This window comes from Loxodonta africana, chromosome 7 (assembly GCF_030014295.1).
Source record: "Loxodonta africana isolate mLoxAfr1 chromosome 7, mLoxAfr1.hap2, whole genome shotgun sequence".
Classification (NCBI taxonomy): domain Eukaryota; kingdom Metazoa; phylum Chordata; class Mammalia; order Proboscidea; family Elephantidae; genus Loxodonta; species Loxodonta africana.
Window position 1 is genome coordinate 13,521,789 of NC_087348.1, and position 136,479 is coordinate 13,658,267.

The 136,479-nt window shown below is 48.7% G+C and overlaps 6 protein-coding genes across 26 annotated transcripts; 3 read left to right on the forward strand and 3 right to left on the reverse strand.

Annotated features, from left to right (window-relative positions):
* Nucleotides 1-10,306: 10,306 nt before the first annotated feature.
* Nucleotides 10,307-18,150, reverse strand: TMEM138 (transmembrane protein 138). Of its 4 annotated transcripts, none has more exons than XM_010599132.3 (5): nucleotides 17,664-17,775; nucleotides 13,577-13,844; nucleotides 12,322-12,493; nucleotides 11,121-11,196; nucleotides 10,307-10,857 (listed from the first exon to the last, which is right to left on the reverse strand). In XM_010599132.3, exons 2-5 carry the CDS (start codon nucleotides 13,702-13,704, stop codon nucleotides 10,748-10,750), a joined length of 486 nt encoding a protein of 161 aa, XP_010597434.1. In that variant the 5' UTR covers nucleotides 13,705-13,844; nucleotides 17,664-17,775; the 3' UTR covers nucleotides 10,307-10,747. The 4 variants fall into 4 exon arrangements, with proteins under 4 accessions (XP_010597434.1, XP_023415466.1, XP_010597433.1 ...); XM_023559698.2 differs by lacking the exon at nucleotides 17,664-17,775 and adding an exon at nucleotides 18,090-18,150 and having other exon boundaries at nucleotides 10,311-10,860; XM_010599131.3 differs by lacking the exon at nucleotides 17,664-17,775 and adding an exon at nucleotides 17,887-17,977 and having other exon boundaries at nucleotides 10,311-10,860.
* Nucleotides 17,970-27,703, forward strand: LOC100655486 (lysosomal membrane ascorbate-dependent ferrireductase CYB561A3). Of its 14 annotated transcripts, none has more exons than XM_064287974.1 (8): nucleotides 17,970-18,081; nucleotides 20,816-20,888; nucleotides 22,056-22,254; nucleotides 23,367-23,575; nucleotides 24,174-24,328; nucleotides 25,045-25,206; nucleotides 25,509-25,665; nucleotides 26,241-27,703. In XM_064287974.1, the coding sequence occupies exons 3-8, from the start codon at nucleotides 22,071-22,073 to the stop codon at nucleotides 26,262-26,264; spliced, it is 891 nt and encodes a 296-aa protein (XP_064144044.1). In that variant the 5' UTR covers nucleotides 17,970-18,081; nucleotides 20,816-20,888; nucleotides 22,056-22,070; the 3' UTR covers nucleotides 26,265-27,703. The 14 variants fall into 14 exon arrangements, 13 of the variants coding, with proteins under 13 accessions (XP_064144044.1, XP_064144047.1, XP_064144043.1 ...); XM_064287977.1 differs by having other exon boundaries at nucleotides 22,059-22,254; XM_064287973.1 differs by lacking the exon at nucleotides 17,970-18,081 and adding an exon at nucleotides 18,200-18,257.
* A 921-nt stretch (nucleotides 27,704-28,624) lies between these two features.
* Nucleotides 28,625-42,161, reverse strand: TKFC (triokinase and FMN cyclase). Of its 5 annotated transcripts, none has more exons than XM_023559689.2 (19): nucleotides 42,066-42,161; nucleotides 41,582-41,676; nucleotides 40,447-40,562; nucleotides 36,838-37,027; nucleotides 35,764-35,874; nucleotides 35,480-35,661; nucleotides 34,102-34,180; nucleotides 33,692-33,781; nucleotides 32,998-33,032; nucleotides 32,836-32,920; nucleotides 32,652-32,741; nucleotides 32,009-32,125; nucleotides 31,500-31,619; nucleotides 31,163-31,300; nucleotides 30,138-30,244; nucleotides 29,947-30,050; nucleotides 29,800-29,833; nucleotides 29,605-29,694; nucleotides 28,625-29,196 (listed from the first exon to the last, which is right to left on the reverse strand). In XM_023559689.2, the coding sequence occupies exons 3-19, from the start codon at nucleotides 40,447-40,449 to the stop codon at nucleotides 29,035-29,037; spliced, it is 1,737 nt and encodes a 578-aa protein (XP_023415457.2). In that variant the 5' UTR covers nucleotides 40,450-40,562; nucleotides 41,582-41,676; nucleotides 42,066-42,161; the 3' UTR covers nucleotides 28,625-29,034. The 5 variants fall into 5 exon arrangements, with proteins under 5 accessions (XP_023415457.2, XP_064144036.1, XP_064144038.1 ...); XM_064287966.1 differs by having other exon boundaries at nucleotides 42,044-42,157; XM_064287968.1 differs by lacking the exon at nucleotides 41,582-41,676 and having other exon boundaries at nucleotides 42,066-42,142.
* A 64-nt stretch (nucleotides 42,162-42,225) lies between these two features.
* Nucleotides 42,226-70,445, forward strand: DDB1 (damage specific DNA binding protein 1). The gene is made up of 27 exons (XM_003419368.4): nucleotides 42,226-42,451; nucleotides 43,805-43,953; nucleotides 45,210-45,326; nucleotides 45,668-45,889; nucleotides 48,669-48,783; nucleotides 49,897-49,994; nucleotides 50,674-50,832; nucleotides 51,473-51,556; nucleotides 52,126-52,242; nucleotides 52,786-52,888; nucleotides 55,664-55,739; nucleotides 55,835-55,943; nucleotides 57,367-57,545; nucleotides 57,629-57,792; nucleotides 57,871-57,978; nucleotides 58,127-58,334; nucleotides 59,246-59,341; nucleotides 59,458-59,569; nucleotides 60,527-60,650; nucleotides 61,002-61,166; nucleotides 61,903-61,997; nucleotides 66,502-66,672; nucleotides 67,069-67,178; nucleotides 67,432-67,601; nucleotides 67,803-67,905; nucleotides 68,968-69,091; nucleotides 69,702-70,445. Exons 1-27 carry the CDS (start codon nucleotides 42,391-42,393, stop codon nucleotides 69,783-69,785), a joined length of 3,423 nt encoding a protein of 1,140 aa, XP_003419416.1. The 5' UTR covers nucleotides 42,226-42,390; the 3' UTR covers nucleotides 69,786-70,445.
* Nucleotides 70,446-76,893: 6,448 nt separating this feature from the next.
* On the forward strand, nucleotides 76,894-110,691 carry VWCE (von Willebrand factor C and EGF domains). The gene is made up of 20 exons (XM_064289285.1): nucleotides 76,894-76,926; nucleotides 77,405-77,576; nucleotides 77,680-77,769; nucleotides 78,123-78,251; nucleotides 83,648-83,764; nucleotides 86,589-86,705; nucleotides 87,534-87,662; nucleotides 91,488-91,933; nucleotides 92,015-92,108; nucleotides 95,196-95,278; nucleotides 97,295-97,382; nucleotides 99,876-99,961; nucleotides 101,340-101,457; nucleotides 102,037-102,122; nucleotides 103,873-103,969; nucleotides 106,063-106,145; nucleotides 108,002-108,092; nucleotides 108,173-108,255; nucleotides 108,798-108,888; nucleotides 109,364-110,691. The coding sequence occupies exons 1-20, from the start codon at nucleotides 76,894-76,896 to the stop codon at nucleotides 110,002-110,004; spliced, it is 2,874 nt and encodes a 957-aa protein (XP_064145355.1). The 3' UTR covers nucleotides 110,005-110,691.
* A 10,729-nt stretch (nucleotides 110,692-121,420) lies between these two features.
* LOC100659470 (pepsin A-1-like) lies at nucleotides 121,421-132,607 on the reverse strand. The gene is made up of 9 exons (XM_003419369.3): nucleotides 132,298-132,607; nucleotides 131,234-131,393; nucleotides 128,522-128,639; nucleotides 127,571-127,689; nucleotides 126,625-126,824; nucleotides 124,648-124,764; nucleotides 123,353-123,497; nucleotides 123,158-123,250; nucleotides 121,421-121,602 (listed from the first exon to the last, which is right to left on the reverse strand). The coding sequence occupies exons 1-9, from the start codon at nucleotides 132,348-132,350 to the stop codon at nucleotides 121,453-121,455; spliced, it is 1,155 nt and encodes a 384-aa protein (XP_003419417.1). The 5' UTR covers nucleotides 132,351-132,607; the 3' UTR covers nucleotides 121,421-121,452.
* Nucleotides 132,608-136,479: the final 3,872 nt, after the last annotated feature.

Below are 136,479 nucleotides of genomic sequence, written 5' to 3' on the forward strand. Positions count from 1 at the left end.
TCCCTAGGGGGTGTGGGGGTACAGAGTGCACCAGGTGATACCGTCAGTCACAGGGGGTGACACCAAAATGACTGTCTAAACAAATTTTTTGTGGTGTTTCAGCAGAAATGTATTATTTTTATAAAAATATCCCGGTACTACTGCTTTAGGTGAAGGGAAGGACAACACTCAATACATGGAAGGTCAGCTCAATTGGACTGGACCAAAAGCAAAGAAGTCTCCGGGATAAAATGAATGCTTCAAAGGTCAGCGGAGCAAGGGCGGGGGTTTGGGGACCATGGTTTAAGGGGACTTCTAAGTCAATTGGCAAAATAATTCTATTATGAAAACACTCTGCATCCCACTTTGAAATGTGGCGTCTGGGGTCTTAAATACTAACAAGCGGCCATCTAAGATGCATCAATTGGTCTCAACCCACCTGGAGCAAAGGAGAATGAAGAACACCAAGGTCACACGACAACTAAGAGCCCAAGAGACAGAAAGGGCCACATGAACCAGAGACCTACATCATCCTGAGACCAGAAGAACTAGTTGGTGCCTGGCCACAATCGATGACTGCCCTCACAGGGAGCACAACAGAGAACCCCTGAGGGAGCAGGAGATCAGTGGGATGCAGACCCCAAATTCGCATAAAAAGACCATACTTAATGGTCTGACTGAGACTAGAGGAATCCTGGCGGTCATGGTCCCCAAACCTTCTGTTGGCCCAGGACAGGAACCATCCCCGAAGACAACTCATCAGACATGAAAGGGACGGGACAGTGGGTAGGAGAGAGATGCTGATGAAGAGTGAGCTAATTATATCAGGTGGACACTTGAGACTGTGTTGGCATCTCCTGTCTGGAGGGGGGATGGGAGGATAGAGAGAGTTGGAAGCTGGCAAAATTGTCACGAAAGGAGAGACTGGAAGGGCTGACTCATTAGGGGGAGAGCAAGTGGGAGTACGGAGTAAGATGTATATAAACTTATATGTGACAGTCTGACTTGATTTGTAAACGTTCACTTGAAGCTCAATAAAAGTTAATAAAAAAAAAAATCCCGGTACTTAGTTATAACAGCAACAAATATTTTTGTAAGCCCAGCTTACATGTATCAGTATACCTCTATGCTACTTTTTGAACCTTCTAATGCACTCTGGTCAGAGCTGGCACAATGACACTTTGAATCATGATTTCGTCTACATGCGCTACAAGCATGCTCTGTTGTTTTCATTACTGCCAGTGTTTTTGTAGTGGCCGATTTTGTCAAATTTTCTGGAAACCCTGGAGGCATAGTAGTTAAGAGCTATGGCTGCCAACCAAAAGGTCAGCAGTTCAAATCCACCAGGAGCTCCTTGGAAACCCAATAGGTCAGTTCTACTCTGTCCTATAGGGTCACTACGAGTCTGTATCAACTTGATGGCAACAGGTTTCCCCCCTCCCCTCTGGTGTTTTAGCTACAATATTGTAATTAGCTTGGGGGAGTGACACCATGAGTTACCGCACTGGGTGACACCAACCCTAATGATACCACTGAAAAACAGATGGCACATTTAACCAGGTATTTGGAGAAGAGTGACTGATTAACCTTCAAGGGAATGTGCGGTACCCTGGCTGGAGGAGAGGAGTGAGGAGGAGGCAGTAATTGTTACCTCTAGGCTCACCACCAGACGCTCCTTGGCAACTCTGTGGGACAGTTCTACCCTGTCCTATAGGGTCGCTATGAGTCGGAATCGACTCGAGGGCAATTGGGTTTTTTTTGGGGGGGGGGGTTTAGGCTCAAAGGGAAGAGTAGAAGTGCTTCCTGTAACCTGGAAAGAGAGTGGTATATATGGTGAGGGCCTCCTATTGGGAGCTGTGACAGTGTGCGGGTGCTGATAGATAAACACCCGGCCTCATTCTCCCTTTCTCCTACTCTGCTCTCTGCTTGTGCCTCCCATTGACTGAACTTAACTGCACATTGGAGGATAGGGGAGCCCTTTGATGCAATTCTTTAGGGTCAGTCTAGCACACCCATCTCCGCTGCCTGCTAGTCACTGGAATTAGACAAGTTCCTGCTCTGAGGCTCAGATGTTTCATCTCTAGAAGGAAGGTGGTGGTAATATCTATAGCTTAGTTGAGGATTTTATTTTACTTGGATCTACAATTAACGCCCATGGAAGGAATTGTCAAAAAATCAAATAATGTATTGCATTGGATAAATCTGCTGCGAAAGACTTTACAGTGTTAAAAACCAAAGATGGCACCTTGAGGACTAAGGCGTACCTGACCCACGCCATAGTATTTTCAGTTGCCTCATATGCATGCGAAAGCTGGAAGATGAATAAGGAATACTGTATGGATTGAATTATATCCCCCCAAAAATGTGTATCACTTGGTTAGGCCATGCTTCCCAGTATTGAGTGGTTATCCTCTATTTTGTGATTGTAATTCTGTGTTAAAAGTATTCGGATGGGATTGTAACACCGCCCTTGTTCAGGTCACCTCTCTGATCCAATGTAAAGAGAGTTTCCCTGGGGTGTGGCCTGCACCACCTTTTATCTCAAGAGATGAAAGGGAAGCAGGCAGAGAGTTGGGGACCTCATACCACCAAGAAAGCAGCACCAGGAACAGAGCACGTCCTTTGGACATGGGGTCTCTGTGCCTGAGAAGCTCCTCGACCAGCGGAAGATTGAGGACAAGGACCTTCCCCCAGAACCAACAGAGAGAGAAAGCCTTCCCCTGGAGCCAACACCCTGAATTTGGACTTCTAGCCTGCTTTACTGTGAGGAAATAAAATTCTCTTGGTTAAAGCCATCAACTTGTGGTATTTCTGTTATGGCAGCACTAGATGACTAAGACAAAGACTGAAGAAGAGTTTACGCCTTTGAATTACGGTATTGGTGAAGAATATTGAATATACCATGGACTGCCAAAAGAACAAACAAATCTGTCTTGGAAGAAGTACAACCAGAATGCTCCTTAGAAGGGAAGATGGCAAGACTTTGATCACGTACTTTGGACGTGTTACCAGGAGGGACAATTCCTTGGATTTAATTTGCTCTTTTCTGTAGTTTAAGGTGAAAACTTAGACCATTGTTTTAGAACTTCTTTGTAATGTAAGACTTAAAGCTATACATTTCTAAGTGGTGCTTTCGCTGCATCACAGACATTTTGATAGGTTATATTTTCATTATCATTTCACTATCATTGCTTTCTATATTCATTGATCCTTGGATTATTCAGAAGTGTGTTGTTTAATTTGCAAATACTTGGTTTTTTCCTAGTGTGGCAGTTATCAATATATTGCCTCTCAGCTCCAGGTTCACTCTTCAGTGCCTGTTCTGTGACAATGGACTCGACTCCCTTACATTAAGTGTGATGTTAAGCTTGGCCAGTAGAGGGCACTGGAGGGACGTTGCAGGAAAAAGAGGCTCATCTTCCTGGTTCCAATGTGCTCCAGTGTGCTTTTTCTTGCTCATGCTCTAGGGTCCTTCACCAGTCCCTCTAGTCACACGCCAAGAGCAGGCACCCCTCTGGCCACGTCATAGACCCAGTCCAGGCTCAGTGACCAGCTTGCCATGGCCCTCCTATCACAGATACCACATGCTCCAGGCCTTGTACCCAATGGCAGCTCCTTAACACCCCCTGTGCACCTGCCCCTGAGCCTTGGCTCACCTATGCCCTGGATGGTTTTTCACAAAACCCTCCAGGCATGGACACTGTGCCCCCACAGGGGTACCCCAACTTCCTCTTGTGTCTGCTCACAACTTCAGCTCACGTGCACCCTGGAAGATCGTATCAGCCTCAGCCCTTCTGCTTCCCAGAGGTTGATTTCCCTGACCCTCCATGCCTTGTGTGGACACTGGGCACTCCAGCCCTCATCCACACAGGGATGCTGCAACTCCCTTGATGCACCTGCCCACCAGCCTTGACCCACCTGTGGCCCAGAGGGTTTTTTCCTGGTGTCCTCCTGAAGTGGACACCATGCATTCTGGAACTTGTGCCTACAGGTGGTGTCCCGACACTCACTGCACACCTGCCTACCACCCTCAGCTTGCCTGCTCCTTGGAGAGCTGTTTCCTACTTGTCCAGCAACTGTGAACCAGTTCTTGGCTGTGCAAAACGAACTTCACTACCACCCAGTGGGCCACAGTGAGGTCTGAACCCCAGCCTTAGGGGTGGGGAAGCCCTGCCAAGTTTGTCCTTCCTTGAAGGTACCCTTAAAAAAAAAAAGCAGTCTCTATATCTTTAGAGTTCCTCTCGTATCATACTTTAATAATTATTTGTATTAAAACTTCCCATGTTTAGCTAGCAAGCGTCCATCTGTTCTTGTTAGGTGCTGTAGAATTTGTTCCGCCTCATAGCAACCTTAAGCATAACAGAACAAAACACTGCCTGGTCCCGCACCATCCTTACAATCATTGTTATGCTTGAGTCCATTGTTGCAGCCACTGTGTCAATTCATCTCATTGAGGGTCTTCCTCTTTTCCGCGGATCCTGTACTTTACTGAGCATGATGTCTTTCTCCAGGGAATGCTCCCTCCTGACAACATCTCTAAAGTATGTAAGATGCAGTCTCTCCATCCTTGCTTCTAAGGAGCATTCTGGTTGTAGAAGTAGGCTGCCAGGTCCTTCTTCCTAGTCTGTCTTAGTCTGAAAGCTCAGCTGAAAACTATCCACCATGGGTGACCCTACTGGTATCTGAATACTGGTGTCATAGCTTCCAGTCACAGCAACATGCAAGCCCCCATAGTACAACAAACTGACACACGTGGGGAAAGCGGCCATCTAAGATGCATCAATTTGTCTCAACCCACCTGGAGCAGAGGAGAATGAAGAACACCAAAGACACAAGGTAAATATGAGCCCAGGAGACAGGGCCACATAAACGAGACTACATCAGCCTGAGACCAGAAGAACTGGATGGTGCCCAGCTACCACCAATGACAGCTGTGACAGGGAACACATCAGAGAATCCCTGATGGAGCAGGAGAACAGTGAGATGCAGACCTCAAATTCTCATAAAAAGACCAGACTTGATGGTCTGACTGGGACTGGAGGGACCTCAGAGGTCATGGTCCCTGGACCCTCTTTTAGCCCAAGACTGGAACCATTCTCAAAGCCAACTCTCCAAATAGGGATTGGATTGGACTATACTACAGAAAATGATACTGGTGAGGAGTGGGCTTCTCAGCTCAAGTAGACACATGAGACTATGTGGGCAGCTCCTGTCTGGAGGCGAGATGAGAAGGCAGAGGGGGACAGGAGCTGGTTGAATGGTCATGGGGAATACATGGTAGAGTGGAGGGGTGTGCTGTGTCGTGAGGGGAAGAGCAGCTAGCAGTACATAGCAAGGTGTGTATGAGTGTATGAGAGACTGACTTGATTTGTAAACTTTCACTAAAAGCACAATTAAAAAAAATAAAAGTATTACATTTGACCTGTGCACAGTGATTCACCAAACTCTGTAACTCCAGCACCTAAAAAAAAAAAAAAATTCCCATGTTTATATTACTGTGTAGTTTCTGTCCCTGAATGGAGCCAGGCTGAATCACCTAGATGCTACCTCATTGTTACGGATTTCTAACTCAATTCTGTTATTGTCAAATAACATACACTATGATTTTAATCATTTTAAATTTACTGAGAGTTGTTTTATGGCCCAGCATATGGTCTATACTGGTCAATATTCTGCGTACTTCAATAAAACTTGAGTTTTGCATGTAAATGTATTATAAAGAAATTAATTGGGAAAAAAAGAAAAAAATTAAAAATAATCTATATTTGCCTGTATACTATTTCCTATGCTCTGCATTCCTTTCTGAGGAGCTGAGTTTTCATATTTGTCATTTCCCTTCAGGCCAAAGACCTCCCAGAGTGTTCATCATAGTGCAGGAGTGCTGGCAACTAATTCTATTTGCCTTCTTCTTACCTGAAAATGTCTTTATGTCAACTTCATTCTTTGTATTTTTTATCGTGTTTTAGATTACAGTTTACAAATTAGTTTCTCATTAAACAGTTAATAACATTGTTTTGTGACATTGGTTGCCAACTCTCCCCTTCTCAGCCTTAGGTTCCCCATTGCCGTCTCTCCTGTCTCCTCCTGCCGTCTTGTCCTTGCCCCTGGGCTGGTGTGTCCATTTAGTCTCGTTTTGTCTTATGGGCCTGTCAATGGCTGAAGGGTGAACCTCAGGAGTGACTTCAGTACTGAGCTAAAAGGGTGTCCGGAGGCCATACTCTCAGGGTTTCTCCAGTCTCTGTCAGACCAGTAAGCCTGGTCTTTTTTGTGAGTTAGAATTTTGTTCTGTTTTTCACCAGCTCTGTCCGGGACCTTCTATTGTGATCCATGTCATAGCAGTCAGTGGTAGCCAGGCACCATCTAGTTGTGCTGGACTCAGACTGGAGGAGGCTCTGGTAGTTGTGGCCTATTGGTCCTTTGGACTAATCTTTCCCTTGTGTCTTTGATTTTCTTGATTCTCCCTTGCTCCAGATGGGGTGGGACCACTGGAGTATCTTAGATGGCCATCAGCTTCATTCCTGAAGGATATTTTTGCTGAACATAGAACTCTGATTTGCCCTTTTTTTCTTCTTTCTTTCAGCACTTTAAAGGTGCTGTTACACTCTCTTCTGGTCTCTTATTTTTAGTGAGAAGTCAGCTGTTAATTGTGTTCCTCTGTATGTAGTGTTGTTGTTCTCTTGTTGCTTTCAAGATTTGCTCTTCCTCTTTAGCTTTCCATGATTTGACAGCAATATGTGACTTGGTGTGGCCTTTTTGTGTTTGTTGAGCCTCCTGAATCTGTACATTTGTCTTTCACCAAATTAGGGAAATTTTTTGGTTATTATTTATTTTTTTCTATGCTATTATTTCTCTCTTTGCCTTCTGGAACTCCAAATACATGTATATTAGACTGATACTATCTAACTAGTTCCTGAGATTTTTTTCCCCCGCTCTGTTCTTCAGCTTGGATAATTTCTATTAGTCTGTTTTCTAGTTTGTTGATTCATTATTCTGTTATGTCTTCTTTTGCTGTTAAGTCGATTCATGAATTTTAAAATTCAGTTATTGCATTTTTTAGTTTTAAGAGTTTTTGTTTTTAAAAAATCCTCTTTCTCTGCTGAAGGTGCCGGTCTTTATCCACTGAGAATGTATCTTCCTTGGTGTGTTAGAACCCCTGTCTACTGATTTCAATGTCTGGATCATCTCAGGGTAGGTCTCAGTGTTCAATGATGAGTTGTGGAGGCTGACTTTTGTTACTTTTCCTTTCAGGTTTTTTTTTTTTAAATTCCATTAGGTAATTAGTTTGGTTGGATACACACCACAGTTACATTTACTGGGTGGCAGCTCCAGCCTCAGTTCAGATCTTCTGTCTTTAGCTAAGCTTCTCTGAGTCTAAACTACACACGTGTGGCTCACCAGTTGGGCAGAGATGGGCAAACAGAATTTGAAGATTTCCTCTCTCTGGCTTTTTCCCTTCTGAGACTCCCATCGTTCTCTCCAGTGGCTTCAGTCGTCTCGACTCAGTACTCTGGTCTGCCATACACACTGATTTTACCTGCCACCAAGCTAAAAACCACAAAAATAGGGAATGTTCTCTACATAATTCTCCTGAGTGTGGACTCCTCAGCAGACTTTCTGCTTCCCTGCCCTATTGTCATCAAGCAGCTGCTTTTTGTATTATGTTCAGATTTTACAGTTGTTATCTGTGGAGGGGTCATCCTCATAGGATCTAAAACACTAACTCAGCCATTATTAGAAGCAGAAGTCCCTAGGTGTAGTTTTTATTTGTGTTTATCCTGCTTGGAGCTTGCAGAGAATCTCAATTCTATGGATGTCTTTCATCAAAAAAACCCATTACATCGAGTTGGTTCCACTCATAGCAACCCTATAGAACAGAGTAGAACTGCCCCATTGTTTTCTTGGCTGTAATCTTTTTTTCTGGGCTGTAGTCTTTATGGAAGCAGACTGCCACATCTTTTTCCTGTGGAGCAACTGGTGACCTTTGGGTTAGCAGCTGAGTGCTTAACCACTGCACCACCAGGGCCATTAGACTGCCAAAAATTCTATTCTGCTTCTTAGACGCTTGAGGCTTAGCTTTTCATAGCCTCTGGCCCTGCACAGCTTCAGAATTTGGTAAACATCTCGAGAGATTAGTCATGTTTTAAGGTTCTTCTAGTTCCCAGCTTTGTCACACCAGTCTTAAGAGATGACTAAGAGCTCAGCTGACTTCTCTGTTCCCTGGCTGCAACCGTGTCTGGGCAATGCTGGGATTCTTAGTCTCTCGCTGAAACCCAGAATCAGTAAATGCCCCCAGGGAAAAATCTCCTGCAAATCGTCAGCTCACTTCTCTATGCTTCTCCTTACTCTAGATTTAGGCCCTCTAACCCTTCTTACTTCAGCAGCCCTCTGAAGCCTTTAAAAAGATGGTTTTTGTATTTCATCTGGATTTTCTAGTTCCTGACTCCCATCCTATGGGAAGTGGAAGTCTCGAAGCATTTTCAAAGTGCTTATTTCCTGCCTCTGAATTTGGAAAGCTGGCTGTTCCAAAGAGTCAATTTATATCCTATCTTAAAAATGTATTCCACTGCTAAGTGAAAAAAAAAAAATTCCCCATAATCACAAATGTGTGTAAAACATATACACACATTGCCAAGGATTTGAAATAAATGACTGGGATAGGATTATGGCAATTTTTTCTTTGTAAACATTTCTGAAATGTTCTTAGGTTGTCTATTCTGCTAGAGGTATACTATATAAATTACCAAGGACAGGAGGGGGAAGGAGCTCAGTGGCTAGGAGATAACAGTGGGGAGATGAAGTGTCCAAGCCTCTAAAGCAGGGGTTGGCAAACTGTGGCCTGCAGGCCGAGTCCAATCTACTGCTTGCTTTTGTACAGCCTGTGAGCTAAGAATGTGTTTACACTTTTACACGGTTGGAAGAAAATCAAAATAATAATATTTTGTGGCACATGAAAACTGCATGAAATTCACATTTCCGTGTCTAAAAATAGTTTTACTGGAACACAGTCCTGCTCCTTCATTTACATATTGTCCGTGGCTGCTTTCATGCAACAGTGGTAGAGCTGAGTTGTTGTGACAGAGACCAGACTGTGAAAGCCCAAAATATTTACTATGTGACCCTTCACGGAAGAAGTCTGCCAGCCGTGCTCTAAAGCACGTCTGAATAATGAGTTTCACAGAGCAAGTCTATGGTGCGGTAGACCGACTGAATTAATGACACAATTCTTCACCTCTCCCCGCACCCACACCTTTTGCCATGGAACTCTGTATTGCTTTCCCAGTCGGACTCTGGGCTCAGCCACATGACTCAGTTTGATCAACGGGAGATTAAGAGACACGAGCAGAGGCTTGAGATGAGATTGCACACTGGGGCCTGCTCGCTCTTGCCCTCTGCTATGGCCGTGTGAAGCCAGCCAGTCTGCCGGAGGACAAGTCATGCGGACCAGAGCTGAGTAGCAGTCGTTCCAGCTGAGGCCATCCTAGATTAGCCAACAGCCAAAGGATTCCAAGCAGGACTTCGGCCGGTTTGTACCTGTCTGAACCCCTGCTGAGAGTTTGCATGTCCACCCCAGATATACTGGATCAGAATCTACTGTTTAATGAGCTCCCCAGCTAATTCTTATGTATAATAAATTTTGAGAACTGCTGCCCTACCAGTGGTTCTCAGAATTGGTCCCTAACCAGTAGCATTAGCATCACCTTGGGAACTTGTTAGAAATGCAAATTCTCAGTAGGGATTCCAACCTGACCGATTCCCAAGGCGTATGAGTGAGCCTGACCCAGCTCCTCAGAGCCGCCTAGCTAACTCACAGCTGCCCACAGGCACGTGAGCAGGCCCAGCTGAAAGCACCGCAGCCCAGCCCAGAATAGCTGAACCCCACAGACTAACAAGCCAAAAAACTGTTTATTATTGTACTTCACTGAAGTTTGGTGGTGGTTTGTTATGTATTATTCTGGCAAAAAAAAAACAAATACTATGGGCATATGAATTTTAAAGATTTCTCTTGCCAAAGCAGAAAAAGGCACATTTTTACTCTTTTGAAGGCAGTTTAGGCTTCTGCTGGGTCAGGGGGACATCTGGACGAAGCACAGAAGTCTGGAGCTCCAGGGGCGGAGGGTGGGACATTGGATTACATCTTGAATGTCTCAGAAATACCTTGTACTTAAAAGAGGGCTCAATAAACACATGTATTTGATTTGTGGCACAATCTGTCCACTGAGTCAAGTAAATGCTGAGGCTAGGATCTGGCACACATGACTTGATAGAGAGACTCCAACATTTATGGAAAAAAATCCATTTATTTCCTATTTAGAAAACATAAAAAAAAAAAAAAGTACCTTGGATAAAAAACCTAAGCATCTAAGGTATGATCAGTCAGGAGTACATAAATATCACTCTTTGCACCCTTCAGTCATTAGTGTGTGGTGCCAGGAATGTGGGTGCTAGGAGGTTCTCCTGTACTGGCCTAAACAAAAAGCCACAGAGCTCTCTGTAAGTAACAGTTCAGAGAAGTGGACGGTATGGAGCAGGAGAGGACAGGGAGAAGAACTGAGGCAGGAAGGAAGTACAGGAATACGTACTGGAGTCTGTACTAGGGACATTTTAACGTGCAAGGTGGAGGCTCTTCTTGAACGCTGAACACCCTGGCCTGAGCCTGTGCTGGGAAAGCCAACCTGTCTCCTCGTGCACAGGGCCAACTGCCCCTTCAGAGCAGCGAATGTGGCTTCCGTCAGGAAGGTGACGCATCCATCAGTGTGACAAGAAGAGGTCACCGTCGGACTTGCAGGAACTCCTTGCGCAGCCACAGAGAGTCCTGGTAGAAGCGAGGATCCCCCAGCCTCACAGCCGTCCGCTTGTAGAAGTAACAGTACAGCACTGCTGCTGTGGGTAAGACAGAAAAGAGGCCACAGGGGGGCGCCTGAGTATTCATTTCAGGGTAAGAACAGGTAAAGAGGCTGAGGGGCCCTGTCTCCCAGCAACAGCAGAGGGCGTAACCTCTCCTGCTTGTGGCATCAGTGGTGACAGGGCTGTCCAAACCATTCCACACCAGCTGTGAGAGGCTGAGAAGCCTGGGTCAAGACCCTCACTGCCAGAGCCATATGTGGGATCAAGGTTAAGCCTGACATTGGTCTGGTCCTTACCTAGTCTCTGAAATACAAATAGTGTTTGAAGGCCATCTGTCCAGACAAAACGGTTGGAGTTTTTCCAGCGTAAGTTCTGGAGGAGATATGAGGAGACAGGGAAAGGTCAGTGGCCAGATGAGACCCAAACATCTCCAATTTGGTTAGCTGAAGCTATCCCACTTGGTTTAAAATCATGCTAATCTCACCCTCCTTTCCACAACCCCAAGGAGTGTTTCTCAAAGGAGACCCAAGCTCCCTTTTATGCTGCAAAGGGAATGCCTTTTAACCCTGAGGGAGGAAGTTTGAACTAAGTAATTTATCCCCTTTCATTTGATAGCCTGTGCCAAGAGGAAATGATTCTCAGGAGTTCAGCCTTGAAAATCTCAGGCTCAGCTCCTGTCAGATAAAGGCCTGGTGCACTCAGGGTTTAATCAGATTACCAGCTTTATGGCACAAAGCCAGGACCTGTTTTGGCTCCAGGAACCAGAGCCCAGACAGCCCTCTGCTGCCTTCCTGTGAACTCCGCTCTCCCGTCGAGTCACAAGGAAAAGCTCGGTCTAAGAAGGTGGCTTCAGAAAAAAAGTGACTAGGTTTTCAGGCTCTGAGGTTTTAAGGTGTTCCATGAAGATAAGTACACGAGAAGCAGATGAGAGACTCAAAGAGATGGAAAAATTGGTCAAGCACAAGAAATCTGAGACCATGAAAACTGGCTCTGCTCTGCGACCCATGTTAGACCAAAGGCCGGTCCTCCCAGTGTAAGTGATGGGAACTAGGCAGAGGGTGTGAGCATTAGAAGGCAAGGAGCCCTCTTGAACGGCTAGTTTCCAGCAACGTTCCTTGCCTACAGCACTAGTCACAGGACACTGATGCCTAATACCCTGAATTAGCACCCACATGCCATAACAGCTAATGAAACAGATTCAACTTTTTGTTTTAGCACAGGTGGGGCACAGGTGGATGGAATGTTCAAGAAATGTCCTCAACTCTTGGGTCAGGCTGTCCTTCAACACATACTGTTGGGCAAAAAAAGTACTTCATGAAACTTTCTGTGCCTAGCTCTAGCCTTGATCACTTTATCATTTCACCTGTTTCCTATCCAGGATTCTGTGAGAGGTAAAAGAACGATTCATCTCATAGAATCCTTTATGTTATGCCCGGTTCCCGGAAGAAAGGGATTGCTAGTCCTTTCAGGATTCAGGATTCAGAGCTGCACTCTTACCATGACCCAGACATGAAGGGAAATGCTGAGGGCGAAGTACACAGCTGTCAGGATGATGGTCCCTTTGAACTTATGGAACAGGAGGTTGACCAGGCCAGCCTGGAAGACGAAGGTGTTGAAGAACATGAGGAAAATGATGATGATGTTGAAGAGGATTGCAATATCCTGGATGCTGCAGACACATAAAGCAAGATACAGCCAAATGAAGGTCTATGTGAGGACCCAGTGCTGACCCTAAATCCTGGGGGACACCATGAAGTCTGTCCTTCCCTTGGGATATACTCATTGAAACTCCCTATAGACAGCATGGGCTTTGGGATCCAAATGATATCAACTTACAATTACCTGCTAGCTCCATCAGGTGAGCTGCAGTTCACAGACCAGGCTTTCTTGCTCTGACACTCTTAACTCAATTACCTACTAGGTACTTTGAGGAGAAGCTAGTTTCCTCCTTATATCCAGCAAATGCCAGCCCTGTCACATAACCTGGTCCCATCAGACAGTTTCATCTAGCAAGACCACAATGCCTTTCCCCCTGATTTCTGCCTGGCTGGCTCCTGAGTGTCATTCAAGATTCAGTCCAAATGTCTGCTCTTCAGAGAGGCTTTCCTTTAGCCACATTACCTAAAGTAGCCCTTACCTTCCCAGCCCAGCTACTTTATACTTATTGTATAACAGCTATTGCTATCTGAACTTATTTCTCTTCATGTATTCATTCTCTCTCCACTAGAATGTAAGCCCCACAAGAGCAGGAACTTGTCAGGTTTACCGTGCGACCAGAACAGTGTCTGGCAGGCCAGAAAGTACTTGTGAATAAAGGGAGATCATGTCCAAGACAGTGGTTTTCAGCTTAGAAACTGAACTCAGGGTCTAGAAATCATGGTGGAGGATAAATGTCAACAGCTTCAGTCCTATGGGATTCCTACTATACTTGCCCTCTTTTTACCCTGCCATTTTGTAATCCTCTTTCGTGGCAATGTAAGATAATACTTCTGCTCACAGATGGGGAAAATGATTCAGTCAGCAGTCTGTCTCTTACTTCCTATGTGAACTATTGCCCTTATCCCCAACCCTTGTTAGAAGGATATAAAAACAAGACTTGTGACTGTATCTATGCACCATGGAGTACCCAGGATGATGTTAAACTTTATTATCCCTGATATTTCTCTATTAATACCTTTAAAATGCTAAATCAGAACTGTCAGCCCTTCAAACTGCTTGGGTTCAGCCTTCCAGACCCACTCACTGAACTCACATGAAGAGCACCAGCTGGATGACGGGAGCCATTCGGAGGAGCTCCGAGAAGGAATTGACAAAGAGGTCATAGGATAGCAGCAGGAACTGCAGAGAGAGCACCAGGCTGTAGTTACTGGTCTGGAGCATCTTCCTTCTGCTCTCTTGGGCCTCCAAGGGCACATTCCACAGTCTTCCAGAACACAGCTGCTGGCTCTCTCCCCAGCACTGAGGGAGCAGCGTCTAGATCCTCCAAATCAGAGCTGTTTCTCGTGCTCTAAGGCAAGGGCCTGTTGGGGCGATAAAAAAGGAGAGGTTAGAAAAGCGTTGATACCTTTGGTGAAGGAGAGAGAATACACAATGTGGGAGAAATCAGCACAACATAATCAAGGTGACGGAATACACCCAAAGGTATGCAAGAGCAAAAGACAACAAGGGCAAATACTAATACGTACACAGTCCTGAAACAGTAACAGCAAACGACAATGTACAAGTAGATAGATAAGCTGAACAGGGGTAGGAGGGCATATGAGGCACACCCACATATGTATATATGTGTACATGCTGTAAATATACCCACGTATGCAACAGTGTGCACTGGGGACACAGTCATGAAAACTTCTTAGTCATAACCACACACCTCCCGGGACTGAGATACTGGGCTTGAGGGCTAGGGACCATAGTCTTGGGGGACATCTAGGTCAACTGGTTTATCATAATCCATACAGACGATGTCCTACATCATACCTCGGTGAGCAGCAACTAGGGTCTGAAAAGCTTGTGAGTGGCCATCTAAGATACAATAAGTGGTCTCTTCCTCTCTGCAGCAAAGAAGAGTGAAGAAAGCCAAAGACTCAAGGAAACAATTAGTCCAAAGGACCAATGGGCCACATGAACCACAGCCTCCACTAGCCTGCAACCAGAAAAACTAGCTGATGTTTGGCTGTGACTACTGACCGCTCTGACTGGGACCACAACAGTAGGTCATGGACAGAGTGGGAGATAAATGTAGAACAAAATTCAAACTCATAAATAAGACCAGACGTACTGGTCTGATAGAGACTGGTGGAACCCTCCAGGCTATGGCCCTTAGACACGTTTCAGACTTGGAATTAAAATCACTTCCGGAGACCACATTATAGCCATACGACAGACAGGCCTATAAAATGAACAAGAACAGCAGTGAGGAATGTATACCTCAGAACAATCACCTGTAGGAGACCTAAAGGGCAGCATTTGCCGAAAAGCAAAGTTCAGAAGGACCGTAGAGGCAGGAAAGCTATGGACATGAGAACCCAGGGAGGAAGGGGGGGAATGCCGACACATTCAGGGGGTTGCAACCAAATGTCACAAAACAATCTGTGTATAAATTGTTGAATGGGAAACTAATTTGCTCTGTAAACTTTCACCTAAACCACAATTAAATGTAAAAAAAAAAAAAAAATACATTAATACAATATTTATTGAAGGCCTTTTTTGGTACTATGTGCCAGGTATCACTCTAGGTATTTGGGATGCATCAGTAAACAAAACCCACAACACTACCTAACTACCCTAGTCACTCCTAGGCAGGGTTTCCAACCAGTTCAGACCCCTGCTGATAATCTCCATTTCCACCAAGTTCCCAGGCCATGCTAATACTGCTGGTTAGGGACCAATTCTGAGAACCACTAGTAGAGCCTGTAAAAAACACCCTGTTGCTGTGGAGCTGATTCCGACTCATAATGACCCCATAGGACATAGCAGAACTGCCCCACAGGGTTTCTAGAAGCAGCTGGTGGATTCGACCTGCTGACTTTTTGGTAAGCAGCCAAGCTCTTAACCACTGTGCCACCTGGGCTCCATTAGTAAAGCAGTGGTTCTCAAATTTATTATACATGAGAATCACCTGGTGATCTTGTTAAAATGTAGATTCCAATTCAGTATATCTGGTGTGGAAATGCAAATTCTCATCATGGGCCCCTGCTCCTAGGAACCCTCACCCGCAAACCTCTCTCCATGCCTGGAACCTTCTCAACCCAAAGCTCTTGAGTTCAAAGCGATCTACGGGAATAATGGAGAAGAGTAACTGTCTGGGCAAATAATAATGAAAATATTAATACTATTAATAACAACAGCAGCAAGCCCTTATATAGCACTTACAATGTGTCAGGGACTGTTCTAAGCACTAGCATTATTTCAGCTTCAGAATAACCCTATGAAGGAGAAGATATACTATTATGTTGCCCATTTTACAGATGAGGAAACTGAGGCCCAAAGAGGTAAAAATAATTTGTCCCCGGTCACATAGCTAGTAAGTGGCAGAGCTGGGATTCAGATCTAGGCAGTCTGGGTCCAGAGTCTGTGCCCTTAGCCACTGCACTATGCTGCCTCTTGTATTACTGACAGGCTGATAAGTAACCAGGGAGCAAAAATGTTGGCACAGGAGAAGGAAGTAGGAAGTGGTGCAGGCAGAAAAACCTGAGAGGAAATATTGCTCTCCTGTAAAACTTAAATCTTTCAGGTTATGGTAGCAACACAGTGACATCAGGTAAAGCGACCTGGGCCTTTATTTTCATATTTTCCAAGGTCCAGAAGCTGCTGGGGGCTGGGGGGGTGGGAAGTGTCCTGTGACCCCTGCTGGATGAAATCTATAAATAAATTTTAAAATGCTTTGAAGTGCTAAAGAGCAATTAACATCTGTAAAGCATTTTGAAATCTACAAACTCTTTTCATGTTTATCTTATTTAATCCTACACTCACCTTGAGGAGTAGCCATTGCTGTGCATATGATCCACATTTTACACTGGGGCTCTGAGGGGTTATGGAACCTTGTCCACATCACCAGGTGTAGAAATCCCAGCTTACTGGATGTATGAACGTGGTCTCTCTGAACCCTGTTTCCTCATTTATCAAATGATATTGAGAGCCATTGTCTTAGTTATCTAGTGCTGCTATAACAGAAATACCACAAGCTTTAACAAACAGAAATTTATTGTCTCACAATTTAGGAGGCTAGAAGTCCGAATTCAGGGCGCCAGCTCCAGGGCAAGGCTTTCTCTCTGTTGGCTCTAGGGGAAGGTCCTCGTCATCAATCTTCCCCTACTCTAGCAGCTTCTCAGAACAGGGACCCCGGGTCCAAAGTACAAGCTCCGCTCCCAGCTCTTGTTTCTTGGTGGTATGTGGTCCCTCTCCTCTCTGCTCACTTCTCTCTTTTAATATCTCAAAAGAGATTGATTCAAAATACTACCTAATCCTGTAGATTGAGTCCTGCCTCATTAACATAACTGCCTCTAATCCTCCCTCATTAACATCATAGAAACTAGGATTTACAACACATAGGATTGTCGCATCAGATCACAAAATGGTAGACGACCACACAATACTGGGAATCATGGCCTAGCCAAGTTGACACACATTTGGGAGGACACAATTCAACCCATGACAGTCATCACCTGTGCACCAGGCACAACATACAACTTGTCAGCCAAGACAATCCCCTTTCATCGCCGCAAGGTGGAAAAGAATGATTCCTCTTCTACAGGGGGGACACAGGGTGGGGAGTTCAGCTAATTCCCCCGGGTCATACAGTTGGCAATTGAGCAGAGCCAGAATTCATAACCAGATGTGACGCCAAAGCCCGTGCTCCTGACCACTACTTCACGCAGGGAGGAATTAACCAGTAAGCAAGGTATGCACGGGCTTATTTTTATTTACTTATCTGTAGTGAACGATTTCACTACATGAAACCCATGTGAAATCGTTCACTACAGATTAGTACATGCCGCACAAACCAGCCCGTGAGTACCTTGCTCACTGGGAACTGCGGCCCTGACGGGCCACCACAGGGGGCTGCTGTGACGACCCCTTATACAGACACGCACGCCGCCACGCCCGCGGGAAGGATGATTTTATCCCTCCAGTTTAGGGCAGTGGTGATTCACAAGGTAACGAAAGCTCTTCAGTTGTCTACTGCTACCTACCTCCTTCCCTTTCCCCTGAGCAGTCCTCCTCCCCCTTCCCAGTCAACTTAACGGCGTGATTATTATCTTCGCAAGAAAACAAAACCAACAACAACAAAAATCCTGACTTCTGATCACTTTACCCACTCTTTATCCACCCCCACTCACCTCTTGGAGCCCTCGTCGGTTGCCATGGGGACACCGCCCTGGCTTCCGGAAACCTGTTTTAAACGCCGGAAGTAGATGGCGGCTGAGGGCCCCGTCTGCACTGTTCTACCTGCCGTGCTCGGCTTTCTCTCCCGGCTCTATGGCCAGTCTGTCGCCACGTGTGGGCTCTCGCTGCCCTGGGTCTCCGTTCCCCTGGCCCCCCCCAGTGTTGCCACGTGCTGACCAGAGCTCCCCGCCCACGCCGTGCGCAGCTCTGCTGAGGACCAGCCGCTGCCGGGAGGCTTCGCGTCAGCCCGAAAATTTCCGCTCCAGGGGATGGGGGCTGAGGAACAGGCAGGACTTTCGCGGCGCTCCTGGTCCCTGGAACCTCGGCGTTGGGGAAGAAATGCCCATGGAGTAACGGGAAGAGGGGGGAAAGGTCAGCACCTGGGCGCGCCTGCCTCCTCCGGCGACCTCGAGCCTTTGACTTCATTTCCCAGGCGGCTTTGCGCGGGACCGGAAGTGTTGAGGGGCTATAAGAGGGCGGGTCGGCGGTGCCGGTTGCGTGCGGCTGTCCTTGGTAGCCCCTGACTCGATTTCCTCGAAGCTCCGGAGGTAGCAGCGCCGAGTGGGAGGAGGTGGATCTCGGAGACCCTGGCTTCCCTGCGTCCCAGTGTGGTTCAGTAGTAAGAAAGAGCCCGGGCTGGGAGTTCAGGGACCTGGGTTCGAGCGCTGTCTCTGCTACCACCCCGCTTCGCGCTGTCAAAACTCGCTTGGTCTCAGTTTTTTTCTTTTGGGTGATGGGCACAGTTCTCCGTGCCCTTCATTCCACAGGTGGTGGTTATAAAGACACGAAAGACAGTAGGCGGAGCCCCTCGCCCTAATGGTCATCCAAGGTTAGCTGGGACCTAGAGCCCAACAGGGAAGTCAGCAGTCAGCTCCCAAGTTTCTGGAACTGTTTTTCCGTCATTTGAGCGAGACCTGAAAACGGTCCGAAGGGCGGGTTTGTAATCGCTCTGGTGCTAAGGAAGACCTTGCTTACCTAGCTCCTGAATAGAATTTTGGACTCCTCTCTCCTGGGTCCTGACTTCCTCACCTGAATTCACAGAAAGCTACATTTGGAGGTGAGGAATCCTGGGAGCCGAAGGGGCGTGGACTTGGATCCCTGTACCTGCTCTGCCACTCACTTTGGGCCCCCGGTATTTTGAGCTGTAATATAAGGGTTTAAGACTTTAACTCCAAGTCTGGTTTTTAGGATTCCTAAAATTCCCTCATCCACCTGTGAAGGGTGAGTCGCAAATGACTTTCTGTTCCTTTATCTACAATGGGAGGTACCCATTTCTTACCCCTGAACCCGATCTGTTTTAGCTCAACCGGGATGGGGATGAATCCTTTCTACCAAGTGATCAGGGAGAGTATTAGAGAGTACACTTACCAGATGAGGGTTGACACTACAATCCACAGGCCAAATCTGGCCTGCCTGGGTAGTTTTTAGGTGTTTAAATGATTGGAAAAAAAAAAAAAGACTTGTGACATGTGAAAATTTTATGAATTTCGTATTTCAATATCTAAGTAAAATTAAGTAAAAGTTTTATTGGAACACAGCCATACTCACTTGTCTATGACTGCCCTTGCACTACACCCGCAGGGTTGATGACACAGCTGTGGCAGAGACCACATGGCCTGCAAAACCTATTTACCATCTGGCCCTTTCTCTGCAGAAGAGTTTGCCAACCCCTGCCTTACAATGGGGCTTTACAAAACAAGGGCAGGAAAGGAGACCAAACCGTGGTGTGCCCATCCTGAAATCATAACACAGGCTGCTCTCTTCAGACTAAATAAGAGGTTATGCTCGGCATTTGCTTTGCAATGTTCACTGCATTCACTCTTCCTTTTTTTTCTGCTTTGCTTTTTTATTTCAGGCAAAGGGAGGGCTTATCTGTGTACTGTGAGCAGAATAATATAACCTCTGAGCCCTCTGTTAAGAAACTGTCCTCATTATCTCTTCCAAGTCACTCACAGAGCAGTAATCCAGGCCCTTCCTGCAATCATCTCTTCTAGGGGTGGATACAGCCCTTTGGGAGCTATATTTACTTTGTTTTTGTCTCTGGTGGCCTGAAACTTCCTCTGCCCTGCAGGAATTAAGGGAACAGCTCTGTGGCTGGGTGCACATCCATGAGCCCAGTAGTCGAGTCATGAGGCTTCTAGGAAGCTGGTGGCATGATTGTCTTCTGCCAGCCTCACAGGAGCTTGTTTTTCCCCTCCAGCTCTCAGACTTTTCTTTCTCAAGGATTATTGCCAATGTGGATCACCTTGTGAGAGCCCAGTGTCTGTTCTGGGCTTAGGTGAGCACCTGGCATGGAGAGAGTTGACATGGCATGGAATCAGGGCCACCGAGAGGCTCAGGCACAGGGACCACGAGCTTCTGGTTTTTGTTAGCACTTAGGATGAAATGCTGTAACGACAATAACAGATGTGTATAATACTTTATTCTCACCATATCCTTTCACACATTTTGCTACTTGATCTTCTGACAACCTGTGGTCAAGGAAAAGCCATGGGCCTTAAACCCAGACAGACAAAGATCTGAAACTCTCACCCACTTACTGGGTTCTAACACCCTGGCGGCTCAGTGGTTATGAGCTCTGCTGCTAACCAAAAGGTCAGCAGTTCGAATCCACTGGATATTCCTTGGAAACACTATCCTATGGGGCAGTTCTACTGTGTCCTACAGGGTTGTTATGAGTCAGAATCAACTCAAGGGTAATGGGTTTTTAACACTAGTTAATTAATCTTTCTGAACCTTAGTTTTCTCATCTGTAAAATGAAGATAATCCCTCACGGGGTTGTTAAGAGGAGTAAATGGGATAATATGTGTAAGGTTTTAGTGTGGTATCTGTTCATTCATGACTCTTGTTAGTTGCTGTTGAGTCAACCCCTGATTCGTGGTAACCCCATGTGTTAGAGACTAGAACTGCTTTATAAGGTTTCCTTGGCTATAATCTTTATGGAAGCAGATTGTCAGGCCTTTTCTTCCAAGATGCTGGGTGGATTCAAACTACCAACCTTTTTGGTTGGCGGTCAGTCAAACCGCTCATGTACCACCTAGGCTCCTTATTCATCACTGGTGTTCTATAAATAGTGTTCTTCTTATTGTCATACCTTTCTTTCAGATGAGAAGACTGAGTTCTACAAGTGTTAAGTGATTTGCTCAAGGTCCATCAGTTAATAAGAATCGGCGCCCAGGTGACTATTCTTTCAGCCTGCCACTAGGTTTAAAGGGGAGGAACCAAGTGTTTTACATCCTTGAGAGTTATTTGGATATTTTAGGGGTCTCCTGTTTTTTTTTTTTTTCTTTTTCTGTTAGCTGCTTCAAATTGAAAGACCTCAATTGCAGGAAGCCACATTGTCACCTTCTTGTTGTGAATGTATGGGCCTGGCTGACTGCCTTGAAGGCTTGGGCCCATGCTGCCTACAATTAGCTGAAAGTAGGCGCATTCTTGTGGCTTTGCACACTTGCCTGCCAACAACCCCCACACCCACTTGCTTGGCTTTTAAGAGGGGCCGTGCCTGAACCACAGTTGGCTTCTGAGTTTATGAAGTACATGTGGAAATCTCAAAATAAACCTCCTGTTTTCTGGACCGTGAGTTCTTGCTTCCTCCTCCCTCCTCTGGACTTGCCACAGAGGAAGAGAAAGCAGAAGTCTCAAGCCTGGGGACAGCTGAGGGTATCACTTGATTCAACATGCGGAATGTGGGCACTCTGGAGTGAAGGCCTCATCTTACCTCCCCAGTAGGAGTATTAGTCCCCAGAAAGTTTCCGATCTGGGGCAGAGTATTTCTCTAGAGGGAGACCACGGGACTTCCAGCTAGCTAGCCTATAGCAGTGTGTGTGTGTGTGTGTGTGTGTGTGTGTGTGTGTGTTCCTTTCAGATGGTGATGTTGCCTCCTTACCTTAGAACCGAAGGCCTGAGCATTTGTATGGTCTAGACTGGATTTTGATTCGTCCCTTCTTTCCTGCAGATATCCAATTCTTCTGGGGGGTGGTTCTGGTTGTTTACTGACTGGAACCAGCTTTACATGGCCTGTGAGGGGAACTAGTTCCAGGGCTCTGGCCCAGAGCCTTGGCTTCCAGCTGCAGCAGAGGAGGTGTTCTCAGGGCCAGCCACCGTCTGAGCTTGCTGCGCTGTGCAGGGCCAGGTGCTGGGTGGGGCTTACTCACTGTCCTAACCAGAGATCTGACCTGCCCAGCCATCAAGGCCTCATGGGGCAGTGCCCAGGTCGATGGCAGGGGAACTGAGACAAAAAGCATCCACCCCACAGGCCAAGAGTGAGGTCACCATTGCCTCCTTTAGCCTGCGTGTGGGGTGCAGCCAAGCCAGCAGGGATATATGACATCTTCCTTTCCCCTAGAAGTGCTAGAGCACAATGGCTGTGAGACGGTTTTACCTGTGCTGCCTGATGCTGGGGTCCCTGGGCTCACTCTGCATCCTCTTCACCATCTACTGGATGCAGTACTGGCGTGGTGGCTTTGCCTGGGACTCCAGCAACCTCCAATTCAACTGGCACCCAGTGCTCATGGTTACTGGCATGGTCGTGCTCTACGGAGCTGGTGAGTAAGTGGTCAGCATGGGCAGGCTGAGATGGCCCAGGTCTGGATGGGCCAGTGCATTCCCTCTCCAGGGCTGGCCTTCATCGGTGTTGGGTTTGGGGCCATGGGGGTGGGGCTGGTTGGGCTGTCACTGGGCCCAGGTGTCATTTGGGGGAAGAAGTGGTGAGAAAGGGAACATCTGAGAAGGGCAGTTTCATAAGTACTCTAGGGCAAGGTCAGCAAACTTTTTTTTGTAAAGGGCCAGATAGTAAACCTTTTAGGTTTTGCAGGCCATGTGATTTGTGTTGCAGCTACTCGACTCTGCCGTTGTATGAGAGCAGCCATAGACAATTCATAAATGAGTGATCGTGGCTGTGTTGCAAGAAAAATTTATTAACAAATACAGGTAGTGGGCTGGATTTGGCCTGTGCATGATAGTTTGCTGACTCCTGCTTGAGGGAGTAGGAAGTTGAAGCCCCTCATGGAACCATCAGGCCCCTGAGTAAGGGATCTACTTAGGCCTCCCAGACCCAGACCCTGTCTCTTACCATCTTTGCCCTGTGCATTCAACACTGTGCATTGGAGCCTCATTTTTCCCACTTGTAAAACGTGAAGAGTGATGACATTGCTAACTAGCCACTCAACCATGTGTTGTTAGTTCTTAAAACAAGCCTGTGAGGTAGGCTTTATTGTTATTCCTATTTTGCAGATGAGGAAACTGAGACTTAGAGAGGAGAGGCCAAACAGCTAATAACAGGCAGAGCCAGGACTTGGACCTTGGTTGTCTGACCCTTGACAACTAACCTTGGTTGTGCGAATCAGATGAAATGATAAATGTAACCATGTTCGTTACCTGGCAAACATCGTACGCGCTGGGTTTATGATTGTAATGATCGAATGGCAGGTCCAAGGAAGCTGCTCCTCCTTTTGGATCACTCACTGTCCCTTCTCTCCCTCCCTTGTGGCTAATGAAAGGAAAGAAGATGCTAAGGAACTGATACTGATGTCCTAAGGCTTCCTCCTTCCTCCCCCCATACACCATGAAGGTGTTGGGAGGCTGTGTGTGGTCACATTGGGGTGGCTCCCCTGATGTGAGGGGAGAGGTCAAGCCTGGGAACTGCTCTCTCCTGCAGCATCGCTGGTGTACCGCCTGCCCCAGTCCTGGGTGGGGCCCAAGCTGCCCTGGAAAGTCCTCCATGCAGCCCTGCACCTGATGGCCTTCGTGCTGACGGTGCTGGGGCTGGTAGCCGTCTTTAAGTTTCACAACCAAAAACACATCAACAACCTCTACTCCCTGCACAGCTGGCTGGGGATCACCACCGTCTTCCTCTTCGCCTGCCAGGTGAGTTCTCTCCACCCTCCTCCTCTGGGTTCCCACAGCCGGGCCTTCACTTGCTTCAGCACCAAATATTCACTCTCCTCCTTGCCTAGAGAGGGCCGTGCAGAGCAAGTCCTGTAGCATCAGCAGGGCATCACACTGCCCACCTGTCATCCTGGAGACCCCAGTGCTAACTTGGTCATAACCACACACCATGTGAGCCATCTTTCCCACCTTCCCCACTCCCACCTTTCTGTGACCCGGCAGCAGTTTTAGAAGTGGTTTCTGTATTCTGATGTCAGCCCTATACAAGTGAGGAGTTTTAGGAGCAAGACCTGGAAGGAAGCACAGACAAACAAGAACGGTTGGGTTTGCTGGGACGGTGGGACTGTAGCTAAGCCTTCCATTTAGTGTTTTTGTCGTTGCTCCAACGTTTGTGTAATGGAAACAGACAGACCACAGTGAGGACAATGAGGAAGCTAGGTGTGATGGTGGGGCAATGCCTGTGGAGTTGGGAAAGAAGGGCCCATACAGAGATGGGTCAGAGGCGCTGGGGTGGGATGACCGGTGTGCCTCTGGTCACACACAGTACTGTCAGGTGCTTCCTCCCTTGTGTCCACAGTGGTTCCTGGGCTTTGCCATCTTCCTCCTGCCCTGGGCGGCCTTGTGGCTGCGTAACCTCCTTAAACCCATCCACGTCTTCTTTGGAGCCTTCATCTTCTCTCTGGCCATTGCCTCTGTCGTTTCTGGCATTAACGAGAAGCTTTTCTTCAGTTTGTGAGTGGGATGGGGCCCCTGATCCTAAGATGGCGGGGAGGGAGAGGGTCTTCAAAACACAAACCCTATGATCATAGGACCCATCCAAGAGAGGAGAGCCTTTGGCGTTGGGCCCGATCCTGATGTGGAAGGTAATGGTATTGTCTTTTTTTAGGTTCAGAGTGGTAAATTGGTCAGCAGATATTTATCGAGCATCAAATTGATTTAGCACCCACTGTCATAAATGGCTGTGATCTTTATGGAAGCAGACTGCCACACCTTTCTCCCACAGAGCAGCTGGTGGGTTTGAACTGCCAACCTTTCAGTTAGTAGCTGAGCACTTAACCACCATGTCACCATGGTGTGGTTCTACTCTGTCCTAAAGGTCACTATGAGTTGGAATCAACTCAATGGTAACGGGATTTTTTTTTTTTTTTCGGTCATAAATGGTCAAGTCCTGGGCTATTAACCAAAAGGTTGGTGGTTTGAATCCACCCAGAGGCACCTTGGAAGAAAGGCCTAGTGAATCTATTTTCAAAAAACCAGCCATTGAAAACCCTTTGGAGTGCACACAGTTCCATTCTGCAACACATGGGGTCGCCATGAGTTGGAATCAACTCAGTGACAACAGGTTTAGTCCTTTTTTTCTTTTTTTGGTGTGTCACAAATTACCCTAAATACATTTAATCCTCTCCACTGCCTTACAGCATTGGTACTGTTGTCATTGCCATTTACAGACTGAGGAACCAAGACCCAGAGAAGTTAAGTGACATACCTAAGGGCACACAGCCAGCAGTGGCAGAGCTGGGATTTGACGTAGGCAGTCTGACTGCAGAGCCTGCATGCCTAACTACTCCTGTCCTCCATTTTTCTGAGGCAGTGGGGGCAACGAAAAGCAAGTAAGGTTTGAGGTCAGGCCTAGGCTTAAATCTTGGTTGTGCTGTTTATTAGTTGTGTGACTTTGGCCAAGTTAATTTCACCACTCTGAGCCTCAATTTTCTCATAGGTAAAGAGCATTCCATAGATATTTGTTTTTGTGGCAGGGGCTTAGAAAGATGTTAAAAGGTAACTACAATTCCAAGGCAAAGGCGGTCCGGGCAAGACTTTGTCTCCCTGTCTTAGTGGCAGTGAGTCTCTTACTGGGTAAAAACAGTTGGAAAAGTGTCTAGAGGGTTATTATTTTTTTTTTTTTCACCTTCAGGAAAAACTCCAGCAAGCCTTACTCCAGTCTGCCTAGCGAGGCTGTCTTTGCCAACAGCACTGGGATGCTGGTGGTGGCCTTTGGGCTGTTGGTGCTCTATATCCTCCTGGCTTCATCTTGGAAGCGCCCAGAGCCGGGGGTCCTGACCGACAGACAGGTATGGGTTCCCAGTCCCCCCGTTCCAGGGTGGGGTAGGGCCAGGTCTAAAGACAGGTCATCCAGGAAAGGCTTGGGCTTCACCAAGAAGACCAGCCCAGTACCATGGTGGGAAACCAAGCAGCACGAAGGTAGTGTTAGGTTGGCCGATGGGGACCACGAGTATCAAACCAGCAGGTCCCAGTGATAGTGGCAACCAGGGGCCTGTGGCCTGTCCACTGGGGGAAGACAGGGAATTTAATGAGGTGAAGTGTGGCCTCATCTTCCCCAAGGAAGGGCTCGAGCATGATGGGAGTACATAGTGATTTCTGCTTTACCAGCCTCGGGGCTAGTCTGGTGGGAAAGGAGCTTGGTGATGAGTTGAGCGCTTGCAGGTCTTGCCTGTTCCTGGCCACTCAGCCACCTGATGGGATGTGGTGAGACGGTGACCAGGCTCAGGGTCTTTGGGGCTTCCCTGAAAGATCCGGTGGCTTGGGCGTAGACCACCCTGCAGCTTAGCCCCGGTGTGACTCCTGCAGGTCAGGGGCTGTTGTGACGCCATGCCACTCACCCCCATGCGTCTGCCTATCTTTCCAGCCCCTGCTGCGTGACGGGGAGTGAAGCGGGCAGGGGCTCTGGAGCAGTCAATGCTGCCATCCGTCCTTCCCTCAGAAGCTCTCTCTACTGGGGCTCCCGGCTGGTGTCGGCAACAGTCTTCCTGTGGGCTCTGAGCCCACGCTTCTTGCTGCCTCCACGTCAAGACTGCTCTCTCCAGCCACCGGCAGCCCATCTGCTTTGCTTGGTGCTTGGTGGCTTTGGCCTCTGCACCCCTTCTCGGCATCAGCATCTCAGGTCCCCCACGCACACCCGCCGTGGCTGCCCCACGTTGCTCCTGCTGTCACTCTGAAGAGGCAGGTTGACAATTGCCTGAAAATCCTTAGGGATGTGACAGAAGATGCTGACAGTTCACACGAGCACGGACCCAAGTGCAGTTCGTAACGTCAAAAACGAGGGCAGTGATGCGGCCTTAAGTGTTCCCCTCGCAGGCACCCCACACAGTGCAGGCTTTATCTGCCCTACCGCCTGTTACCACCACCCAGGCCCACCTGGATGTGAGCTTGGGAGGGGATGTTAGGTGGTGATTGAAGGAGGGAGGGTGGGTGGCTGAAGCTGCTTCTGCAGACAGAGGGGAAGCTCTCAACTGTTGTTTCATATCCCTGCATTTTGTCTGTGTGATGTGACCACATGGCTTCCTCCACCTCTCCTAGCTGCTGCGCCATCTGGGGCCTGAATCTCAACCTTTTCCTGTGGCTTACACACCTGTTGCTGTCAGGCAGCCCTACGAACCCTGGTAACCTGCTCTTCCAGGAACAGAAAACCTGTCCCCAAATGTCCCCATAAGGATGAAAAGCAGAGGGGACTGCGGACTTCCTCTATTTCCCCTTGCCGGATCAGGCCTTTCCTGCCTACCCCGGGCAGGTTCACCCTTGTGCTGTTAGAGGGCCCTGCTGATTTCCACCCTCTGGCTCACCGTGAAACTGTGATGCCAAAGTTGCTGTGTGTTGAGCCCAGCGGAGCCCTGGGTGGCACTGCCACCTTCAGGGGTGTCCCTGCTGAGTATCAAGGCACCTCACCCGCCCCCACAGTGGCTGCTTGCCTGGCTAAACCCAGTCTTCTGGGTCATGGCGAAATAGGAGCTGTAGCTTTTCTCCTGAGAAGTGGGCAGAGGCAGGAATCCTGACCCTCTGCTGTGTGCAGCTGCCGGGGCTCTCCTGCTTCTCCTCCAAATGAGTCCTGTCTGGGCCCAGGCCCATCCCGCTGTGCTAAGGAGGCAAGCGGCCTGATGCCCAGGGTTCTGAGCCCATATGCCTGCCCCCTGGTGAGTAGATGCTGGCAAAAGGGCTGTGGCTGCACGTCTTTATTGGGACTAAGCCTTCAAAGCCATTGGGATGGCTTCCGGGCACCCATGTCACATGGCCAGCTCACCCTCTCTCCACGTGTAGGTGCTTCGCTTGTTTATGGAGCTTGATTTTCATTAAACATATCTTTAAGACTCAAAACTGCCTCTGCTAACATGACATTTGGTTATATGGGTCCTGGAGCAACTTGTAAAAGCCTCAGGACAGGTCTGACCCTTACAGACTTGGGGAGGGCAAACCGGGAGGCACCAAGATCCATGTAACCAGGCTGTGTGGATGGAATCGCATGTGATGGAATCATGTATGTGTGGATGGTGCTTAATGGCTTTTGACCACTTGGAAGGTTCTAGTATTTTTCCTATCTATAAACCTGAGAAACAGGACTCAGAAAGGGTATGTGACTTTCCCGAGGTCACCCCACCAGGAAATGGCAAAGTCGGGATCCACAAGCTGGTTTCAGCTGCCAGAGTCTCCGTCGCAGCTGCTGGGAGTGTGTGCCTGTGTACCATTCTGGTGTTACAGATTCCAAGAGGCTAAATAATTGCTCTGAGTTCATGTAGCGGGTGTGAAGCAGGGCCAGGATTCAAAGTCGTGTCTGAGTCACGGCCGGGGCCATTAGCCACTTCCTCACACAAGGACATGCCAGGTGTGCACTTGACTGTCTCCACTGTGCACCAGGTTCAACAGACCCTCCTCGCCAGGTGCCCCCAGCGTTGCTCCAGAAAGAGACCTGGAGGCTGGCTCAGGTGCAGTTTCTGATTTCTTGCCCTTCTGGTGCCCCGTCTGCCCATTTCACTCCCAAAGAAGTATTGGTTTCTGCTAGCTTGGCACTGAGAAAAGCTTTCCCATCAGTCTTACATGCATTAGATGTGGTGTGTGTATCGGAAGGACAGGAATGAGGATGCCAGTGGAGCCAGCCCAGCTGAGCAGACCCTGCCTTGGGGTCCCAGCCATGGACTGCACAGTAGGAGATGGTCATGATCACTCCAACCTCAATCCCTGGGACACTGGTGGGTCCACTTGCTCACATGCCTGTAAGGTCACCAGAGAGGAAGCCATCTGTTGGTGTTTCAATGAAGTTTATTTGCTTTCTTTTCCCTACTGGCTCAGGTTCCGGTGCGGGAGGCCTTTCAAGGGAGAGTATTCAAATCAGATAGTGTTGGCAGAGGCTGTGCTGCCAGCCCAGGGAAAAAGCCTTATCGCCAAAGCCCAGAGCTGGCTGGGGCTGGCCCAGGTGCTCAGGGACTCCACCCTCCCAGAAGAGGGCAAGGGCAGTGCTAACAAGGCATGTGAACCCTCTCTGGGCCTTTGTCTCTGCAGTGGAGTCACTCTGGAGGTTTGGATGGGGGATTTCTTGCTGAACTCAGGACAGGCCCTGGGAGTAGGGTAGCGGGAGAGTGATGGTTGAAGGCAGAGGGCAGTGACAATGGCCACCTGAGGCCTGCAGTAAGGAGCTGAGGCCGAGGGGGCAGTCACACACTCTGGCTCTGCAAGACCTCCAGGATGGCGTGGAGAATGGCGGCAGCTGCCACAGCCCCGGGGTCTGGCTGATCCAGCCGTGCCGAGCTGATATAACTGGCTCTTCCAGCTCCAGCTTCCATAGTCTTGGTGGCCTCGGCTGCAGCTTTGGCACTCTGAAGGGTTGGGGTGTGGGAGCAGGTTCAAGGATGGGCCACCAGGCCTCCTCCTCCCTGCCATGGGCAGAGTTCCTCTGCCATGCAATCTGGTGCAACCTGGCCTTCCGCCCTTTTGTGCCAGCTCTGCTGGCACCCTGCATAATGTTGCCGGGCCGGGGGAGGGTCACCTCCAACCTGCCTCTAGCAGAAAAAGAGGCTGCCGTTTACTATGTATCAGGCACCGGGCTTGGGCTCTATGTATCTCCTTGAAGCCTCACAGCAGCCCTGTGAACTAGGTACTATCGTTACCTCCATTTTAAAGAGGAAGAACAAGCCCAGGAAGGTTAGTATGCTCAGGGTCACATGGAGGTGGGAGCCTGGTGGCCCCAGGCCTGTCTCTGGGCAGCTGGGCCTGGCCTCACTCACCTTGACAGCTTTGGTCAGGATTTGGAAGAGGTCAGCCCCTGGGCTCTTCCAGGCTTGCAGTTCCTGTCCTGCTGCCCACAGAGCGTCCAGCTGTACAAGGCGAGGGAGGGGCTGAGGAGTGGCCCAGCTACTGAGGGCCTTTAGGGCTTCTAAGCTCAAAAGAGGGAGAGGCTGGGGCCATGCCTGCATACATACCATTGTCCTGTCCCCAGGGGCAGCCTTTCCATACCTGGCAGGGGAAGAATAGAATGAGGTCCCTGTAGGGAATCCCTCTGGGGGTGAGGACAGGGCCCGGCTCCCCAAGCCCACCAGTGGTCTGAAACACAGGGGTCGAAGGCTCACTTCTGCATGGCCTCCAAGCCAGCATCCATGGCAGCAGACCAGGCGGGAAGGTCAGTCTTGGCCTTGAGGGGCTGGGCAGCCGCAGTCAGGAATAGGCCATAGAGCTGCAGAGGGCAGAATGCTGAGCACCAGGACTGGCCTGGGCCTCAGCCACCCCGGCACCCCTCCCTGCCAGCCCTGCCAGCGCTCACCGCCCCCGATGAGCCTCCCATCTGCTCCAGCAGCAGGACAGACAGTCTGGAGAGGAGCTGGGCAGGGCTGGCAGGGGGTGGGCCCGCCTTCAACCAATCCTGGATGGCTGCAGGTGAGAGAGATGGGGAGGGATTCAGTACCCAGGCCTCTCTGCCAGTCAGCAGTAATGGGGGAGGGAAGAGGTTGAAAGAACTAAAAGGACCAGACTCCCAAGGCTCCCTTTCTGCACCCAGTGTGTGGCTGCCGAAGGGTGAGACATGGTGACTGGGAGAGACCTTGGCAGCCACCTAGCAGGTGAGGCCTGCCCAGAAACTGTCAGCCCTCAGCCTGATGTTTCATATCCCGCATTTCCTTGGCCCTCTGCACTAACATCCTATGTGCTTTCCTTATTCATCTTGTTTATGGTTTGTCTCCCCATCAGAATGTAAGCCCCAAAGGCAGTGACATTTGTCTGCCTTGTTGACTAGAGCCTAGAATGGTGCCTGGTCCATGGTAGGCGCTAAATAAATTTTTCTTGAATGAATGGGCCTGGACAATTAAGAGGTTTTTGCTGGTCTGGATGAAGTGAGAAACATCAGAATAATAGAGTGTTTCTGGAATTTAAAGTCATTCACTGTAAGGGATTCCATTCTTTTCTGAGATTATGACCTTCCTACGTTGATAGTGTTAGAAGGTCCTTTCTTTAGGGAAACGGTGCAAAGATTTTGGGAATGACATCATTTGGCAAAATAACAGTTGGTAACCCCTGGCTGGTGTGGTGGTTAAGAGCTTGGCTGCTAACCAAAAGGTTGGCAGTTCAAATCCACCATCTGCTCCTTGGAAACCCTATGGGGCAGTTCTACTCTGTCCCATAGAGTCACTTTGAGTTGTAATCGACTCACTGCAATGGGTTTGGTTTGGCTTGGTTTAATCCTATAATAGCACTCCAAGTTTTTGGAATGTTCTAGTTCATGAAATGCCAAAATCTAAGAACCCAGGTGCCACATCAGCCAATCTCCTGACCCCAGAGGGGCCTGGCACCAACCTCTGGCAGCACGGCTGTGGGTGGTACCGCAGTCGCCATCACCAGCAGCCCGGTCCAGGGCGTTCAGGCGCTCCTCTAGGCCCAGGAGGGTGCTGCACACCCGTTCCAGCACAAGCACCATCAGCTTCGAGGCTAAACCTGGCAAAGGAGGGCAGTGGGGAAAAGGCCTGCCTGGCCCGTCTCCCGACCAAACTTGACCGAGGTAGTAGTGTGGGCACCAGGGCCTGGACCCTGCCAGACGCCTGGGGCTCCACTCACATCCCCACCCCCTTTGGGGCTCAGGCCCAAGCCCTGGGCCACCAAGGAAGTTCCCCCTCCAAACAGCAGGGCCTGGTACCTCCTGCAGCAGTGGAGTCAGGGGTCCCTGGGGGCTCGGTAGGGGCTGCCCGGCTCCGCTTCCGCCCAGTCACAGAGACCCTGGCTGTGCTGGGCCAGGCTGATGCAGTGGTTTCAGCATCTGGGGACCGGCAAGACAGTGGGATCACTCTCTCAGGCTCAGTCAGCCAGCCAGGGATCAAGTGGGGCTTGGCTCCCTGCCTAGCACTGTGGCCCCGCTCCCTCAGTAGATGGCCTCTTGCCCTCGAGGAATGGGAGCCACCTTAACAAGCATGTACTGAGTGCCTACTGTGTTGTGCACAAGGGGAAGGAGCCAGGCAGATCTGAGGAGGATCGGATACCAACTCCTCCGCAGTCAAGTGAGAGGAGGCAGAAGAAGCCAGAAAGGGCCACTTCACAGGGCCCAAAGCCCAATTTTCATGGCCATCCCTGATGGGGGGCCCTAGGAGTCCCTTGGCTCCTCCCATCACCAGAAGCCCTGGCTTGGGTGACCCCAGGTTCCCATCTCACCTATCAGTTTCAGGAGGGGTTCATCGGCCAGCAGGAGGGTGAGAGAAACGCCAGGCATCTCCAGCGCAGACATGAAGGTGCCCACCAGGGCCCGGGCAATCTTCACCCCACGGCCCTCTGCAGTACCAAAGCATGGAAGTCCATGAGACGGAAGGAAGGACGCCCCTCCATCCATCAGAGCACGGGGAAAGAAACAGAAAAGTAGGAAAACAAGGATGTTGGAAGCGGGGGCCCTGAGGCCAGTGGGAAGAGGCCAGCTTTCCTCAGGGCATCATGTGTCCACAGTCCCTGGAGGTGCCCCTCTTTAGGGCAGATGAGTAATTACAGGTCTCACTGAGTTCTAGCAGGTACCAGACAGTTTTCAGTGTCTTCTGTATGCTCAATCTCATTTAACCCTCACAACAATCATATAAGGCAGGTACTGTTATCACCCCACTTTACAGACCAGGAAGCCGAGGCTCTGAGGCACCCAACAACGAAGTGGCAGAGTGACGGCTGAACTCGGGCATGAGTGACTGCATCACCTGTGCCCTGGGCCGTAACAAGGCACCATGTCAGCTGCTTTGCTATGCGCAGCTTCAAAGGGCAGGAGGGAAGATGTTCTGGAGGTTGGGGCAGGTCCCCTGCCCTGTGTGGGGCTCACCCAGAGAGCGGACAGCAGCGTCAGCTACGATGCCCAGTTCCAGGAAGGACAGGCCACCCAGGTTGTTGACCATCAGCACCACCGAGGAGCCTATAGGTAGAGATGACACCCACAGGTGAGACTTTCTGGGGGCCCTACCCAGAGAGGTAGGAAAGGTTGGAGGTGGGGGAGACAGGTCACCCACCTGACTGCACAGGCACATGGGACGCATTGGAAGGGTCTGTCATGTGGTCGAGCATGAGCTTCACAATGTCATTGGCTGTTGCCATCTGTCAGAGGGAGCCAGGAGTAAGCTGTGTGGGGGAGACCTGGTCTTGGACCAGCCTGGGGCAAGGAGTCCACCTACCTTTATCCGACGCACGCCAGCTTCCCCGTGGATGCCTGTGGATAGACGTGGCACGGCTGACCCACCTGGGCTGGGGATTGGCTCATTTCATCTTATCAAGGTCAGGATAAAGCACTCAGCACCAGGCTGGACACTGTGCGTGGGGAATGGTGTGGCAAGGGGCAGAATGATGAAAATTGTACAGCCACCACTCTCCTGGAGCTTGTGGCTTGGTGGTGAGACAACCAGAAACCGGAGGAGTGCTAACGAGAGGCAGTCACAGCGAGGCTACAGGAGGCCTATGCCCACCACCTTGGAAGCACAGGGGAGAAGCAGGAAAGCTCTGCAGCCGGGGTGGCCTTTGAATGGCCCTGAAGACAAGGGCTGCATTTTGGCAGGGCAGGAGGACCTATGGATGGTGTGAGCCCAGGCCAGGAAGTGAGCAGGTGCACAGAGCCCCACATCAGGGAGCCCTGGGTGTGGATGCAAAGTAGGTAGAATTCAGACAGGTTGGGCCAGAGGGCCTCAGTGTCCACTTAAAGATATTAAGACCACCTAGGGGATAGCTCCAGCATGACACAGAGAGGACCAGGTAGATAGCTCCCAGGGCACAAACCCAGTGCCATCAAGTCGATTCCGACTCAGGGCACAAGACAGAGACAAAAGCCAAGACAGAGGAGCAGGCATGACTGGGCAGGGGCGGCCACAAGCTTACCCAGGCCCAGCTCTACCTCATCAGCGGAGAGCTCAAAGGTGGGTTTGGAGCCAGGAACACTGCAAGAGGACAAGCTCACCCCCAGGGTACCTGTGAGAAATGAGGCACATAAGGGGTTACTGCTCTGGCCTTGGCACTGGGCACCAGGAAGGGCAGCAGCAATCCCTGCCCACCAGTATCCTCTTCACTGACAAGGGCTGCCAGCCTCTTTCATCTTAACCATGAAACAGAACCCAGCCCTGGTACCCAAGGCCACCAGGCCCCAGGAGCTGCCCCATGGAAACCTTCCTTCGGCCCCTAGAGAAAACTCTGTAAAGCCGCCACTATGCAGCTGACAGGTATCTGGCTCCTAGGCCCAACGCCTGCTTCAACCTTGCCCCTACCTTCTTGAGCCCCTGGGCTGTACTCACCCATGGCTGCAGCAACTGCGCTCACCCGCTTAGTGATCTCCTCCAGCCCCACACCAGCCTCGGCCAGGGCACCTGCCACCTGCACCCCACAGACAGAAGCCCCCAAGATGGAAGGAGTTACAACACCATGTGTGAGCAGAAGATGGGCTGGGGAGGAGTTTCTCGTTGGGAAGGGAGAATCCTAGTGCTCCCACACCTGAGGCCTGGCCCATCACGTTTAGGGCAGGAGAGTGCAACCCCTTCATTTACCACGAACCTGCCAGGAACCTTTAGGAACCCCAGTCTGTTGGAGGTATAGAGGACTTTACAAATGGGGAAATGAGCCCAGAGAAGGCAGGTGACTTGTCCAATGTCACACAGCCAGTTGGCAGCCAGTTTCCCAATTCCTAGAGTTCTTTTTCAGGTGGCACATCACCGTGGCTTACTTCATCCATCCAAGCATCCATCCATCCATCCATCTGTCCAACCGTCCATCCATCCACCCATCCACCAATTCATCCATTCATTGACCCACCTAGCCACCCATCCATCCATCCGCCTAGCTGCCCACCTACTGACCCACCCATCCATCCACCCAACCAACCGTCCACCCTGTATTTACAGCATCTATTACGTGCTGAGTGCTAGGAAAAAAAAAAAGATGACTAAGTCACAGTCCCTGTGTCTAAGGAGCTCAGTCTGGGAAGCAAGTGGAGCAACAGACACACACACAACTAGAAAACAGACTGCAAGGTGGTAAATGCAGTGATAGAGTTCACACGGGATATTATGGGAGCACTGAGGAGGGGCTCCTAACCAGTGTGGGGTGGTGGAGAGGTCAGGGAAAGCCTCCCAGATGGGGAGACACCAGAGATGGGCCTCTAAAAATAGTAGGAGTTAGCTGAGCCAAAAGTGGAGAGGATATTCCAGGCCATAGACACAGCACAAGCAAAGCAGAGATAAGCCCAGCCCGGTGGGTACAGGGATCTGGTGTTAACAGAGCATAAGAGGAAAGTGGGAGCGATGGGTGATGAGGATGAAAAGTCAGGGAGGTAAGTCAACAAAGTGGTGGGCACCTAACCAAGAAGCTTGGGGAGGAGGCTGGAAGCATGGAAGGGTCCATTGAGAAGGCCACTGCAGCCCTCTGGGCATGAGCAGATCAGCCCTGAACCAAAGCTGGGTCGGGGAGGGCAGGGGTCCCAGGAGGATGTGTGGTACTGAGGCATTTGGGAGTAGAGTCACCAGGCTATTGACTGGATGTAGGGGAAGGGAGAGAAGGGTCTGGGAGTGGCTTCTCGGGGTGTGTTTGTCAGGGGGAAGGCACGGCAAGGTCCTGCCACCAGGTGCTGCCTGAAGAGAGAAAACTGAGTGAGGGCAGGGCCACGGATGGGGATCTTACCTTGTGTATAAGCACAGTGCCACAGAGCCCCCGCCTGCCTGCCTTCTTCAGGACAGTGAAGGCGCTGTCATCCCCAATGACCACCATCTCCACTGGGATGCCTTCAGCCCGGGCCTGCTCCCGGGCCAGGCCAAAGTTGAGCCGGTCCCCCGTGTAGTTCTTCACGATGAGGAGGGTCCCCGCTACAGGAGTCGAAGGCAGGGCCCCGTCAGTGCTTGGCCTCATCCACCCCACAGCGCACCCTCCCTGCCCAGCCTCCTGGTCCCTCCACATGACAGTCTTACCTGTGCCTGCCTGGGCCACTGCCCTGATGGCCGCCAGGATGCTGCCCACGGCCGGGGAGGTGAACACAGCTCCTGCAATGACCCCCGTCAGCATCCCCTTCCCTATGAAACCTGGAGACAGGGAGGGGTGAGAAAGAGGACAATGGGTAGGGACCTGTTCCTGTAGTCACTGAGGATTCCCACACTCTGTGACCTTATGGTTTGGTGAGCCCCTACTGTGTGCCTCGCACCACAGAGCACCAGGGTCGTCTTCTCAGGAGTTATCGTGGAGAGGCCTTCCTGAAACCACCCCTTCCCCAGCAACCCACTGTTCCTTTACTCTATTTGACTGCCTTTACCACACAGTTGTCGCTCTCTCATACCATCTGTTATGGGTTGAATTATGTTCCCCCAAAATGTATGTCAACTTGGCTAGGCCAAGAGTCCCAATATTGTGTGACTGTCCACCATTTTGTCATCCAGTGTGATTTTCCTATATGTTGTAAACCCTGCCTCTATGATGTTAACGAGGCAGGATTCAAACTACAGAATTAGGTTGTTTTAAGTCCACCTCTTTTGAGATATGAGAGAACTGAGCAGAGAGACAGAGGACCTCATACCATCAAAAAAACAAGAGCCAGGAGAACAGTGCGTCCTTTGGACCCAGGGTCTCTGCACTGAGAAGATCCTGTCCAGAGGAAGACTGAAGACAAAGACCTTCCTCTAGAATCGACAGACAGAGAAAGCCTTCCCCTGGAGTTGATGCTCTGAATTTGGACTTCTAGCCTCCTAGATTGTGAGAGAATAAAATTGTTTGTCGGATCCATCCACTTGTGATATTTCTGTTACAGCAGCACTAGATGACTGAGACAGAAAAGGGCCTGAGAGATCATTTGGCTGAACTGAGTTCCATAGAGAGGCCATGACTGGCCCCAGATCACAGCAGGAGGGGCTGGGAGAGCTGGAACCAGAAGCCGGTTCCTGGCTCTGGGCTAGGCTCTGTCCTCAACCTCATACCAGCACTGGGCATCTCCTGGGGACTTCCTGTCCACCCTGACTAGCATCCCCCACCCTGCCTCTGCCCCTTCTACTCACCGGCATGGGCAGGCTCGTGGCCAGAGCCCCCGCCCGACAACAGTGCCACCCGGCCCCGGAGGCTGTCCAGGTCAGAGCGGAGGGCCACACGGTGGCCCTGCAGGAGCTGCAGGCTGGGGTTGCAGGCCACCAGGCCTGCAAGGGCATCATCAACACAGTCTGCCACCGAGTTCACGAGCTTCTTGGAGGTCTGTGGGACGGAAGCGAGGAGGTTCAGGGCGTGGGCAGCAGACACCCCATCCTGCTCAGCCACATTCCTATGGCCAAGACCCCTCTGCCACACCCACTCGGAAACTCCAGGAACACGCCAGACCCTTGGGTCAGGCAGCATCGTCACAGGTGGAGGATGCTGCGACTTCCCTTCTGAATTGGCGGCTTTTTATGGAGCGTTTTAGACCATGGCTTAAATTTAGCCTGAAAAAATGGCTTCAAGGCAAAGAAAACAGGGGAGCTGGAGTCCTGATTGTAAAAAAATATAATAAAACCCTGAGAGCCAACATCCTTCTTCTGTCGAAGGAGGAGAAGCCCCAGGGAGGCTCCCGTGCTGCCCATCTGATGCTTTGACTGGGCCTCTGACACACAGTGAACAGTTCCCGAGCCCCTCTGGGTGCCAGGCTCAGTGCTCGGCGCTGGGCATGTGGAGATAACAGAACGCCCTTCGTGCCCTGGATGGAAATGCAAGGAGGCCATTTCCATATCCTGTGGGCTGAGTGGAAACCCTGGTGGTAGAGTGGTTAAGGGCTACAGTTGCTAACCAAAAGGTCAGCAGTTTGAATCTACCAGACGCTCCTTGGAAACCCTATGAGGCAGTTCTACTGAAATGGAATTGACTCGATGGCAATGGGTTTGGTTTCGGTGGGCCGAGCTAGCAAGAGTAATGTGTGTGTGCTATGCAAGCACAGAGGGGCCTCAACCTCCTCAGAGCATCCTGGAAGTCTTTGTGAAGCATAAGTAGGAGTCAGGTAGGTAAAAAAGTAGTAGGGAGCACAGGAGGAGGAAAGGCGGAGGACATTTCAGAAGAGAAAGAGGCATGAGCCAAGGACTGGAGGTGAGAAATAACAGGGTAGGTGCAGGAACCAGGGAGCCAGTTAGAACGGCTAGAGGATCAAATGGCCCGTGGGGAGAGGGGGACAGGGGCCTTACTGGCCCTAGAAGAGCCTGGCCTGGGGAGCCACAGGAGGGAGGGACATGGGCACATGGGCAGGCCAGCCTGAGAGCCACAGAGCAGTCCCACGCTCAGCTGAGCTGATACAGAGGGTGAGGGCAGAAGAGAGCAACATAGGGCTAGACTGGTTACAAGCTTGAGCTCTGCAATCATGGGGACTTCAGTTCAAATTCCACCTCTGCCTTTCATTAGTTTTGAAAACTCAGTGAAGAAATGTCACTGTTCCGAGCCTTGATTCTTCCTGCACAAAATGGAGAAATGGCAGCTTAATGATATAGCACATGGGTGTTATACAGTACGAGCTCAACAAAAGGAAGTGTGGTGCAAGTGGCTGCTCAGCTGCTAACCGAAAGACTGGAGGTTCAAGTCCACCCAGAGGCACCTCAGAAGAAAGGCTTGGTGATATACTTCTGAAAAATCAGCCGTTCAAAACCCTACAGAGCACACCTCTACTCTGACACACGCGGGGTCGCCATGAGTTGGAAATGACTCGACGGTGACTGTTTTTTATTCCTATTGTATTTCAACCAGGCTCTGAAAAGCTAGAGCTGGCTGCACACAGGCTGCAGACTGGGCTGCAGTTTCTGCCTTTATCCTGAAGAGAGTGGGACTGGGGCCCCATAGGGGGGACTCAAGGGCCAGGCTCCCAGCGCCACCTGGTGGCCGGGCGCAGCCTACAGTTGAGCCAGGTCCCTGCCTGAGCCTGCCAGAACCCGACTCCATTGCGCAAAATTTGGTGCTGATGCCTCCCTGCCGGCCTTTCCTGGGTGGGGCGATGGCCAGGCCAAGCCACCTGCTTCAGCTTAGGAGAGCAGCCTGGGCCAGTAAGGAGCGAGCGGCATAAGATTGGCACCGTTTCCTGAGCAGGGACTAAGGACCAGGCCTGGTTCTAAGTGCTTTAGAGAACATCTCATTTAATCTTTCCAACACGCCTGTGCAGGAAAGATTAGCCTGGTGAGGAAACCGAGGCACAAGTGAATGACTTTGCCCAAGGTCACACAGCCAGCAAGCATCCAGGTCAGCCTGGCTCCAACACTGGCACCATTTTAACAATATCAAGCTCCTTTCCCAAGGGGCTGACTTATATAATGAGAATTTAAAAAAACAAAAAACCATTGCCAGTGAGTCAATTCCAACCCACGTGTGTGTTCCACAGGGTTTTCAAGGAGCCTGAGGGTGGTAGAGGTCTTGCCCTGGGAAGGGCACAGGCTTATGGCTCTCAGAGTCCATCAGGGACTGGGGCATGCAATGAAGACACGAATTGTTCTCAATCCAGCCCTGGCTCAAGTGTTGCCACCCTCCAAAAGTGTGCCCCGTTCTCTATTTCTGACAATCTGTCCTGTATGGGGTTCTCAACCATCACTGCACCAGAGGGGCCAGTGCCATCCCTGGTTCCCAGCATCTGAGGGGGCCAGGGGATGAAAAAGGAAAGCAAGTCAGATGCTGTGAGAGGTCCCAGGACTCTGATCTAGGGCTACTTGGTGGTAAGCCATAGTCTGCCTCACACTGCAGATGAGGACAAAGAGGCTCAGAGAGGTCAAATCTTTTGTGCAAGGTCACACAGTTGCTTGGTTACATGGTTGAGATTTGAACCCAGATCTGTCCAAAGTTTGCTTTGGTTCAGATATTTCTAGGGTGGACCTGGAACAATGGCCAAGGGCATACTGAGCCTCCCACAGTGTAGATCCCAGCTCTGGGACTAGCTCACACAAGCCCCAGCCTCAGTAACAAGTACAGGTAAGACCAAATAAGACCATTCATTAGCTGGTTTACAGAAGTAGATCACCAGGCCTTTCTTCCTAGTCTCTCTTAGTTTGGAAGTGCTGCTGAAACCTCTTCAGCATCACAGCAATATGCAAGCCTCCACTGACAGACCAAGGTGCACTGGCCAGGAACTCAACCGGGGTCTCTCCCACATGGAGGGCGAGAACTCTACCACTGAACCCACTGTCACAGAGTATAAAGACAAAACAAAAAAACAAAGCCCATTACCGTCGATTCCAACTTGTAGCAACCCTACAGAGCAGAGTAGAACTACCCCACAGAGTTTCCAAGGAGCACCTGATAGATTCGAACTGCCGGCCTTTTGGTTAGCTGCTGTAATTCTTAACCACTACACCACCAGGGTTTCCCCATTACACGGTAGGTGACTATTACTGTTCTAGCCTGTATGTGTGACCCAGACTTGGAGCAGATGGGCCCTGAAGGGACTCACAGGCTACAGCCCCAGGCCTGGCTGGGACCAGAGGGCTCCAGAAGTAGAAGGAAGCAGGGATCAGCCCTGGACAGAGAGGAGGACTCTTCTTTCTTAACCTCCCTGAACTTCAGGAAGGAGCAGCACCTCTTGATCAGGGCCTAAGGAACTCCAGCATGGCCCAGGCTGGGACATCCACTGCTCCAAAACCACAGTGTCCTTCCCCTGCCCTGGCTCCCACGGAACTCACCATGGTGCGGAGGCTCGGAAGCAGGCAGTGTTCAAACCTTCACGCTTAGCTGCCAGAGGACAGGAGATCCTGAGGGTGCTATCTAGGTTCGAGCTCGGTGGAGGTGGCAGCTGCACCTGCAGGAGTGGGTAAGGATGCGAGCTGCTAAAGGGACTTGTGGCAGACTGGCACAGTCACGCTACCAGTGCCCTAGTAATTAGGGAGCTGCCCCAGACTTTGATCCAAGTTCAAATTCTAGTTCGTGGGCTGGGGATGGAGAAGAGCGTGGGGCTGACCAAGGTTCACACCTGCACTTGGCTGCCAGGAGACAGATTGATCTACGTTGGGCACAGGGCTACCTTTACGCCCAGGAGCAGCTTCACCACCAAGGAGCAAAGTTACCCACCTAGTAACTTCATCTTTTACACCGGTATTGCATTAAAAAATTTGCAAAGATTTTCACGTTTGCTCTCAGCACCACACCACCAGAAGAGAAAAACAAAGAAAAAAACACCAAACCAGTAGCCATCACATCAATTCCGACCCATAGTGCTCCTACAGGACAGAGTAGAACTGTCCCCATAGGGTTTCCAAGGAGCGGCTGGTGGATTTGAACTGCAACCTTTTGGTTAGCAGCCCTATTTCTTAACCACCGCAACACCAGAAGGCAGGCAGCTCTAATTTCACTCCATTAAGGAAACTGAGACTTAGTAAGGTCTAATGACTTGTCCAATGTTATACTGGGAAAAGCCAGGACTCAAACTCATGTTTAGTCTTTCTGCAAAGCCTGTGGTCTTTCTACAGGTAATTCAGGGCTTCCAAAGACTAGCAGAGTCCCTGGCGTATTCAGCCTGCTGCAGAAGAGTCTCGGAGTCATCCAGGGTCCTGGTGGAAGGCTGATTGTGTGTGCAGTGGAAAGAACCCAGCCTGCGTTCAGAAGACCTGGCTTTGTACCTAGCTCTGCCTCTGATTTGCTGGGGGGACCTTAGTGGTTGGGTGGGCTTAGCCTCAGCTTCCTCATGTGTAAAACAAGGTTGGCTCCTCTCTGGCATTCTGCAGGTGGGTTCTCTTGCTCCTTGGGAAGCCTGTCTGATGTAAGGTAGCCTGGAGGGTACAGGGCCAATTGACCACCCTCATGAGCCATTAAGGTTCTCACCGTGAAGATTCTGATTTTGTGCTTGGGGTCAGATTTTGAACAGCAATGGAAGCACTAACGATGCTGAGCAAGAGTCCTGGTGAGCCCTTTAAAGTCTTAAAAACAGAAAACAGTTTAAAAGGGGAGAAGTGAGCGTTCTGGCGCCCCAGATGAGGCAGGGAGGTGGCTCTAAGGTCAGGCGAGGTCACCGGCTGAGTTTGGGGAAGCTGAGAGGGTTCAAGGGGAGGGAGGCAGGGAACTGCGTCTGGGATCCACACAAATCGCTGTCACCTCCCTCCGCTCTAGGCCTCTACAGTCCTCCCGGTTCCAAAAGGGGAACAACCCCAAATGCTCCTGAAGCAAGTGTGGGGGAAGGGCGGAGATCTGGGGAAGCGCTAGGGGCGAGGACCGGGGGGAGGATTGGGAGTTTGGGGTCGGAGAGCTCTGAATGCGGAGGGGCAAGCCTCCCTGCCCTCTCGCTACCGCCAGCTCCTGCAGCAACCACCTCCGTAGCCGCCGGCGCTTCACAAGGACCCCTTTGCGTGTTCTCATCCGGGTACTGCAGACTCTGGCGGTAGAGGCGGGGCGGAGCCTCTGGGGGCGGGGCTTCCTGTGGTTGGCTGCCTCTGGCGCGGCGAGTCTTCCAGAGGCCAGGTGAGGCCGTCCCGTGATGCCTCGCGCCCCGGCCGCTCTGGCCTGCAACGTGTCTCTGGGGCGGAGGCAGCGGCAGTGGAGATCGCTGCGCGCGGGCGGGGGCCTCCTGTGTCTTTGGACGAGTCCATCTCTCTGTCGTTGCACTCGCGTCCCGACGGGCCGCCCCAGGCCTCGACATGTCGTACAACTACGTGGTAACGGCACAGAAGCCCACTGCCGTGAACGGCTGCGTGACCGGTACGGCTGCCAGGGCCGGAGACCCCGGCGAGGGAGGGGGCTGGGGGAGCCGAGGCCCAGGGAGGCCCGCGGCCTCGGGGGCGGCCGGGCAGGATCGGGTCCGGGGAATGGAAGGCGCTGGCGGCCGAGCAACCTTCCCCGGCCCTCCGACTTCCGAAGAAACTGTTTCCACACCCGCCTTTTGGGCAGTAAAAGCTGTGCTTGAGGGTCCCTTTTCGTTCCGAGAGGTCACTTGGCCCCGAGGACAGGAACGGACCTAGCAGGACAGAGGGAAGTGGGAGTTGATTGTGCGGTGTTGCTTGGCCACCGAGATGGGCCTCGTGTAGTCGGAGGAAGGGGTAGTGGTGATGGCGGTTTTTTGGATCGGGGGGTTTTCATGTGGGGGACGCATGAGGTGGAGGAATGTGAGAAATGTCCACACTCATCCTGCTAGGGAGAAGCTCACACCTTTGCCTGGGGCTGTTGTTTACAGGAGGGTGCTCCCGGAGAAGGGAATTTTGAAGGCTCCTTCCAATGCTGCGTTTGCCTTAATGACTCCTTAAGGACACAGAAGTCCAGCCATGTCCGCAACCTGGGAACATCATCCCAAACCTAAATTCCCAGTGTAATATGCAGACCTAGAATTGTATGTTTATGTAAATCCCAGTCACGTTTCCAGTGGTTAAGAATTTGGTTGCCAACCAAAAGGTCAGCAGTTTGAATCCACCAGCTGCTCCTTTGAAGCCCAATGGGGGCAGTTCTACTCTGTCTTACAGGGTCGCTATGAGTCGGAACCAACTTGGCAGCAAGTAACAACAGCAACATACTTTTATGTTTATGTAAATCTTAGCCGTGTTTCCAAAACCAAGCTATTTTGTTTGGAGAGTTGGAGGCACAGATGGGATGATTGGTAGATTGCTGGAAGTGCAAGGGCTGTGGGCAGAACAATGTTTTAATACAAAGCTCTGGGGATTTTCTTCACATGAAAACCTGACCTGTTTGGTAAACTTGAAATGACCACTGGAAGAGATGGACACTTCCTTCAGCATTGGCTAATTGGAGGACAAGTCTGCCACTGTCATAGGAAAAGTGAAATTCGAGGGACAGAGCCAACCGAAGGGTTTTCACAGGCATTTGTCAGTTGAAGAACATGCAGTTTTATTAGTCTGATGAGAGAGGTGGCCTTGTTGAATGTATGAAGTGAGACTCTTTCTGGTGCTGGGTTGGGTAAGAAAGGGAGTGAATGGAGGGAGCTGGAGAAACGAGCAAATGAGAATTCTGGAGGTATTTAGGCAAAAAGTGAGAGGATTATTTAGACACTGCTGGGGAGGCCCTTTTCCTGGCTTCAAAGGTTAGAGGAATCTGTTCTTTCAGGACACTTCACTTCAGCTGAAGACCTGAACCTGCTGATTGCCAAAAACACAAGATTAGAGATCTATGTGGTCACTGCCGAGGGGCTTCGGCCAGTCAAGGAGGTGGGCATGTATGGGAAGATTGCTGTCATGGAGCTTTTCAGGCCCAAGGTAAGTGTTCTGGGTTGGGCCCAGCAACAAAGGGAAGACTGTTGGGTGTAGATTGTTTTCCGTTGTTCTGTGTCATTGCTGGGGATGGATGGGAAAAGACTAAGGAAAGAAATTCTCATCTGCCTTTGAATGGCAGATTCCAATTTATAATCTTGAACGAGTTCCCTAGAAGTAGAAGGAGAGATTCACCGGGGAAAACTTTGTCAAGTTGACTTCTTTGGAAAGGTGAAAGTAAAGCAGTTCGAAATGTGTATTGCCATATTGCTTAGTGAGTCAGAGGGTAGACTAGAGTAGGGCGGTCCTGGCATCATTCCTTATTAATTCCTTGACTTTGGATGTCTTTCAGAGCCTCATTTTCTCCATCTGCCAAGTGGGCATAATAGTATCCAATCCCCTGGGTTGTTGTAAAGATTACATGAAACAATAGCATAGGGCTTAGCACATGGCAAGCACTCACAGTTACTGTTAAGAATTGTTGTCAGTATTATCACTGTAGTTAAAATATTTTCATTCAAGTAGCCACTGCATTGCTTCACAGTGGCTTAACTGAATTGGACAAGAAAGCAACGAGTTGAAAGCTTTAATTATAGTTCTTTGAACAAAATACTTTTTGGGGTCTATGTTAAGTGAGTAAGACTTTGTAGATCCATTTTAGCTTCCATTGTTATTCCCACTTCTTTTTTTTTTCTTTCTCCAATACTGATGGAGAGAATTAGAGCAGGCATTGTATTCAACTGTCAGAATTTGAATAGTATGATTAAGACTGATTTGAGATGGAAATAGATGAAGACTTTGTACATAGAGCAGGGAGATGGAGAATCATTAAAGAGAGGACTAGATGCTTATCCTTTTCAGTTCCAGCTTTTTGGATGTACCTTTAGGGTATGTGTGTACTTAGTTTGTGTCACGGGAGCCCTGGTGGTGCAACAGGGAAACACTCTGCTGCTTGTGGAAAGACTGATGGCTAGAACCCATTCAGTGGAGCTAGGGGGCTTCTGTGAAGATTACAGCCTATAAAACCCTACGGGGCAGTTCTGCTTTGTCATCTCGGTCCGCTGTGAGTCCAAATGTACTGCACAGCACCTGACAACAACTATGTCAGTTACATAGTCACCATGTATGCAACTGAGGATTTTCTCAGTGGGGAGAGAACAATGTGAAAAGTTCTGGCAAGCTTAAAGAATGTTGCGTAAAGGCTAGACAGGTGTTCCTGTTTTAAAAAGGACCTCTGTTGATAGCATAATGTTGGTTTCCAGGGGGAGAGCAAGGACCTGCTGTTTATCCTGACAGCTAAGTACAACGCCTGCATCCTGGAATATAAGCAGAGTGGTGAGAGCATTGACATCATTACACGAGCCCATGGCAATGTCCAGGTGAGGTGGCTGCTTTGGGCTAATGAGAGTTCACCAGGTAGCCCTTTATATGGTAGGAGAAAATACTAAGGATTTGAGTATTTGAACTTATATGAAAAGGATCTCTTTAGTTTTAGTTCAAGGAACCCGGAAATAATTGAGATTCATGGTTTTGCAAAAAAAGTATGAACTAATATTTGGGCTCCCTGGCATGTCAATTAGATGCCACAGCCTCACTCTGTATCCTGAAATGGTGGGATTTAGATGATACAGGACTAAAGCTCCTGGGAAAGTGGTGCCCAGTGTCCCCCCTTACTCTGCGGGTGTTCAGGTTCCTCCCTAATCCCAGTTTTACCTCTCAGGACCGGATTGGCCGCCCCTCAGAGACCGGCATTATCGGCATCATTGACCCTGAGTGCCGGATGATTGGTCTGCGACTCTATGATGGCCTTTTCAAGGTTATTCCACTCGACCGGGACAATAAAGAGCTCAAGGCCTTTAACATCCGCCTGGAGGAGCTGCATGTCATCGACGTCAAGTTTCTATACGGTTGCCAAGCCCCTACCATCTGCTTTGTCTACCAGGTACTGGATCCGGAGGAGAGGAGGCTGTGAACGATTTGGTTTGGCGTAGTGGGGGTTGGTTTTTGCTCATCAGGGTGTCTAGATTTGGCAGTAGGCAAAAGCGTTAAGATGTATTTGCCTTGAAATGTTTTGAATGACGTAAACGATATGGGTCAGAGTTTGGTTGCCTTTTGAGTGTAGTAGTACATATCGTGGAGGCAAGAAGCTCTCTAGGGTTTATAGCAGGTTGTAATCCTGAGATTACACTCTGGTTGTGGGCGCTGGAGATTTTATAGGGTGACCCAGTTTATACTTTGAGTTTCGTACTGGTGTATTAGAGGATTATTAAAACTTAACTATAGGTGGTGAAGATTACCCAATATTGTAAACGTAATTGATGCCACTAATTGCATATTTAAAAATGGTTAAAATGGCAGATTTTATGTTGTATATATTTTAGCAGAGTTTTAAAAAAAAAAAAAACCACTTATGGAGAAATGATCTGAAAACTGCCTGTAGAAGCACAGAGTAAATGTCTTGGTGATGCTTTCTTTGCATCTTTAAAAGGAGATTTACATTTCATCCAGCACCAACTTTCTAGTGACTTGCTGAGTTTTTTGTTGTTGTTATTGTTTTAAAAATTGTGATAAAATTATATATAACCAAACATTTGGTATTTTAACGTTTTTTATGTATACCGTTCAGTGGCATTAATTATATTCACCATGTTGTGCAACCGTCACCACTGTCCATTTCCATGTTTTTTCATCACCCCAACAGAAACTCAGAGCCCCTTAAGCAATAACTTTTTCTTTCCCCTTTCCTAATGCCTCTAGTAACCACCAGCAAATTTGGTCTCCATACATTTGCCTGTTCTTGGTATTTCATGGAAGTGGGATCATGCAGTATTTGTCCTTTTGTGTCTGAATTATTTCACTAAGCATAGTGTTTTCAAGGTTCATCCACGTTGTAGCACGAATCCGAGCTTCACTTCTCTTTATGGCTGAGTCATCATGTGTATATACCACGTTTGTGTATCCATTCATCTGTTGATGGACATTTGGGTTGTTTCTGCCTTTTGGCTATTGTGAATAATGCTTCAGTGAACACTGGTGTTCAAGTCTCTGTTCGCATCCCTGCTTACAGGTCTTTTGGGTATATACCTAGGAGTGGAATTGCTGGGTCCTGTGGTAATTCTGGGAGCCCTGGTGGCATAAGTTGGCAGTTCAAATCTACCAGCTGCTCCTTGGAAACTCTGTGGGGCAGTTCTGCTCTGTCCTATAGGGTCTCTATGAGTCAGAACCAACTCGACGGCACCTAACAACAACATGGTAATTCTATGTTTATAACTTTCTGAGGAGCCATGACTTGCTGGCTCTTGACTTCTATTTTAGTCTGGGCTTAAAACCTTAGCAGAGCTGATCCCGGGCAGCTGTTCTCTGGGCCAGACCTGCTCAGGGAGCGGAGCTGGGGAGTATCAGACTAACATGCCTGTATCTTGGTAGAATCTCCACATTTTAACAAAGGGCCATGCAGCGTGAGGTCATTTTACTTGCATGTGGTTGAATAAACGATGGAAGGAAATGAGAGCCTAGTTCAATGTCATACATGTGGGCGCTTTAACGTTTCCGTGTATGTGTTGGAAATAGTGACGCATTTTTGTGTATTTCTCAGTGTCATCGTAAGTGCTATAGTTCTGAGGCTGGTTGGAATAAAGTTCAGTTGAGTAAGGTTGGAAACTAGGTTAGGAGATTTTGTTTAATCTTGTTTATATTGCATTCATTATCAGAACTGTGGTAAAAACTTAGAATTTCTCTCCCTTCTTCGATTTAATCAGTATCAGATCATGAAAATGATGATGTTGGTTTTTGAAGAATGACTGTGTATTTCCAGCCCCAGAGCTGCCAATTGTGAATTTTTCTCTGCGTGTCTCAGAGGCCAGAATCCAAATGCTAGCTTGAACTTTTTGTCAAGTTGAGTCCCCTAGTTATTGATGGGGAAATCTTTCCATCACCTAAGAATTACTTTGTCTCCTTTTTATGCCAAAAATTCAGTTTGAGAAATGTGAAGGATACTGAGTGCTTCAGGGGTAACAGTGTTTAAGACGTGGTTCCTGCCCTGAAGCCTAGTGTTGAATTCCTTCCACAAACCCTCTTAGAATCTGGTCCGGCCTTTGTTAAAGCCATCCGCCGCTGGCTGAATATACCCTTCTCCCCGTTCCTGCCCTGTAGCCTCTTAAAGGTGACTTTGGCAGCCCCATGACTGACGTGAGTCATGTTTCAGGAAAAGGAGGGGATGGTGGTGTTCACAATAGCAGGACTGGAGGTTTTGACCAACTTTAAGGACAGTATGTTCTGCTCTTCCAATTATTGCCCCATCAGCATGCCTGTAAGAATTGTGTAGAACTATTTTTTTTAGCTTCTTAGAGATATTTAGCTTCTCAGTGTGTTTGCTTTTTCTCCCCTAGCTTTTTTGCTTATATGTGTATATATATATATGTGTTTTATATTTATTATAGTGCTTAGGGCAATGTGACATATTCGTTTTTCTAATTCCTTAAACCTCTCCTGGCTGGTTGTGTTGTGAGAACCAGCAGGCCTCAGATGCCAGCACTCCACCTAGAAACCAGTCAGAGGCTCAACTGTGGCATCAGTGTCCTGATGGATCAGGTGGGAAGGCCAACATGACTGGCATGCCTAAGAGACCCTGATTGTCAGATGTCGGCTGGTCCCTTTCAGGACCCTCTCTAGCCCAAGGTTCACCTTTCCTGAGGACTAACTATTCCATCTTTCCCAACCAGGACCCTCAGGGGCGGCACGTGAAAACCTATGAGGTGTCTCTCCGAGAGAAGGAGTTCAATAAGGGCCCTTGGAAACAGGAAAACGTAGAGGCTGAAGCTTCCATGGTGATCGCAGGTTGGTAGGGGTTTTAGGATCCTTGCCTCCCCCAGCTCTCTGCCAGTTCCCTGTTCTTGTTCCTTTTCTCTTCTTTTCTCCTCTTCTCAGTGTCAAGACATATTATTCAGTACTTCTTGTGTTCCCCCTCCCTAAATGTGCTTTGTTTTTCCTTTCTTTTTCTATTTTCTATCTTTAGAATTTTCTGTTATTACTTCCCCCAAGAAGTGTAGCTTGCTTTTATTTGGGATGGGAGTTGACTGTAAAACCCTGGGATTGACTTGCAGAGTGGCACATGGAAATTAGTTTCATTGTTTTATTGTTGCGCATAACATTTAAGAAGGAGCCCTGGTGGCTCAGGCAGTTTGCAGTCAGCTGCTAACTTAAAGCGGGCTCCATGGACGAAAGGCCTGGCAAACTGCTTCTGTAAAGATGACAGCCAAGAAGACCCTATGGGACAGTTCTACTCTGCCACACGCAGGGTTGCCATGAGCCAGGGGCTGACTCATCGGCAGCTAACAACATTTAAAAACTGAAAGAGCAATAGAGCTCATCTAATCTGACTCGCTTATTTCATTGATGAGGAAACAGGGCCAGAGAGAGGGACTTGTCCTGGCTTCTACCTAATGGACAAAGCCTGGCCTAGAATCCAGGCCTTTTCACGGCTTGTCCTACACTCTTCCCCTGACATTCTATTGTCTGTCTCACCAAGTAGAGGTTTTAAAACTCTTGAGAACAAACTGGCGCCTCTGAATGGTGGCCCTGATAATTTGGGGGGGCGGGGTGGGGGGGCAAAATTAAGCCATGGAACCAGAGTAGAGTAAAAGCTTATAGCTAGAAAGGAGAGAAAATGGGGAGAAGGCACGTGGAAGACCATTAGGTAGTCTCTCTACTCCCAGGAATGCTGAAACACCAAAAGAATGGCAATAAAAAAAAATTCCCAGGATTACATAACGGCCAGTCGAAAATTTCAAAGATAGGAATCCAGGAAAAGTAGATTCCCTTTTCTGAGCTTTGATGTGTTGTTTTAAAAAATAATGATTACCTTGAAGCTTGCCTCAGGGATCACCGGGCCAGTGTCCTTGCTGCCTCCCAGATGCTGAGCATTCTAATGCTGCCGTCTCTCTCCTGCAGTCCCAGAGCCCTTCGGAGGGGCTATCATCATTGGACAGGAATCGATCACCTATCACAACGGTGACAAGTACCTGGCCATCGCCCCTCCTATCATCAAGGTGAGCAGCATTCTTTCCTCTTTTTTTCCTTCCATGTTTTCTTCCTTTGTTCTTACTCTGCTGCTTCGCTTTTCTCCATTTGTCAAAAGGAGATTCATAGCTATCTGTCACACTGTTCGCCGCGCATATAAGATACTGTGTTGGTCATTGGCAGTACAAAGGGAGATGAGCCTGGCTTCTGCTCACGAAGTGCTTGTTTGCTAACTAAGAAATAATAGATGGTCATTGACTGGGCAATTTTAAAATAAATCATAAGAAGGGAAAAATGTTGCAAATTACAGAATGTGATGTTTTAAGGTTTAAGTCATATAAAGTAAAATGATACAAGTATCTAGACTTTTAAGAAATTACGCATAGAATCAAACCCTAGATGTTAATTGTTTTGACGCTAAATAACGAAATCTGGTAACATTTAGTCCAGTGGGTGCTTTCCACTCTACATCTTTATATTTTTATTGTACAGTAAAATGTTTGAATAAACACTTCAGGTATATTGAGCTCCTCAGAAAACTGTCTTTAAAAAGCTTTTAATTTTCTATCACACATATAATGTTCGCTGAGCGGATTTCTGGGCTTTTTTGGTTCTGGCTGGTCAAGTGGCTGGAGTGATCTGGTAGGCTTTGTCCTTTGATCGTGGAAGAAGCTTCCTCTCTAAGGACTCTTCCCTCCCTGTTGGCAGCAAAGCACAATTGTGTGCCACAATCGAGTGGACCCTAATGGTTCACGCTATCTGTTGGGAGACATGGAAGGACGGCTCTTTATGCTGCTTCTGGAGAAGGAGGAACAGATGGACGGCACTGTCAGCCTGAAGGATCTCCGTGTGGAACTCCTCGGAGAGGTAGGGCATGCCCTTACTCCTCTGCCACACTCTCACAGGTGCCTAATGACCGCAGACGTGTGGCCCCACGTTGCACCTCTGGGGATTATATTACTTTCTAAAAGTACTTTAACACCTGGCAGTAAACCCTGTCAGTCTTGCTGTGAAAGTTGATTTTTGAAGTAGTTAGATGTAGGAGGATCTCGCGGGCAGCTGGGCACTACCTCAGTCATAAAAAAAAAAAAAGGAAGGGAAGCAGGAAGGGATGCAGTCTAGAATTCAAAATGCTGGCATTCAGTTCTGGGAGGAGGGTCCAAAACGTCACGAAGACTTGTGCAGTGAATTTTGAAGGTATCTAAAATTGTTTTGTGCGTGCAGACTGGAATTGTTGGATTAAAACTGTCATTTGGAGCAAGCACTTGCAAGATAAATTATAGCTTTTTCTGAGCGGGGGGATGTTTTAAATGGAGAGTACCAAACTTCTGAGATTTAGGAACATTTTGTTTAGTGGGACCTGGGGATTTGACATGGAGAACTGTATCTTGAATGTTGGCTGCAGCTGTGAGTTTTCTCAGCAGGTGTCTGCGAGGCGGGTAGACCTGTATCTGGATCCCACGTGGAGTCCATTCTGATTTCTCCTACACTGTTGCCTTTCTTCCAGACTTCAATTGCTGAATGTTTGACATACCTTGACAACGGTGTTGTGTTTGTCGGGTCTCGCCTTGGTGACTCCCAGCTTGTGAAGGTAAGAAGTTTTTTCTTTCTGTCTCCACTGCTGGGGCTTCATCAGATTTCTCCTATGTTTGCTGCTTCTCAGAATTTCCCCAGTTCATCTGCATCTCTACCATCCAGCTTTCCGCTTGGTTGATTTAACATCCTGCCCCGGTTAGCTCTTTGTCCTAAAGGTTCATTCAACCAAGGTATCAGGCAAGGTGCTAGGTGCTGTGAATAAAATGGTGAACAAGACCCAGGTCCTATCCTCAGATAGGTCGTAACCTGATGTACTGGATCCCTTCTAAAATATGATCATCTTGGACTCTGCAGAAAAATGCACACACACATTTTACATTAATTTTTAAAAATCCACTGCTAGGGACACTAGGTTACTAATCTCTGGTCTAGTTAATATGCTACCTGTAGGACAGCTGTGTTCCTTAGTCAACAGTCTCCTTCTAGGAGCACCCAGTGGTCCACAAGAAGGGCAGAACTAGAAAGATCAAGAGTTTCTTTTGGGTGATAACTACCTCTTTGCGGGGGGTTGGGGGGTGGTGTCTGTTGGGGAATTCCAGGACTAACATTGTTCTTTCTTTGTAGCTCAATGTTGACAGTAACGAGCAAGGCTCCTATGTAGTGGCCATGGAAACCTTTACCAATTTAGGACCTATCGTGGACATGTGTGTGGTGGACCTGGAGAGGCAGGGGCAGGGACAGGTAAGGGGGACATCTTGGGAATGGATAGTCAGTCTGCCCACTCAGACTGTGTCCACCTAGCTTTGCTTATCTGGAATGGGAAGTACACACTGAAGATACTTGTAAGAGCCTCACGCAGTAATCCCAGTCATGCGAGGATACCCTACCGTTTATTGAGTGCCTATCTTGGTCTGCCGGGCACTTTGTAGACATTATCTGTAGTCTTATAAGCAGCCTGTTAGACAGAGATTCTTGGCCGTTTCACAAGTGAGGAAACTGAGGGTTGTAAAAGACTCAGTAACTTGTCTAAGGCCACACACCTAATAAACAGTGGGTGTGTCTGATGCCAGATCCTGTACTCTTTCCATTAAGCTAGAGTTCCAGGGATCTAAGCAGGCTTGCACGGAGCAATGGTAGGAGCTTTTGCTGCTGCTAAGTCTGCATTGAACCTAATTCTGTAGTGAGGGTCCTTGGGTTTAGGTACAGCTTGTTCACTTTGTGGGCATCAGTCCAGTGGCCCCCATGTCTTGCGGGGTTATTTAGATACCTTTTCTCTATTTGCAGCTGGTCACGTGCTCTGGGGCTTTCAAGGAAGGTTCCTTGCGGATCATCCGGAATGGAATAGGAATCCACGAGCATGCCAGCATTGACTTGCCGGGCATCAAAGGTACCCTTCTGCTAGAAGTGGGGCGCAGGTTTTATTTGAGTGACCCTGGCCTTTAACATTGTTACATGTTATGAAGGCACTCTGTTGAGAGTTAGAAAAAAGCAGATCAAATGAGGAATTAAAAAAAAGTCATAAAGACGAGTCAAGTGGTAGAAACTTGTAATATATTTTAAAAAGTACAAAAGTAAACTTAAAGAAGAATACCACTGGCTACCGTTGTTTAGTGGAGGAGAGGAGTGGGGAAGGAAAAGATTGCATGTTCAATGTAACGTTGTTTATAGGGGAACTGATAGAATTCCTAAAGAAGGGGGACTGAGGGAACTTTGAGAGTAATACAAATCTTCCAGAATTCCTGAAGAACTGTAATAATAAAGACCAAAGAAAGACGATGCAGTGGAAGATTTTTTTACACTACATGAATGGTAAATATAATCTAAAATAAATGTGACTGAACTGATAACAAATATCTGTCGTATCAGTTATTGTCAATGGGTCTAACTCACCTATAATAAGAAAAAGATGACCAGATTGAACGATAAAATAAACCCAAAGTTGTATATAGGAGAACATCTAAACAAAGTAACTCGGAATACAAATCAAAAAGGATATGAAAAGATGAAGGAGGTGTGAGATTGAGAAAGGAAAAGATTGTAGAGCTACAGAACTCAAGAGAATCAACTGGAAGCTAAAAACGAGAGAATTCATTAAGCAGAATATAAAATTAATGTATAGAAATGAATAGTTTTCGCATAAATACTGTCAAAAGGTACAGTGGAGAAAAAGGCAATTTATAATGGTAACAAAAACATAAAATAACAAGGAGTAAATTGAACAAGACGTGCAAAACCTATGTAAGGAATACTTTAAAAAATACTCCTGAAGAACTGGAAGAATAGATTGATTAAAACACACACACACACACACACACGCATACACACACACACGCATATAGCAAGGTCTTTCAAATCACCATTATAAACGTATTCTCTCTGACTTATTTTTACATTTAGTGTATAACAGTAGAAATACCAATAAGTTTTTCCCTTGGTCTAGATGAGACAGGGAAACCCTGGTGGCATAGTGGTTAAGTGCTATGGCTGCTAGCCAAAGGGTCGGCAGTTCGAATCCACCAGGCGCTCCTTGGAAACTATGGGGCAGTTCTACTCTGTCCTATAGGGTCTCTATGAGTTGGAATCGACTGGACGGCACTGGGTTTTTTTTGGGTTTTAGATGAGACGGAGTCCAAATGGAAAAAGGAAGAAGCAAGAATGGTCGGGAAAAGTTAAAAAGGGTCATGAGAGACTAGCCTACCAGGTATTTAAGAGTGTGGTATTAGAGCATGAACAGGCACAGTCCACTGGGCAAGCTCAGAAATAGACCCAGTTACATGTGGGAATTTAGTGTGGCAGAAGTGGCATCTCAATTCAGTGAGATAAAGATGGGCCTTTTTAATAAATGGTATTGGGATAATGGTAGCCATTTGGAAAAAATAAGATTGGATCCATACCGCAGAATACGTGCATTGTTAGAATCCAAATGGATCAAAGATTTAAATGTAAAAAATGGAGCTGTACATAACCTGGAAGAAAAAGCTGAATTCCTTTATAACTTTGGCTTAGAGAAGAAGATCTTTTTAACTATGATTAGGAATACAAAAGCCAAAAATAAAGATTGATAAATTCAGCTGCCTGAAAGTATAGCACTCCTGCATGGCAGATAACACAAGTCAGAAAAAAATGACAGGACAGATAAAAAATATTTGTACTTCTCTTTTAGACAAAGGCCTAATTGCCCTAATTATTTAAAAAAAAATTCCTAGAAAGAAGATGAACAAGTTTTCTGTCCGCAGATTGGCAAAGGACGTGAGTGGGCAGATAACAGACAGAGATACGTAAATGGCCCCAGAATACATGAAGAGAAGCTTAGGCCTCGCTTGTGATCAGAGAAATGCAAGTAAAAACTAAATGGAGATATCATTCACTATTAGATTGGCTCAAATCCTAGAGCATGGCAACACATAATGGTGTGAACAAATAAGCAGGCTCGTGCATCCTATCCAGGAGGGAATTCAGCAGTATCTCTCAAAACTACAGCCGTGTTTAGTGATTTATCCAGCAATTCCAGTTCTGGGCATCTACCCCACATACCCTCATGTGTGTAAAATGGCATAAATACAAGGTTATTCGCTGTGACATTGCATGTTGTAGCAAAATACTGGGGGGGAAAGAAAGGGTCCATCAGTGGGATGAATTAATAATCCATAATATTGATAATTAAGTGAATTTACACAAATACTGTGCAGGCATAGAAAACAAGGAGCCATTCTGTTCCAGTAAGGGCTTCAGGATCTATTACTAAGGAAGAAAGAAATAGAATACATTTTATGTTTGTATTTACTTGTAACACAGTGTTTATCCTGTTTCCTTAAAGAAAAATTGCAAAGATAAACAAGAAATTCTTATCGATCACCTGTTGGGGGCAGGAGTCAGAAGGAGGAGTATGGAGTGAGACTTCGGTGTATCTTTTTTAAAAATAAATTTTGATATTAAATCATGGAAACGTATTATCCAACTAAAAATTTAAATTAAAAAATATAAGCAGGCTCAGAACAGTTTTAAAAATACCTAACTTTTTCAGAATCGTAAAGCCAGGAAGGGGCCGAGTGGGAATTTCCACTCGTAGTCCCGACACCGGAGCCCTGCTATCCTGGTGGTCAGCTGCCCCTCCCTCAGGTGTGTCTGTGGTGTGGATCTTAATCCTTGATCCTTGTTACAGGCTTGTGGCCATTGCGGTCTGACCCTAACCGGGAGACTGATGACACTTTGGTGCTCTCCTTTGTGGGCCAGACAAGGTGAGGATCAGGGTGGTGTGAGCTCCAGGTGCTGGTGTGAAAGTTGAGAGGTGGGCGAGCTGGCCCACTGACCCTGACCTTCCATTCTGTTGCAGAGTTCTCATGTTAAACGGTGAGGAGGTGGAAGAAACCGAGCTGATGGGCTTCGTGGACGATCAGCAGACGTTCTTCTGTGGCAATGTGGCTCAGCAGCAGCTTATCCAGGTAGTAGCTGAGACGGGGCAGGCTCCGGGGGCTCCTGTTGGACCTGGAGCGCTGCACAGCTCCACCAGACTTTATTTATGGCTCTGAAAATTAGGTAGAAACTCTAGGAAAAAGAAAATTAGAATTACCTGATAATCTGCTGCTCAGGAGTAGCAGCTCTTGGGAGTCATTCCTCTTTAACCTAGTTTTTTCTCTGGAGTGTATGCGTTTTGTATTTATTCACTTTTTCTTTCACAGATTGGGATCATTTAACTTACGTATATGTATATATGTATGTATGTATATATATATGCTTTGGGTCCTGTTTATCACTGATTATGTCTTCTGAAACACATCTTTTTTCTTCATTTTAACAGTAATACATGGTTATTTGTAAAAATTCAGAAAATACTGAAAAGCATGAAGGAGAAAAAAAATTAGTCATATTGCCTCCTACCATACACGACCACTGGCAGCACTTTCCGTGTATTAATTACCATAACCATATCTCTGATTCTGATGCTTATTTTAAATTTGCCTACAGTGTAGGGGCAGAGAGCCTTTTGATACTTGTCGGCCACAAGAGTCTGATTTCTGAGCGCCCTCCTACCCCCTGGCAGTCTCTGTGACTTTGGAATAACTTAGGTGCTCTTAGCTTTTTGTCCATCCTCCACACCTCACCGGAGTGAGTGTGGTGCCAGTGGTCCATGTAGCACCTGAATGCCTGAGGATTGTCTCCGTCTTTTCATCCACCTGGTCTTCTCTTTAGCCAGTAGGTGGTGGTAGATTTGGTGAAAACTGGAGGGAAGGTTCTCTGTGGACCAACGTTGGAGGTGCCCAGGTACCAAGGCATTGGATCTGGTGACTGGGCCCAGCACACGTAACTATTACTAAAGGGTTTTCATCCTTGGGTATAAACTCATTCCTGGTAGGTAAGACAAATAATAATTACCTTGTCATCAGTTTGCTTTTTGTTTTCTTTCAGTGATAAAATAAATTACAAAGCAATTACAATATAATTTTGTAATCTTTATTAAAGAATTTTAAGTAATTTTAATGGTTCGTACACAGTAAAGAACTTTGACATTTTAGAAGTCCAAGGTTTCGGTTGAGAAAAACGACTTGACTGGTGGTTGCAGGGTCTTACTCCGCTGATACCTGCCTGCAGGATGCAGTTGTGTTTTTCAAGCCTTACTCAGAAGGAAGTAAGCCTTTTTTTCTGGCCGTCGATACATAAGCTGCTTTAAGGCATTCTCTTCCAGGGGTTTATCTAGAAATGACATCTGTAGTAATTAATCATTCCAGGATTTTGGAGGAAAGTATATTTGGCAGGAGAGGACCTACATAGCTTACTTTCAGGGCTCAAACAGGGCAGTGTGTACACCCTCCCGCCCCTGAGTAGATCCCTGCAGGTACGTGGGGACATCTGACCTTCTTTCTGCAGATCACATCAGCATCTGTGAGGCTGGTCTCCCAAGAACCCAAAGCTCTGGTCAGTGAATGGAAGGAGCCTCAGGGCAAGAATGTCAGTGTGGCCTCCTGCAACAGCAGCCAAGTCGTGGTGGCCGTGGGAAGGGCCCTGTACTACCTGCAGATCCATCCTCAGGAACTCCGGCAGATCAGGTGTGTGTCACTGTTGGGTTTTTTCTCCCTGGCACCTCTTTGATCCTTGGATTCCCTCCTCTGCCATATTCTACTCTTTTTAGCCACACAGAGATGGAACATGAAGTGGCCTGCTTGGACATCACCCCACTAGGGGACAGCAACGGGCTGTCCCCTCTTTGTGCCATTGGGCTTTGGACAGACATCTCGGCTCGTATCTTGAAACTGCCCTCGTTTGAACTGCTGCACAAGGAGATGCTGGGTGGAGGTCTGTGTCTTTTGGAGGCCTGGGTTGGGATGTGATTTGGAATGTGGAAGAAGAACTTAATGTAGCTTTTCCTCACAGAGATCATCCCTCGCTCCATCCTGATGACCACCTTTGAGAGTAGCCACTACCTCCTCTGTGCCTTGGGCGATGGGGCGCTTTTCTACTTTGGTCTCAACATTGAGACAGGTGAGAAGACCACTTTGAGTGAGGGGCTCTTTGGAAAACAGTATTAGAGTTGCACAGAGTTCTTAGCCTCAGGGTGTGGCTTTTGAGCTGGCACAACCTAGCTCTTTGTCCTGTTTCCTTCCTCCTCCTGATGCCATTCTTTCTGTAGGCTTGTTGAGCGACCGTAAGAAGGTGACTCTGGGCACCCAGCCCACGGTATTGAGGACTTTCCGTTCTCTTTCCACCACCAACGTCTTTGCTTGCTCTGACCGTCCCACTGTCATCTACAGCAGCAACCACAAATTGGTCTTCTCCAATGTCAACCTCAAAGAAGTGAACTACATGTGTCCCCTCAACTCAGATGGCTATCCTGACAGGTGAACGAACCTCCTCTTTATTCAGCAAGAGCCTGAGGGCATCAGATGTTTCTCTCAGCCCCTGCCCCCAGTCTTCCCGATGTCAGAGGCAGTCAGTAACTGAGGGGGGATGTATAGAGCAGAGGCTCTCAAAGCTGGCTACCTGTTAGACACAGCTGGGAAGCTTTTTAAAAAATACAGATTTTTTTATCCTCAGATTCTGACTCAGTAGGTCTGGGGTGGGGCCATAGAATCTATATTTTCAGGAAACTTCTCGAGTCATTCAGATGGTTAGCCAAGTTTCAGAACCCCTCATTCAGAGATCATTATGCATTCCTCAGGAGCAGGGGTTCTCAAAGTGTGGGCCCCAGGCCAGCAGCAACAGCTATACTGGGATCCCGTTAGAAAGGCAAATTCTTCGGCCCCACCCCAGCTCTGCTGGGTCCGAGGCCCTGGGATGAGAGGCTGAGCAGTCTGTTTTAACAAGCCCTCCAGCTGATTCAGGTGCACGCTGTAGTTTAAGAATCACTGTTCTAGATTCTAAATCTTGACTGCACATAAGCGTTAGTTGGAAAGTTTTATTTTTTATTGTGCTTTAAGTGAAAGTTTACAATCCAAGTCAGTCTCTCATACAAAAACTTACACACACATTGATATATTACCTTAGTTGTTGGAAAGCTTTTAAAAAAAAAAAATCTCAGCCTAGGCTTACCCAGACCAATTTAAATAAGAATCTCTTGGGAGTGGGACCAAGTATCGGCATTTTTTAACTCTCCTCGAATGCTTTTTAGTATAGAGTCAGGGTTGAGACCCACTGGCCTGGAAGAAGGTGTAATTCCGCCTTGTTTTGCTTCTCCTCATGGGGGAGTTACCTTGGAGACTCCTTTCCTTCTCTGGGTGTACTCATTCTAAACCCAGACCCTCCTTTCCAGCCTGGCCCTGGCCAACAACAGCACCCTCACCATCGGCACCATTGACGAAATCCAGAAGCTGCACATCCGCACGGTCCCACTCTACGAGTCTCCCAGGTGAGGGCCAGGCCAGGGAGTCTGCAGAGCGGAGCGGAGGGCGGGGAGCTGGGAGTCGGGGGAGAGCGATGTGGACTTCTCCTGAGAGGCACTGTTGTCCCACACTTGTTCTGCAGGAAGATCTGCTATCAGGAAGTGTCCCAGTGCTTCGGGGTCCTCTCCAGTCGGATCGAAGTCCAAGACACGAGTGGGGGCACGACTGCTCTGAGGCCAAGCGCCAGCACCCAGGTGAGGGCAGCAGACAAAGAAAGAGGCCAGTAGAGTGGTGCTGGCAAACTCGCTATAAAGGGTCAGAGAGTAAATATTCAACTTTGCAGGCTGGGTGGTCTCAGTCACAGCCACTCAACCCTGCCATAGACAGTAGAGAAACAAAATGGGCACGGCTGTGTTCCAGTAAGTCTTTATTTACAAAAACAGACGATAGGCTGGATTTAGCGCCTGCATTAGAGGGGTGAGAAGAGTTTGGGAGTAAGAGTAGCGGTTAGGGATTTTGTTACCCTGTGGCCTCACGGGATGAATAGTTCCATTTTTCGTCAATTTGGGCCCTAGGTGAGCATTTGTAGTTGGGGGAAGTGTAGCATAGTAGGTAAGAGAATGGGATTTGGAGTCTGACAGACTAGCTATGTCATTTTGGGCAAGTCTAAGCTTGAGTTTTCTCATCTGTAAGATGAGGGTGATAACAGGACAGGCTAGAGCTACACGTACAGCCCCGAGGACCGTGTTAGCTGACCAGTGTTTTCCATGCGTTCTCTGCCCTTCTTGCTCCCAGGGATCTGTGATAGGACCTCTTCCCTTAATCCAGAGTAGAGGGTCCTTACTTTTTCTTTCTCTTTGAAGTGCTCGCCTGCTCATCCTGCTGATAAGGGTAGAGCCCGTCATTTTATGAGGCACCTTAGTTTCTCTTCAGCTTTGTTTGATTGACTGGAGGCATCACTGTCTTGGTGATCTTCAATGACCCTTAGGTTCTTATCATATCTTGGGCTGATAGCGTCAATTCCGTACATAGTTTTGATCCTTATCCTCGATTCACATGTCCTCCCTGAAGCGCTCTGTTGTTCAGGCTCAACTCGAACATTAGCAGAGTTTTCCTGGTTCAGACTCCAGCCTCTGTTCCCTGCTCCTACCTGACCCTTCGAACTGATGTTCTCAGCCCCCGAGAGTGATGGGCATTCTCTCTGTTGCCAGGCCCTGTCCAGCAGCGTCAGCTCCAGCAAGCTGTTTTCCAGCAGCACAGCTCCTCACGAGACCTCCTTCGGAGAAGAGGTGGAGGTGCACAACCTCCTTATCATTGACCAGCACACCTTCGAAGGTGCACATGAGCTTTTCTGTGATTGTCATCTGCATCCTCCTTCAACTAGGTGTTCTGGGCTCTGGTCATTCCAAGCTCAGATAGTGTGGCAGACCATCCTAGGAAGAGAAGAGGGAGGGGGTGGGACCTCTGCTAGCTGGCAGTGAGTCCACTGTGTTGGGCGTCTTCACATCAGCGGAGGCTGGTGAAGGACAGACAGTCTTAGGAGACAGGAGTGGCAAGAGGCAACGCCCTGTGACCCCTGAACTCGGAGCTGAGCTGTGGGCCTTACAGACCCACAGGATTACGTGCGCATGGGGATGCAGGAGGTGTAATCAGGCAGCTCTCATCTCTCTACCACTCTCCTTCTAGTACTTCATGCCCACCAGTTTCTGCAAAACGAGTATGCGCTCAGCCTGGTGTCCTGCAAGTTGGGCAAAGACCCCAACACGTACTTCATTGTGGGCACAGCCATGGTGTATCCCGAAGAGGCGGAGCCCAAGCAGGGCCGTATTGTGGTCTTTCAGTATTCAGATGGTAAGTGGGCAGCGTCCAGCTTCTGGGGGATATGAAATTCTGGGAAAGCAAGCATACCATTTTTGGTTTCAAAGCTCAGTTAAGCAGCCAAAGAACTTGGGTTCATTGCTATGAAGAGACATTCTGTTCCTTTTCAAGCTGTTGATGGTCTGGTTGAGTTTTGGAGTGAGTGAACAGAGAGGCACAAATGAAATCTAGCTCGTGTTTCTCCCTTTTTTACTCTTCGAAAGACAGAACAAAAGGGGAAGAGGTGAATGATGGGTAAGAGAATCTGGTAGTCAGAATAAGAGTTGAGAATCCTAGATTGGTTTTCCACTTGCTTGCTCAGCCCTTTAAGTTCTCTTTCCAGCATCCGCACTTTGCGTTCATGTTTCTATATGTTTTCTCATCTCCCGCTTCCAAGATGGTTCTAAATACTAGCTGTCAGCCCAGAAAGCGCAGATCAGATGGCTGAGATGGAATTGGTCCTCAGCTGGAAGCTCTTCATCGTAAGAGATCTGCAGCTTCAGAGTGGGAAGCAGATCTTGGAGACCATCTGGATCTTTGCCCATTACCTTTGGGCTTTTTTCTTAGGTGGTGATGGGCCCTAACGTATAATGACTCTTTATTTCCTCCTTTTCAGATGAGTGGTGTGAAGGGGTAGGAATTAGAGCCAGAGGGGAAACCAGAGAATTCATTCGACTAGGTGGAGCATGAGCTCATAATGGAGACTCAGAGTTATCTTTTGTTTCCCCAGGAAAACTACAGACTGTGGCTGAAAAGGAAGTAAAAGGAGCTGTATACTCTATGGTGGAATTTAATGGGAAACTCTTAGCCAGCATCAACAGCACGGTGAGGCCCATACCATTTATTATCTTCTCATCTTTGCTTTAGAGTAATTATTGACCTTTTGCTCTCATATGGATGGTCTTATAATGGAGCTTCTCCTTTTATGGGTAATAACCTTTATTTTGTGTGCCAATCTGTTGTTTTGCTAAAAGGTAACCTCGGGCTTGTTTCAGTTCAAGGTTTAAAGAGTATCTCAGGGCGTTAGTCTCAGGGAGTCCTCTAGTCTCCAATGGGTCAGTAAGTCTGGACTTTTCAAGAATATGAGTTCTGTGTTTTTCTTCCGTTTTATCAGGGTCCATCTATTGTGGCCCTGATTAGAACGGTGAACAGTGGTAACCGGGCACCATCTAGTTCTTCTGGTCTCAGGATAGATAGCTTATGTTATTAACTCCATTGACTAGTTGTTTCTCTGAGACTTTGGTTTCCTTCTTACCATACCACTTGTTATTTTACCTTAGGTGGCACACTGTTATCCACAGAGCACGTCTCCCTTATTCTCCCATGGGCACTGTGTGTGTCATATTTTAGGAGCAGGTATGGAGGGTGGAGCTGTGAGTTCGGAATCAATTGTCAGACTTGGTTACGTGAACCCCCATGTTTTGACCTGAGCATCCAGAAGTTTGGGGTTGCCATTTACTGATAACAGGAGGAGTTGTAAGAGGAGCAGACTTGGATAGGAAACCAGAGGTTTGGTTTTGGACATACTACATGTCAGTAGGAGCCCTTGGGTGGCACAGAAGGTTAAATGCTTAGCTGTTAACCGAAAGGTTGATGATTTGAGTCCCCTCAGAGGCACCTTGGAAGAAAGGCCTGAGCATCTATTTTGGGGGGTGGGGGGAGGAATGAGCCATTGAAAGCCCTTCGGGGCACAGTTCTACTCTGACACACATGGGCTTGCCATGAGTCAGAACTAACACGACGACAACTGGGTTTTGTTTTGTTTTTTTAAGTGTCAGTGACTACCAAGTGGAAATGTCAGGTAGCTAGTGGGATTTGACAAGTAGGAAATCCAGCCTGGAGATTGCAGTGTGGCAGTTACTGGGTGGCATTTAAAGCCAAAAGTCCGGGTGAGATCGCCTAAGGCCACCTGTCATTGGGAGTGGGTGGAGAAGAGAGCTGCAGACTGCGCCCTGGAGTGTTTACAGCTGGGGTGAGGAGGCAGACCCAGGCAGACATAGAAGGGCTGACCAGTCAAGTAGGAGGAGGCTCGAGAGAGAACAGTTGTTCTAGAGGCTGCGGAAAGTATTTCCAGCAGGAGGCAATTGATAAACTGTGAAGGCTGCAGATAGGTCAGGTGACGTGACATTGGGCATTGGTTTTAGCAGCGTGGAAGTTGGTGGTGACCTTTACCAGAACTATTTTGGTTGTGTGATGGGGATGGAAACCTAATTGGAGAGTAGTAGGTGAGGACAGCTAGTATGGACAGCTTTAGAGGAACTTTGCATAAAGGAGAAGAGAGTAACAGGGCAGGAGCTAGAGGGACATGTCAGGTTAAGAGTTTTTTTGTTTTTCCTTTTTTAATTTCTCAATATTTGATTGTGTTTTTGGTGACGGTTTACACAACAGTTTAGGTTCCCATTCAACACTTTCTACACATCTTTTAGTGACATCGGTTACAGTCTTATAATACGTGAATGTTTTAGTATTTCCATTTTGGTTCCATTAATTCTTACCTTCTCATCTTTATTTTAAAGTAATTATTGACTGTTTGGTCTCATATGGATGATTTTTTTTAAGGAGCACAGTACTCACAGGGGATATTCTTTATTTTGTGAGCCAGTCTGTTATTTAGCTAAGAGGTGACCCCAGGGTCTTGTTTTCGTTCAAGGTTTAAAGAGTATCTCAGGACGATAGTTTCAGGGAGTCATCCAGACTCTACCGGTCCAATGAGTCTGGTGTTTTTTTAGGAATTTGAGGTTTTTTTTTTTTTTTTTAATTTTTTAGCTGAGAACTGTTATGCTATGTTTATGTACTGATGGGAGCGATCTATTAAAGGAGAGAATTGCTAGAGCCCTGTTCTTGACCAGGCGAGAGGGAGGTGGGATCTGGTGCAGTGTTGGCCTCAGATGGCAGAGAAGGGGAAATTATTTGGAAATAGATGGTGGAAATGTATGGAAATCCTCTTTTGTTACACCCATCTTCTATAAAATAGCAGAGGGCAGATAGAAGAGGAGAGATTGGAGGTTTGAGGATAGTGGAGAAGGTATGACCTCAGAAGATGAATGGTTAGCAAAATGCATGATTACTTGGAAGTATGCGAGCCCACTCTCAGTGAGTGGTCTTGAGTTTAAAGTGAGACCAGTCATCCTGGTTGGTTGTTTTTTCCCAGCTGTAGTTGAAGATTAGACTTTAACCAGGGTTGGGGTTTTGTCAGGTAAGCATGATAAGGAGACAGAGGGGGCAAGGGAGTTGAGTGTGTGTAAGAGAATGATGATGGGATAGACTCTGAGGAATGAAGAGATGAAGACAGGAGATGGAGGAGCTGCAGTTATTTTTAATGACAAGCTTTAAGAATGGCCATAGGAACGGACCAGGGAAGTGGGGGAGGGGAGGTCTAAAAAACTAAGAGATCAGGGTATTGGAAGGGTCTTCTTCATGAATATTTAAGTCACCAAGAACTGTAGGAATATTGTGGGAGAGAGTGATGGGAGTGTGTGTGTGTAGGCGACTATTCAAGGAGTAATAACGGTGGTGAAGTCTGGCTGCCTGAGCTTCTGCGCTAAGGTGTTTAGGGAGGAGGGACGGACAGAAGTCTGAAAGGGCAAGTTGATGCATGGAAGGGGTGATCCTACCTCCAGTCTCAGTGTCTGAGGGATGATGGGAGAGAAAGCAGCCCAGTTGAGAGGGCCTCATGAAAGCCACGCTTCCGTTGGAGTAAGAAGGTGAAGGGACCGAACGGTCATAGAAGAGGTTGCGTGTTCCCAAGGGCACAGTGAACGGATGCAGGACGTGGGAGGGTTGGGAAGTGAAGTCAGATTAGGGGATGTGTAGACCAGTGCTTACAGAAATACCATGAAGCCAGATAGGTAATATCAGATTTTTTAGTAGCCATGTTAATAAAAGTAAAAAGAAGTAGGTGAGATTCATTTTAATAACATTTTATTTAACCCAATATACCCAATATGTCATGTCAACATGTAATGAGATATTTTACATTTTTTTTCCTACTAAGACTTTAAAACCTGGCATGTGTTTTACATTTATAGCATATCTCAACTTAGCTAGCCACGTCAGGTGTTCAGTAGCCACATGGGGCTAGTCTACCATGTTGGACAGCAGAAGTTTAGAACTTCATGAGGTAAGCGTAGGAGTCTTGGGGTTTTAGAGTCCTGTCCTTGGTCTTGGCTATGTCCATGTCAGGTAGTGATAGGGAGGCTGACAGTGTGGGGAAGGAGGGGTGGAGGGTCTTGCAGGAGCAGGGGTCCTCATTGCCAGGGTCCCCCTCCACACCCCCACTGTTGTTGGTGTGGAGGCTAGCAAGGCTGGACTTAACCTGAAGAGGGGGTGCTTTGGAATCACCCTTGTCCCTGGAAATGGGAGTGTGGTAGCCATTGTAATGACTGTGAATGACTCTTGGAGTACATACCTGGGGAGCTAGGGTTCTTTGGACACACCTTGAGAAATCATAGCTTACTGTATTCTATCTGGGAGTGGCTATTTGTGCAAAGGTCGTGAGTGGACCCTGAAGGGAAGGCTCAAGAGAGAGAGAGTTGAGACTTTCTTCCTTGAGACTTGGCAGTGCTGAATATCTCTTCATCTGTCTGCTGATTATAAAACATCTTCATTCTTTTGGAAATGTGGTTGTAACTGAAGAAGCATTGTGGTGAAGAAAAACAGGTTTTTTTGTGTGGGGGTGGGATTGGGGTAGGGATGGGAACGGTAACCTTTAAATCTAGTTCTTTAGATTCCCTTAATTATTTGACAGTGTTTCTGTTGGCCTTTGGGTTCACATCAAAAGTTCCCTGAAGGCACAGGTTTGTGAGAACGGTTCATAAAAGCAGTTTGTTGGGAGGTGAGCTTATTCCTTTCTGATCAGGAAATCGAAGGCTCATCTTTTCTTTCCAGAGAGAGAGTGCTGTGTTTACCAAACTTCAGCCACAGAGACCATCTTCAGTCATGTCATAGTATTATCTGCATTACCGTTAAGATTTTTTTTAAATATACTTTTGATTCATTTTTTTTTTTTTTAATGTATTTCTTCATTGTACTTTAGGTGAAGGTTGACAGCAAATGAGTTTCTCATTAAACAATGCACATTGTTTTCTGACTCTTTATATAAAGGAAAGCTCTACATCAGTGGTTGGATGTGCTAGCTATAGTTCTGTATTTCATAAATATATACTGCTGGAATACAAAATGTTCCTTGAAGCACCACACAAGACCATTCCACATCTCGTTGCACTTTGGCAAATGGTGCTGCAGACAGAGGAACAAGAAGTGGGGAAAAACAGGCATCCCGAGAGGATTCGGGCCCCGCGGGTTGTAAGAAAGGCAATACCCTTCCCAGGTGCGGCTTTACGAGTGGACGACAGAGAAGGAGCTTCGCACCGAGTGCAATCACTACAACAACATCATGGCCCTCTACCTGAAGACCAAGGGTGACTTCATCCTGGTGGGCGACCTGATGCGCTCAGTGCTGCTGCTCGCCTACAAGCCCATGGAGGGGAACTTTGAAGAGGTAGTAGGGGTGGGGTGGAAGGCTTCTCCATCAAACCATGACCCCTGCATGTTTTTTCCTGGTGGTGACGGCTCATCGAGTCCAGTGGGGACAGAAACGTTCTCCCTAGAGCACGCATCCTGCCTGGATCAAGTACTTGTAGAGAATCCCCGCATGAACTCTGAGCAGAATCTGTCTCTGGAGTACTGTTAACCAAATGGGCTTCACTGGCCAGAGATTTGAGGGGAGAATCTCTCCAGGGTTGAGGCTGTTAAACACAGGGCTGTGTCTTTTACAGTGTAGGCTCGTGGCTTCTGGCTAAAAAAAAGATAAGTCCTACAACTGGATTCCATGCTTAGGTAATCAGTTCCAGCCCAGAACTGATCATATTTTCTCATTCTGACTTGTCTGTTTAAGATTGCCCGAGACTTTAATCCCAACTGGATGAGTGCTGTGGAAATCTTGGATGACGACAATTTCCTGGGGGCTGAAAATGCCTTTAACTTGTTTGTGTGTCAGAAGGATAGGTGAGTGACCAGCTGGATGGGAATGGTGGGAGAGGGCTGGAGCTCCTGGACAGATGAGGGTGTTGGCTTCTTTATCAGGTTTGGGACACCTCTTCACAGAGGTTAAACTTTTTAGTGAGCGAATCAAAGGCCACAAAATTGGCCTCTTGAGACTGGCTTCTTTGCCATGGAGTGTATGGGCTCAGAATGTAGCGTCCACTGCACATGGGCCTACTATCAGGCCCAGTGGTGAGTTTCCCACACTGCCTTTCAGTGCTGCAACCACGGATGAGGAGCGGCAACACCTTCAGGAGGTTGGTCTCTTCCACCTGGGCGAATTTGTCAATGTCTTTTGCCATGGCTCTCTGGTTATGCAGAATCTGGGCGAGACTTCTACTCCTACCCAGGGCTCGGTGCTCTTCGGCACAGTCAACGGCATGATTGGTAAGGCTAACTCATGCAGAGGTGCGTTAAAGGCCTACCTTCCTGAGATCACCATTCGAGGGACTAGAGAGAGCAGTTGGACAAAGCCTAGCAGTTTACTAAGGAGGCCGCGGCAAGCTTGCCCCTCCTGGGCTGCCCTTGGTAAAGGTCACCCTGGGCTCTGGAGCTCTCTGCAGCTAACTGCCCCCTTCGCTTCTTCAGGGCTGGTGACCTCACTGTCAGAGAGCTGGTACAACCTCCTGTTGGACATGCAGAATCGACTCAATAAAGTCATCAAAAGTGTGGGCAAGATTGAGCACTCCTTATATCCTTCCAGAGGCATCCCCTTGCTAGGAGGCACATCCTGGTAGATGCACAGAGCTGCGTTGCCCTAAGATGGATGCTTTTGGAAGCAGCCGTCTATTTAGGAAATGTCTTGACTAGGTTCCTTTGGGGAAACAAGCTTTTCTTTTCTTTCTTTTTTTAAACTTATGGAAAATTTGAAACAAAAATAATAGTAGAGAGAACATAGTATAATGAACCCCATGTACCTATCACCCAGCTTCAGCTATCCATCTTGGAAAGGTACATTTATGAAATGTGTCTGCCTCTGGCCTTCTTGCTGTTGCATGTCAAACAATAAGTTTAGATTACAACTTAGGAGCGCATCCTTTCAGGAAACTTGTTGAGGGCAGCAGTGTCTGAGGACCCTCGCCAGGAGAGGGGAAAAGTGAAGAAGCCGAAAGCTCCAGAGGCCCAAGAATCAACCACCCTGGACGTCCAGAACCCAAGCCCTGTTGGAAGTTTCCCTTCGTTAAAGGAGATATAAAGAGCCCTTCCCAGGCAGGAGGTAGGAGGGGCTTCTGACTGTGGGGCTGTGGGACAGATTACGGCCCTGTTAGAAGACAGTGTGTGTGGCCCAGCTACAGCCAGGGAGGAGGGAGCCGGGCTGATGATGTGGTTTTTCACTACCTAGCCGAACTCTTGGCACGCCACCTTTCTCCCTGAGCCCCAGGTCGTTCATCTGTGAGGCATCGAGGTTAGCCTTAGACAAGTGGTTCTTATTAGGCGCGGACATCAGCTTCGCCGGCAGCACTTTCTAAAAACCTCCACACATGGCCAAGCTTATAGCCTAGTAAAGTCTCATCCGTATTTTTAAAGACATTATTTTGAAGATCCATCCCAGTTGAGATCCACTGGATTAGGTAATAATTTTACATTTCTTTCATTTCTAAAAATGTCCAAAAAGCGATGTGACTGTTAGTTGAAATGGTCATTTCCTATTTTAATCCTGACGATCACTGTATAGTTCTGCTCAGAGGAAGGGATGGATGAACGGGGGAGGGTATTTACACATAACTGCACGTTCCTTGACTCGCCTGTCCACTTGGAGATCCTTTCATACTGAGCGAAAAACAGAACCGGCCACAGGCTTCATTGATGGGGACTTGATTGAGAGTTTCCTGGATATCAGCCGGCCCAAGATGCAGGAGGTTGTGGCAAACCTACAGGTAAGCTTTGCTGTATTTAGCCCTGGAGCCAGCCAAACAAGTCCATCCTGGGGCAGGGCATGCCAGCAGACCATCAGAACTCTGGGTGCATCTCCTCTGTGATTCCAAGATGACAAAGGCCCAGTCTAGGCCTTTTCTTTACCTGCATGGGCAGGTGGAAAAGGAGATGTGGTGAGACTCATAGATACCTACCAGGTACCAGGCACTGTACCTTTGTTAACTTCTGTTCTTTGGCAGCAAGGCATATTTGGGCACATCTGGGCCTCTGGCAGACCCAAAGGTAGGATATGGGGTCAGGATCCTTCAGGGAAGAGAAGTTTTTACAGTGCTGGAGTTTGGAGTATTACTCACTAGAGAGGTGCCTCTGGGGAGCCATCCTTAAAGAGGGAGAAATGATTGCCAAGTGGTATCATAAGACACAGCTTTGCCCACAGTCGACCTTGCTGACTTGTATCCCCAAAGGAGAACTGCATGGCCTGGTGGCACTGTATACCTCCTATATCTCTAGCTTGTGGGGATAATGGCCCTGAAAACTGTAGGCACCCCCTTTCCCAGGTAAAGGAGAGTGCCCTCTTGGCCCTCACAGAGCTTCCTACTTTCCTCATTGCAGTATGATGATGGCAGCGGCATGAAGCGAGAGGCCACAGCAGATGACTTGATCAAGGTTGTGGAAGAGCTAACTCGGATCCATTAGCCAAGGGCAGGTGTACTCCCTTCCCAGGCCCTCCCCGCTCCTCCTTCCCCTCTGCCACCATTGTCTTGGCCATGGGAAACATTTCCCTGAGCCAGCTGCCTCAAAGCCCAGTTCACCTGTGTGGAAGTGGGATTTCTTAGAACTAAAACCAGCTCACTAGAGACCTGGGAATGGGCTGAAGGTGAAATCTTATCTTCCTGGATTTTCACCAGTCTCACATGATTCAACCATCACCTTGGACCACCAAGCCTTGATTGGTATTGGCCAGTGTTCCTCCTTCCAGGGAGGGATTTGCAGCTCTTTGGCCGAAAGGAAGCTGTGTGTTACTCTTTCTCACTCATGCGTTGTCCTCTGCTATCTTTTCATTTAGGTTGGGAGTGTGGGGAGGTTGTGGGTAGGGGGAAGAGGGGTGGGAGGGTTTGTTGTCTTTGAAGTGAGAGCTTGCTTCCTTTTACTCTCTTGCCTCTGAGAGTTTTGGGGTCTGGAGGCCTGACCACCAGGCCGGGGGCTGCCTGAGCATAAAACCTGGAGATGGTGGATGATTCCCCAAGCCACAACCCTTCTATCTCTGGGAACTGCCTTCAGAGAGAAGGAGTTGGGAGGACGTGAATTGGTTGTTAGTTTCTGAGTTTTATCAAATAAAGTAGAATCTAAGAAAGAGCTATTCGTTCGCGTCTTTCTTTCCCCTGCTATCCAGCGTTCCAGTCATACTGTGTCCAATTTACGGCAAACTCGTTTTCCTCCTCTGGCAGCTGCTGCAGTCACTCGTCCTTGCTGCTAGAGCTCCTCGCAACTAGTGAAGTGACATCAGTACCTCCTCTTTGCCATGTGATTGTTTTTGGTGGAATCCCAAGAATGACGGGTGTCAGGTTTTAGAAATCCAGTGGGTCTCTTTGGTTGCCCCTGACTCTAGGGTCACCACTGGATTCCCAGTTGCCTCTACTGCTGGCCTGGGCATTGCTTGGGCTGCCCTTCCTGACTTCATTTTACAGCCAGATTTGCTTGCAGCAGCCGGCCAACTAGCCCCCCAGGCATCGCTCCTTGGCTGCAGTCAAGTAGCCCCTCATGCACCTCCCTGCCTCCCGTGGCCACGTGCCCTTTGGCTTCTCATTTTATTTCCTCTGCTCCAATCAAGGGAACCTGTGGTGCCTTTGGTTTGAAAGTACTGGAGTAGGGCACGTTTGCGATTCACCCTTCTGTCCAGTAAACAAAGCACATCTTCTTTGAGCTCCGTGGGTCAGAGTGTGTGGGACCACATTTCCACCAGTGATCCACTGGGAATAAAGGCTGCTCTGTCCCAGCAGTGGAGTAGGGCTGATCCTAGGCATATTGGCTGGCTCTTTTAAGACCAGCCTTTGATACGGTGTCAGGAAAATTGTGGTTTCAAGTTCAAACTGTGGCTTTGAGGGATTCTAGCTTAAAAGGAAAAGTGCCAGGGCGCATCTCTACTTTGGGGGTCTTCTGGAGTAAGTTTCCTTCCTTGGAGGCATTCCTTGTGTTTCATTATCTTTCTTTTCCCCTTACTCTCCTGGGATTTCTGAGGGTGGGGGGTAAGGGTCTTGAGAGAAAAAATAATCAGCATCTCACAAAACCACTGTTTGAACTTGAAACTCAACACTGTGATTTGAATTCTCTAAAGTTATGGTTTGAATTTGAAAAGGCCTGCCCCCACGCCAGAGACCAGCTTTAATGAGGCAGGCAAGCAACAGTCTCCAGATTGTGATTATTTTAAGAATTTAATCCTAGATGGGAGGCTTGACCGTGAGGTGCCAAGATCAGGAAGACAGACTGGTGGGAGTATTAGCCTGGTGCTCTTTAGTGGTCTGGCATTCAGCCCTCGAGACCTGCTACACTGAGTAGAGGGTTCTTATCAGTGGCTTTAGTCCTAATTGGAAGCTGTTTTTTGTTACCTCCAGTCATGGGCCCAGTCATTCAGAACTGAATTTCCAGCAACCCTTTGGAAACTGACACTCTGCAGCCACACTCCCACGTCCCCTCTTAAAACCATTAATCACCTCTCCAGGGGTGAAAGGTTGTCTCTGGAGCCCCACTCCAGCCAGCTGGAATGGCTGCTTTCCATGTCGGCTGATGAGGTCGCCTCACTCCAGGCCTCTGCACGAACAGACCTTTGGGAAAAGAATAGAAACCCTGACTCATCACATGACCACTTGGAAAGGGTCACAACCCAGAGGCACTTTTTCTACAGCCAACAACAACTTGGATCCTCCACCCTTGGTGGAGGGTCCCTTTGTTACCAAGCAGCCACAAGTCACAGGAGTGGGGCGGAACCACAGAGGAGCTTCAGTTAGGGGGTGCGCCCAAACCACTTCTTGATGGACAGAATAGTAAGAGACGCTTGAGGAGCCTTGGAGTCAGACAAAAAGACAAAAAGTAGCTAGAACCAAATGAAAGCCAATTGCTTGAAGTTGATACAAGGAACAAGGTGAATGCCATTAGGGTTAAAGAAGCTTTATCAGGAAATGAAAGAGATGCCAGGGGCTGTCGAGAAATTTGTTTTGAGATTCACCAGCAGGCATTTACTACATCTTAAGTATCCCAAGTTCCGCCTTAGGGTAGATGTGGATTTTCTTTAAGCACCCAAGTTGCATCTCAGCTATTCCAGCTGCTCACTGGACAGTGAAGAGCAGACAGAATGAGCTTTCTAGGGGCGGGGCATAGCCAGGTAGTAGAGTTGGGAACGGAGGTAGCTGAGGTGGGCGGGCTCTTGAAGACGATGGAAAGAGGGATGACAGGTGTGTAAAAGGAAATTTTCATCCTGTGTAAATGACTTGGGAATCTGTAGGTAGCTCCTGGTGCCCGGAAGAAGGAGCATCTCTTTGCCATTGAGTGGTGATCTTCTGTAGGAATGAGAAGGGCAGTGACGCGATAGATTTTGAAGGCCCAAGGGGGACTTGCTGTTTCTCTCTATTCCTGAACAAGTCAGGGCTAGACTTCCAGGGAAGTTCTGAGTACCTTTCTGCAATCCCAGTGGATGTTGAAACACTTGAATCAAGTCATGGTGAGGAATGCAGTATGGCCATTGGGGCAGAAAGTGCAGTCTTTGGATGTTCAAGGCAAGAAGGAAAGATGGCCTAAGATTCTGAGGGTCCTTAGGACTCAGATCGGACCCAAATATGAAAGTTTCATTTTCATTTATCTTAAGACACAGAACATCTTGGCAACCTGTTTGCTGAAAATTTATTGATGCAATTAGAAGATGGGTCAAAACTAACAAGATGACCTGAAACTATGGCCCCTGGACACTCTGTTAACCCAGAACCAAAACCATTCCCAAAGCCTACTCTCAGACAAAGGTTAGATAGGACCATAAAACAAAAAATAATACATGTGACGAGTGTGCTTCTTAGTTCTATCAGATACAAGACCAAATGGGCAGCTGCCGTTCAAAGCCAGCTTAAGGAGGCAGGAGGGCACAGGAACTGGTTGAATGGGCACAGGGAACCCAGGGTGGAAAGGGGGAGTGTGCTGTCACGTTGTGGGGATTGCGGCTAATGTCACAAAATAATACGTGTATAAATTTTTCAATGAGACAACTTGAGCTGTTGAAAAGAAGGCATGATGAAAAGAAAAAAAGGACTCTCGGCGGGGGGAACTAACAAAGATAAGCTAACAGGTTTAAATGTGAACATGTGCAAAAACACAATCACACAGATTCAGGTAGGGAGATAAACTTAGCAGCCTATGTTCCAAAAACAACATACAAATACGACAACAACCAAAGACACTTGGGGTTTCCTTTGGCTGCAAATTCTGTGTTATGACCTAACAGCATTATAGGGTTGCCAAAAACAAAAACAAACAAGTAATATTAGGCTGCATTAGTCAAAGTATGGTGTCTGGAAGGAAAGAGGGGAGAGTCCAGGCCACTGTTGGCAAGCCATGTTCATTTGTGGCCACCATTGTTAAGGACTTCTGTGACAGGCCAGCAGAGGGCAACTGTAGAAGAGCCAAAAACTTTTTTTTTTTTTTTTTAAAGCTGGAAAGAAAAAACACTTTCTGACAAATGTAGTTATTCAAAACTGAATTGGGCTGCCTTTTGACAGGTAGCGAGCTCCTTATCCCTGGAAGTGTTTAAGTAAAAGCTTGACTAATCGGGCCTGGTTGGCTAGGGAAGATTCCTGACAGAACAGAAGGTAAAATTCAGACATCCTTCCTTTCAGCTTTCTCCCAACTGGGTGGTTCTGACTTCATCCACCCCCTACTCACCACTTTCCTGCCCGAACCTCTCCGCTGGCTTCTAGTCTCCGTGTGGCCCGGGGCAGTCGCAGAAGGGGGCAAAAGACACTTCCAGTTCTGCTTCTGTCTTTCCACTGCCAACTGCCCCAGCTCCACCCTCACCCCCTCCCCCATCCAGTAGCTGGGGAGACACCATCTGCCCCCTGGGTGCCCAGAGGAGCCTGTGTCCCCCAGCCAAGGAGCAGATGGGTCCGCTCTGCGCTCCCAAGAGTTAAAGTGAGGACCTGCTGGCAGGCTGGGGCGTCCGGCCTAGAACTAACCAGGGCGCAACGACCCAGCGTCCTGGGTTTGCACTTCCATGCTTCCCACCTTCTCTTGACAACAGAGGCATCTCGGGCTCCCACGAGACAGGCAATGCCGGGGCGCACAGCCTCTGGCGCCAGCCTTGTTCCCCGAAATCCCTTTCCTCCCAGGGCCTCCTCGGTCTGACGCCCACAGCCCTTCGCAGGAAGCCGAACTCCTAAACCCGGGCAGGGGGTGTGGGCGGAGGGGGAAACCCCGCCCCTAAAGGTCCTTGATCTTTGCCCCCGTCTCGGGCTCGGCGCCTCTCGGAGAGGCCACCGTCGGGCGGGTGGGCGGTGCTGCCTTTTGTGTGTCTCGCTCTGAGGTGCCGGAGACCCCCAGCCTCCCGCCGCGGCCCCTAGCGGCCCCCGGCCCCACCTCCTCGGCGTCCTCAGCGCCCCCCCCCGCCGCCCGGCTCTGCTCTGCTTGCCAACTCGGGGCTCACTGGTTCGCTCCCCGCGGCGCCCGGAGGAGGGGCGAGGCCGGCAGCCCCCTCCCCCGCGCGGCGCCGGAGCCGAGCGGAGCCGGGGACCCTCCGCCGCCGGTCATGTGGGCAGGACTGCTGCTCCGGGTCGCCTTCGCCGCGCTCCTGCTGCCGGGGGCCTCGGGCCGAGGCTACACAGGGAGGAAGGCGCCCGGGCACTTCACCGCCGAGAGGTAAGCGCCGCGTCTCTGCCCGGCGCCGCGGGAGCGCCACCGGCGTGCGGAGGAGCGCAGAGGGCTCCCCCGAGCCGCCGCAGCTGCGGTCGGGGCTCCCGTCTGGGGCGCCGGCGCGCGGGCGCAGCCTCGGGGGTCCGGACAAAGACACGGCAACTTGCGACCCAGGGCGAGTACCCGTTCTGTGCCCCTGTTTGCGATCTGGGGGGTCCAAGACAGGGGTGGGAACGGGGACAGAGAGGCAGGCTCCGGGTGTGCCCATCTCAGCCTGCCCTGGACCGCGGACCCCTGACGCCAGAGCCCTGGACGTGCCACCTGGTCTCCGGACTGGCTTTTACTCCCGACCGTGTCGCTTGCTCTGCAGGGCAGTGCCTGGCCTCCCCGGCCGCGCCGGCCGTCAGGGGCTGGGGGCTTCCCTGTGCCCTGGCCCCACGCACTCCGCGGATCTTGGAACCGCGGGGCCCTCCGGGTTGTTTGGTTTCCGCCTGTGCGGGCGCGGGCAGGGTTGGGGTGCCCAGCGCCGCCTTCCCCACGTGCTCTCTCTCCCAGGCGGGAGGCCGGGCCGCCGCGTGTGTGCGTGATGCTCCTAGCGAGGGAACACGCTGTCAGCGGGCGGCCTGGCCCGCGGCCACGCTCCTCCGGGGGCGCGCAGCGGGGGCGGTCCTGCCGGGCTCGCGGCTCGCACGTGTGTTCTGCGGCCCCTGCCAGTTCCTGCTGGGATCGCGGCTGGGGCTCCGCGGCGTCTCAGAGCCTTCCAGCCACCTGTCTCCGTCACTGCCAGCTCAGGGTGGCTCCTTGGGGCGCTCTGGCGGGTGCTCGGGCTCTGCCCACTTGGGGTTCGGCTCCACCAGCCTCCCGGAGCATCGGCCTCTCTGCCACTTTGGTGGCACCGCCTGCCCCTTTTAAAGGCACGACATGTCTGAGGATCAGGAGCTGCGGCCCCTCCCTCCCTGGCTGCTGCCACAATAAATTCAGCAAGGGGGCTGGGGTGGGACATACCACGGCCCGGGAGGGCCTCTCTTCTGCGATGGCTTCAGAGAGGAAAAAAGTGCCTCTCGAGGTCCAGGGACAGTTTTCCGTAGACATCTCTGTCCTGCCATGGCGACCTGAGCTTCCCTTTCTAGAATCCTTGTCAAGTTTGAAATTACCTTTTCAGTGTCTACTTCCCCCACCAGATGTTTCTCCCAAGAGCAGGGGCAAGTCTCCCTTGTCCTTCCAGGCCCCCAGCACCTGGCACAGTGACCGGCACTGAGTGGGCACTCCGTGAACTGACTGGTGGAATGATATTCCTGTCAACCTCTGAACACGGGTGAATCTCAGTTGGGAAGGGTTTTCTAGGCCCTATTCTGCTATACTAGGATTCCCAATTTAACCCAGTGACTTCGTCACTCTCTGCCCAGCCCATCGCTGGAGCCAATTGCAGTCGCAGTTTCTGTCCCCCTCTGGGCCTTTGCACATGCTGTTCCCTCTGCCAGGAATCCCTGCTCTCTTTCTCCTTTCCCCCTGCTGCCCCCACTCAGCCTACAAACTGCCCTTCCGGGAAACCTCTCCTGACTCGCCGTGGGGCTCCATGGGTCACCTGTCATACTGTCCTATCACCAGGTTCCTTGTCTGCCCAGCATCCCTTGAAGGTAGAGACGGTGGCTTGTTCATGGCTGCACTGCTGTGCCTTGCCCAGCGTCAGGCACACAGTTAGATGCATGTCTGGCTTTCTGTCCTTTCTGGACACTGGCTTCCCTCTGCCAGCCGTGGGCCCTGTGTCCTGGTAGAGCAGATTTTTTTTCCTCTAGCTTTGGACAGCTCAGTGACCCCCATCCCAGGGATATTGCCTATGCCAGTGCCCCCTCCAGGGTGCCCTCCTTCCTCTCCCTTCTCAACCTTTCCCTCAGCAGCCATTTACTGAGTACTTCCTATGTGTCAGGCACCACCCGAGGTGCTGGGACCAGTAAGTAAGATGAAGCCGCATTCATGGGGAGGTGGTAGAGGAGATAGCGTGAACAGATCCACAATAAATAAGCAATTGAATGTCCCAAGAAGTAAGTGTTCTGAAGAGGAATAAAGCACGGTAAGAGTGAACAAGAAAGGTCCCTCTGAGAAAGCAACATTGGGGACCTGGGTGAAGTGAGAGAATGAGCTAGATGGATTTCTAGGGACAGGACTTGCTGAGAGAGAAAACTGCGAGTGCAAAGGTCCTGAGGCAGCTGGGATGTCCCTGGGGCTCCTCAGCTCTGAGGCCCCTCTTCTAGCAGCTCTTTGCTCCGTAATCATGTGTCAGCAACTTGGGAGGCTCGTGTCTGTTCTCACAAACCATTGTGTTTGTCCTGCCTCCCAGGAGAGATTGTCTGGGTCATCTTTCTTTGGACACTTCCCATTGTCCCTCCAGGAGATCTCAAGAACTGGTTGTTGATTGACTTTCTGACCAGTTTGGGGCGTTCACTGCCCTGCTGTCCAATCCGTGTCCCAGTACTGAATGTGGAAAACGCTCTCTCCTCTCTTGCAGGCGCCGGCTAGGTCCCCACGTCTGCCTCTCGGGGTTCGGGAGTGGCTGCTGTCCCGGCTGGGCACCCTCCATGGGCAGTGGGCACTGCACCTTGCGTAAGTGCCCATCCCTCTGCCCCCTGCCTGCTCCACCAGCAGGGCACGTGGCTGGGCTGGCCTGGGGTGGCCACCACACCCTCATTTGCGTTTCTCCTCTCAGCCCTCTGCTCCTTTGGTTGTGGGAGTGGCATCTGCATCGCTCCCAATGTCTGCTCCTGCCAGGATGGAGAGCAAGGGGCCACCTGCCCAGGTAACAGGACGGGCAAGGGCTGACAGGAATGATGGTATTAACCCTGATTGAGATTTGTGCCAGGCACTGGGCATTTGAAATGTGTTCGATCATATCATCTTCCAGCTACCCTGTTAAAAAAAAACCCTGTTAGGTAGAACTTATTCCCATTTTATAGATGAGGAAACTGGGGTGTAGAAGTTAGTGACTTGCCCAGGGTCACATAGCTTAGTCAGTGGTGCAGCTGGATTTACACTCAGATCTGTTTGCCTCCGGAGCCACCCTCCCAAGAGAATTCAGGAGGAGCCCCAGTGAGGTGGGGGGAGGCAGGGACTGCAGGTGGTGTCTGCTCACCGGTGTGATGCCTCTTTTAGAAGCCCATGGACCCTGCGGGGAGTACGGCTGTGACCTTACCTGTAACCATGGCGGCTGTCAGGAGGTGGCCCGCGTGTGCCCCCTGGGCTTCTCGATGACAGAAACAGCTGTTGGCATCAGGTGTACAGGTGAGAGGCCTGGGAGCAGTACAAGTGTCCCCCCCCACCGCCACCATGAGCAATGGGGACGGGACGGGAGCTCTGTTCCCTCTTCCCTGTCCGGCCAGAATCATGTGCAGAGAGATGTAAGGGGGAGGCTGAGCCAGGACGAGCTGTGAAGCCTGAGGGTGCGGGAGGCACAGAAACAAAAGAAATAACCACACTTCTGTTATTTCACAGTATTTACTGGGCACTTATGGGCTGGAGTCTCTGGGTGATGCAAACAGTTAACTTGCTTGGCTGGATTTGAAGGTTCTAGTCTACCAGAGGCACCTTGGAAGAAAGCCCTGGCGATCTACTTCCAAAAACTCAGCCATTGAAAACTCTATGGAACACAGTTCTACGCCGACACACATGGGGTGGCCGTGAGATGGGGCCGACTTGACGGTAACTGGTATTATGGTCCAGAAACTGGCTAGAGGTGCAGTTAGGAGGGTGACCAGTTGGTCCCTGTTGTTACAGAGCTTCCGAATAGGGGGCAGGGAGATGAATAACGGGACAGTGACAGTCCAGTGTAATGGGGACCAGAAGCCAGGAACTGCCAGGTGCCGGGGGCACAGAGAGGACACGTTACCTGCATTGGGGGCTGGTTCATCAGGGAAGGGTCCCTTGGGAACACAGCATTTGAAAAATAAGGGAGGGGGGAAGCAAATCTCAGTATTTTGTGAAAATATTATTTGCGATAAAAAAAAAAAAATCCTACAAAATTTATTGCCTAGCCCAGAGGCAGCCACTGTGATCTGTTTCTTATGTATCTTTCCAGAAAGTTGAAAAGTCTTTTTGAAGTTTTAACTTTGTTAAAAGTGTTTCTCCTTGCTGAATATGAAAGTAAGAGACAACTCATTGTTTCAAATTTGGGAAACAAAGGTAGAAAGATGAAAACAAACATCCCCTGGGAGTCCCAACCCAGAGATACTTGTTACTAAAATGTTGAAGGTATTTTTTCTGCCCTTTCCCCTGGGAGTGTGTTTAAGTGTATGTGTGTTAGGCATGCATAGGTGTGTGTGTTTTATAAAACTGGGGTCACATACACTTTTGTTCATTATTTTTCTCACTTAACTTTATTTTGTGAGTATTACTAAATATTCTTCATGTGGCTTATTGTTGCTCTTAGGCGCCGCAGAGTCCGTTCTGACTCATAGCGACCCTGTGTACAACAGAACAAAACATTGCCTGGTCCTGCACCATCCTCATCGTTGTTGCTATGCTTCAACCCATTGTTGTAGCCACCATGTCAGTCCATCTCTTGAAGGTCTTCCTCTTTTTTGCTGACCCTCTACTTTACTAAGCTTGATGTACTTCTCCAGGGACTGGTCCCTACTGATAACATGTCCAAAACATGTGAGACAAAGTCTCACCGTCCTTGCCTCTGAGGAGCATTCTGGCTGTACTTTTTCCAATACGGATTTGTTGGTTCTTTTGGCAGCCTGTGGTATATTATATGTTCTTGGCCAACACCGTAATTCAAAGGCATTAGTTCTTATTCATTGTCCAGATTTTGCATGCATATGAGGCGATTGAAAACACCACGGCTTAGGTCAGGTGTAACTTAGTCCTCAAAGTGACAGCTTTGCTTTTTAACACTTTAAAGATGTCTTTTGCAGCAGATTTGCCTAATGGAATACGTCATTTGGTTTCTTGACTGCCACTTCCTTGGGTGTTGATTGTGGATCCGAGTAAAACAAAATCCTTGACAATTTCAATCTTTTATCCATTTATCACATTGTTACTTATTGGTCCAGTTGTGAGGATTTTCGTTTTCTCTATTTTGAAATGTAACCCAGACCGAAGGCTGTGGTCTTTGATCTTCATCAGTAAGTACTTCAAGTCCTCTTCACTTTCAGCAAGCGAGGTTGTGCCATCTGCATTTTGCAGGTTGTAAATGAGTCTTCCTCCAATCCTGATGCCTCGTTCTTCATATAGTCCAGCTTCTTGGATTATTTGCTCACCATAAAGATTGGATAAGTATAGTGAAAGGATACAACCCTGATACACACCTTTCCTGATTTTAAACCATGCAGCATCCCCTTTTCTGTTCGAGCGACTGCCTCTTGGTTTATGTACATGTTCCTCATGACCACAGTCAAGTGCTCTGGAATTCCCATTCTTCTCAATGTTAGCTATAATTTGTATGATCCACACAGTCAAATGTTTTTGTATAGTTAAAACACAGGCAGTCATCTTTCTGGTGTTCCCTGCTTTCACCCCAGATCTGTCTTACATCAGCAATGATGTCCCTCATTCCATGGCCCCTTCTGAGTCTGGCCTGAATGTCTGACAGTTCCCTGTTGATATACTGCTGCAACTGCTTTTGAATGATCTTCAGTAAAGTTTTGCTTGTGTGTGATATTAATGATACTGTTTGATGATTTCCACATTCTGTTGGATCACCTTTCTTTGGAATGGGCACAAATATGGATCTCTTCCAGTCAGTTGGCCAAATTTCTTGACGTAGACAAGTGAGTATCTCCGACAATGCATCGTTTGTTGAACCATCTCAACTGGTGTTCTTTCAATTCCTGGAGCCTTGTTTTTCTCCTGTGCCTTCAGTGCAGCTTGGACTTCTTTCTATACTATCAGCTCTTGATCATATGCTACCTCCTGAATCGATTGAATGTTGGAGGACTATTTTTGTGTTTTCCTTTCATCTTCTTCTGATGCTTCCTGCATCCTTCAATATTTTGTCCATAAAACCCTTTGCTGTCGAGTCAATTCCAACTCATAGTGACATCAGAGGACAGAGTAGCATTGCCCCATGTGGTTCCAAGGAGCAACTGGTGGATTCAAACTGTTTTGTTTAGCAACTGTAGCTCTTAACCAGTGTGCCACCGGGGCTCCATTTTGCCCATAGTATCCTTCAATATAGCAACTTGAGACTTGAATTTTTCCTTCAGTTCTTTCAGCTTGAGAAATGCCAAGGGTGTTCTTCTCTTTTGGTTTTCTAACTCCAGGTCTTTGCACATTTTGTTATAATACTTTATCTTCTCAAGCCGCCCTTTGAAATCTTCTGTTCAGTTCTTCTACTTCATCATTTCTTCCATTCACTTTAGCTGCTGTATGTTCAAGAACAAGTTTCAGATTCTCTTCTGACATCCATTTTGGTCTATTCTTTCTTTCCTGTCTTTTTAATGACTTTTTTTTTTTTTTCATGTATGATGTCCTCGATGTCATCCCACAATTCCTGTGGTCTTCGATCACTGATGTTCAACGTGTCAAATCTATTCTTGAAATGGCCTGTAAATTCAGGTGGGGTATACTCAAGGTTGTACTTTGGCTCTCATGGACTCTTTAAAAAATTTTTTCAGCTTCACCTTGAACTTGCATGTGAACAATTGATGGTGTGTCTCGCAGTCAGCCCCTGGCCTTGTTCTGACTGTTATTGAGCTTCTCCATTGTCTCTTTCCACAGATGTAGTTGATTTGATTCCTGTATATTCCATCCAGCAAGGTCCATGTTTATAGTCACCACTTATGTTGTCGAAAAAGGTATTTGCAATGAATGAGTTGTTGGTCTTGCAGAATTCTATCATGCGATCTCTGGCATTGTTTCTATCGCCAAGGCCACAATTTTCCAACTACTGATCCTTCGTCTTTGTTTCCAGCTTTCAAATTCTAATCACCAGTAATTCTCAATGCATCTTGATTGCATGTTTGATCAATTTCAGACTGCAGAAATTGGTAAAAATCTTCAATTTTTTCATCCTTGGCCTTAGTGGTAGGTGCATAAATTTGAATAATAGTTATATTAATTGGTCGTCCTTGTAGGTGTATGGATATTATCCTATCGTTGACAGTGTTGTACTTCAGGATAGATCTTAAAATGTTCTTTTTGACAATGAATGTGTTGCTATTCCTCTTCAATTTGTCATTACCGTCAGAGTAGACAGTATGATTGTTGGATTCATGATACAGCTGCTGTAGATACCCAGTTCTCGTTATTGGTCATTTAGATTATCTGCAGTGCTTCGCTACTATAAACGATGCTGCAGTGAGTGGCATCTCTGGTCATTTCCCAGAAGAAGAGCTATTGGGTCAAAGGCTATCAACTAAAGAAGTCTCTGAGTTTGTGGTTTGTTGCACGACCCCCTTCTGAGAGGGTGAAGCAATTGATCTTCCCCCAAGTGCCTTCCATGCGTTTGCAGTTAATTTGGAATCCGCTCAGTAGCAAGGTGGTGGAGGGGTGGCGGATAGGGTGGAGTGTCTTTTACTGCAAGCTCTGATGGTGCTGTGGTTAAGAGCCAGGGGCCCTACAGCTGCTAACAGAACGTCGGCAGTTGGGATCCATCAGCCACTCCTTGGGAACCCTATGGAGCAGGTCTACTCTGTCCTATGAGTCGGTATGAGTAGGAATCAACTCCACAGCAACAGGTTTTTTTCTTTTTTTTTTTTTTACTGTGAGTACTTTCCACACACTTTTTGTTGCAGAGGCAAACTGCACCAAGGAGGAGCTGGTGGAGAATGTGAAAGCAAGCGCAGGACAGGGTGGCAGCCTCCACGGGCATGAGGAGTAGGACTGTGCTCTGCAGGGTTTTCAATGGCTGATTTTTTGGAACTAGATTGCCAGGACTTTCTTCTGAGGCACTGCTAGGTAGACTTGACCCACGAACCTTTCGGCTAGTAGCTGAGAGCACCAGCCAGGGTGCCCCACAGCTGGGTCTTAATGTATCTTTCCAGTTCTGTCTCCTGCTGCCCTGACAGACTGACCACCCCTCCTCCACTCCCCAAAGAGCCCCAGACAGCCATAGGGACCCTCAATCCCTTTCTCCAGCCCGTGGGGCTCCTCCTCCTGGATGCTGCAGGTCCTCTCAGCCCAGTCCCTCCCTCTAGGCACACCTGCTGTGGCAGGTTGTGACTGGTGTGGCTTGTATCACCCCCACCCTGCTGCACTGCCTCAAGTGAGTGTGACTGCCTCTCCTGTTATCAGACTGTAAACACCGAGAGAATCAGGGCTGTGTCTTGTCACATTGTGTCCTCAGCATCCAGTCTCCAGGCTTCAAGCATACAGTCAGTGCTCAATTAACATTTAAGGGAATGGTCCTGTTGATAATTTCATCAGCCTTCCTACCCTCCCCTCTGGCCTTCCCTTTCAGGGGTCTCGTGAGGTTGTCCTGTGAATGGGGCCATTGGAAACAGTTCTGTGTCAGCCCTGCCTGCATGGGGTCACAGGAGGGTGTCCAGCTCTGGCTGCATATTCCCACAGGTTCCCTCATAGCCTGATGACTGTCCTGTGCGTGGTCTGTCTTCCAGGCATGGGGGTGAGGGCAGGCTCATTGTGGTTGCAGGCTCCATGTGGGGTCTGTTTTCTCACTGTATCACATCACAGCCACGTCAGAGTGGACTGTGTGAGGCCGTTTTCTCTCTCCCCAGACATCAATGAGTGCTTAAGCTCCTCTTGTGAGGGCCACTGCGTGAACACAGAAGGCGGGTTTGTGTGTGAGTGTGGGCCAGGCATGCAGCTGTCTGCCGACCGCCACAGCTGTCAAGGTGAGCCGGCAGGATGCAGAACTGCTCGGGGAGGGGGTGGAGACGATGACGATGCCATCACGTCCACTCATGGGTGCAGGCATTGAACATCGGTCCTGCCACCAGCGTGATGTGCTGTCTAGGCGTTATTGCGTTTCATCCCCATTTTACAGATGAGGACACAAGCCTGCCCAAGACCGTTCTGTTAGTAAGTGGAGGAGCTAGGGTTTGAATCCCTAGAACGTGCTGGTGCTATTCCAGGGTGGAGGGATGGGCGTAAAGGAAGGGCAAGGAGTGGAGGGGGGCAGACCAACTGGAGGAAGGAGAAAGCTGAGATAAGGAAGCCTGGGAAGGAATGGGGCTGTGAGCATGTCCAGAGGGCTGTGGGAGGGGGATGTTGTGATGGAGTCATTCGTTCACTGCATTTGTTCCTTCCACCTGCCTCAGTGCTGTGCCAGGCTCCAGAGATACATGAGGAGGAAGGGAACTTCCTGCCCTCTAGCCTTGTGGCATCACTAGGGCTGTGTGGGGGGTGGGGGTACAGACTGCACCGACAGAGGGAGTGACACCAAAATGACTGTCTATCAGATTTTTGTGCAGTGTTTCAGCAGAAATTTATTGTTTTTTATAAAAACATCCCTGTAGTTAGTTATAACAACAAACACATTTTTCGTAAGCCCAGCTTACGTGTATCAATATACCTACAAGGCTATAAAGCTTTATAGGGTCACTATGAGTTGGAATCGACTCGATGGCAATGGGTTTAGTTTTTTTTTTTTTTTTAATGTGCTGTGGAAACCCCGGTGGTGTAGTGGTTAAGAGCTATGGCTGCTAACCAAAAGGTTGGCAGTTCAAACCCACCAGGTGCTCCTTGGAAACTCTATGGGGCAGTTCTACCCTGTCCTATAGGGTAACTATGAGTTGGAACCGACTGTTCGGCAGCGGGTTTGGTTTTGGTTAATGCACTGTGGTCAGAGCTGTCTTTATTACACAATTACAATGAGGCTTCGAATCACGTGGTTTCCTCTGCTCGCGCTACAAGCCTGTGGTGTTGTTTTCGTTGCTGCCAGTATTTTTATAGTCACCAGTTTTGTCAGATTTTCTGTATGGTCTGGTATGGGAGGAAGTTCATGGGGGGGGTGACACCATGAGTTACCTCACTGGGTGACATCAACCCTGGTGACATCACTGCTCCAGCCACCCCTGTCTGGTGAGGAGAGGAAGGACAACAAGGTTGGGGTGAGAATAAGTGTTGAGGGAACCCAGAGGAGAGAAGGAATCTTTCCTCCCAAGTTAGCAGGTGAGAGAGGTCTTTTTTTTTTTTTTTTTTTTAATGTGCTTTAAGTGAAGAGAGAGGTCTTTTAAAATAATTACTCATACTTAAATTTTTTTTTTACACAAGTTATATCTGCAGATATTCTCACTGAAGCAAGGCAGATAAGACCAAACGTCCCCCTTGATACTGTTGTATTATATTCTGTTTTCCATTTTCATAAATTATTTAAAAGGTTTTTTTTAAGTTGTGGAGATGGCTGTCGGCCCCTTCTCGCATTCCCGCCTTCTGCTCTCCCTGGAGCATAAGCCTGGTTATTAGTCTGATCAGCACCCTTCCTGTACACGCACACATGCACTTCCGGAGGTACGATAATAATAAGCTAACAGTGACTGAACGCTTACGTTCCAGGCACTGTGCTAGACACTTTATATGTATTTTTTCATTTACTCTTCACAAATATCCTGTGATGTTGGTATTGTTTATCTCCATTTTCCTGATAGGAATACTGAGGATTAAAGAAATTAATTATCTTATCCAGGATCATCTTAGAGCTGGGATTTGAACCAGGAGTTCCTCTGTTTTTTTTTTTTTTTTTCTTCCACCTTGACAATATGTCTTGAAAACCTCTCCGTATCAGGGTATTTTTTTTTTTTTTTTCACTGCTGCAGGGTACTCTGCAGTGCAAATATTCTAGTCTGCTGACTTTTCTTGTATTGGTGACCATGTAGATTTTTTTTTTTTTTACAGTTTTGCATAATTTTAAATGACAATGTTGGGGGACTTTTGCAGAGGAAGTGTTACAGAAACTGAGTTTTGAGGTATGAGTAGGAGTTTTCCAGCCACACAATAGGGAATGGCATTCTAGACAGACAGGAGAATATGGGCAAAGGGGAAGCCTCTGAGAGCATGGTGCCTTTGGAAGATGGCAAGAATTTAAGCCAGAGCCAAGGCGAGGGGTAGGGAAGGAGGTGGGAAGGACAGCCTGGGATCACATTTACAGGCCTTGTGAGCTATGGTACAATGTTGGTGCCTTTATCCTAGAGCCGTGTGCAAAACATGGAGAGGTTTTGAGAAGGGAGTGGCCTGATTAGAGATACTCTTTGGCCAGAACATTCTGGAAGGAGCCATGAGTAGAGGCAGGGAGACGCGTGGGAGGCTTCAGACCAGAGAAAAAGGTGGCCCAGGATGGAGAGAAGTGGGCTCATCCAGGGGGTATTTTAAGAGTGGGTAGTGCAACGATTAAACATTCGGCTGCTAACCGAAGTGTTGGCTGTTCGAACCCACCCAGATGCCCTGCAGGAGAAAAGACCTGGCAATCTGCTCACCTGAAGATTATACCTAGAGAACTCTATGGAGCAGTTCTACTCTGTCATATAGGGGTGCTGTGAGTCAGATCAACCTGACAGCATACAACAGATTGAATATGGGCAGCGAGGAAGAAAGGGGGTTAAGACGACCCTTCACGGCCCCACCTGCAGTAGGAGATTGTAATGTGAGAGAGAGAGGTGACCACATGTTCCCAAAACTGCCTGGGGAAGTGGGCTCCAGCCTTGTCCCTTTCCCTTCCAGACACGGACGAATGCCTAGGGACCCCTTGTCAGCAGAGGTGTAAAAACAGCATTGGCAGCTACAGGTGTTCCTGTAGAAGTGGCTTCCATCTTCATGGCAACCGGCACTCCTGTATAGGTAAGGCTCTGGGGAACCCTGTGGTCTTCAACTTAGGCTGCTGATCAGGACCATGAAGTTGGTGGCTCTGGGGACAGGGGAAGGTCACCAAGCAGGACCTGCAGGGGCTTTAGCCCTTTACTCAGAGCCTGCCTTTCCCCGGGGGCTGGCGTGGCTCTTCATGGAAGACCCCATCTTGAGTCTCCTGACCACATGCCCCTTTCATTCTGGTACATGTCTCTTCCACCCTTTCCCAGATACACCCCAAGGATTCCTCTCCGCTCACCCATTTTCTTGGCTGCCTTTGCTCCCCTTGGTAAATAAAGCACATTATGTCTTGGTTACTCTGGTTTAGAAGGAGATCCCTGTTTTCTCAGCCCATTAGCAGAAATTTCCAGAAAGGGAGTGGTGTGTTTGGCTTGAGCTTGGCTCATGGGTTGAAGGTGGGGTCTCATGGGCCTGAAAAAAGACCTTGTTCTAGCGGAGTTGGGTATTTGTTCTGAAGCCTAACTTGTGATGTTTGAGACTCTTTTCCAAAAGCTAGATAGGTGGGGCAATGGGAGGTCTAGAGAAGAGAGTCTCAGCGGGGCTTATCCCCAGTCAGCGCTTAATCATTGCACTTAGTGCTGGCTGATGAGGGCAAGGCTCAAAGTCACAGGTGCAACCATTAAATGCCTGCTGGATGTAGGGGCCCTCCGAAGGGACTAGCACTAGATTTCAGCTCCATTCCAGCCTCTAAGCCACATCCTCCACCCTGGGACAGGAATGGGCCAAGGGGATGGTAAGAAGAAGGGCTGGGCAGCCAGGACAAGGTGGCGTGGAGGTGTCTGCAGTGAGACTATCCTGCAGATGTAAACGAGTGTCGGCGGCCGCTGGAGAGGCGAGTCTGTCACCATTCCTGCCACAACACCGTGGGCAGCTTCCTATGCACGTGCAGACCTGGGTTCAGGCTCCGACCTGACCGCGTGTCCTGTGAAGGTGAGTGCCAGGCCCCGCCCTCCCAGCACCAGGCTCCACTCTCTGACTCCAGGCCCCTCCCTCCAAGTACAAGGCCCTGCCCCCTGACTGTTAGCCCCAACCTCCCAGCACCAGGCTCACCCTCCAATAACGAGACCCCACCTTCCCAGCACCAGGCCCTGCCCCCGACTGCAGGCCCCGCCTTCCAGGGCAGAGCCTCTTCCTTCCCCAGGCTTTCTCTTTTTTTACATCTTGTTATATCCTTTCTCTTTTTCCCCCACAACATCTTATTTCTGATATCCCACTATCTTCCTCACTTTCTCCTTCCACTTGTTTATCTCTTCATCTTCCCCTTCTTTGCTCTGTCTCCCCGCTAAATGGTAAAAGATTTTTTTTAAAAGCAAAATGTTAGAGGAATATGTGACGTAGGACTCCCAGTAGCCTGGACTCCCAGGGACAGCCTCTTTGAACAGTGTGATGTCAGACCTTTCTTCCATACTTCACAAGTGAGGCTATATGGGAATGTAAAATGGTAGTGCCGCTATGGCTCCTCAGAAAGTTAAACATAGAATTGCCACATGACCCAGCAGTTCAGCTCCTAGGTATATACCCAAAAGATTTGAAAGCAGGAATGCAAACAGGTACACCAGTATTCATGGCAGCACTATTCACAGTGGCCACAAGGTAGCAACCACCGAAACAGATGAGTGAATAAACAAAATGTGCTATGTACATACAATGGCGTGTTCTTCGACCATAAAGAAAAATGAAGTTCTCATACGTGCCTCACATGGGTGAAACTTGAAAACCTTAGGCTAAGTGAAATAAGTAAAAAAAAAGGACAAATGTGATTCCACTTATATGAAGTATCTAGAATAGGCAAATACATTGAGACAAAAGTAGATTAGAGGTTACCAGAACCTGGGAGGAGGGGGAAACCAAGAGTTCAAAAAAAGTGTGGATATAAATTTGTGTATCATGTCATATAGATCATAAAGCTGACTCTTCAATAAAACCTCCGTTTTTCACTTACTATGTCATGGAGATCTTTCCATGTCTGAGTGGAGAAAGCTACCTCCTTCTTTCTAATCCCTGGTGGCTTGCCCATCCTATGGGTCTCCCAGGATGTATTTAACTAACTCCTGGTGATGGTTGTGCCATCTGCATATTGCAGGCTCTGAATGAGTCTTCCTCCAATCCTGATGCCCTGTTCTTCATGTAGTCCAGCTTCTTGGATTATTTACTCAGCATACAGATTGAATAAATATGGTAAAAGGATACACCCTGATGCACACGTTTCCTGATTTTAAACCATGCAGTATCCCGTTGTTCTCTCCCAGCGACTGCCTCTTGGTCTATGTACAGGTTCTGCGTGGGCACGAGTAATTGTTCTCTAATTCCCATTCTTCACAATGTTATCCATAATTTGTTATGATCCACATGGCCAAATACCTTTGTATAGTCCATAAAACACAGGTAAACATCTTTCTGGTATTCTCTGCTTTTCAGCCAAGATCCATCTGACATCAGCAATGGTATTCCTTATTCCATGTTCTCTTCTGAATCCGGGTTGAATTTATGGCAGTTCCCTGTTGATGTACTGCTGCAACCATTTCTGAATGACCTTCAGCAAAATTTTACTCACTTGAGATATTAATGATAATGTACCATAACTTCCCCATTCCGTTGGATCACATTTGGAATGGACACAAATACAGATCTCTTCCAGTCAGTTGGCCAGGTAGCTGTCTTCCAAATTTCTTGGCATAGACGAGTGAACGTTTCCAATGTTGCATCTGTTTGTTGAACCATCTCAGTTGGTATTCTGTCTGTTCCTGGAGCCTTTTTTTTTTTTTTTTTGTCAATGCCTTCAGTGCTACTTGGACTTCTTCCTTCAGTACCATTCATTCTTGATCACATGCTACCTCCTGAAATGGTTGAATGTCGACCAAATTCTTTTTGGTACAGTGACTCTGTATATTCCTTCCATCTTTTTTTGTTGCTTTCTGTATCGATTAGTATTTTGCCTGTAGAATCCTTCAGTATTGCAATCCAAGGCTTGAATTTTTTCTTCAGTTCTTTCAGCTTAAGAAATGCCAAGCATGCTCTTTCCTTTGGTTTTCTGTCTCCAGGTCTTTGCACATGGAATTATACTTTACTTTGTCTTCTTGAGCCACCCTTTGAAATCTTCTGTTCAGCTCTTTTACTTCATAATTTCTTCCATTCGCTTTAGCTGCTCTATGTTTCACATAGAGCATTTTGGTATTTTCTTTCTCTCCTGTCTTTTTAATGACCTTTTTCTTTCTTCCTGTATGATGTCCTTGATGTCATCCCACAACTTGTCTGGTCTTTGGTCATTGGTGTTCAATGTGTCAAATCTATTCTTGAGATGGTCTCTAAATTCAGGTGGGATATACTCAAGGTCGTACTTTGGCTCTCATGGACTTGTTCTAATTTTCTTCAGCTTCAACTTGAACTTGAATAGAAGCAATTGATAGTCTGTTCTACAGTCGGCCCCTGGCCTTGGTCTGACTGGTAATGTTGAGCTTCCACCATCTCCTTCCACAGATGTAGTTGATTTGATTCCTGTGTATTTCATTCGATGAGGTCCATATGTATAGTAACTGTTTATGTTGTTGAAAAAGGTATTTGCAGTGAATCCATTGCAATGAATAAGTCATTGGTCTTGCAAAATTCTATCATGCGATCTCCAGCATAATTTCTATCACTGAGGCCATATCTTCCAATTACCAATCCTTCTAACAGCAACAGCTATTGATGGTCGTTTCGCTGCCTGTCTTTTTTTCCCTCTCCTAGCCCCAGCCTTTCTCACCTCTCTCACTCTGATTTACGAATCTCTCTCTTTCCCTTCTCTCACCCCCACTGTGGCTGCCTCCTTCTCCTCTCCACTTGTGGTTATTGGTTGTTGAGTCAATTCCGACTGATGGCCATCTGTTGTGTTATAAAGTAGACTGCTCCATAGTGTTTTCAAGGCTGTGACCTTTTGGAAGCAGGCCCTTTCTTCCCTGGTACAGCTGGGTGGGTTCGAACCACCAACCTTTAGGCTAGTAGTTCACCTCAAACTGTAACACCCAGGGACCTTTTATGTCCTCTTTGGTTTCTGATTCTCCCTCTCTGTTTTTCAGACCATTTTACCATAGGTGCTATCCCTCAAAGGGAACCTTTCCTTTTCTGGAGATCCTTTTTAGCTTCATCCATCCATCCATTCATTCATTCAACGGGTTTTTCTAAATCCAGGTCTCCATCTGGAAAGAAAAGTATCTTGCGTGTGTGTGTGTGTGTGTGAGTGTGTGTGAGAGAGCATCCTCTTGCAAGCTGGCCTGTCTGCCATGGGACTGGAGAGTCCCTGGGCCATTCCTTCATCTTGAGCCTCTGCATCTCCTCCAGGGAAGCCATATCTGGGTGGCAGAGCAGGGGACACAGTTCCACCCTTTTAGACATAGGAGTAGGGGGTGAGTCAGTCCCAGGATGAATCCCTGAGAGTCGGAGAGGTCTGTCTGACTCAGGAAAACTTGCATCTCCCTTGTGGCCTGTGAGGAAGGTCAGGGAGAAGAATCAGATTTTGCAGTGTCTGAAGCCACCAGACCTCCAGCATCATCACCTGTGGCTCCTGCTCGTTTGCTACTTTTCCATCAGTCTTCTCACGGGATCGTCACACAGCCCCAGTAGTTTGGGCCCAAACTGGTGCTATTAGACTCATTATGTTGGAAAAGAAACTGGCCTAGAGATGTTTGGGAACTTGTGGTGTGGAGCTGAGCTTAGGTCCCCTAAACCTCACCTCTGCCCTACTGCCACCCTCTAGAGACCCCTGTGCTTCCGTTTCAGCTTTCCCGAAAGCGGTGCTGGCCCCGTCCGCTATCCTGCAGCCCCTGCAGCAACCCCCCAAGAAGCTACTGCTGCTGCCTGAGGCTGGCCGGCCGGCCCTGTCCCCAGGACACAGCCCTACTCCTGGGGCACCAGGGCCCCCAACGGGAGTCAGAACCACCTGCCTGCCGCCTCCCACCCCAGCACTACTCACGTCCTCCTCTCCTGCCCTGACACAGCTGCATTCTACCACGATGGCCACCCCCATGCCCAGCGTCTCCCTGCTGGGGAGCCCCAGGCCTCCCTCCCTGCTCCAGGGGGAAGCAGTAGTGACTCCTTCCCTGCCCCAGGGCCCTGAGGCTGACACATGGCTGGCTCCGGGGCCCTCTTCCTGCTGGCACCAGGGAGCCATGCATGAGCCAGGGAGCCACTGGACAGCGCCTGGGTGTAGCCAGTGCCGGTGTGAGGTGGGTGTGAGGGTCCCCAGAGCTGCCCTGGTCTGGTTCCTGGGGCGTGGTGGTGGCCATAATTCCTGCTTCTGCTTCCAGGACGGGCAAGTGACCTGTGGAAAGGTGATTTGTGACACTGACTGTTCCCACCCGATTCCCGCCAGAGATGGGGGTTGTTGCCCAATGTGCACAGGTGAGAGCTGGTGCTGGGAAGGCTGCCCTGCCCTGCCCTGCCCTGTGCGAGGGCCCCAGCTCTGCTGAGTTCCTTTCCCGTGGCCCCACTGCAGCCCAGAGGCAGTTCTCAAACTTGAGTGTCCATCAGGATTACCTGGAGGGCTTGGTTGGCCACAGCTGGCTGGGCCCCACCCCCCAGGCTTTCTGATTTAGCAGGTCTAGGGTGGCCTGAGAATTTGCATGTCTATCAAGTTTCCACATGGTGCTGATGATGCTGGTAGGGGACCACACTTAGGGAATCACTGGTCTATGCTGAAGGAGCCCTGATGGTGCAGTGGTTAGAGCACTTGGCTGCTAACTGAAAGGTTATTGGTTCAAACCCACCAGTCGCTCCAAGGGAAAAGGAGGTAGGAGTCAGCTTTCTGTAAAGATGACAGCTTTGGAAATCCTATGGGTCAGTAGTACACTGTCCTGTAGTGTCGCTGTGAGTCGGCATCGACTGGATGGCAGTGGAGTTTTGGTCTATGCTGTGATAGCCCTCAAAGGGAGCCTTTTCTTTTCTGGGGATCCTTTTGTAGCATCATTCATTCATTCACTCCTTCATTCATTCAACGACTCTTTTCAAATCCACTCTGCAGCCCCCTTCCTCTGCCCCAGCCTAGCCTCTTACTTCCAGAGGAAGGGTCATTTCTAAAGTCTGCCCCCTCCTGTTTCTGTCCCGCCATCTGCTTATAGCTTCTCACTTGCTTCCCAATGCTGGGAATCAGGTGGGAACAGTCAGTGTCACACGTCAGCTTTCCACAGGTCACGCCCCCATCCTGGAAGCAGAAGCAAGAATGATGGCCACCACCGTGCCCCAGGCACCAGATGAAGGCAGCCCTCGGGACCCTCACACCCACTTCACACAAGCACTGGGTACACCCAGGCGCTGTCCAGTGGTTCCCTGGTTCATGCGTGGCTCCCTGGTGCCAGCAGGGAGAGGGCTATGGAAGAGAATAAACACCCAAATGTTTAACAGGACCTCCACAAAGCTCCTCGATTTTCCCATGCCGTGGAACCACTGAGATTCTCATTCAGTAGGCCTGGGTGGGGCCTGAGAGTCTGCATTTCCAAGGGGCTCCCAGGGAGGCTGAAGCTGCTAAAGGTTACACAACAGGGCCCTACAAAGCTTTGTGGGTTTGGCTCTACACACTCTCTACCCTCACTGTCTCCATCTTGATCGCCGGGTCTTCCCTCCTTGCCGATGCTTCCTCTCCTGCCCCAGGGCCTTTGAACACGCTGCTTTCTCTCCCACTTCTCTAGGTCTTGTTAAAGCCTGCTTTTCCTTTATATCTCAGTTTACTTGTCATTTCCACAGCCAAGCTTTTGCAGCCCTGCCTCTATTTTCATAGGCTCATTGTATCCCCACCTTATAGAACTTACCATGGTTGTGATTCTGCATTTATTTCTGCAGTTGTTACACTGTAAACTCCAGGAAGGGGTGTGTGTCTGTTTTTAAGCTGAGCTCTAGGTGATAGAATTCCTGCCTTTCAAGTGGGAGACCTGGGTAGGATTCCCAGCCAATGTATCTCAAGTGCTGCCACCACCATCTGTCAGTGGAGACTTGCATGTTGCTATGATGCTGAACAGGTTTCAGTGGAGCTTCCAGACTAAGACAGACTAGGAAGAAAGGCCTGGCAACCTACTTCCAAAAATCGGCCAGTGAACGCCCTAAGAATCACAGTGGTCCTCTCTGTAACCGATCAACAGGATGGTGTGAGATCGGGCAGCATTTCATTCTATCATGCATGAGTCTGGGGCCAACTTGACCACAACCAACATCAACAAAAAAATTAAGAAAGAAACAAAAAAAACCACTGCTGTTGTGTCGATTCTGACTTATAATGACCCTATAGGACTTAGTAGAACTGCCCCATCAGGTCTCCAAGGAGTGGCTGGTGGATTTGAACTATGTCACCAGGGTTCCAACAACAGACCAGGTCTTGGGAATATAACTGAGACAAGACACAGTGCTTGCCCGTGAAAGGTGCCAAGTCTGATGGACAGGACAGACAGGGAAGGAGGCAATGGCCATAGGCTGCTCTGCAGTCAGTGCCCTGAGGGGGTGAGTGAGCCCCAGAAGTGGTGGGCATGCATAGCTCCCACTCGAGAGGGGCAGAGAGGCTTCCCGGTGAGAACACTGTCAAGACTGAGACCTGAAGGATGAGTTTATCTGGAAAAGGGGCTTGTGAGGCCTGAGTGTGCAAGGCAGAAAGAAAGCTCTGCCTGTGCAAAGGCCTGAGTCTGCAGAGGGAGGGGCCTACAGAAGGAGGGGATGAGCAATGGCGCCAGCTGCCATGAGGGCCTGTAGGACATGAAGGGCCGTGAGACGGCCCAGCTGGAGTTTTGAAGGCTCACCCTAGATTGTACAGGCAGACCAGGGTCTGGGAGGCCAGCGAGGAGGCTGTGGTAACGTTCAGGGTAAGAGAGGACAGTGACCTCTGAGATAGGCAGGAGTTGTCAGATACCAGAGGGATTCTGGCCCCACTAGGAACCAGCCTCCGTTCCTGCAATGACTAGGTTTTAAAGGTTTTAGGCATCACTGAGTGCTCTGTCCCAAGTGCTGGCTCATCACCTTGAATTAAATAGACACACTTCACTGGACAGATGGATGATAAATATGCAAACAGACGAGCACTATCTATAATGACAATTCCTTTAAATATTATGAAGGAAATGGATGGGAGAGAGATTAAAGTGGGGTCTCACTTCCAGGGTGGCCAGGAAAGCCCATCTGAGCAGAGCCTGGAAGAATGGGAAGGAGCCAGCCTTTCCACGGCACCGTGCTGCCTTATTGGACTAAAATGCTGGGCTGCCAAGACTGTTCTGGGTTTACCAGACATGACTACAACTGTCCTGGGGCCACCACGGTTAACCCTGGGCAGCTATCTCCTGCATGGTTCCCCAGGGATCCTGGGACCACCCAGTTCAACATCACTGAGTCCACCACTTCTGGGGCATCCAGGACAGGGAGAGAAGGGACATGATGCCTGGAAAAACCATGAGCCCTCAGGCTTCCTCTGCTTTGAAGAGCCTGAGGCCTCCACCTCCTGTTTGTCTTTCAAAGGCTGTTTTCACAGTGGCGTCATCCGAATGGAAGGCGAAGTGTTTTCCCCTCCCAATGAGAACTGCACCGTCTGTGTCTGTCTGGTAAGTGTCCCAGGATCCCCAGAGCCTCGTGGGTGTTTTCTTAACCTTTGGGGGTTTTAGGCAAAGGGCAAACAAGCAAATGTTAAGGGTGGGCTTGGTGAATGGCGGCAGAGTTCTCAAATTGTGGGTTTTGGTCAGAACCTTTAGGATCTAAAGGCTGGGGGAAATGTCAAACCTCCAGGTCTTTGGAGCATCAGGGAGGCTTCTGCTGAGTGGAAACAGGCAAACAGGGGCCATCTGTTCAGGGAGGAAAGGGGATGAGATCCCTCGGAAACTTCCCACCAAGGAGGCTGTTTTTCTCTCCAGGCAAAATATTTGCCAGTTCAATCAAGGTACGGGCACTCTGAAGGGAGAAGGCCCATTACCAAACTCAGCTGGTTAAGGGTGTTTTGCTTTAGGGAGATTGCACTCCTCCAAGATTAGTTATTTAGCACCTACTGTGTGTCGACACTAAGGCATTAGTGGTTCAGTGGTAGAATTCTCATCTTCCATGCAGGAGACCTGGTTCGATTCCTGGCCAAGGCACCTCAGGCACCAACTACCATCCGTTTGTCAGCAGAAGCTTGCATGTTGCTGTGATGCTGAACAGGTTTCAGCGGAGCTTCCAGACTAAGACAGATTAGGAAGAAAGGCCTGGCAATCTACTTACAAAAATGAGCCAGTGAATCACAGCAGCCCTACTGACAACTGATCATGGGGTTGGTGCAAGCCTGGGCAGCTTTTCGTTCCATTGTGCATGGGGTCCCCATGAGTTGGGGACCATCTTGATAGCAGCAAACAACAACAGCTACCACTAGTATGTATACAGGTACTGCCACGTGCTGTCATGTGTGTTCTTTTCTGAGCACCCACTGCGTGCCAGAAACAGCTTGCGCTTTTCATCTACTCTGCACTTGAGCCTCCTGGCAGCTTTTCAAGGTCAGCTTTGCCATCCCTATTTTACAGATGAGAAGCCTGAGGCTTGGAGGTGGCAGAGCTGGGATTTGAGCCGAGCCTATCCGAGTCCAGAGCCCAGGCTCTGTCGGCCACCCCCTGCCATCACCCTCTGACCATCTGTAACCATGGCTCCTGGTCTAGCAGCAGTGGCGGAAGCTGCAGCGTAAGATCGGGAGGCGTATAGATTGCTTCCTTATTGAGCTCTTACTTTTTTGAGATTTTACTATGTGCTATGCGCTATGTGGGATGATCTCCTGGCACCTTCCCAGTGACGAGCCCTTTCCAATCCATCTCAGAGACAGGAAACTGAGGCTCAGAGATATTACTTTGCCCAGTGTCACACAGCTCGTTACTGAGGAGCAGACACTGGGACTCAGGTCTGGGTGGCTCCAAAGCCAGTGCTCTTTTTAATTTTTATTTATTTTTTGTCTTAACTTCAATTTTTTTACATTTATTTTTTTAGCTGCGATCTTTGAATAAGAAATATAGCTCTCTGGGTCAAAACTCAGATGCACAGGAACGTCCAGTAAAAGTTTCCCTCCCCGCAGGGGTCAAATCTACTCTTAGATTCTCAGAATACTTCCAGATGCCAGGGAGGGCTAGGCACCTTTTGTTCATAAAGGAGGCAGCATGTTCTGCTCTGACCTGCCCCTCCCTTTTTCTGTGCAACAATGCATCTAGGTACTTTGTGTTCCTGAAGGAGGTAGCCTATTCTACTTTGGCTCATCCCTCTGCTTTTCCATGCAACGTAGGCGTGTTGTATTTATAAAGGAGGTAGCACGTTCTACTCTCGTCTACCCTCCTTTATGCAACAGGGTATTTTGGAGAGTGGGCTGTTCTAAAGCACAACAGTAGGCACCAGGAACTGGGTCAGTGCAAGCTGTCCTGGTGACTGTGGTGGTCTTTAGAGACCTCAGATGGCTTCCTCTAGGTGGTCATTGCCTCGGACTGGAAGCCTTAGGTGTGGCATAAAATAGAGAATGAACTGGTTGGCAAGGAGCCTGAAGGTCAGCAGAGCCTCGTGCCACCTCCCTGCTCCCCCCACCTCCCACCACCCAGTGCCCTCTCTTGGCTCCTCAGGCTGGAAACGTGTCCTGCATCTCCCCCGAGTGTCCTCTCGGCCCCTGCCAGAGCCCCCCAGAGTCGGATTGCTGTACTTGTGTTCCAGGTGAGAGATTCCCTCGGGAACTTCAGTTTTTGTGTGTGAATGGTGGGGGGAGAGAAAGGGGTGTCTTTCCAGTCTGTGTTGGGGTGGAATGAGTGGAGGAGAAAGAAAGATAGATTGATTTCTGCTTTAGAAACTCAGATCAAGTTAAGTATTTCAAATTGCTCGTTTACATTGAGCGCCTACTCTGTGCACAGTGGCCTGGGTGCTAGACTGTGCTCACAGCCAGGTGTGCCCTCTGCCCTTCAATGCAGGCAGGAAGGGGTTTGAGTCCAGCTGCGGCATTGCTTGGTCTCTAGGCGGAAATCAGTCTCCCCACCCCGACTAATGAGTTGGTCCTTTGTTAGAAATGTGACTGTCTTTCCTGGGATGACCCCTTGGCTGTCAAGAATATTCCCTAACTTCTCTGCTCCATTGCTGCTGTGCAGGGTACTTGCCAGCACTTGATCCCATTTGTTCATTAATCCTCATTTAAGCACTTTTCTAAGGGAGTACAATTCATTGCCCCATTTTACTGATGAGGAAACTGAGGCTCAGAGATGTCAAGTCACTTATGCAAAGACACACAACCAGCTAGTAATGAAGCAGAACTGGAACTCAAGCCTACCTGATTTCAAAGTCGATGTTCTTCTTTTTTAGTTGTAGTGAAAATATGTACATCAAAACATCTATCAATACAACTTCCACATTTACAGTTCAGTGACATTGATGGCATTTTTCATGTCGTGCCACCATTATCACTATCCTTTTCCAAAATATTCCACCACAATGTCCCCCTGCAACAAAAACTTTCCCTTCCCCCTCCTTCACTTCTAGTAACCATTAATAATCTGTTTTCTATCTATTTGTTTATTTCATGCAAGTGAGATCATACAACATTCGTCCTTTTATGACTGCCTTTTTTTGTTCAGCATAATGTTTTCAAGGCTCATCCATGTTGTGGCATGCTTCAGGACTTCATTTCTCTTTATGGCTGTGTAGCTGGTGTTCTTTTTAAATATGTATATGTTTTTATCTTTTAGATGTTCTTATGATTTTTAAATAATATTTTATTGTGTTTTTGGTGACGGTTTACACAGCAAATGAGGTTCCCATTGAACAATTACAGCACAAATCGTTCAGAGACATTGGTGACATTTTTCACGGTGTGTCAACATTCTCAGGAATTCTGTTCTGGTTTTTCGCTTCCAGTAATCTGGTTTCCCTGTCGCCTAACCCTTTCATCTTTGCTTTATATTGTTGACCATTTGCTCTCATATAAATTTTTTTTAGATGAGTTTTAAAGATGTGCAGTACTTGCTGGTAATATTTTTTATTTTATGGGCCAATCTGTTATTTAGCTAAAAGGTGACCTCAGGGGATAGTTTTGGTCCAAGGTTCATGGCATATCTCAGGACGATAGTCTCAGGGAGTCCTCTGAGATGTTATATTATTTTTAATTAAACATTTTTTGAATCGGCAATGTTGTCATTATAAAATAGGTACTGTTATCAAATCCATTGTACAGATAAGAAAACAGAGACCTTAAGAATCTTGCCCAAAGTCATGCCCTAGTTGCATACCTGGGATTTGAACCCAGGGCAGTCTGACTAAAGCCCTGCTGCTGTGTACTTACTGACTTCAGGTGGGCACAGGGCAGGTCGTAGGCTGTTTTTACCATTGGGACTGTCTTCAGGTCTTAGGCTTTCTCACTAAATCCCCACAACCTCCAGGGGGTGGTGTCAGTTCCAGACCTTTGCATTAGGTGTCCGGGGTGTCCTTCCTTTCTTTTCCTCTTTAGTTATTCAGGGTGTCCCTGCCTTTTTCATTGAGGACCTGAATCAGTTTCTGGGGGGCTCCCATAACAAAGTACCATAAATGTGTGGCTTTAAGCAATAGACATTTATTCTCTCATATCTCTGAGGCTGGAGGTCTGAAATCCAGTGTAGGCAAGGCCACGCTCCCTCTGAAGGCTGTCGGGAAGATCCTGCCTTGCCTCTCCCAGCTCCTGGTGGTTCCTGGAAATCCTTGGCATTCCTTGGCTTGTAGCAGCATCACTTCAATCTCTCCCCATCTTCATGTGGCCTTCTCCCCCCATGTCTTTGTCTCTTCCCCTCTTTTTGTAAGGACACCACTTGTAGCGGATTAGGGCTCGCCCTGCCCCAGTAGGACCTCATGCTAACTAATGACATCTTCAAAGACCCCATTTCCAAACAAGGTCACATTCCCAGGTACTGAAGGCTAGGACTTCAGCACATCTTTCTGGGGGACACAATTCACCCCAGAGCAGACCTTGTTTTACGTGTGATTTGTTTCTTGTCAGTTTTTAAATAGTAACAACTATTGGGGGGTCTAGGGTATGCGGGGAGAGTGATTTAGGTTCTTGGGTGTGGGCCATGCTTTGGAGTGCCGTGGAAGTATGTTAATTGCCCAAAGCTTGCCCAACTCATTTCCCTTTTTTTCTCGTTGCCCCAGCCTAGAGACTTTCTTTGAACTGCTTCTCTGTCTTCTCCACAGTGAGGTGCTATTTCCATGGCCGGTGGTATGCGGATGGCGCTGTGTTCAGTGGGGGTGGTGACGAGTGCACCACCTGTGTCTGCCAGGTAGGAGGGCTGAGGCCCCTGGACCCTTCTGGAATTGGTGGGGAATAGAGAGAGGGTAGGGTCACAGGACTTTACCCAGGATGCCTTGACAAGGAGAAGAGGAGCTGCCACGCAACAAAAGGGAGACTGAGGCAGCACGGATACTAAATGGACCTGTGTTCACCAAGGCTTTCCCGCAGCTCCTTGAAGTTCACTCTTCAGCAGTGCCTTTATAGAGCCCCTACTGTATGCCTGGCACTGTGCTGGGGACACAGCCCCGGTCCACTTTATCAGGGAGCTCACCTCCTAGGTGGGTGATGGACAGGCAACCGGGACTCCTCACCAGTTGTAGGCTTCAGGGAAGCCTTCTTGGAGGAAGAGATGCTAAGCTGAGACCTAAAGGATGCAGGACCCAGTCAGGCCCTAGAAGAGCTGAGGGAGTTGTGCCTGGTGGAAAGCACTGCGTGAGCCAGGGGAAGGTGGCAAGTGGGCGCATGGTGGGTGCTAAGGACTGGAGCGTCCATCCTGGCTGGAACACAATGCAAGAGAGAAGAGTCGGGCAAGAGAGGGGGCTGGAGGCAGACCCCATGTTTGGACTGGGTTCCCTGGAAGCAGTGCCTGAGACGGGATCCTAGTGTAAGCGGTCAACTCAGGAGAAGCAGTGAGGCAAGCAGGAAAGGGCAAGGGGAGAAACACAAAGCTGTGGTTTCAGGAGAAGCCCAGCCTCATGCTGATCCCATGGAGAGCCCTGGAGTGGGAACTGTACCCAGAGAAGGTCTGGTCCAGATGCAAGGGCTGTTACACCCACAGTATCCACAAGTTATGAGCTATGCTGCCCTTGCCCCCCAGGGAATGGAGGTTGAAGTAACCATCCAGGTGTCTCTGGAGGAGGTGGCGCCCATTGGCTAAGGACAGCACTTTGGGGAAGGGGGTCTGGGTTGAGCCTCTGCCTCCAACTCAGCCGGGAAGGGCCTTCTGGGCCAGGCCCAGGAGTCAGGACTTTGCAGAGCTGCTTGGGGTGGCGGGCAGTGGAGTGATGTGATCAGGCTGCTGTTTGAGCAAGTCCTCTGGCTGCAGAGGGTGAGTGAATGGAGGGGCAATGGAAGCAGGGAGCCTGGATGGAGGGTGACAAGTGGTGGGGTCTGGAGCCAGGGCAGGTCTGGGATACCCAGCCAAAACCCTGCAAACTCCTGGAGTGCCCCCCTCCCCGCCCCCAGCCTCACTCCCCAACCCTCAGTGAGGGGTTTGCCTGTCCCTCCCCCTGGAGATTTGTAACTTTTACTTGGGGGCAAAGGGGAGGAGTGGTGGCATATTAGCCTCCTCTTTAGCCCTCAGGTGGCCAGGGGTGGGCAGGGGAAGCTGCCCGGCTCACTGTCCTGTGCCCTTGGCTCTCTTCTAGAATGGGGAGGTGGAATGTTCCTTCACGCCATGTCCAGAGCTGGACTGCCCCCGTGAGGAATGGTGGCTGGGCCCTGGACAGTGCTGCTTCACCTGCCGGGAGCCCATGCCCATGACAGGTAAGGGCGACCCAGTGCTGCATCCCAGAACTTCACCCAACACAGGCGCTGGATGCCTGTGAGAAGGGTGCTGAGCTTTGCCCATTGAGGTTGTGTGGGTTCTATCTGTGTGAGTGTGTGGGCGTGTGTATGTGTCTGTGTCTGTGTGTCAGGTGCATCTGTATGTGAGTGTGTACATGTTTGTGTGTATCAGTGTGTCTGTGTGTGATGTATGTGTGTCTGAAAGGGTGTTTGTGTGTGAGTTGTGCCCATGTGTGAGCTGTCTGTGTGTGTGCTTGTGTGTGTATGAGTCTGTGTATGTGTGTAAGTGCATGTTTGTGTGAGTGTGTCTGTGTATACCAGGTGCCTGCTTGGAGGTAAACTTCACCTAACAAGGGAGCCGGGCAGGCAGCTGTGGGCGGCCCCTGGGTCCAGCACGTGGTTGCGTACACACCCCGGGAGCTGTCTCACAGTGTGCAGGAGCAGAGGTGTGTGTGCCTGGCAGTTCCCTGGCAGGTAAGGCTGCAGGTCCAGTGGGTGTTCAGGGCCCTCCTTGGCACTCTGCCCACTCGTCCTTTCTCCTCACTGTTCCCTGGCCAGGCTGCTCTCTTGACGACAATGGGGTTGAGTTTCCGATTGGACAGATCTGGTCGCCTGGTGATCCCTGTGAGTTATGCATCTGCCAGGTGAATGACACCCTGCGCGCCTTCAGCTGCTTTACCTGGCTGCCCCACCTGCCTCACCCAGAGGACACGCCTCTGCCCCTGACAGATGCCCCAGGCATCCCTGCCCCTCCCGAAGCTGGGGACCTCAGCCTGACCTCAGTCTTGCTCCCACGCTACTAAGTTCCATTTTTGCAGTAAAGGTCGGGACCAGTTTATTCTGTCCTTGGTAGATTTTCCAGGAGGACGGACCTTGGCAGTATGCCTGAAGAATTGTGCGTAAACACTGACTTGTGCCGAGAGCTGCTGGCTTAAGGAGTTGGCGGGGTCCTCATAGAAGGTTTTCTCGAGCATGGGTAACTGAGGGCACTGGGGCAGGCCCAGTTGTTCAGGCTTTCTGTGAAATTGCCATTTCTCTTCATTAACATGAATCACGGGATTTTCAACTCATAGCCACCCATGTGACAGAGTAGAGCTGCCCCATAGGGTTTTCTAGGCTGTAATCTTCATGGAAGCACATTGCCAGGTCTTTCACAGACTGGCTGGGTGGGTTCAAACTGCCAGCGTTTCAGTTAGCAGCTGAACATGTAACCATTGTGCCACTGGGGGTCCTTTAAGTCTTTTAGAGCTTTGTTGCTCAAAATGTGGTCCCTGGGCCGGCAACACTGGCCATACCTAGGAACTTGTTAGACCTGCAGAATTGCAAGCCCCTGCCCAGACCTCCATCTCAGAACCTGCACATTCATTCCCAGGTGATTCGTCTGCACTTTAGTGCTCAGCCTTCAAGTACCGGTGATGTGCCATCTGTTAAAAAAGCCCCAGACTCTTACAATGCTTTAGCGTGTGTAATTGGCAGGGGCAGATTATCCAACAGGCAAGGTAAGCACGGTGCTTACCTTGCTTACCGGATCATCTGTAGAGGACAATTTCTTATTTTTTCACCTCATCAAAGATTCTGCTTCTAGGTATGGCCGGCATCTGTCTCTCTCCCAACCCCACAGCACCTCCCTAGAGAATTAAAGCCTCTTTTCAAATTTATAATCCCTGATAGGAGTGAATGAACCAACAAGCAATCTTTGATGTGGTAAAAAAAAAAAAACATGTGAAGTTGTTCACTGCAGATTGGTAAGTAAGCACAAATAAGCCTACCTTGCTTGCTGGATAACCTATCCTGGCTAACTGGAATTAAATTTGGAGGAAAGTACATCCTGAAGCCTGTTTTCTTCTTTATGGCTGATTTAGGGCCCTCAAATTCTAAGAAAGTAACACAAAAGATTCATAAACATTTAGATTCGTTAAAAACAAGAAACCTTGAATGGCACTTTGGTCATCTGAAATAGACATTTCCGGTGGAGTCGTCTTCTATAAAAATAGGATTTTATGGTGCTGCATAGGTTTGGGGTGAACCAGGGCTCCAGGGAGAAGCTGAGAGAATTTGGAGGGGGTGATGTGCAGCCTGTTGTATTTTTGCCTTTGGCTGCTGCTCAAGAGGGACAGAAAGCTGCAAGACCAAAGTTCCCGGGGGACCAGGCCACTGACTCTGCTTCGATGCGTAAAGCCTTCCTGGACGGGTCATACTTTTTCCCCAATAGCCAGTCCTCTTTCCTAGGGGACTGCCACCTCCTGGCTGCATTGTGGCACCCTTTAGGGCAAGCTTTGACCAGTTTGTAGCATTGACTTTTCTTTGGGAGGCCAGTGGGAGTGGGGGCCTGGGGCTGGGCAGTGGGGCTTGGTGTCATAGGTGGGATCTTGGTGAAGTTCCCCCTCCCTTCAGGCAGACGGCTCGGTGAGCTGCAAGAGGACAGACTGTGTGGACTCCTGCCCTCACCCAATTCGGATTCCTGGACAGTGTTGCCCAGACTGTTCAGCAGGTAATTCCCTGCCCGGAGACTGCACAGCCCTGTGCCCCATGGCAGGGGGCTAGGGGAGCCCCCATCTAGGCTCACCTTGTACCAGGCTCCTCTGGGCTAAGCACCATACAAGCATTATCTTATTCATCTTCACAAAAACCCTGTGGGGCAACCCCATTTTACAGATGAGAAAACAGGCTCGGAGAGGTAAAGCAGCTTGCCCAAGGTCAGCCCTGGCTGGTGCTGTAAGCTGATAGCAGGATTCTCAGTGCCTACGGCCTAGGTGGAAAGACAAAGGGCCTATACCTGTGAAACAATTAGAGAAAATAAAAATGATCCTTTGTTTTTTAATAGTGATTTTTTACCTTTTCCATAATTCAAAAGTAATGTATTTTATCTTAGAAAATTTAGAAAATACAGAAAGCAAAAGAAAAAATATTAGAAAGGGCTCATTACCACTGTTAACCTGTGGTTATGGCACTGAAATCTCTATTGTCAATATGATACATGTACAGATGATATACAACATATAATAAAAAACAGCTGCTATCAAGTCGGTTCTAATTCATGGCGAACCTGTGTGTGTCAGTAGAACTGTGTCCCACAGGGTTTTCAATGGCTGCTTTTCTGGGACTAGATTTCCAGGCCTTTCTTCTGAGGTACCTCTAGGTGGACCCAAACCACCAGCCTTTTGACTAGCAGCTGAGGGTAGTAGCCATTTACACCACCCAGGGACTCAACATATTGTAGCTCTATAATATGTCATTTTTTTCTCGATAAAATACTTCCCTATTGTTTCATCACCTGCTTTCGTATGAACCAAACAACCAAACCAAACCCTTGGCTGTGGAGTCCAATCTGATTCATGGCAATCCCATGTGTTACAGAGTAGGACTGAGCTCCCTAGGGTTTTCTTGGCTGTGATCTTTAGGAAGCATATTGCCAGGCCTTTCTTCTGTGTCACTGCTGGGTGGATTTGAACTGCCAACCTTTCAGTTAATAGTGGAGCTCAAACTGCTTGCTCCACCCTTTGTACTGAACCCCAAAACCAAATCAAACCCATTACCATCAAGCTGATTCCAACTCATAGCGACCCTATCAACCAAACCAAAACCAAACCTGTTGCATTCAGGTCGATTGTGACTCATAGCAACCCCATAGGACAGAGTAGAACTGCCCCACAGAGTTTCCAAGGAGAGCTTGGTGGATTCGAACTGCCAACCTTTCGGTTAGCAGTTGAACTCTTAACCACTACACCACCAGGGTTGAGACAGAGTAAAACTGCCCTTTGGAGTTTCCAAAGCTGTAAATCTTTACAGAAGCAGATGGCCACATCTTTCTCCCACGGAGTGGCTGATGGGTTCAAACTACTGACCTCTCGGTTAGCAGCTGAATGCTTAACCACGCCATCACCAGGGCTCCTTTTGTACTGAACCAAAAACCCATTGCCGTCAGGTCGATTCTGACTCAGAGCGAGGCTGTAGGACAGAGTAGAATTGCCTCATAGGGTTTCCAAGAAGTGGCTGCTGGATTCGAACCGCTGACCTTTTGGTTAGCAGCTATAGCACTTAACCACTGCGCCACCAGGGATCCTGAACAGTAGGTGATAAATATCATCAAGGTAGCATTAAGGTCGAATGTCTGAGGACATCTGGAAGCAGAGAGGGGAGTGGTGTGGGGAATGTGTGGAGAAGGTGGGGTGTGAGATGGGCCTTGGGCCTTGGCAGGGTTTAGCTGAGTGGGGAGGAGCAGAGGGGATGCTGGGAAGAGGACATGGTGCACATGGGTGGGGTCTCCCAAGCCCGGGCATGATCCCATCTGCTGAGGGGTAAAGGAAGAAGCTTCTCCCCTTGCTAGGCCAAGAATCCAGAAGGCCAGGAGAAGACAACCGTTCCCAGGTTTTCCCACATTCACTTGATCCCTTTGCTGAATTTGGTGCAAAAAAAAGTCAGCACCCAATTCAGACTTGTGCTTTGCCACTTCCCTCACCCTGCTCTGGGGAGGCAATGGCCTGACCCTTGCTATCCAGATAAGCCTCGGACCTTTGCCCTGTCAGGGCACCTGGCCTCCCATCACCCTCCTGACTGGTGCTCACCGCGTGTTCTCCCTGGCAGGCTGCACCTACATGGGCAGAATCTTCTACAACAACGAGACCTTCCTGTCTGTGCTGGACCCCTGCCTGAGCTGCATCTGCCTGGTACGGACTACACAGCCTGACTCTGTCTGCAGAAACCCTCCGGGGACCAACATCCACTCCTGAGCCCCAGAGGCCAGATCAGAGCCTCTGAGAGCAGGGTCGCATCTGGTTCATGGTGAAAGCCAGCTCCATTCAGCCCTGCCCAGGGCAGATCGTTAGCCAGGGCCAGATAAATATTTCTAACCCTGGCTGGCAAAAGTCTGCCTGGTCACCAGGAGAGTCATGAAGGGCTGCTCATAGTATAAAGTGTGGCCCCCAGGATCGTCACTGATGGTGGAGGAGGGGAGCCCAGGCCCAGGAGTCTGTATCAGAATCTTTTTTTTTTTCTTTTCAATAATTTGTTGAATTTGTTGTTGTTGTTGAGAATATAGACAGCAGAACATACACCAATTCAACAGTTTCTACAGGTACAATTCAGTGACGTTGATTACATTCTTTGAGTTGGGCAACCATTCTCATCCTCCTTTTCTGAATTGTTTCTCCCTCATTAACATAAACTCACTGCTCCCTAAGGTTCCTATCTAACCTTTCGAGTTGCTCTTGTCACTTTAATCTCATGTAGATAGTTCTTAAAAGAACATAATGCTCAGGGTAGACATTCTTTACCAGTTAAGCTAAACTATAGTTTGAAGAATACGTTAGGAGATATTTTTGGTGGAAGGTTTAAAGATTATCTTTGGACCATAGTTTTGGGGGTTCATCCAGCCTCTGTGGCTCCAGAAAGTCTGGATTCTGTGAGAATTTGAAATTCTATTCTGTATCAGAATCTCTTTAATAGACTCACGTTATCAAGCTCTCATGCCTGTCATTGTTCTCAGCCCTTTACATTCATTAACTGTCATTGCACGCAAGAGTTCTATGAGGCCGTTAACCACCATCACTTCCATCTTCTAGATGAGAAAAATCAAGGCACAGAGAGGCAAAATAATTTGCTCAAGATCCTGTTGTTGTTGTTAGCTGCTGTTGAGTTGAGTCCAACTCATGGCCACCCCATGTGTGCAGAGTAGAACTGCTCCATAGCATTTTTGAGGCCGTGACCTTTCAGAAGCAGATTGCCAGACCTGTCTTCCAAGGTGCCTCTGGGTGGGTTCAAACCACTGACCTCTTGGTTAGTAGTTGAGGGCTTAACTATTGGTGCCACTGAAGGATTCCACTAAAGATCCTACAACTAGTTAGTTGAAGTGTCAAGAGACGAAGCCTAGTATTCCGACTCTGGGAGGCACCCTTTTTACCCCTAAGCCATATAGCCTCTCAGTCTGAAAAAGCAGGTTAGAGAATAATTTAGTATTTGGAAAACAAACAAAAAAAAGTCCTTATTGCTGAAAGTGTTTAATGCTCGGTGAAGCTTCTTTGCCGGCAGTGGTTGCAAGCGCGGAGTGGTTTTCTGTGCTGCAGTGAGCTCCTGCTGGATGCAGGTGCGTAAAGAGACAAGGTCTACAGAAAGATTGAGAAACACGGAGTTGACATCCCTTGACCTCTGAGTGACCCCCGTGCGTGTGCTGTGCTCATATCATGGCCATGTGCATTGGGAGCTTTGGTGTCTGGGTCTCTCTTTCCTCTGTTTTTACTGCTCCCCTTTCCAGGGCAGTTGGTAGACTGGTTTACCAGGTACCTGTTGGCAGATGAGGTCCATGGCCAGCAGCTTATAGGGGGACAAGAGGCCAGGCCCTTGTTTTTGTAGAGGCTACATTCTAGCAAGAAGACAGACCCCACCAAGAGAACTCCCCACCTACTGTGGGTGTCCCTCCAACCTTGGTGGCTCTGATGGGCACTCAGTGACTTCACGACCTGTGTCTTCCTGAGCATCCCATCAGCCGCCCCAAATGAAGGGCCTGTGTGTTTTCTCTGTCCTGCAGCTGGGTTCGGTGGCCTGCTCGCCCTTGGACTGCCCCATCACGTGCACCTACCCTTTCCACCCTGACGGGGAGTGCTGCCCAGTGTGCCAAGGTGAGTGGGACCAGCTGCCCCACGCCTGAGGCTCCCTTGTGGTCTGGTTCTCACGGGCTCTGTCTCTTCTGCCCCCACAGACTGCAACTACGAGGGAAGGAAGGTGGCGAATGGGCAGGTGTTCACCTTGGATGATGAGCCTTGCACCCAGTGCACCTGCCAGGTAAGCTGGCCTGGGGATGGCCACTTTTGCCTTTTGTCCCTTTGCAAAATGTAGAGCCCCTTAAAAAAAGAAAGCCAGTTGCTATTGAGTTGATTGGCTCATGGCGATCCCATGTGTGTCAGAGCAGAACTATGCTGCATAGGGTTTTCAGTGGCTGATTTTTTGGAAGCAGATTGCCAGGCCTTTCTTCCAATGCACCTCTGGGTGGACACAAACCTCCAGCCTCTTGGTTAGCAGCTGAGCGCATTAATCATTGGCCAACATGAACCTGTCCTTCTCCAGCTGTTCTTAACCTCACATTACCTGCTAGAATATCTTTGCTTTTGACAGTATTCTCCCTCTTCCTGGAAGTCCAGAGTGCAGAGAAGTGGTTTCTTTAAGGTAGTCCTGTTACGTTTGGCTTCACTTGTGGTTCAGGTAGGGACTGAGGCACACTACCTCTGTCCCAGGATCTGTCTGGGAGTCCTGCTGCTGGTCTGAGCAGGTGCGATGCTCTGGGCTTCCTCACGTATGTGCTTCTGTGTGTCCTTCCACTTTGCCAGCTGGGAGAAGTGAGCTGTGAGAAGGTCCCCTGTCATCAGGGCTGTGCAGACCCCCCTACGCGCCCCGGGGACTGCTGCTCCTCCTGCCGAGGTAAGTGGGCCCCAGGGTCCTTGGGTTTCACCATTGTCTTCTTCTACTTTGCTTTTCTTCCCAGAAACCTAGAGGTTGTCAAGGGCTGGATGTGAGAAAACCAGGCTCAGAGAGGGAACGGGGCCTGCTCAAGGTCACACAGCGAGTGTCATTCCACTCCCATTTGATCCTCAGAGCATCCCCACGTGGTCGTTATTTTTATGCCCGTTTTACAGATGAGGAAATGAAGGCCCAGAGGAGTTATGTGACTTGCCCAAGGTCACACAGTAAATAGCTGGTAGGGCCTCCCTTTGTTCATGGTTCCTTTTCGGTCTCCTCTCCCTGGACGCAGGAGCTGCTTTGTGCTCACCAGGTGTGCTCTGGCCCCTCAGAGGACAGCTGGGCATCTGTCCCCAGTGCAGCTTATCCAGGGCCACCTCAGCCCTGGGGTGAAACATTGTGCAGCCTGCTTCCCCCACCTCTCTCCACACTCTAGAGTCCCTGTTCCTTCTGGAGGAAAGACCAAGGCTTCGCCCTCATGGAAATGTGGGGTTCGGCAAAGCTGTCCGGAGCCCCCACGAGGACATGGAGGGCCCCCTGAGTTCTGTCAACTGCACCGCCTGCCTGGGGCCCCCAACAGTGTCATCTCAGAGGCCAGCACTCCCTCTCTTCCAGCTCCTCTTAAGAATGAACTTGTCAAATATGCGGACTTCACTGACAAGCCGCTCAGGAGCCCAGGCCTCGCACTTAGCCCCTTTGGGGCCAGGAGAAATGATCCCAGGGGAGCCCAGGGACTCCCAGCCCCCTGAGTCCTCCTCAGGGCCCTCCATCCCTCCGGGAACCCACACTCTACCTCTAGCCTCTCCAGGGGTTCCTTGGCCACCTCCAATTATGCATGAGCTCTCCTCAGCCTCCGAGGCCCGGACCACATCCAGGCGGCCTTCCCTGCCTGCTACCACCCTGAATGAAGCATCGTCACTTTCCACGATCGCCCCCAGCCCCTCAGAGGGCCCTGTGACCTCCTTCAGGCCTCGCAGACTCTCCCCCACCTCCAGACTCTCTGCGGCCCTCACAGCCACCACCGGCCCCACCCCACAAAAACCCACAACCTCAAGGGAGAAGGAGTCCACTGTGTAAGCAGGTCTCAACTTCCGGAAGACGGACAGAGGAAACTGCCAGCGGCCCAGCAGGCATGCAGGCGGCTCTGGGGCGAACCTGGCTGGTGATGCCAGTGCTCATTCCTGCAGGGCTCCTGTGGGAGTGGAGGAGCCCACCTAGGCCAGATGTAGCCTGTTCCCAAGAAGCATTTCGAGCGTGGTATGAGAATTGAGCAAACTGTGTTCTTCGTGGTCAGTACCCTCCCTGGACCACGGTTGGTGTGATTTTTGCAGAAAAGCTGGCGGCTGCCGGGCCTCCTTCTTCCTGGGGAGAGTCAGATAGGGCTAGGGGTTCCCCTGCGACTGTGTCACCTGCCGTCATGCATTCTAACCTGAGATCTCGCAATTAAAGGTCACCTCCGTTTCTCCCAGGCTGCCCTGCTCATTCACTTCTTGCCTCTGGGAAGGTGGGAAAACTTTACCCCAAGCCCACATGTGGTAAGCCAGTTCCCCATCTCAGCCCCCCAGCTTGGGAGAAACTCCAGCTTGGAACCCAGGAGGAGCTCTGAATCCCACACGAAACGGTCTAGGTTGGGAGGGGTCTCATGTAGGCACCTGCTGGCCTGCCTCTCAGTGTTGGACAGTGTCTTAGTCAGGGTTCTCTAGAGAAACAGAACCAGATATCTATCTGGTTCTATATATATTTATGTGAAGCCTGGTGGCACAGTTGTTAAACAGTTGGCTACTAACCAAATGGTCAGCAGTTTGAATCCACCAGCCACTCTTTGGAAACCCTATGGGGCAGTTCTACTCTGTCCTGTAGGGTTGTTATGAGATGGAATCAACTCAACAACAATGGGTTTGGTTTGTTTTTTTGGTATATATTTATAGAGAGAGAGGGTGGGCAAGCACGTGAGTATGTGCTTTACTTCAAAGGATTGGTTCACGTGGTAGTGGGACTGGCAAGTCCAAAGTCCGTAGATCAGATAGGAAGCTGGAGACTCCTAGAGGCTTGCATTCCAGGATCTGTAGATCAGGCGATGGGAAGAATGCAGACTTGAGAAAGAGAGTAAGTTCTGCCAAAAGAGCTATTTATCCTCTGGAGGCAGAATACACTCTAAGGAGCTCCCCTTTAAACAGATTGGTGCATTACATTATGGAACAGCAAGTAGACTAGTATTTGGCCAAACCCTCAGAAACTATAGCCTAGCCAAGTTGACACATAAAATGAACCATCACAGGGGGCTTCCCAGGTAAGAAGGGAAGAGATGGAGGAGAGATGGCTCTGCAGGTTAGCTTCCTTAAGAGGGAGAGTTTCTTAGGGCACGCTCTTGGGATTAACACTTGTGGGAGGGAGAGATGGTTGCAGAGAGGGAGAAGTTGGACTGCAGTGCCACTCCAAGGCTCAACCAAACTCCAGGAACTCTGTGGCTAGGATGGCTGTTCAGAATTGTCATGAGTTGGGCCAAAGGGATAGGGCTTTGTGCCCTGTGTTGACCAGTCATTCTATTTGTACTGTCCCAGAAGGGGGCATTATCTCGGCGAGGCAGCTCTTCAGTCAAGGTGATTCCTTATAGGGGCTGATGGCTGGGTACTGCCCTGTCCACCTTCCCAGCTGAGGGAATAAGTCCTTCAGTGCTGCAGGGAGGGTTTGGGCAGAGCAGTGGAATGGGGAGAAGGGGAAGTCAAGTGGGGCTGGAAGATGGAGAGCTACATTGCCACCAGGTCACCACCTTGCTACCACCGACAGCCATGAGGGCTGTGGGGTGAACTCCAGCCCCCAGTGCACAGGCCCCAACCCCATCAGCTGAGGCCTCCCTCATCTTAGCCCTTCTCTCACCTGCTGCTCCCCAGGTATCCCAGGATCAAGTGTCTGCAGTGTTTACTGGCTACAAAAGCCATCTGGGGTGTTCACCCAGAACGAGTGTAGTGGTGGGGTCCTAATCTGAGGATGGTGGCAGCAACAAGGAACTCAGAGCTAGGAACGTGGAAACCATAGACTTATTTTTTTTTTTTTTAATGCTTTGTTTATTTTTGGTGGCAATACGCACAGCTGTCTTAGTTATCAAGTGCTGCACTGACAAAAATGCCACAAGTAGGTGGCTTTAATAGAAATTTAGTTTTTCACTGTTTAGAAGGCTGAAAGTGCGAATTCAGGGCGTCGGCTCTAGGGAAAGGCTTTCTATCTCTGTTGGCTCTAGGGAAGGTCCTTGTCTCTTCTCAGCCTCTGTTTCCTGGTTCCTTGGAGATCTCATGTGGTGTGGCCTCTGTCTTCCCCCAGCCGCGCTTGCTTGCTTCATCTGCTCTTTTATATCTGAAGAGATTGACTTGAGACATCCTACACTAATACTGGCTCATTAACGAAACAAAGAAAACCCATCCCCAAATAGGATTCTAACCACTATCAGGTTGGATTTACAACTCATGTTTCTGGGGAACACAGTTCAGTCCATAACAACAACCAAACGGCCATCCATTCACAATTTCTGCACGAACAGTTTCGTGACGGTGGTTACACACTTCACATTGTGTCACTGTTCTCACTATCTCTACCCATATTGTTTCATCTCCATTAATTTAGGCTCTCTGCCCCGTAAAGTTCTCATCTGTGCTTTAGCTTAACTGTTGTGTGTTTAAACTCATATAGACAATTCTTTATAAGAGCACAATACTCAAGGCAAACGTTCTTTATTAATTGGACTAAACTGGTTTAGTTTAATGATGGCGTCATGCGATAGCTTCTGTTCAAGGTTTAAAAATTATTTTCAGGGGTTCCTTCAGACTCAGTGGATTTGATAAGACTGGGAAACCATAGACTGTTGATGCTAAGGGCTTAGAGACTATTTTGCCCAGGAAGACCAAAAGCATGGTGGTTAAAAGTGATGTCTATGGGGCCAAGAGACCCGGGTCTGAACCCTGCTCAGCTACTGACTAGTCATGGGACCTTGGGTGTCACTTACACGTTTGTGCAATGGAATAAGAGTCCGACCTCATAGGATTGGGATGATGACACGCTATAATGCCTCCAGAAGTGTCCACGGCTTGTTACCTGTGGTCCCGAGCTTCCTGTCGAGAAACTTCAAGATGCCCCTGAGACCTAATTTCAGAATGAAAATGCAGAATGCTGGCTACCTCCATGTGGCAACTTCTTAAACAAACTCAGCTGTTAAAATGTTAGTGGCTAAAAATTAGTGCCAATTTTTTGCATGGCTAACTCTCTAGTCAATGAAGTATGTGACTTACGGTTTAATTAACTAGTCTCCTCACCCCTATTGTTGTTACTGTTATTAGTTGTTGCTGAGTCAGTTTCGATTCATGGTGACCCCTTGTATTACAGAGTAGATCTGCACATAGGGTTTTCTTGGCTGTAATCTTTATGGAGGAGGAGGCAGATCACTAGGTCTGGTCTTTTTCTCCCGTAGTTCTCAAGTAAATGATTTTCATTTGGATGTTAAAAAAAAAAAGGGGCAAGGAGACAGCTATAAACATTTTCGCAAAGTTGGTCCAAGAATAAAAATGTGCCTAGCCAGACACCCATTTTACATCTGAGAAAACAGAGGCCCAGAGGGGCTGGGAGAACATTCCAAGGTTGCACAGAGAACCTGGTTGCTGAGCCTGTAAAGCCCTTTTTTTTTTTTTCTTCTCAGGTGACTTGGGCTCTCCTGCAAGAGTTTCAGTGGTACGGTTCACGGTCACGGTTTGCGGTGAGGTGCTTCAACCACCTTGCCTTAGTGTGGGCTCCCCCAAAAGCAGACCTGGAGATGAGTATTGGGGTGTAAGTCATTGAGCTGAGAGGTGACCTCAGGGAGCACTGTGAGAAAGTGAGACTGGGAAGGGTAGACCACCAGTTAAGGGCTGGTTAATGAATGGGTTAGTGCTTTGAACAACTGGCACTCGGTCCCTCTGGGGTCCCTTTGGAGACCATGTAGCACATGCTTCAGACTTGTCTTCCTGATGGTGTGAGGAAGCTGGGTAGTTGTTCTCCAACTCTTGCCCTTCACTGGTGAGGGCTGCTCCTGGGCTGTTGGCTCTTTGGATGTCCAGTGGCCCCACCCAAGGACCACGCCTGCTTGCTTCTGGTCCAGGAATGCTCTTGGGATGTGTGCAGCAGAGGTTGCCTGCAGCAGAGCTCTGGGCTGGGGCACTGGCAGCATCTGCCTCATATCTGGGTAAGTGCTGTTCTTTCTCAGGGACCCCAGCGAGCTCAGAGCTGTCCTCCTCCTCCCCTTGGATGGGGAGTGTTGCTGTGACATGTTCAGAGGGCCCCAGTGGGATCCAGCTTGGTCAGAACATGGTCTGCCCACAATCAGCCCCAGTGTGCATGTCCCCCTGCCCAGGGCTGGCTGACTCCAGTGGCCTGGAGGACCACCTTAGAGACCCCAGCTGGAAACAGAAAAGTACATGGTGTTTTATGGGTGAGCCGATCTGAATTTTCATCCCCTGGGCTCCAGCAAAAAGGAGCCATGGTGGCACAGTGAATAAGTGCTCAGCTGCTAACCAAAAGGTGAGAAGTTCGAACCTACCAGCCATTCCATGGGAGAAAGACATGATGGTTGCCTGCGTAAAGATTACAGCCTTGGAAACCCTGTGGGGCAGTTCTACTCTGTCTTATAGTGTCACTATAAGTCAGAATTGACCTGATGGCAACAGGTTTTCCAGGTTTTTGGGCTTTATATAATCCAAGAAGCTAGATTATATGAAGATGAATGCAGCATCAGGATTGAGGAAGACTCATTAACAACCTGCGTTATGTAGATGACACAACCTTGCTTGCTGAAAATGAAGACAACTTGAAGCGCTTACTGATGAAGATCAAAGACCACAGCCTTCAGTATGGATTACACCTCAACATAAAGAAAACAAAAATCCTCACAACTGGACCAATAAGTAACATCATGATAAACGGAGAAAAGGTTGAAGTTGTCAAGGATTTCATTTTACTTTGATCCACAATCAACAGCCATGGAAGCAGCAGCCAAGAAATCAAAAGACACATTGTATTCGGCAAATCTGCTGCAAAAGATCTCTTTAAAGTGTTGAAAAGCAAAGATGTCACCTTGAAGATTAAGGTTCCCCTGACCCAAGCCATGGTGTTTTCAGTCACCTCACATGCATGCAAAAGCTGGATGATAAATAAGGAAGACTGAAGGAGAATTGATGCCTTTAAATTGTGGTGCTGGCAAAGTACACTGAATATACCACGGACTGCCAAAAGAACGAACAAATCGGGCTTGGAAGAAGTACGACCAAAATGCTCCTTAGAAGCAAGAATGGTGAGACTATGTCTCACATACTTTGGACGTATGATCAGGAGGAATCAGTCCCTGGAGAAGGACATCATGCCTGATAATGCAGAGGGTCAGCGAAAAAGAGGAAGACCTTCAACAAGATGGATTGACGCAGTGGCTGCGACGATGGGCTCAAGCATAGCAACAATTGTGAGAGTGGCGCAGGACCGGGCGGTGTTTCGTTCTGTTGTACGTGGGGTCACTATGAGTCGGAACCGACTCGATGGCAGCTAACAACAACAGCAACATAAGTTGGAATTGACCTGATGGCAGCAGGTTTTCCAGGTTTTGGGGCTCCAGTAAGCAAGGGGGTGTTTACTTTTGGGTGAATACACCCTGCATTCTCCATTATCCAGGATTCCACATTTAGGGTTCTGAGAATCAGTATAGGGGAGAGTGCATGGGAAGCCAGTCTACAGTGTCAGTTTTTTAAAATTAAATGTGTTATGAGAATATCCACAGCAGAACATACACCAATTCAGGTTTCTATGTGTACAATTCAGTGACATTGATTACCTTCTTCAAGTTGTGCGAGTGTTCTCACCCTCCTTTTCCAAGTTGTTCCTCCTCCATTAACATAAACTCACTGCCCTCTAAGTTTCCTATCCTTTCAAATTGCTGCCGTCAATTTGATCCCATATAGGTAGTTCTTAAAAGAGCACAATGCTCAAGGCAGACCTTCTTTACTAATTATTGTTTGTTTTCAAGCAGGGCTTGGAACTTTTGAACTGGTTTGGAATGGCTCGGTAATTGCCAGTTTAAATGAGGGCAGCGTAAGTGTTGCCTGGCAACCAAATCTGTTGCCCTTGGGATTTTGACTTGAGTAGGAAACAAACAACGGTGCCCCACTCAAAGATGGCAGCTGACCAAGCCGCTTTAGAATGTGTGTTGCTCTTCACAGTCCTGCCCATAATCCAGTCTCCCACATGGATCCCAAAAGTTTCAGGAGTCTGATGAGGAAGACAGATTTGGTTGCGATGCAACGTGTATGCTGCCCTTGTTTATGTCTGCAATTACTGAACCATTCCTAACCTGTTCAAAGCCCTGGTTTCAAGAACATTTCAGGGAATATTTTTGGTTTAAGGTTTAAAGATCATCTCAGGCAATAGTTTTGGGGGTTCATCCAGCCTCCATGGTTCCAGACAGTCTGGATTCCATGAGAATTTGAAATTCTTTCTACAATTCCCCCCTTTTGATCAATATTCTTTTATAGAATCTTAATCAAATGTTCAGCAATGGTAGCTGGGTACCATACAGTGTCGATTTCACTGCACTTGGGAAATTTTAAAAGGGCCGAACTATCAGACCGGTTTCAAGAGACCTGATTTTGTAGGTTACTAGATGAGTGGACCTAAAGTCAAATCACAATGGCTTTCCAATTAGGACAAACCTGTAAATATCTTTAATTAACTTATTTTGAGTATATAGTCCATCTACATCATTACACATTAAAATGTAAAATTGTAGCCCGCAAGAAGTCCCCCCTCCCCACCGCTGCCAACTCCCACCTGCCCAGTTCCCTCTTTTCTGTCTCCTTGGGTGTCCTTTTTGGGTTCCTTTGTGCTTGTACAAGCAAATATTCTTTTTTTCTTTCTTTATAACCTGAAGACAGCACAGTAGAGGCCCTGTTATGCACCCGGCCTTTTTTTTTTTTTTTTTTCACTTAAGAATCTGTTTTCTTTTTTTGAACATTTTATTGTGTTTTGGAAACCCTGGTGGTGTAGTGGTTAAGTGCCACAGCTGCTAACCAAGAGTTTGGCAGTTCAAATCCGCCAGGTGCTCCTTGGAAACTCCATGGGGCAGTTCTACTCTGTCCTATAGGGTCTCTATGAGTCGGAATTGACTTAAAAGCAGTGGGTTTGCTCTGGTTTTATTGGGTTTAGATGAAAGTTTATAGAGCAAATTAGTTTCCCAATCAACAATTTATACACAGCTTGTTTCCTGACATTGTTTGCAGATCCCTGAATGTGTCAGCACTCTCTCCCTTTCTTCCCTGGGTTCCCTGTGCCCATCCGCCCAGCTTTCCTGTGCTTACCTTCCTTCTGAACTTTGTTTTTGGGCAAATGCTGCCCTTTAGGTCTTGTATAGTTGATTGTTCTGAGGTGTACATTCCTCACTGGTGTTCTTGTTCATTTTATAGGCCTGTCTATTGTATGGCTGGGTTATTATCTCCGGGAGTGATTTCAGTTCCAAGTTTGAAGGGTATCTGAGGGCCATAGTCTCAGGGGTTCCATTAGTCTCTATCACACCAGTAGGTCTGCTGTTATTTATGAGTTTGAATTTTGTTCTACATTTCTCTCCCACTCTGTCCATGACCTACTATCGTGGTCCCTGTCAGAGCGGTTGGTAGTGGTAGCCAGGCACCATCTAAATAATCTATTTCGAAATCATTCCATCTCAGTACCTAGAGCACATATTCAATTTTTTTCTTTCTTTTGACAGCTACATAGTGACTCCTTACATGAATGTACCATGAGTTGTTTAACCATCCCCTATGGATGGACAATGTTGCGATTGCAAGCAGTGCTGCAAAGATCAACCTCATACTTACATCATTTTGCACGTGTGCAAGTGTCTCTTTAAGATAAATTCCCAGAAGTGAAGTTCCTGGGCCAAAAGGTATATGCATGTCTAATTCTCATAGATATTGCCAAGTCGCCCTCCTTGGGGGTTAGACCAGTTTCTCTCCAGCAGTGTGCGAGAATCCTCTTTGGGGGAGGGTTTGGGTTTCATAGATGAGTGGAGCAGAGACCGAGGAGATTAAAATAACACTCTTGGACAAGTGGGAATGAAGGAGGATGGATCATTCTGTGCTTGGACCCCCGAGGCCCTTGGGGAATGGAGAAAGATGTATGAAGAAGAGGCCTGAGACTATACAAGACGGATATGAATCCATCTTGCCTTTGGAGGGAAGTGAGAAGTATCAGATTAGATATTTCAGCACAGGGTTGTTTGGTCTGAATGGCTGGTTGGATGGAGAATCTCTCTAGATTCTGCCTGGATCCAGGAATCCCAGGGTGAGGGACCAGAGAGGGGCTGGGAGAAAGGCTGAGCTGCAGCTGCCAGAGCTGAGAAGGGGGAGAAAGGCAGGATGGGGCCAGGAGTGAAGGAAGGAAAGGATCCAGGAAGCCCTACCTGTCTCCTCAGAGCCGAGTACACTGCCTGGCTCGTAGTAGGTGCTCAGAAGTGTCAGCCAAACAAACGACAGCAAAGGAGCCGAACACAGTGACGTTCTTCCCTAGATGCCTGAGAAATCCACCTGCCTGCTCTACAACCATCAGCTGGGGATAGGATGCCTGTGGGGATGGGAGCCGATCTGTCTGTCGTCTTAGGCACTGCCTTGGTCAAATCATATACAATCCCTTATCTTGCCTTGTTTCCTATTAAAAAGCCATCTGTCATTCAACAGCTATTTATTGAGCACCTACTATGTGCCAGGCCCTGCTCTTGCTGCTGAAGCTTCCGCAGTAAACAAAATGATCACAGTCCCAACCCTTGTGGATCCTTGGCTGTCTAGTGGGGAACACACAGAGGCAACAAACACGTGCATAAATATGTAATTATCGGGTGTGCCAAGTGCTGTGAGGGAGAAGGAGAGCCAGGCTCTGTAAGACAGTGGTTAGGGAAGGTTCTCAGGGCAGTGACATTTAAGCTCAGTTCTGCAGGACGCTGGGCATTGGCGAGGTCAAGAGAAAGGGAACAGTGTACAAAGGCCGGGAGGTGGGAGAGAACCTGGGGTATTTGTGGAGGTGGAAGGACAACGTGCTGGAGCTCAGGGTGAGGGGGATCAAGGTGAGGCAGAGAAGATACCTATGGTCCAGAGCATGCAGGCTTGGAAGCCATGCTAATGACTTGGTGTTTTCTTCTAAGTGCAATTACAGGACATTTATTAAAGGTCTTAAGCAAGGGAGTTACCACCATAGGTCCCTGGATGGTATAAGTGGTTTGCACTTGACTACTAACCTAAAGGTTGATGGTTTGAATCCAACCAGTGGCTCCATGAAAGAAAGGCCTGGCAATCTGCTTCTGAAAAAATTACAGCCAAGAAAACCCTACGGAGCAGTTCTACTCTGTAACACGTGGAGTCGCCTCCAGTCAGAATTGACTCCGCAGCAACAGGTTTGGTTTTTGGTTTTGCCGTCCAGTTGATTCTGACTCATGGCGATCTCATGTGTGTCAGAGTAGAATTGTGTTCCATAGGGTCTCGATGGCTGATGTGTTTTTAGAAGTCGATCGCCAGGACTTTTTTTCCAGGGCACTTCTGGGTGGACTTGTACTGCCAAACTTTGGGTTGGCAGCTGAGAGCATTCACCATTTGTATCACCCAGGGATCAAATGTCTGTTTCGAAAAGATCATTCAGCTGCAAAGAATGGGTTAGAGGGGAACGAGTAACACTAGACAGACCTGGAACATGGGGTGGTCAAGTTCACCCCAGCCTTCCTAGAGTTCAACATTTATATATTTGTGTGAGTGATAAATTACACACTGGGGAACAATGTGACAAGAAAGCATAAAAATGGCGTTAAAAAAGAAGAAAACCTGTGGCTATTGAGTCGATTCTGACTCGTAGTGACCCTATAGGACAGAGTAAAACTGCCCCATAGGGTTTCCAAGGAGCACCGGGTGGATTTGAACTGCTGACCTTTTGGTTAGCAGCCATAGCTCTTAACCACTACACCACCAGGGTTTCCTAAAAATGGCCTTGCGCTGCCATTTTTACAGGGAGTCCCTAATGCCATCTTGGTCTGGGCACCCCATATCACTCCCTCTCGGCAGGGACGCCCAGCCCCGGTCCTCAGGCTAGTGTCTCCAGCCTGGGATCTAGCTGTCAGCAGAGGCAGGAACCATGGGAGTTTTCCAGTGTGCGTAGAGGGGAGCACAACACTGCATTTAGGAGAAAAAGAGGAACTGGGATCAAGCTAAGCTGAGTTAAAGTCAAAGAGGTCACTTTGTGTCAGGACTTCTTGGAGGCTTTGATGGGAAAATGTACTTCGCGAACCTCCTAGAAGGGCCTAGAACAGAGTGTGTTCCGTACTTACTTGGAAACTTTGGTTTTCGTTGAACAATTTGCTACAAACCTATGCCATGAAACACTGCTCTAAATGCTCCCTGTTTGCATTTCTAGGGTGTATATGCCCAGTTCCCTCTCATCACCTCTTCTCAGGGAGGTGGAAAACCATCCTCGTTAAATTACAGATGGGGAAATGGATCCGTGAAGGGTCACCCGAGTACTGGGTGTCGTTAGTTACTGTCAAGTAGGCGCAGACTCATGTGACCTAATTTACAAGCGAACGAACCTTGCCCAGTCCTGCACCATCTTCAGGATCTTTGGTACGTTTGAGTCTATCATTGCGGTTCTTGTGTACTACCTTCCAACCTGAGGGGCTCATCTTCCAGCACTGTGTCAGATAATGTTCTCTTGTGATCCATGGGGCTTTCCTTCCTAGTCTGTCTCAGTCTGGGAGCGCCACTGTAACCTGCCCACCATGAATGACCCTGCTGGTATTTGAAATACCAGCGACATAGCTTCCAGCATCCTAGCAACACTCAAGCCACCACAGTACGACACTGATAGGTAGGTGGTGATGTTGGAGGGCCCTCAGTTGTTGGTCTTGATCTACAAGCTAATCACGGAGTACAGCCTGGTAGGCTGTGGGGTGTCAGCTTCCGTTACCTCTCCTGCCCATGTCTTATGGACATTGCCTTGTCCTGCCTACTTGGGAACATCACCATTGGTGACCAGAAGCCTTTCTAGTCCTCATCATCTCATGGATTTGGGGGAAATAAGATGACCTCTCAAACAAGAGCTTATGTGCCCTATTCTATGGGGAAGCAGTGGGGTCCAGCATTTCTGCCCCCATTCTGAGCACCATTGCTTTTCTGGCTCTAGGATAAAGTGCCTCCTGCCTGTGTCACTGTGTTAGGTGCTGTCCAAGAGGATGTGGTCATTTCTGTCCCCCTGCCCTGGTGTCCTGACTCCAGTGACGTGAAGGAGAAATACCAACAAAGAGAAGGAACTCCATAAAACATTTTTCAGTAGGTGACATTTTTATTCTACATCATTCGCAGGGCAGGGGACAGGGCCAAGAACCCACCTCCACAACCCCACGGGAAGACAACTAGGAGAATTATGTACATCTACGGTGGGCACAGAACTGAGGCCAGGACTTCTTGGGAAGTGGCGGGAAAGACTTCATGCTTAAGCCACGGAGGCCAGGCCGACCTGGTTGTTTGCCCTGTCAAAGACGGTATAGTACTGGCGGATGAAGACATCACCCAGGATCCAGAGCTCCCCAGAGTAGGTGTCGAGGTCCATGCCCTCTAAGCCGACGACGCAGCTCTGATCCTCCTGGAAAAAAGAAGAAGAATACCGGAGATAGGACACAGACCCAGCAGTGACAGGCGCTTGGGAATAAAATCAAGTGCACCCTGGTCCGGCTGCAAGGCACGTGTGGGGAGGAGCTTCCTGGCTCTGTGTCCAGGGAGCTTGCTGTTCTTGGCCTGGGGTCTGCCTGTGTAAGCTGTTCACTGTGCTGTTGGCTCCCGGGGATTACTGGACATTATCTGGTATTTCTGGCAGACATACAAGCTCTGACATCAGCACTGGAGCTAAGGGGTTTAGGGAGAACTCAGCTGCTGGGGAGGATTTTTAGAAACCCTGGTGAACAGACTTTTTTCATTATCCTGATCCCATCCAGTGGCAAACCAGACCAGCTGCAAGTCCAGTATATTCACTAGGTCACAGGGCCACAGCCTTGGCTACACATGAGGATCAACTGGGGAGCTTTGAAAGACTACCCCTTCCCCCTGCTCAGGCCTCACCCCCTACTAATTAAATCAGAATCTTGGAGGGAGGGACCTAGGCATCAAGACTTATTGCTGAATAGCATCTGCCCACTGGACAAAACTGGCCTTCCACCTGGTGTTGTAAGTCAGCAGAAGGCAAGGGGCTCTCCTGTGACTCCTATGACTAAAGATGGATTACTCGGTAGCGATAGTAGGGGAGTCCCAGGGAACTGCAAATGGTCAATGTGTTCAGGTGCTAACTGAGGGGTCGGAAGCTTGAGCCCACCCAGAGGTGCATTGGAAGAAAGTCCTGGAGACCTACTTTCAAAAGATCAGACTTTGAAAACCCTGTGGAGCATAGTTCCACTCTGGCACACATAGAGTTGCCATGAGTTGGAACCGACTCCATGGCAACCGGAAAAAGAGGTAGTAGGAGAATCTTAGAGAGCTCTGGTGGCAGAGTCGTTAAGCCCTCAGCTGCCAACCGAAAGGTCAGTGGTTTGAACCCACCAGCCGCTCCGTGGGAGAAAGATGCAGCACTCTGCTTCGGTAAAGATTTACTGCCTTGGAAACCCTATGGGGCTTTTCCACTCTGTGCTATGGGATTGCTATGAGTCAAATTCGACTCCATGGCAATAGGTTGGGTTTGGTTTTGTAGGAGGGTGTTAAGTTCTGACGCTACAGAAGTTACGACTTCCATTTGCCAACCCTTTTGTATCTTTGATGGGGTCAATCTCACTTGATTACCCCAACCGCACTCTGAGGTTGGGGAAAGCTGACATCTCTAGTTTATAGATGAGGAAACTGAGGTTCAGAGAGGTTGTGACTTGCCCAGAATCAATGGGCTAGTAATTGAGACCCAGGCTTGGACCCAGGTGTCCAACTCAAAATCCCCTTTCCATGCCACTATCCTTTGCTTCACTGTTTTCCCTGGGGTGCTTCATCTGAATTCTCATCCATGCCTTTATTTTTAATATATTCTTTGAAGGCTGCCCAGAGCAGATGTGAATTTGCCTCTTGGCTTCAGCTTGTAGAAGTGCACTCTCCCTGTGCAAAAGCTGCACCCCTCACCACTTTATGGGTGGGCACGTCTAAGAGGTGGCCCAGAGTCCTCTTACCTCCACGATGTAGGAACTGGGGGACACAGGATACTGGACACCATTGATGGTGAAGACAATGTTGGGAAGGCTGTCGGCGGTCGAGCAGCTGACCTGGAAAGAGCAAGGGATGGGAAGATTAGAAGGGCTTTCATTCTTTCTGCACAGTGGATCCACCACTTGGGTATAGAAGAAGGCAGTCAGGGCTGGATTTACCTCCTCTTCTGAGCTGTCTCCGAGACCGAGGTACTCCTGGATGTTGGCAATGGCAGTGGTTGGGCCAGCCAGTAGAGAGGTGCCGGTGTCAATAATGGCTTGGCAGGTGTCGCTGCAAGCGACGGACTCTCCATCTATGCTGACGCTGAGGATGGGATGCAAGTGAGGATCCTCTGAACTCCCAGAGAGTACACCTCCCCAAGGGGGAACCAGGTGACCCTGGAGGGTCCTTCCTCCCCTTCAAAAACATCTTTTCCCATACATAAAATTTCACCGTTTCTCTCATTCACACACTCATCCATTCATGCATTCATTTATTCAAGAAGTACTTATTGAGTGCCTACTTTGTGCCAGGCATGGGCGGTGCAAAGATAAACAAGACAAAGCCACACAGTTTCTGACTGCAGGGAGCTTCCATTCTAACTGGAGGGACAAGTTATGATAGAAAAAGCTGGCTGGGCAGGAGCAGGAACACAACCAGGGTGGGTGGGATGGGGAAGAACTTGGGAAAACTCTTCAGAGACGCAAAGACCCAAAGGGTGTGCAGGAGACGGGGAGGTGAGGCCTGGAGGGGCATCATAGGCAGAAGAACCGGCATAGAAGGAATGGCAGAGATAAGAGGGGCAGGTGTGGGAGCTGAAGGAACTGGTGAAGGGTCAGCATGGTCAGGGTGGAGAGAGTGACCCACTTGTCCCATTTTGCCTGGGACTGTCTTGGTTTAGTACTAAAAGTCTCACTTCCTGAGAAACTGCCCAGGCCTGGGCAGACTCGGACAACTGGTCACTCTTGGATCCAGGCAGGGGCCAGAGCAGCTGGGAAGTGGGGCAGGGTGGGGGCAGGAGTCCGGTCATGGAGAGAAGGGATGGGGAAAAAATGGCCTGAAGCAACTTCTCGGCCATGTCACTTTCTCCCTAGACTGAAAGTGACATGTTTCCTAGAGAGGGAGGAACACGTGATGGTCCACAAGTCCCTGAATGTGTGATGTGTAGACAGGTTGGGTTCTCCAGCTCCCCCCCTGCCAGGAATGCCAATAGAGGATCCTGCCTCCTTGACCAGAATGACAAGTCTGTCTCATTCCTGCAGAATGCCTGGGGTTCCCAAACAGCCCTCTCCTCCAGCAAGGTGCCTTTCTCGGGGGTTTCTCCTAGACACCAACCCCAACCTTCTCCTCTCCAGAGTACACTTCCCTGTACTGGCTGTTCCAGGGGGATTCTGAAAAGCTAGTTAAGCCTGAATCCATAAAGAAATGGGTTCTGGGCCCCATGCCCACGTATTACCATCACCTTTGATCTCACCTGTCCAAGGTGATCTGCCAGTAGCCCTCATAAGAAACAGGCACCCAGTTCAGGCTTCCAGTATAGTAAGAAGAATCAATGCCACCAAATATCACCACACTGCCACCCTCTTCATCGCTGTAGAAAAGGGGGAAGAAGATAGTTATTCGTTCATTCATTCATTCATTCAGTATGCAGTAACTGAGCATCTAGTATATGGATCTCAAAAGCTACCTTTTACTGGGCCATAACCACTGCCAGGAGCTATGCTGAATGTGTGACAGACATGGCTTCTTTTAATTCTTATATCAAGGCAAATGCAATATTATTATTTAGCTCCGCTTTACAGATGAGGAAATGGAGGCTCAGAGAGGTGAGGCAACTTGCCCAAGGTCACACAGCTGGGGAGTGGCAGAAACAAGATTAGAACCCAGGTCTTTGTGGTTCCAAAGTGTGTGGTTCCCACCACAATACTCACTGCAGTTGCCACAGGGAACATAAGAGAAGTGATATACAACAGTGTTTGCTGCTAAGGACTTGATGGTGCAGCTCACTAGTTCTCTCAGCCAGGTGCAATTTTGCCTTCAGGAGACATTTCCCAGTGTCTGGAGACATTTTTGATTGTCACAACTGGGTGAGGGAAGGGGGAGCTGCTGGCATTTAGTGGGTAGAAAGTAGGGATGCTGCTGAACAGCCCCCCAAACAGAGAATTATCTGGCCCAAAATGTCAATAGTGCGGAGACGGAGAAGTCCTGTTCTAGTTGGAGAGATAAGTGGCCCCACTTTAAATATATAAGTACTCATAAAGGCACGTTATGTTTAAGAGCCAACTTGAGTTTTAAGCGGCAACGAAGAGAAAAAGGATAAAAGGACCCTCACGTTGTAAATTGCAGGGACCCTTGGATATTCATTTTTTAAACCTCTAAAGTTTCAGCTTAGATAGTGAAGCAAATATAGATGGTAAAAAAAAAAAAAATTTAATCACCAAAGGACTTGCCACTTATAAAACATAACCCCAGCACTTAGACCTGTCCCATTTTTGCTGTAAATACCTGACAGTACAATGTAATACCATGAGGTTCTGGCAGAGTTAGACGAACCAACAACTGAAGAAGAAAAACACTAATGACCTCACAGTCCTTTCAAAAGAGAATGATGTGAGTGTTGTCGGATTAAGAAAGGCCCTTGGAAAAGCTGATGACACCTCAGATATTCTTGTTAAAACCGATTCTTGTCATGGTCATGCTGCAAACACTCAAGGCTGAGAAGATAGGGAAAACTACCAAACCAAAACCAACACTTGATTTATCTCTTGTTCATTCTTGGAGATAGTGCATAGTTGTGGCTGGAGTCTATACCTTGTTAAATAATGAAACTTATTTTCATCATTTTTTAGTTTCATCACTTAAGATATCCCGATCGAATCTTTTTAATTTGTGCTATAAAATTTTAGCCCCTACGTTAAGTGGATTTACTTTAAATGGCCTCTTTGGTGTGGGGGGGTGCAGTGATGGGAGTACCTGAGTGCTACAGATGGTTAATAGCGTGACTGCTAACCGAAAAGTTGGAGGTTTGAGTCCACCTAGAGGTGACTTGGAAGAAAGGCTTAGTGATCTACTTCCAAAAAATCAGTCATTGAAAACTCTGTGGAGCCCAGTTCTACTCTGCCACACGTGGCATTGCCACGAGTCGGAGTTGGCTCAACAGCAACTTTTTTTTTTTGAGGAAGGTCAGTGATGAGGGAACTGCTGCTAGAAAGCAAATGGCTAATGACAAGTGAGTTGGTAGGTCAGGTGACAAAGACTCAGGCTGGTGAAATAAGACATAATGAAGACAGTTCAGGAGAGGGAGATTTGGCAGCATTATTTCTGCAGCCGTAGACATTAACCTTTCAAATCCTTTGTTTCCAAGACCCTCTCCATCCCGCTTAGCCCTGGACTACTCACTGCTGGGCCAGGCGACCATGACCTCTCAGGAGGCCATCCCTTCCCAACTTACGAGCTCAGGTAGACGGAGAAGAGGTCCTGGGAAACTAGGCCCTGGTCCCATATGTTGTCAAAGACGGGTGTGGCATCAGAGGAAGAAATGCTGGGGTAGGCCAGACCCAAGATGCCGTCGAAGGGGCTGTAGTACAGGAAGGAGCCAGGTTCCGTCTCACTCAGGCCAAAGATCTGGTTGGTGTCGGAAATACCTCCAACCTGAGTAGGGAAACCGAGATGTTCACAGTCAAATTGTGCTTGAGGAGCACTGCTGAGTGCCAGCCATAGGCTCAGGGCGTCCACAGTTCGTTCATTTTGTGGTGAACTCTGCCTCCGGGCATGCCTGGCTAGAAGGTCCCTTCTTTAGACTTGGGGCAGGGAGGAGGGTGAGGAATTGTCCCTTGGAATGTTTGTTGTTCTGCTGGAGGTAGCCATTGCAGCTGGTCTCCAGATGGCCACAGCCTGTGACTGGGTGTGAGATTTCTCTGTAGAACAGATGGTCACCGGTGTTTGTGTTTCTTATGAACAGATGCAAAGCAGACCCTGGGCAAATCTGGGCCCTTGACCCCGGATGTACCCTGGCAATGGGTGGGGGGGTACCTTGTGCAGCTTTTGTGACTTCAGGGGGCTGTGGGTGGGGGGAGGAGAAAGAGGAGGAGGTGCTAAAAGAGAATTGAGCCTTCACCTCCTTCCCCCCACCCACCTCCATAGCATTTAGCTTGGGTGGGGCTGAGGTTGGCTCATGGCTCCATGCACCCTACCCCTTTACCTACCACCACCCCACTTCAAAATGTCTGTGATGTCTCTTTCACTCTCTCCCCACCCCTAATCAGGCTGCTTTTGTGATCACTGGGACTGTACTGCTTGAGTGAGCCAGATATGAAGGGGGCATGCTGTGGTCCTCAGTGTTCCTGAGGCTGGACCCAGGACTGGCCAGGACAGGTGGCGAGCCAGCAGGTGCTCACCTTGACGGTGTCGTAGCCGAGGATGCCTGTCATGCTGCCAGTGCCATAGGTGATGGAGACCGTCTCGCTGGTGCTACGGTAGGTGGAGGAATCATCAGGGTTGAAGCGGTTGTGGTTGGCTGCAAGGAGAGCAGTGACATGGTGAACCTCCAGGAGACAAGTGAGGGTCATGGGCCTGTAAGGTCTTCCTGGGATGGGGTGCCTTGGCTCTTGGTGGGGCTTTGGAGGGGAAAGGTGAGCTTTCCCTTAGACCTTTGGAGTCCAAGTGTCCCCAGGTTCCATTCCTGTCTTGTTGGATCGATTGGGGCCATCTCACTGATGGAAGAGCCCCAGTCACCCTATGGTCCTCCCAAAGACTCCCCCAGGAAAACACAGATTGGAGCAGACTGATGGCTGCCCATGGTGATGAGCCTTCATATCCACTGGGGACAGCCAAAGTTCCATTTGTAAAGGAGGCAGATTCCATAGGCACTCCTCTTAATTAGAACTCAGGTTAGCAAACTGGAAGAGGAAGGAACTAAAATACTGTCCAGAACTTGCAGTTACCAAACAATCTTGATTATCCAATCAATAATTTTGTTTTCAGCTGGTAGCATCACTCATCCCTAGTCTGCAAGATCTTACCCCAGACTTTTACCCCACCGGCTCTCCTATAGTCCTTTAGCCCCATATCACTTTTGGCCCCATGCCCTTTCTCCCTGGAGCTGTGGTTATTTAGGAGAGCTTCCCTCTGCCTTCAGATTATAAACCCCTTGAGGGCAGGGACCATGTCACAATCACCCTTTATCCCCCAGAGCACCTAAGCCCTGTCCCCAACACATAGTAGGGGCTTAGCAAATGCCCATCACGTGAATCCCTGAGGGACTTCACAGGTTTGATGTCTGAACCTATTTGAAGCCATGAGTGTTCAGGCGTCCCCGGGGGCAGGGCTGAACAGGGCCGGGCACTCACTGCAGGCAAGGCTGGAGCAGTAGGTGGAGGGCACCCACAGGTTGGAGGAGCCGGTGTCAAAGATGACGGTGAACTCCTGGGCGGGAGTTCCGATGCCAATGGTGCCGAAGTACTCCACCTGCCGGGGCAAGGAGAGCACAGTTCATGACCTGGGGACTCCCCATCCTGAGAAGGGAGGACAGCCTCCCCGGGGACTGGGTCTGGGTTGTTTCCTCTCTCCACCTCCCCACTTTTCCCTTCGCTATTCTCCTTGTCTTCCCCTCTCCAATGCAGCCATCCTTCAAGCCCATCCCTGGTCTCCCTTCCTCCTTCAAGTCTTTTGTGATTGCTACCTTGATTACCCTCCAGCACCACTGATGTTGTTGTTAGTTGCTGTTAAGTCGATTTTTACTCATGTTGACTCCAGGTATTTTGGAGTACAACTGTAGTGTTTTCTTGGCTGTAATCTTAATGGAAGCAGATCTCTAGGCAGTACTGCTGGGCAGGTTCAAATCCCCAACTTTTAGGTTAGTAGTTGAGCACAACCCGTTTGCCCCACCTAGGCACCTCAAGCACCATTAACATCTAATACTAACAATCATTTAAAAAAGCAATTGCCATCTAGTCAATTCTGACTCATGGCAACTCCATGAATGTCAGAGCAGAACTGTGGCAATGCTCTCCTCTTTGCCAGCTTTGTTGCAGCCACACTGGTCTTCTCACTATTCTTTGAAGATGACAAGTTCATTCCCGCCCCAGGGAGTCTTTGCATTTGCCAGTCCTTGTGCTTGGAAAATGTTCACTCTGAATCTTTTCTTGACTGACTCTTCATCAGTCATTTAGAGCTCTCATCAGATGTCACCTTCTCCAAGAAGACTTTCCTGATCGCTTTATCTAAAATTACTCCCCTATCCCCAATACTCTGCTTCCGTTTAATTTTTCTCCTTGGCATTTGTCGTTATCTGAAATTATCTTCTTGCTATTGCTAGTTAGAGTTGAGTCAGTTATGACTCAGGGTGACCCCTTGTGTGCAGAGTAGAACTGCCTTTTGAAAGCAGGTCACCAGGCCTGTCTTCCGAGGTGCCTCTGGGTGGGTTCAAACTGTCAACCTTTTGTCTAGTAGTCAAGTACTTAACCATTTCTGCTGCTCAGGTGGCCCCAAATTGTCTTATACACATGTTTATTTGTCTCTTATTTATCTGCCCTTCTAGAATATGAGTTCCAAGACCTTTGCTTATTCACCATGGTATCCTCAATCCCTTACACATAGTAGGTGCTTCATAAATATTTGTTGAATGAATAAATAGGCTAATGTTTACTAAGCTGTTACCAAAGGCCAGGCCCTATGCTAAGACCTCTAAAAGTGTTATTGCATTAATTAGTCACATCAACCCTCTGGTGGTAGATAATACCTTTTGCCATTAAGTTGAGTCTCACTCATAGCGACCCTATAGGACAGAGTAGAACTGCCCCACAGGGCTTCTAAGCCTGTAATCTTTACGGAAGCAGATTGCTACATTTTTCTCTTACAGAGTGGCTGGTAGGTTCGAACCGCTGACATTTTGGTTAGTAGCTGAGCGCTTAACTGTTGCGCCACCAGGGCTCCTTGTGGTAGGTAATAGCGGTTCTGTTTACAGTCCCGAAAACTGAGGCTCAGAATTTCAGTGACTTCCCCAGGGTTGCACGGCTTGGAAGCATTTGAGCCCAGATTTGCATCAGGTCTGGTAGATTTAGAGGCCAAGCCCTTAGCCACCAGGCAACATTACTTGATATCCTGGGCCCTGTGCCATTCACAGAGTAGGAACATAGTGTCTACTCAAGTATGGGGTGTTGCTCATGGGGTCACCAAATAGAACAACCAGAGTGATCTTCCTGAGACTCAAATCTGATCACGCTAGCCCCCCTGTTTGAGATAATTCAGGGGCTGTTAGGACCCAGACCGCCGTCTATCCCTCGGCCTCCACGACTCTATGTGGGCAGGCCCCTGGGACCCCTCAGCCTTGCTTTGCACCACCCTCCCTCCCTCTCTGGTGGCATAGTGGTTAAGTGCTATGGCTGCTAACCAAGAGGCCAGTAGTTCGAATCCACCAGGCACTCCTTGGAAACTCTATGGGGGCAGTTCTACTCTCTTCTATAGGGTTGCTATGAGTCGGAATTGACTCGTCAGCAGTGGGTTGGGTTTTGGTTTTCCCTCCCTCTCTGCTCCTCATGCATTCTTTCCTCAAATGCACTCCACTCCCTCCTGCTTTGGCACAAGCCCCCTTCTCTGGAATTCTCCCCACCCCACTTGGTAGCTCCTGTTCTTCCTTCTCTGCTTCAGGAAGGCCTCCCTGCTCATCACCATGTCACCTTCTCATGTGCCAGACCCTCACTTTGTCACCCTCACCCTGGCCGTACTTTTCATTTGTTTGTGTGGCTCACTGATCACTGTCCTTCTCCCCCTACTAGACTGTGAACTCCAAGATAGCAGGAACTCTGCATGGCTTTGGTCACTGCTATCTCCCCAGGCCCAGCACAGTGCCTGACACATAACAAGGTGCTCAGTGTAAATAAACATGAATGAATGCATGAGAGCAACAGCTCCAACTGTGAGTTTTCTTGACCTCCCAGTGCCACTGAGATCCAGGGAGCAATCCCCAGTGATACTAACTGGCCTATCCTCTAAGAGCCCCGGGAACCCCTCTCCTCCTGGCCAGGTCCTTGGTGTGGCGGGCTGCCTGCCCATGCACTCACGTCCAGGTAGTTCTCCAGGGTCTGGGTGTCCAGCAGGGAGCTGGCCTCCTTGGGGAAGTACTTGCTGGCTGGGTTGAGACGGTGCGTCTTCAGGAAGTCATCGAGCAGGCCATGCTCTTTCAGGTTCCGTCTCAAGGACTTCTTTCTGAAGAGGGGGACCCTGGGGCAGAACATTTGCAAACAGATGGTTTAGGGGAGGACAGTATTTAGGCAAGGATTCTGCCCCTGGGTACAGCGGAAGCCCCAGAAGGAAAAGGCAACCCCGGTCGGTCTAGGGGAGAAGCGAAGGAAGAAAGTCAAGATGCGAGAGTCCCCTGCTTTTTGCATTTTGCAACGTGCTTCTCACACGTCAATATTTTATTTAATCCTCACAGAAACCCCATACCCATACCCCTTTGCAGCTGAGTTGATTCTGACTCATGACCACCCCATGTGTTTCAGAGTAGAACTGCTCCATAGGGTTTTCTTGGCTGTAATCTCTACAGAAACATATTGCCAGGCCTTTCTTCCACAGTGCCACTGGGTGGGTTCAAACTGCCAACCTTTAGGTTAGTCAAAACCAAAAGCAAACCCAGTGCCGTCAAGTTGATTCCAACTCATAGAGACCCTATAGGACAGAGTAGAACTGCCCCATAGAGTTTCCAAGGAGCACCTGGTGGATTCAAACTGCCAACCCTTGGGCTTGGGTTAGCAGCACATAACCACCACGCCACCAGTTTAGTAGTCAAGCGCAAATTCTTTGCACCAACGAGCAACCCCATAAGACAAATTATATTCTCCCTGTGTACAGATGAAGAGGTAAAGTGATTTGTCCAAAGTTACACCCCTGGCTGGCGATGGAGCTGGGAACCCAAGGCTGGCTACACTCGAAGGGGGGACTCCCCAAAAGGGCAGAGAGAGAGAGAGAGAGAGAGAGAGAGAGAGAGACGAGGAAGGAAGACTCCACACAGATGAAGACAGGCAGGAGTTGAGTGAAGGAAGGAGAAGATTGGGAAGAAAGAAAGGCACACGGGCTCAGAAATGCCCCTCGGAAGCTGTTCTTGGCCCCGTGTCCCCTGACTTACTTGTAGAAGCACTCAGAGAGTGCCACCAAGCTGAGCAGCAGCAGCCACTTCATGGTTCTTCTGGATCCCAAGTCACCAGAGGAGGAAAGATGGGTGGAAGGTATAGAACAGCAGGCAGAGCTGCCCCTTATATACAGCACAGGTCCTCTCTAATCGGCCTTATCAGCCTCCAAAGGTCACCTGTTATCCTTGCCCCAAACAGAGAAGGTCACCTGTTATCCTTGCCCCAAACAGAAAAGTTCCTGATAACATTGTCCCCCGCCCCTGAGCGTGTTCTGAGAAGTTTCCAGCTGAGTAGCTTTCCATTGTAGCCACGTCTCTCGGCTGGGATGGACCTGAAGGGAAAGAGAGTGATTGAGTGGCGGCTTATTCCTTATGTAATGAAAAAGGAGTGAATTCAAACTTGACAAGTTGGATATTTTGACAAAATCGGTCTAAAGTGCACTTAACCCAACAGCTGTGTTCAGTTGAACTTGTTGAAGGAGCTCGATGGACGCTGATTTTTCCCAGGGGGACAGTTGGCTGGGGGTCTTAGAGGGCAGCCCCCCAACTTACCAGTGAGCTGTGTAGCAGCCAGCCCAAAGCACATAAATCAGTTGTTAGGGACTCAGGACGTATTTCCCTTCAGAAATGTCATTATACGGGGTTGTTCGGCCACTTGCTTCTGGTGGGATGAGTCCTGGAAAAAAGGTGGGTGCAATACAGAGGCAGGAGAGGGAGAGGAGCAAGCAGAGTGCTGTCTTTTTTTCCTGGAGGAAGCAAACTTGTAAGAGGCCAGGTTTATCTTTGGAATCTGTGCCTTTCCTTTCTGTATCCCTTCTCTTCCTACTGCCCCTCAACTAAAGCCGCTTAAAACATCCACCTTTGGGGTCCACTTGGCTATGACTCCCCCAGGTGCTCTATGTTTAAAACCTGGTTGACACCAGATGCAATGGAACAAAGCAATCTGGGCAAACAAATTCATATGAATGACTCAGAAAGTGTCTCTTTTTAAATGAGGATTTTTACTAACCCAATGGATCCTCTACTTTGTGAGATTCTATTCAGTGGACAAAGTGGAATGAAAACATTGCTTGAGGAATTGTGTGTGTGGGAGTACTTGGGGGAGCAGGCACCAGGTAGGTAGATGAGCCCTATCTGAGGTTCTTGTTCTGAAGTCAGATTCCTTGGATCGGTCCTGGATTCTATAAAAACTGCACATTTCCCCAGTGCCTCTGGGGGAGTATGGAGGGGTGAGCAGTGTGGATAAGGTGTAGGCCCAGTGGGAGTTTGTATGAAGACATTTGCATTAAAAAAACAAAAACAAAACCCAAACCAGTTCCTGTGGAGTTGATTCCGACTCACAACGACCGCGTGTGTGTCAGAGCAGAACTGAGCTCCACAGGGTTTTCGGTGGCCGTTTTTTCAGAAGTGGTCACCAGGCCTTTCTTCAGAGGTACCTCTGGGTGGACTCGAACCTCCAACATTTTGGTTAGCGGCTGAGGGTGTTAACCATTTGCACCATCTATGCAGTGTCACCCTTTAAAATAAAGGAGCCCTGGTGGTGGAGGGGTTAAGCGCTCAGCTGCTAACCGAAAGTTTGGCAGTCCGAACCTACCAGGTGCTCCGAGGGAGAAGGATGTGGCTGTCTGCTTCCGTGAAGATTTACAGCCTTGGAAACCCTATGGGGCAGTTCTACTCTGTCTTATGGAGTCGTCGGAGGCAATGGGTTTGGTTTTTGTTGTTGTTTGTTTTCTTTAAAATATTGCATGGTATTTTCCACTTCTTTTGATGCCTGCCTCCTGTCCTCTCTCTTTGCCCCCCTCTCCAGTCTTTCTCCATTGATCTGCACCCTCACCTTTGGGCCAATCTCAGCAGCTGTATGTAAGCATTGATGGTCCTGAAGACGGCTGGCTGCCTAAGTCCTGGGGCCACCAGGTGGAAACCTCTCCCTTCAGGGTTACTGCTAGGGGGCCCACCAGGGTCTTCAAAGGTATCGGTGCCTTGTGCTGGGCAGTAGAAACCTAGGTGGTCATTATATTCCTTATGCTTTATGTATCTGTTATTCATATTTGAAATCTTTCATAATAATTTAAAAAAGAAAGAAAGAGACAGAGTCTTTGGTGCACACCTCTCAACTTGGAAGGAAGAGGGGTGTGGCTGGATGGTAGCAGGTGAGTCAGGGAGCCCTCAAGCTGAGATGTGGAGAATCAGCCATGAAGACCATGACTGTGTCTTAGTCATCTTTATCACCCTCAGTGAATTATATGGTGCATGGAAGTGCTCGACACATTTTTTAAACTAATAAAATCCAAGCTTGGCTTAGTTAAGAGCAGCTTGGGAAGGTGGATTAGAGTAGGGTCATATTTCGTAATTAGCAATTTGTGCCATTTGCCAGCCATTCTGGTTGCTCGTACAGAGCAACATTGTTCATGCATTCCTCTTCCTTGGTAGTGAGGGGAGAAAGAGAAGCTTAGATTTATAGGCTACTTTTTTTTTTTTGTCTTAGCTCAGGTCCCTGGCTGGTGCAAACAGTTTGCACTCGACTACTAACCTAAAGGTTGGAGGTTCAAACTCGCCTGGTAGCATCATGGAAGAAAGGCCTGGTAATCTGCTTTCATAAAGATTATAGCCAAGAATACCCTATGGAGCTCAGTTCTATGCTGACACACATGGGGTCACCATGAACAGGAATCAACTTGACAGCAATGAGTTTTTGTTTTTTTGGTTTTTATCTTAGCTCAGTGTGATAAGTAATGTTATTATCCCCATTTTACAGATTAGGAAACTGAGGTACAGCGCTGTTGTGTCACTTATCTGAGGCCACACAGGCAGGAAGTGACTGAACAGGGACATGAACCCATGTCTTCTCTATTATTGCATTGACTGGGAATTTGCCAGGGGCAATGGAAGACTTATATGAAGAGCCCTGGCTCCAGGGTCTGGGTTGGAATCCCTGCCTCTTAATGAGACCCAGTATTTCTGAGACTCGGTGTCTGCATCTGTAAAATGCCCTACCAATTTCATAGGGTTGTTGCGAGAATTAAATATAAAGTGATAACCTCTACATACTTACAGTGGCGAAAATTAAAACAACTGCTAGTGCCAAGTGCTGATGAGGGTGCAGAGACATTGGAACTGTCCTACATTGCTGGTGGGAATGCAAGATGGCACAGCCACTTTGGAAAACAGTTTAGTAGTTTCTTCTAAAGGTAAACACCCACTTACAACTGAGCCTAGCAATCTCTCTCCTGGGTGCTTATCCAGAAGAAATGAAAATACATATCCACACAAAGACTTGTATCTTAATGATTATAGCAATGTTATTCATAATTGTCCCAAACTGGAAACAATCCTAATGTCTCTCAGCTGGCCACTGAATAAACAAATGGTGTTAAGGCCACACAATGGAATACTACTCAGCAATGAAAAAGGATGAGCTACTGATACAGGAAGCAATATCGATGAATTTCAGCAGCCTTATGCTTAGTGAAAGAGGCCAGACTCAGGAGGTTACATCCGTATGATTCCATTTGTATGACTATGGTGGACTGAATTGTGTCCCTCAAAAAGATATGTTGACGTTTTAACCCCCAATACCTGTGAATGTGATCTTTTTTTTTGGAAAAAGGATATTTGAATATGTTATCAGTTAAATTAATATGAGATCTTACTGCTGAATAAGGGGAGCCCTTATCCAATACAACTGATGTCCTTGAAAAAGAGAAGAGACACCGAGACAGAGAGACACACATCACCTTTGCTGTATTCTGTTGGTTAGACACAAGTCAGAGGTCCCACCCGTGCTCAAAGGCAGGAGGTTATCCAAGGCCTTGAATACTAGGAGGCAAGGCTAATTGGTGATTATCCTAGAGTCTGTCCATCATAAGCCTTGAGTTGGTGGCACAGATCTGGACCCATGCCAGTCTCCCTTAAGATGTTAAAATCTCTAATGTAGGAAGACTTCATTATTTTCACCAGTCCAAGAGCTTCCCCTCGGAGAGATATGATCCACCCAGATGGCAAGGAATGTGGCCTCCCCTCTGCCTTCTCTTGAGTTGACCACAGACTCCTTGATGGCTGGTCTATTTCCATCTTGCTCATGGATTTCATTTCCATCTTGCTAGCAGACTCTCTGTATAGACTCCCTTCCCTGCTGATTTGATGAAACGAGCTGCCCTATGGAGGGGCCCACATAGCAAG

Excerpts from the sequence above, each read along its gene's own strand:
- TKFC (XM_023559689.2), bottom strand. Across the intron at positions 34,181-35,479 it reads GCACTGTGCTTATACACAAG|GTGGCAGGTGCCCTGGCCGA; the intron begins GTAAGATCCCCA and ends TGTGGGGTGCAG. Across the intron at positions 33,033-33,691 it reads TGAGGTAGAGCTGGGCCTGG|GCATCCACGGGGAAGCTGGC; the intron begins GTAAGCTTGTGG and ends GTCTATCCACAG.
- TMEM138 (XM_023559698.2), bottom strand. The coding sequence starts at position 13,704 with ATGCTCCAGACCAGTAACTACAGCCTGGTGCTCTCTCTGCAGTTCCTG. Across the intron at positions 12,494-13,576 it reads ATCCAGCTGGTGCTCTTCAT|CATCCAGGATATTGCAATCC; the intron begins GTGAGTTCAGTG and ends ATGTGTCTGCAG. Across the intron at positions 10,861-11,120 it reads ATTTGTATTTCAGAGACTAG|CAGCAGTGCTGTACTGTTAC; the intron begins GTAAGGACCAGA and ends TCTTACCCACAG.
- LOC100659470 (XM_003419369.3), bottom strand. The coding sequence starts at position 132,350 with ATGAAGTGGCTGCTGCTGCTCAGCTTGGTGGCACTCTCTGAGTGCTTC. Across the intron at positions 128,640-131,233 it reads CCCTGGAGAACTACCTGGAC|GTGGAGTACTTCGGCACCAT; the intron begins GTGAGTGCATGG and ends TTGCCCCGGCAG. Across the intron at positions 126,825-127,570 it reads TCGGCTACGACACCGTCAAG|GTTGGAGGTATTTCCGACAC; the intron begins GTGAGCACCTGC and ends TTCCCTACTCAG.
- LOC100655486 (XM_064287974.1), top strand. The coding sequence starts at position 22,071 with ATGGCTGTGAGACGGTTTTACCTGTGCTGCCTGATGCTGGGGTCCCTG. Across the intron at positions 22,255-23,366 it reads GGTCGTGCTCTACGGAGCTG|CATCGCTGGTGTACCGCCTG; the intron begins GTGAGTAAGTGG and ends TCTCTCCTGCAG. Across the intron at positions 25,207-25,508 it reads GTGGGGGCAACGAAAAGCAA|GAAAAACTCCAGCAAGCCTT; the intron begins GTAAGGTTTGAG and ends TTTCACCTTCAG.
- VWCE (XM_064289285.1), top strand. The coding sequence starts at position 76,894 with ATGTGTCAGGCACCACCCGAGGTGCTGGGACCA. Across the intron at positions 76,927-77,404 it reads CACCCGAGGTGCTGGGACCA|TTTGGGGCGTTCACTGCCCT; the intron begins GTAAGTAAGATG and ends CTTTCTGACCAG. Across the intron at positions 77,770-78,122 it reads GCAAGGGGCCACCTGCCCAG|AAGCCCATGGACCCTGCGGG; the intron begins GTAACAGGACGG and ends TGCCTCTTTTAG.
- DDB1 (XM_003419368.4), top strand. The coding sequence starts at position 42,391 with ATGTCGTACAACTACGTGGTAACGGCACAGAAGCCCACTGCCGTGAAC. Across the intron at positions 43,954-45,209 it reads TGGAGCTTTTCAGGCCCAAG|GGGGAGAGCAAGGACCTGCT; the intron begins GTAAGTGTTCTG and ends GTTGGTTTCCAG. Across the intron at positions 57,546-57,628 it reads CAGGAACTCCGGCAGATCAG|CCACACAGAGATGGAACATG; the intron begins GTGTGTGTCACT and ends TACTCTTTTTAG.